Source organism: Miscanthus floridulus, chromosome 19 (genome assembly GCF_019320115.1).
Source record: "Miscanthus floridulus cultivar M001 chromosome 19, ASM1932011v1, whole genome shotgun sequence".
NCBI classification, from domain to species: domain Eukaryota; kingdom Viridiplantae; phylum Streptophyta; class Magnoliopsida; order Poales; family Poaceae; genus Miscanthus; species Miscanthus floridulus.
Window position 1 is genome coordinate 44,221,445 of NC_089598.1, and position 144,179 is coordinate 44,365,623.

At 45.6% G+C, this 144,179-nt stretch overlaps 5 protein-coding genes, 3 long non-coding RNA genes and 1 pseudogene across 23 annotated transcripts; 6 read left to right on the forward strand and 3 right to left on the reverse strand.

The window, feature by feature from the left end:
* Positions 1-1,044: 1,044 nt before the first annotated feature.
* On the reverse strand, positions 1,045-7,754 carry LOC136528891 (potassium transporter 24-like). The gene is given in 13 exon segments (XM_066521887.1): positions 1,045-1,766; positions 1,768-1,975; positions 1,978-2,038; positions 2,171-2,577; positions 3,785-4,039; positions 4,127-4,250; positions 5,129-5,181; positions 5,288-5,491; positions 5,494-5,547; positions 5,701-5,754; positions 5,850-6,324; positions 6,459-7,397; positions 7,536-7,754. Coding segments are annotated over 12 exon segments (2,304 nt in total). The 5' UTR covers positions 6,504-7,397; positions 7,536-7,754; the 3' UTR covers positions 1,045-1,402.
* A 6,459-nt stretch (positions 7,755-14,213) lies between these two features.
* LOC136529268 (uncharacterized) lies at positions 14,214-19,990 on the reverse strand. 3 transcript variants are annotated; one of them, XR_010777243.1, is made up of 7 exons: positions 19,459-19,990; positions 17,385-17,465; positions 17,216-17,260; positions 16,626-16,678; positions 15,966-16,026; positions 15,005-15,114; positions 14,214-14,482 (listed from the first exon to the last, which is right to left on the reverse strand). It is a non-coding gene; the product is annotated as an uncharacterized lncRNA (long non-coding RNA). The 3 variants fall into 3 exon arrangements; XR_010777244.1 differs by lacking the exons at positions 14,214-14,482; positions 15,005-15,114 and adding an exon at positions 15,127-15,387 and having other exon boundaries at positions 15,590-16,026; XR_010777242.1 differs by lacking the exons at positions 14,214-14,482; positions 15,005-15,114 and having other exon boundaries at positions 15,127-16,026.
* A 17,383-nt stretch (positions 19,991-37,373) lies between these two features.
* LOC136529075 (uncharacterized) lies at positions 37,374-43,099 on the forward strand. 13 transcript variants are annotated; one of them, XR_010777192.1, is made up of 10 exons: positions 37,374-37,711; positions 38,058-38,162; positions 38,250-38,340; positions 38,763-38,842; positions 39,335-39,410; positions 39,482-39,633; positions 40,126-40,231; positions 41,442-41,540; positions 41,672-41,735; positions 42,757-43,099. It is a non-coding gene; the product is annotated as an uncharacterized lncRNA (long non-coding RNA). The 13 variants fall into 13 exon arrangements; XR_010777189.1 differs by having other exon boundaries at positions 39,522-39,633; positions 40,120-40,231; XR_010777187.1 differs by having other exon boundaries at positions 39,522-39,633.
* A 3,720-nt stretch (positions 43,100-46,819) lies between these two features.
* On the forward strand, positions 46,820-53,510 carry LOC136527174 (aldehyde dehydrogenase family 2 member B7, mitochondrial-like). 2 transcript variants are annotated; one of them, XM_066519792.1, is made up of 11 exons: positions 46,820-47,201; positions 48,879-49,025; positions 49,546-49,688; positions 49,777-49,930; positions 50,076-50,305; positions 51,321-51,410; positions 51,618-51,791; positions 51,884-52,021; positions 52,614-52,751; positions 52,873-52,934; positions 53,062-53,510. In XM_066519792.1, exons 1-11 carry the CDS (start codon positions 47,096-47,098, stop codon positions 53,333-53,335), a joined length of 1,656 nt encoding a protein of 551 aa, XP_066375889.1. In that variant the 5' UTR covers positions 46,820-47,095; the 3' UTR covers positions 53,336-53,510. The 2 variants fall into 2 exon arrangements, with proteins under 2 accessions (XP_066375889.1, XP_066375890.1); XM_066519793.1 differs by having other exon boundaries at positions 48,888-49,025.
* Positions 53,511-70,003: 16,493 nt separating this feature from the next.
* LOC136528110 (7-deoxyloganetin glucosyltransferase-like) lies at positions 70,004-71,722 on the forward strand. Its single transcript, XM_066521009.1, has one exon. The coding sequence runs from the start codon at positions 70,110-70,112 to the stop codon at positions 71,610-71,612; it is 1,503 nt and encodes a 500-aa protein (XP_066377106.1). The 5' UTR covers positions 70,004-70,109; the 3' UTR covers positions 71,613-71,722.
* Positions 71,723-84,515: 12,793 nt separating this feature from the next.
* LOC136525956 (anthocyanidin 3-O-glucosyltransferase 4-like) lies at positions 84,516-94,092 on the forward strand (annotated as a pseudogene).
* A 1,280-nt stretch (positions 94,093-95,372) lies between these two features.
* On the forward strand, positions 95,373-97,297 carry LOC136529905 (uncharacterized). Its single transcript, XR_010777465.1, has 3 exons — positions 95,373-95,507; positions 95,731-96,239; positions 96,830-97,297. It is a non-coding gene; the product is annotated as an uncharacterized lncRNA (long non-coding RNA).
* A 7,179-nt stretch (positions 97,298-104,476) lies between these two features.
* Positions 104,477-105,811, reverse strand: LOC136529226 (senescence-specific cysteine protease SAG39-like). The gene is made up of 2 exons (XM_066522319.1): positions 105,370-105,811; positions 104,477-105,263 (listed from the first exon to the last, which is right to left on the reverse strand). The coding sequence occupies exons 1-2, from the start codon at positions 105,803-105,805 to the stop codon at positions 104,677-104,679; spliced, it is 1,023 nt and encodes a 340-aa protein (XP_066378416.1). The 5' UTR covers positions 105,806-105,811; the 3' UTR covers positions 104,477-104,676.
* A 13,799-nt stretch (positions 105,812-119,610) lies between these two features.
* On the forward strand, positions 119,611-120,512 carry LOC136525957 (zinc finger BED domain-containing protein DAYSLEEPER-like). Its single transcript, XM_066518767.1, has 3 exons — positions 119,611-119,998; positions 120,110-120,265; positions 120,460-120,512. The coding sequence occupies exons 1-3, from the start codon at positions 119,611-119,613 to the stop codon at positions 120,510-120,512; spliced, it is 597 nt and encodes a 198-aa protein (XP_066374864.1).
* Positions 120,513-144,179: the final 23,667 nt, after the last annotated feature.

Consider the following 144,179-nt stretch of genomic DNA (forward strand, 5'->3'; position numbering starts at 1 on the left):
TCTTCGGGTCCGGAACGGCGGCCCCTGCTGGAGTGAAACCTTCCACTACTAAGATAAAGAATAGATTTGATAGAAGAAAGATGTAGCACACAGATGGTTTGTGCTTATTAGCGTCTAATATTAAATTAAAGAAAAGTTAACCAGCTTGGATGCCATGACAATTTGCCGTTGAACACCTCTTGTGCAGGAGTCTAAAGTTAACGGACAAACAAAACAACCATCTAATGCTCAGGTTCATGTACTATTTTGTAATGCTAATAGATACAAGCAGTGCTGTAAACCAATTTTAAATCAGATCCCTCCTCTCACAAAAACAATGTATCAATCATACAATTCTGTTAACTAAACTATAGCGCACCTACAAAAACTATTTTCAAAAACAACATGAAGTTTCCAATGAGCAGCTCGATTTACTACCGGAGTTTGCTTCAACCAATATAGTTTACTCTCTCTATCACATGTTTTAGGGCTTGCTTGGAACAAGGGAAGGGATAACAGAGGGATGGGAAAAATACACAATGATAAAGACCTAAAAGGTGGTATTTGGTTAGTATGGGAGAGTATTTTTCACATTTGCAATTAGAGGGTGCAGAGTTCTAGAGTATAGAACAAGATAATGCATCTTCAAGATCTACCTTTGAACGGATATGATACAAGCCTGCCAGCAACAAATTTATGCTGCATGAAAGTGAAAGAAATGATGAACTAATTGTAGACACAAAACTTCTTATCTCTGTTAGTAATTTTTCTGTGTTTTCTTTCTCGAAAGTAATAGAAACATTTTTAGTTATAAAGCAAACTAGAATGTAGAACTTTAACCATGAGATTTGTTTTCCTCGTTTTTTTTATCTTGTTATACTATAGAAAAATAGATTCATCTCTAGACTAGATCACTGTTGTGGCGACTGTTACGATCACTGTCATAGTGCCATCTCTAGATCACTTCATTGAGCTTACCAGAGTTCCCACCCTGCATATCTGTTATCTGGTAAATCACTGTCATGGTGACGAATAGCAATTTTCAGTCCCCTCTCAGAACTCGGATGAAACAATTTCCGCATAAACTTATTCAGATTCTCATACAGTACATACAATTAATTGGTCACAAACCAATTCATGAACACAAAAATGGTCTCCCTCCTACTCTGTAACTATAGCACAGAGCAACATCGGCATTGGCAGATTGAAAAAGCAGAGCAAGGAAGAGCCTAACACAAAAGAATATACGGAGAAAACAGAAAAACTATGCACACTTCATCTATCCTCCCAGGCCACAATGATGTCCCGCTTCATCAACAATCTAACCCTTTTGTTAGGATCTATATATATATACACAAGTATAAGAAGATGAACTGTTTTTACCTCTATACAACTTGACATGGCCACAGTGATATTATATCTATCAGACTTGGCAAACCATTCCTACCTCAAGGGTGGAAACATGTGGCACGTTAGCCGCGTAGGCAGGGCCTCGGCTATTCCTCATCAGGAACTCATAGATGAAGTTTATGGCAATCCGCTTCATCAAGCTAGACCCACTTTTCGCCTTCATATACGAGCGCCCCATGATGAAGGACATGCCTGCCTCCCTTGCCTCAGTCAGCTCTTGCAGCTCATTGCGCACTTCGCTGTTGATCTGCGCATTTTCTGGGAGCACAAACCTCACCCTCCTCGACTTGGAAGATACTAAATTTGGGTTTGTATCCTTCCGAACAGATGATTCAGGTGATCCCTCAACCTCACCATCGGCCTCTTGAAATGGCAGGCCTTTTGCTGATAATAGACAACCTCTCATAGGGACTCTCTGAACCATCCGGATAACCATTTTTGTCAGAGTCCCCAGAGCGGATGAACTCTGCAATGCTGCTCACTAGGGCCTTCTCAAACTCCAGGCTGTCCTGCTGAACATCCCGGTACCCGTATCGGACAACTACCCTGTATAGTCTGTATTGTTTCAGGCCAATGCGTCCGACCAAAATCGCTCTTCAGGTTGGACATGTGGTACAGAAACGGATTTAATGCATAGGAAGACCAGAACCTGACGAAAAACACATTCATGCACTGGTCAGTTAAACAATTCCTTCACTAGTGTGTTCAAATGTGAGCATAAAAGAACATTAGCATTTACATCAATGACCGTAAAAAGAACACAAAAGGCATGACAAGATACCTGATGAAATGCAGGGAGGTTGGTGACGAAGTGGGAGAAAATGGCAGGAATCCCAGACACAAGCTCTGTGTGTATGAGACCAATGCCTCTGACCCGAACAATACCCAATGAAGGGCCTAAATTCAAAAGCCAGCTTATTGAGACCTTGTTATCCACATCAAACTCATACTTCTTTGTTGTGCCATAGTGCCAAACACACATCACAGTCAAGAAAGTGAAGGAAAGAATTATAGGTACCCAAGCTCCTTCATGGAACTTCACGAGGGAAGCTGAGAAGTAGACAGCTTCGATTGCACCAAAGAAAAGAAGGAAGGCAAGAGCAAATACAACATTCTTGTTCCAGCAAAGGACGATGACGAGTGACATAAAGCAAGTTGTGACAATCATAACTGTTATAACCGCCAACCCTGAAACCAAAAAATAGTGGGGTTAACCTTCAATCCATATGAAGTTGAAGTTACATAACTAACTGAAAATGTTCATATCTCATGACTTTGTTATTTTCAGAAAGCAGCAGCAACAACATAGCCTTTCAGTCCCAAGCAAGTTGGGGTAGGCTAGAGTTGAAACCCACCAAGAGCCCTAAGTCACGGTTAAGCACTTCAATAGCTGCTTTCCAAGCACTCATATTCAAACATAGATCTCTAGGTATATCCCTAGCTTTCAAATCTTTTTATTGTCTCCCCCATATCAATTTTGGTCTTCCTCTACCTCTCCTCATATTATTAGCTTCGCTTAGGACTCCACAATGCAATAGTGCTTCTGGAGGTCTCCTTTGGACATGGCAAAACCACCTCAGCCGATGTTGGACAAGTTTTTCTTCAATTGGGGCTATCCCTAAGTGATCACGTATATCATCGTTCCGAACTCGGTCCATTCTTGTGTGACCACAAATCCATCACAACATACGCATTTCTGCAACACTCAGTTGTTGAACATGTCGAATCTTTGTAGACCAACACTCTGCTCCATACAACATAGCCGGTCTAATCGTCATTCTATAAAACTTGCTTTTTAGCTTTTGTGGTACCCTCTTGTCACAGAGAATGCCAGAAGCTTATCGCCACTTGATCCACCCTGCTTTGATTCTATGGCTAACGTCCGCATCAATATCTCCATCCCTCTATAGCATCGATCCGAGATACCGAAAGGTATCCTTCTTAGGCACTACTTAACCTTCCAAACTCACATCTCCCTCCTCCTGTGCAGCTCCGCCAAAGTCGTATCTCATGTATTCGGTTTTAGTTCTGCTCAATCTAAAACCTTTAGAATCAAGGGTCTGTCGCCATAACTCTAGTTTCCTATTTACTCCCGTCTGGCTTTCGTCCACTAACACTACATCATTAGCGAACAACATACACCAATGGATATCCCCTTGTATGTTCCTGGTAACCTCATCCATTACCAAGGCAAAGAGATACGGGCTTAAGGCTGACCCTTGATGAACTCCAATTTTAATCGGGAAGTAATCTGTGTTACCATCGTTTGTTCGAACACTAGTCACAACATTGTTATACATGTCCTTGATGAGAGTCACGTACTTTGATGGGACTTTATGTTTGTTATTTTCAGAAAGCAAAAAAAAAATTTGCTAGCGAATTTGTGTGCTCTTACCTTGTGCATTTGCCATCTGTTTCGTGTTTCTGAAGCCTATAGTAACAGCCAAGCACAGTATCATTAAGATCCAATTGATCTCTGGTATGTATATTTGGCCATGTACCGTGGAGGATGTATGCACAATCTTCACCCTTGGAAAGCAATTTAAGGAACAACACTGTTTGATAACTGAGAATGTGCCAGTGATAACTGCTTGGCTCCCAACTACAGCTGCAAGGATTGCAATCCCCAGAACAGGCCATCTGATTTTTTCTATAAAAAGATTATCACGTCTGTAAGCACCAAAGACATTTAGTTACTGAATATTTGTCTACGAGCATAAAAAGGCAAAGAGTGTACCAGGTACGGATATGTAAAATCCAATATGGTGGTTCCTCTCAAAATTGTGATGCTGTGAAATGTAAGCAGCTTGTCCCATATAGGCAAGCACGAGTGATGGATAAACCACCATTGTGAAAGCGATCTGTTGGAAGCAAAAAGGAGTGGTACAGAATTTTAGACTTACACAAGCTTCCCCTAGGATGATCAGAATGGGTAGATGACATGTGTCACATCTTGAGAGTATAATATTGGAACGAATAATATATTATGATGTGATTTCTGGAGCACTCTCATTTGGAAGATAATCGAACATGGTTGAATCAAACTTTCAGTGCAAGTGCAACCAAGTAATCACATTTCTTTTTAGTGCAAGTGTGCAACACAGTAATCAGTCGAATAAACTTCATGGGCATTCCATCTAATCTGTCCATCGGTTAGATTACTGTTCCTTTTCTAACATAGAAAAGAAACTGTAGCCATCATGTACGATTTGTACCTCCCACTCTCCATCCTTAGTGCCAGTTTTCATATAAATGTATTTAAGCAATTCTTAATGAGAAGATGAGCAGATAATAGTTTCATTAGTTATATTAATAAACTAAAATATGTGTACTTAAACCAATAGGGAAGTTCCAGATCCAACCTTCCATCTAGATTTTGAGTATTCCAGATATGTTAACCACTCTGTATCTGTTAACCACTTACAAAATAATTAATGTTCAACTTCAACTGATGTAACAAAATGCAATTTGCTTGGGCAATGTTTCTGATTTCATTTCTTATCTGCATGCCATCCTTTGCTCTATAACCTGCTATACTGCAGTCTATGTTTGTAAGCCACTTTTATGTGCTTGTACCTCAGAATTACAATGGAATGTTCTACATGCTGCCCTTCAGAGACAGGTTCAGAAGCTCTAGACTCTCTGCTTCCTTCTGAATAGGCCATATGGTTTCAGTAGTTTATATTGTTGATATTGTACATGATTATTTTTTTGCACATGAACTCATTCCATTGCATACCTTGATTGAAGACTGCGAGAAATGTCCAAGGTCCGCATACATAGCTTCAGAACCTAAGAGTTTGAACAGTTTTCAAGGGTCAATTCATCGTCATCATTTAAGCAAAGTGGCAGAGCTAAACTGTGGCATGCAATGCAATCGCCTATCTTCTTTGCTTACCAGTTACACATAAAAGGATCCCACCCAGTGACATCCAGCCTCCAACCTGTGTCTTCTGGATAAAACTGTACATGTAGTATGGCGAAAGGGCTTTATAGATAAGGGGATTCCAAACGATGATGTTGTACACCCCTATGGTGCTGATGCAGAGAAGCCACAGGCAAACAATAGGTGCGAAGAGAAATCCGACCCTGTGTGTGCCGAGTGTTGCAAGGCGAACAAGCCTACCAGGATCACACATGTTACTGGAAGCAGAACATCTGCAAATCAACATGACATAACAGAAGAATCCAGTTTTCATAGACACAACAGAATGGTCTCAATCCATGCAGCAATCAGAGCAGAACCAGCAGGTACCACATCGTCATCAAGCAACAGTAAACGAAACGTGAGCAAGAAATGAATCGACCTACATTGGTGCTGGTCATTGACCATTGACAGCTTGAGCCCCGAAACCGCTGAGAATACTGAAGAGAAACAGAAGCACAGGTCAGATTCTTGTCACCAACACCAACCAATGGACATTAACAACGACGGTTGAGGCAAGGAGGGGAGGTGCGACCGGAGACAGCCGGGGTGAGGACGCCGTCGCCGATGACCATGGACGTCCCGAGCAGAGCGAACAGCAGCAGCAGCCACTGCAGCTCCCTGCGCTGCTGCAGCGCCGCGCGCACGGTCGACGCCGGCGGCGCGCCGTCGCGCTGCTCCTTGAGGTCGTCGTCGGCAGCGCTACTGTCGCCGACGCCAGGGAGGAGCCCCGCACGGACCCGGCGGCATATGAGGGAGTAGAGCGCGAAGGTGCCGCCCTCGCCGTCGTCGGCGGCGCGCAGGACGACGAGCACGTACTTGAGGAGCGTGACGAGGGTGAGCGTCCAGAACACGAGCGAGAGCACCCCGTAGATCTCCTCGTTGCCCTCGGAGTGGTCGATGTCGCCGCCGGCGAAGGCGCTCTTGTACACGTAGAGCGGCGACGTCGCCACCTCGCCGTACACCACGCCGAGGCTCTGGTAGGCCAGCACCAGCTCCGACCGCCACGACTGCAACCCCACCAAGAGAAAAAAAACTTTCCATCACCACCATGCCTCTCGAAATACCAAACAAACCAAAAAAAAGAAGAAAAAGAAATCGAATACGGAATCCGAGAGAAAGGCGACCGGCCGGGCTCACTCACCTTCTTGCGCGCACTCGCGGCGCCGCGGCCGCTCTCTGCATCCATTCGCGCCCCCTCACGAACTCAAGGCGCCGCCTTTCCTGCGCCCATGCAAGCAGCGTTGCCTAATTGAGAGCGGGGGAGCGAGAATCTGGGCGAAGATTTCTCTCGGGTTGGACTTGTCTTGTGAGAAGACAAGCAGGACAATCAGCAAGCCGCACTTCCGTTCCGTCCTACTATAGCAAGCTTCCTGCAACAACCAACAGATCTTGCCGTGCTCGCTTCAATCCTCGCAGCTTGTCACTTGGCAGTTGCCACTCATGGGCAGGAAGAAATCGAAATCCGAAGCCCATGAAGCGGGCCAGGACAAGGAGAAGACAAGCAAGAACAGGGGAATGGAAAAGGCGAAAACTGGCTTCTACAGCAAACCCTGTTCCTCCCAACCCTTTTTATCAGTAATCTTTTACAATCGCGAGACCTGCGCAGGTACTTATAGCTGCAGTTGCAGGGGTCAGCAGGTGGAGACAGGGATGTTCTTGGGAAAAGTTTATAACTTTGGTTGTGGGGAAGTGATGAGTGGGAGGTATCAGCAGGTAGGGGTATTTTCAGGTATTCCTATGACCGTATCACAGGCGAAATTGATATGCGGTTGCTCCGTTTAGACCTGTGCCGCCGTGGGTGGGATCTCCAGCTGTGACTATCACTGCCAAAGATAAGCTGCTTCTCGCACATAATTCCATCTCGCCCTCGTTTCATTTGGAAAGGCGACGAGACACCGTTATCAGAAAGTCGTCGCGGTAATTCACGAGCAGTTTTCGACCCTGCTCCTGCATCAAAAGTCCAACAAGGTGGGAAGAACCGAGCCGGGACAGGGAATGGGTCGATACCTGTGGTCTGATGTCTGAATATCTGATCTGATCGGAACGGCCGTACGTCGCTCTCCAAAGGTTGCCTGTTACACTGGCACAGAACAGCTGGTGAGAACCCGTCGATCGTCGATCCAGCCGCCAGCATGAGAAGAAAATCAGAAAAAATAAAAAAAAAATAGCATGTGCACCGCCGTGCGTGGAGCGGCGGAGGGCGAGACGGCGACGGGACCTTGAAAAAAATACGCCTAGACAGACGCCAGGGTCCTGGCCGGGAGCCGGCGGCGTCTGCTGCTGCCGGAGCCGTACGCGCGGCCGGTGGCTGGCGAAAGCGACGCCTCCCGCGGCGCGGTCACGATGCCGTGGTGGGGGCGCCGCCGCGCGTCAGCGGTATCGGCTTTGGGATTTTGTTAGGTCTTAGGTATGTGTCCGCCTGCCTGCTGCTGCGATGCGACCTGCATTTGCATCCGATGCGGTTCCGTCTTCCCCGCCAAAACTAAGGCCTCCCCTCTCTCAAGTTTACTCCAATGTTCATATACAGAGTATTAAATATAGATTAAAAAATAATTAATTATATAATTTACGACTAATTTACGAGACAAATCTTTTAAATCTAATTAGTCTAATAATAGATTAAGATTATTAAATTCATCTCGCGGATTACTGACGGATTCTGTAAATTGTTTTTTATTAGTATTCAAATATCCTATACAACACCTGCATATGACATCTGACGTGGCACCTCAAAATTTTACTTTCTGAATTTAAATAAGGCCTTAAAAAAGAAATGTGGACGGGAGGCGTGGATGGCCGGGGAGGATCGCTCCTTTCCTTTTCAGGATTTTCTCCTCGCTTGTACCGTCGCTGCCAGTGACGTGCCGATCTGTGGGAGTCGGTGAGCAAATAAAGTAAACGGTGAGTTTGTTGCGTGCTACGACCGGAAAATGGCGGCGACTGTTGCTTCTGAGCGTTTCGTTGGTTGGTTTCCGGGTGATAAGCTTGACTGATGCTAGTTTGTTGTGAGACAGAAATATTGTTGGTTGACTGATAATTCCTGACCAAAATCAACGAGCGAACGGGCTGTGAATCTGTTATCATATTCATTGTATGTATGGAGTACTACATAAAGCAACCTACCTACATAGTATATCGTATTGAACCCAATTAATTAATTACTTTTAAAGTTGAAACTCATATAATATAAATATAATGAAAAATACAAGATACTTATTTCAACTTTCAATGCAAAAGGAGATAAGATCCAATAAAATATTTATATATATCTTTTATAATCCTAAACTCCACTAGATTATATCTATCATATGCAATTACAACACACTGGCATATTCAATTATGATATACATAGGACACATTATCCACTAACAAGCATTTAGTTGTCCACATTAGCGTATCACACCATCCATTAACATTAAAATAGTTTATTCCTTGATATAAGTAGTATATGTAGTTGAATTTCATTCTAAGTCAACCGTAATTTCGGCAGCAACGAGCGAGGTGTGCTTCTAGTTATTGATGTGGATATGTTATAATAAAATGTATAAATTTATCTAAACTAACAACTTACCTAAGTTATTTTCATAGGCATTATTAATATAATTTTTAGTTTCATTAAGTATAGGAGTCATTAAAGGATATTTTCACTAAGGAAAAACATGTATGTTTACTTTATTTTAAGTAAGATTTTCATATAGTAATAGTAATAAAAATGGGTAACTTATTACTCCCTCCGTTCCAAAATATAATGTTTTAGTTTTTTAAGATACATTGCTTTTACTTTGTATCTAGATGTAAGGTATATCTAAGTGCATATCAAAAGCTACATATCTAAAAATCCAAAACGTCTTATAATTTGAAATGGAGGGAGTATATATTCGTGGTTACATAAATAATTTTCACAATAGAAGATTTTGGTGATTTAGATGTATATTTAGAAAGATAGTTTTATTTTATTTTTTGAAATGGCAAAAGTTGTAATTTAGATGCAAATATTAGAGGTTGCTTAGATTATCTATCATAATGACATGATGGGAATTTAAATATAAATTAAGGTGTTAATTTAAATTAGGTTTCATAATGGAATAGGTGGTATAATTGAGATGCAGATTATGTAACTAGATATAATGTAAATTAAGCTTTATTATGTATCTGGATATGCTTTATGTCTAGGTACATAGTAAAATATATATATTAAGAAAACCAAAATATCTAATTTAGAATAAGTTTTGTTATGTACCTAGATATTGTTATGTCTAGGTACATAGTAAAATCTATGCATTAAAAAAACCAAAACATTTACAATTTGAAATGGAGGGAGTGCTAGTTAAAATATCTTAATTATCGTGTTGCAAACACTGATTGATACTTCGCGCTAAATTGGAAAAGAAATGTTTGACCGGATATATACCTTATTTTTCACATGAGTGGAAAAGCTTCTTTTAAGGAGAAGAGATAGGATTTACAACAACAATACTAACATGACTTATCATGGTTAATTCGCGCTTAATTCCAACAGAGCAACACGGCAACATTACATATATGCATCATCACGAGTAGGTCGTACACGTAGATTTTACCCGTACATATGGAGATTTGTCGTGACCTAACGCGGCCATCCCAATTTTTTCCCATGGAGGCTTCACAATTTTCACAGGGTTTTGCCCTCTCATTCGGGCCTAAATCCGTACCTATATATATACGGCGAAACCAAACACGCCTTTTTTAACTATTGCATTGGTGTTGACAAATACTAATTAATTAGCTAGCACCAACCACTCACGAAAACTACAGTTACCCACCCACACAGAGATATATGACACCGTGTAAGTGTCAGCCTGATGTAATTAATCTAATTCTCTCAGGCCGCAGGAGGATATATATATATATATACGAATTGCTGCGACCTCTGATCTGATTCTAAATTAAATGATTGTCGAATTCAACTTTGCTACTCAAATAGCGTTTTTATCCGTACGTTGTGGCGAGGAAGAAAATAGGAAAGGGTGGCCAGAATTCTGCCACGGCTGGCTGGCTGGCCGCCGGTCAACGTCGCTGTTGCCTGTTCTGGTGGATCGCTAGAAGCCTAGCACAAAACGTCAAACGTGTGACATCGCCCGATGAGGCAGAGGTGGATACAGACTCTCCGTATATATATGTCGTGTACGCTGGTCGCCGCATCATGCACAAGTGCGGGCTCAGGCTGTATATATCATCAACTGAACACGAGGGGCAGAGAGCTGTTTGGTTCGCAGCTAAAGACGCCGCACTGTGCCACAAGTTCCACGTCAAATTTGATCAAGTTTAAAAAGTTTGACTTAAGACAAGTCTAGAAATCTATTTATTCAGGACATAGGGAGTAATTGTTACAGTCTGCTTCCATTTTCTAGGGGACGATTCATATAATAAGCATTCTCTAGATATACCTAATATAAAAAAGAACAATACAAGGTATACATTATTTGTGTGTTAGGATTAGTTTACACACATAATGACGTCATCGGTGAATAACATAAACTATGCATTAAATAAGATATCAGTGTATTGATCCTAAAGCCATTGTTAAATTAAATAAAGTAAATCGTCTAGGTCATCGTTAACCTATATACATATAAACTATATAATTATTATATGAGGGTCTAGAGCACTTTTAACTGTGAGCACAACTAGTTTGGCAGTCTGTAGAGATTGCATACTTTTATCATAAGTCGTGATTCTAATTAATCTAAGGATACTCATTTGATATAAAAAATTTTAGTATTTTTTATACGGAAGTAATGAAAGTTTCTTTTACACTTAAAAGTGGTCAAAGCTAAAATTGTTTGATTCCTGTAGCACTTCTTTTATCCCAAGCTGCTTTCCTCTTTTCCCGGAGCAAGGCCGACGCTTCGCCGCTCAGGCTTAACACGACCCATTGGGTCCAAATGTTCCAAGAAGGAATCATGGGCCGGCATCATTCACCGGCCCCACTCCACACTGGGCTAGCCTACGTCGTATCGTACCTGCCCGTATTTATCACGCCGGCAAAGCACCTCCGCGAGCATGAGCATTTATAAAAATCACTTTCCAAATCATCATTCAGAGAGCCATTTACATAAAAATCATTTTTTTACATCTTTCTTCTCTTCAACAGCTTTTTATATCTTGTGTGCACTCTTAAGAGCTATTCTCGTTGTCTATCTTTGGCTAGCAAGAACTCTGAAATAGAGGATGACTATGTGTAGATAACCAATTAAAAAAACTGTTGGAGGATATTTTTCTATCAAAATCTCTATTCCTAATAATTAGGAAGGATATAGAGAGTCTTTTAGAGTTGCTCTAAGGCCATGTTTAGATACCCCTCCGATTTTAATAAATCAGATATATAAAACAAGATTGATTAAACAATGGATTATTATAATCGAAGCTATTAATTCTATAATCCAGATGAGACTAGGTTATAGGAGATTACGGGTGCTGAAAGCCCAACTTGTCCCCAAATCGATCGTCCAACTTGCCAAACTATGAAGGTTATTAAGATAGGAATTTCTCACTTTAACCAACCATAATTAATCACCATAATCCATTAGTGCAAACACCCCGCCCGATTATTATAATCTATAATCATAATTATAATAATCCTATACATAATATAGATTATAATAATTCAGGTCCTAAATGCCTATGGGTTGATCACTTAATTGTTAATCTGCTGTACTCCCTTCATCCAAAAAGAAATACTACATATCTTGATTTTTGAGTTGCTAACCTTTTTAATTTAATTAGATTTATAAAAGATGAAGTCAATATTTGTATATTTCACTATTAATCAAATAATGATGTATATTTATATGTCATAAATGTTAACATTATATATATATATATATATATATATATTTAGTTTTTTACTGGAATCATATATATATATATATAGTTTTTTACTGGAATCATATATATATAGTTAATTAAAATCTAAAAAAAGAATGGAGTCATTTTCCTTTTGGGACAGAAGCCCAACACAGCAGTCAGTCGTTCCCTGTGCGCATTAAAAGTCGAGAGTGAAACACGCTGGCTCGAGGACCAGGCGGCCAAGGCGAACCATCGGCGTCGGCGTCGCGGCGCACCGGCCACTGCGCGCCGTGGGGACGCAGACGCACCACACGTACGTCCACAAGTCCACAACCACCAAAGATTCGGGAGGCGGCCAGCTGCAGACCTGGTTCCGATCCGCAGCAATCAGGAGGCGAGTGTCCTGCGCGCCCTAGCTAAGCTCGTATGCATGCGTCCCGTCCCGTCCCCACCAGTCCACCACCGGCACACGTACGTTACGTACACGGGCGATCCACGTAGTTAACGAGCTCTTCGTGACCAACACCGTTGCGGCCTGTTCACACACTTGACACGTACTGTCGCCGACGAATGCAGATTCTTAAGGCAACAACACGGCATACCGCCAAACCAATTGTGCAGTGTATTTACTTTACTATGCTAGCCACTTAGCTAGCTAATGAGTAGTTGAAAATGCTGCACCTTGTAAATAATTAGGATCTCAATATGCGTCAAGCTCCCTAATCTTTGCTAACTTGATCTGATAATACGACACAGGTTCTACATTCAAAAACCCTTCTGCGAATTGCAAAAAATGACTGGGCGGCACATCTAGAAGATAAGGGATGCACATGTATTTAAGTGGATTGGAGTGGAATTAAACTAAATTCCATTCCAATCCACTTCAACACATGTGGATTTAAGTGGATACACGTACATCCAAATAAGGCCTAAAGAATGACCCGTGAGTACGAGTGTCCACAGGTTTCGAGTAAAAAAATCTTGCTTATGAGTCTATGTTATTACTCGCATAATCGCAAAGAGGCGAGTAGGATGTGGATATCAAATTTTATTCGTGGGTAGCTATATAGGTACTTGAAATATAATTAAATTATGAGAGAGAGATTGTTTGAACTACAATATACTTTTTAAGTCCTATTTTTTTTTGGAAAATGACTGGGCGGCACATCTAAAAGATAAGGGATGGCCCGTGAGTACGAGTGCCTAAAGATGGCAACGGGCACAGAATGCCCGCATGCCCGCGGGCATGAAATCCGATGGGCAAGGATACGGGCACCACTTCTTGCCCGTGGGTACGGGCGCGGGCACCATCCTGAACCCAGAGGATAGTTCTTCGCGGGCAAAGAAATTTGCTATCCTCGCCCGCTTATCCGCCAGATCCGCTCCACAGGTCTGACATGTGGAACCTACAAGCAAATATATGTATATATACACGATTTGTTGTGAATATATATATCTTCGTATCTCTTGTAATGCACTATGATTTATATATATGCTCAACCTAGCGGGCACATGGGCATGCCCGTGGATGGAGGGCGCGGGCGTGGTTTGTTGCCCGTGGCGGGTCACGGGAGCGGGCGCGGGCGAGAGATTTAGCTGGCGGGCGCGGGCGTAAGAAGATAGTATCCGCGGGCACCACGCCCATTGCCATCTTTAGAGTGCCTACAGGTTTCAGGTAAAAAAATCTTGCTTATGAGTCCACGTTACTCGCATAATTGCAAAGAGGTGAGTAGAATGTGGATATCAAATTTTATTCGTGGGTAGCTATATAGGTACTTGAAATATAATTAAATTATGAGACAGAGATATATAATTAGCGATGGATGGTCTAACGCTAAAAGCGGCTACAGCGATAGACAATCTGCCGCTAAAAAGTTATAGCGACAGACTTCTGTAGACGGTGTAAGTCATGTCACTAAAAATCTTTAGCGACAGACAGTATTTTTAGCGACAGATAGTCCGTTGCCCTAAATTTTTATAGCGACAGACAACCTGCTGCTACTCTTTAGCGACAGATCATTGATGCTACATATAGTTTTAGCGACAGATGGTCTAGCAGTTAGTTTTAAATGATTAAAAAATAAAATTTGATCGGTCAATAATTATTACAAATGTTACACTGAGCTTCAAAAGTTCACTCAGCAAATACACAACTAGAATTCAACTTCAATAAAAATACATGCATTTTCATAAATTTGACCAAAAGTTTACAATAGCTCACATAGGTAAGCTCACCACATCTACTTTCTCTAGAGACAAAGAATATCCTCCAAAACCATCGAAGCCAATCTGGTTGTGGAAGCATATGCCTTGTGCTACTAAAAGTAGTGATTGCAACTGAAACAATAAGAAAGTACATGACGTTTATTTAGCATAAAATAGAAAAATCATAGTATGAATGCAGAACACAGTAAAGCATTAAGAATTGACAAATTCAGAAAATGGAAACATAGTTTGCGTATTGAGCATGGCATATATACTCAAGCAGATACATTAGTTTGTGTGGAGATTAAATTTTTACCATTTACATCGATCAATACAACGGTTGTATGTGTAGCAAAAAAAACAGCAACAAAACATAGCACTTGTCCTTAAAATCACTTGTCTCTAGATTCTGAATCTACATTATCAAAGTCAAAAAAGAACTGATCCTTAAATTCACAAAAAATTAAAAATTAAAAATTAAAGGGATATAGCAGACATTGCATTACAGATGTACATCCAATTACTTGTTCAAACTGTCTGAGCCTCATCTTACTTGTCCTCCAACACAGATGGATAGATATATAATTTACACGGAACATAGTAAGGCATCACAGTACAACTCTTTGCATGTGGAAAAATCATTCCCTTAGTTACCTTAGTGTAAGAATCCACTAATGCTAGGTCTTCCTTTCTTCTAAGGCATCATCAAATCTTGATTTGGCTTCCAAGTTCTTTAGATGACAGCTACATAGCATAGTAAAGATCTGAAAGTAGGCAGGTATGTAAGGGAGGCATAAACTTGCTATGAACAAAAATGATGAACTAGAATCTCTTTACTAATCTTAAATCATGGCATAAAAGTGTAAATGATATGCAATGTAATATGCCTCGGTAAGGCCTGAATTTTTTTTAAACCACATGGCATAAAAAACTAGAGAAACATTCAGGATACCTAGCTGCAAGTCAAGTAAACTACATATCATTATTCTTGGTTCCCTTGGTTACTGCTTATTTCAAAAGTTGTATATATGTAGAGCCTGCAGTCCACATAAAGGATAACTGAAAATATGAAACAGGAACAAAGATGCATAACTGAACTTGCAAGTATTTTATAGATCTTGTATAGAGAGGTTGCAGTCCACATAAATGATCTAGTAAGTCTAAAATTCAGATGTAGCTTAGCATGTTCTACAGGTTTGCATTCACTTTAAGTTGAGATAAGGAACGGCGAGAGCTCACCCCAGTCACAGTGCTGGCAGCCGGATCTCATGACCTGCTGCAGCTTATCAATAAATAGAAACTAAGAGTAAGCAGAATAAGCACAATCTGCTTTTCACAAAAATTTCCAAAAACAGCCTCTACAAAATCACAAGCTATGCCAAACAGGCCCTCAGAGTAGAGTGAAATGAAGTTCAAAACTTAACTAGCCTAGTTATCCAGGTGCTGCTAATTGGCATTATGTAAGAGTGAGCATACACAGATACTGCTAATGGCGATTTTAGAAGATTATTCTGCTTGACAAATGTCTTAACAGACAAAAACAGAAAATGTTTAAGCTAGAGAGGAGGCACATATGCAGTGAATTGGCAGAGGAAGCACATAAAGATTGACAAACCTGATAAAAGAAGAGAAGCAGTCCATATAAAAGGAGAAGGTTAGCACTCAATGCAGATTAACTAAGGAAAAGAAAGCATCTATAAGACACAATAAGAAGGCTCAAGTTTTCTGAATTATTAGTACTGCACTACTATGACCATTAAGAAGAAGCATAGTTCATTGTAGTGGTAAACTTTAGAAGGCGTAAGTATTAGCTTGAAGGATTAGAAAAAGGGGCATCTAACTGAAAACAGCAAGATAATTGAAAAACATGACAAGAGTAAATAATTTATCAAAAATTATTGTGACAATTCTATCATTCTCTCAGAAATATAGAATTTTATCTCAGAATTTCTACAATCCTATGATACCCTACAAGAAATAGTTATCTTCCTTATATCATATAATACCTGAACTATCAAGACCTTTCACAATTTGGACTGTGATAGGTTACCTTCCTTAGATCATATCCACTATTCTACAATGCATAAACAACACCTCTTGCATAACTTTCCCAGTTTATGTTCTCAGGTTTATCAATAAGCAAGGATTGATTTATAAGAACCACAAAGTGACCTAGAGTATTTCCTAAGCAATAGTATACCACAGATGAGTTTATACAAACAAGAAGGAACTAAGCAATTAATATATAAACAGGACTCAGAACATATTAACTTACAGGAGTGAACTTAGATGCCCTTAGAGGTATACAGCCAGGTAAGGTCCTCCAATCTGAAAGAATACAGAAAAAATTAAAAGAATCAGCTGATGCACTTAGATGACACTACGTCACTACCATAAGTTACATGTGCCGTTGATTCTGTGAACTTTGGAAAAACCTGTAACACGTTTCAGAATATGATATCTAGACTGCTTAAAGCATACAACCTGTAGGCATTTCTTGCCTGCATGCATAACACAACATACTTCAAGCATATATATATATATATATATATATATATATATATATATATATATATATATATATATATATATATATATATATATATAGCTGCAGCCCCGCAGTCATTTCTAGCCTTTGAAATAAATTCTAAAAGGCCTACTTTCAATAGTATTTTTTTTATTTGTTAGTTCAGGTTCTGTGAAATACAGAAAACATCAAGCACCCTATCCACATTTCTAGCATCCACCAGTGATCTACTAACTGATAGCGCCTAACGAAGGAATGAATGCACTCAGAAACATATAGAAACTAAACCTAGGTTATCAAGTCAAAAGGGAATCAAACTATCAATGAAGATGAGCTACCTGCACTATGTAGATGATAGGAGCCAGTCACACATAGCAAAATCCCTACAGGTAAAGAACCTTTATGTTCTTAGTTTGGGGAAATTCACAGGAAATTGCAGCCATCATAGACCAAGGAACCATATCAATTTGGGGGAGAGAAGACAACGAAGGGAGATATGTGGAAAACCTGGGTCGAGGAAGGCGAGCTCGGGGCTAGTGGCGCGGTCGTCAAGGGGGCTCCGCCGCTACCGTGGCGCCCCCATCCCACCTAGTGAAAGGTCCTAATGGCTAGAGGGGGGGGTGAATAGCCTAATAAAAATTTCTACAACAACACTTAACCAAATGGTTAGACAATTATGAGGCGAAGCGAGTGTTGCGCTAGCCTACTCAATAATGCAAGCCACCTACCACAATTCTAGTTTAGATAGTGTCAATTCACACAAGAGCAATGACTCTACCCTATGTTAGTGTGCTCTCAAAGGCTAACTAAAGAGCCACACCAACCAAACATGCAAGCTCTCACAACTAGCTACACTAAAGAGCTTGTCAACTAGTTTGCGGTAAAGTAAAGAGAGTGATCAAGAGGGTTATACCGCCGTGTAGATGAATGAACCAATCAATCACGAAGATGAATAACAATGATGACCAATCACCTCGGAATCAAATGATGAACACAATGATTTTTACCGAGGTTCACTTGCTTGCCGGCAAGCTAGTCCTCGTTGTGGCGATTCACTCACTTGGAGGTTCACGCGCTGATTGGCATCACTCGCCAAACCCTCAATAGGGTGCCGCACAACCAACACAAGATGAGGATCACACAAGCCACAAGCAATTTACTAGAGTACCTTTTGGCGCTCCGCCGGGGAAAGGTCAAGAACCCCTCACAATCACCACGATCGGAGTCGGAGACAATCACCTCCTCCACTCAACGATCCTTGCTGCTCCAAGCCGTCTAGGTGGCGGCAACCACCAAGAGTAACAAGAGAAATTCGCAGCGAAACACAATCACCAAGTGCCTCTAGATGCAATCACTCAAGCAATGCACTTGGATTCACTCCCAATCTCACTATGATGATGAATCAATGATGTAGATGAGTGGGAGGGCTTTGGCTAAGCTCACAAGTATGCTATGTCAATAGAAATGGCCAAGAGTCTCAGCTTGAGCCGGCCATGGGGCTATAAATAGAGCCCCAATCAAATAGAGCCGTTATACCCCTTCACTGGGCAAAACGCGTTCTGACCGGACGCTCCGGTCAGACTGACCGGACGCTGGCTCTCAGCGTCCGGTCGCTCGATGTCAGCCACGTGTCCAGACTCAACGGTCATCAGCCTCGACCGGACGCTGCTCCTTCGAACTGACCGGACGCTGAAGCCCCTGCGTCCGGTCGTTTACAGTAAGCTCCCGAGCATGACCGGACACGTCCGATAAAACTGACCGGACGCTGAAGCCCCAGCGTCCGGTCGTTTCCAGTAAGCTCCCCGAGGCATGTTTTTTCGACCGGACGCGTCCAGTCCACCTTGACCGGACACAGCCAGCGTCCGGTGCTCAACCCTAGCCACTGTGCCGTCTGACAGCTCGACCGGACGTAGCCTTTCAGCGTCCGGTGCTGAGTGACCCAGCGTCCGGTCAGTAGACCGACGCCAGCATCATTTCGATCAACTCTATTTCAACTCTAACTTCTTCACCCTTGCTCAAGTGAGCCAACTACCAAGAATTTTGCATCCGGCGCAATAGAAAATAGACATTTCATTTTCCCAAAAGCGCCGAATCCCGCCTCGCAAGCTCGGCGGGAGGGAGAGAGGGACCCAAACCCATCTCAACCCTACAAACACCTTGTGCACATGTGTTAGCATATTTTCACAAATATTATCAAGGGTGTTAGCACTCCACTAGATCCTAAATGCATATGCAATGAGTTAGAGCATCTAGTGGCACTTTGATAACCGCATTCCGATACGAGTTTCACCCCTCTTAATAGTATGGCTATCAAACCTAAATGTGATCACACTCTCTAAGTGTCTTGATCACCAAAACAAAATAGCTCCTACAAGTTATACCTTTGCCTTGAGCTTTTTGTTTTTCTCTTTCTTCTCTTCAAGTTTAAGCCCTTGATCATCTCCATGATATCACCATTATCATGTTATGATCTTCATTTGCTTCTCTACTTGAAGTGTGCTACCTATCTCATGATCACTTGATGAACTAGGTTAGCACTTAGGGTTTCATCAATTTACCAAAACCAAACTAGAGCTTTCACCTAGTCGCTGCCGTCATGAGGGATTCCGTCCCCACCGCACCCTCCTCTCCATCCTCCCACGAACCTGTAGCCGCCGCACCTCTCAAACCCTAGGTCTCCAATGCCTTCTCGATTTGCTTCCTTGCAAGCAGGAGGACGACGAGATAGAGTACCAGCCATCATCCTGTGGCCGCCATGGAGCTTGCCGCCGCCATGCTCGGCCTCTGGATCTGAGAGAGGATAGGAAGCAGGGAGAGAGAAGAGCGGAGAGGGAGGAGTCAAATCTGAGGGAGAGAGATGCGGAGGGCCGAGGAGGGGGTAGTCGACCTGTAGCCACGCCGAAATGCCGGAGGGCGGAGGTGGCCAGGCGGGAGGTTGGACGCCAAAGGCGCTAGGCAGCGGAGGCAGGGTCACGGGGGCAGGGATGGGGCGACTCGCGAAGTGGTGGATGGGGCGCCAGCACTTGGGACGAGGTGGGTCGCGCGAGGCTAGAGCTAGCGCTAGCCGATGGAGCGGCGATTTGGGAGAGAATTGGGAGAAGAGCAGCGGCGACACTGATTTAGGGTAGAAACGTTTCCCTCTGTACTCTATGGGCCGGACTAAAATTCATGCTCGAGCTGGGCTCAGGTGGGACCATTTTTTAGCGACATAATGTACGACGATATAAGTCACTTTAGCGCCAGACAAGCAAACGGTGATTGTGAATACGTATACCAACAGGGATTGAATCGCTAAATGAGGATTTAGCGTCAAATGGTCGCTGAGCTATCTTTAGCGTTAGATCATCCATCGCCAAATATAATTTTTAGCGTCAGATGTCTGACGGTGAAGCGGTGTTGTGGTGTAGTGAATTCAGGGGTTTAGTCTGCGGTCAGGATTCTAGTGGGCTTAGAAAAAAAGGTGAATCTAGAGGCGGAAGGCTGAACTGGTGGTGATGGGTGAGTGCAGGGGCACATGGCGAGGTGAGGTGGAGGTGGCTCCGTTAGACTGGGTACAGAGGACATTGGATGGGGGTGGTGCTAGTGTGGGGCATCACAAGGCAGTTACATTAGCACAGTGGCGGGTGACGGTGACAAGGGACATTGGAGACAGAGGAGGCGAGCAGGGCGGGGGGGAGGGGAGGGGGGGTCGTCCCGACATAGGCGAGCTCGCCGGAGAGCAGATTGGAAAATGGAAATAGTTCTTTTTTTATAATAAGATGGAAAGAGGTTGTTGGACCAAGAAAGAAGAGCATATGGAGGCATTGGATCAAAGATGTACGATAAAGAAAATCAAAATTTTCACCCCTCATCAGAAGACAAAACACAAGAGTACTGTACTGCGTAGACAGATTCTTTTTAAGTCTTATTATAATTTATCATATTGTAATTTAATCATCTCTTTCTTCAGATTAGTTTTCTCCCCTACAAAAATGCAACATGACTGGCGTACCCCAGCGTTCTAATAGATGGGGTTCACCGTGTGTCGCTTGCAGCTGATTGGAGCGCCACACATTTCTTTAGCTAACGGCGCAGCAGCAGAACCCTGCTGGAATGCATGAGGCGTTTACTTTACATTACAGATGCGATGCGATGCCCTCTACTAGTTGACCACCTACGCACCTACGCACAAGCTCTCCAACAGATCCATGCATATCATATATCATATCATCGTATGTACATGTGCATGGGCCAGATTGTTGCGATCTGCTGCCATTGATTCTTCTAACGTTGTGCCTGTTCCAACTTGCAAACTCAGAATCAATCTAGCTGTCCCTGCAGATCACTTCTGCGGCAGTGTCTGCACATAATCACTTTCTGCCGCAAAGTATTGTGCTCGCGCCCCATGCTTATGCATTAATAAATTACAAACAAATTAAGAGGAGCAACATGCATGATTGAGCGACCACTTGCAGTTTCATATATAAAATAAGAGTAATCCTTGAAAGCTGGAGAGTTCATTGCCCTGTTCGTTTGGCTGATAAGCCATGGCTAAAAGTATTGTAAGAGAAAAATACTGTTTGTTAACTGAAAAAATACGGCTTATAAGTCATATGTGATTATGTGCAGTGTCGATATGCACCCTGTTTGTTAATGTCCATGCTGTTTGCATTGTCTTCTTTACCCATGGAAAGTCTGCTCGATCTATAGAATAGAGGGAACCGAGAGAGGCTGCACATGGCGCCCAGCCGGGCGTCTGATTTGAAATTCTCCAGTCGTTGAGGTTGCACATGGCTCCCACCTGGGCCACCTCCGAGGCGCACTACCGGAATCGAAAGATTTGCAAGTGTCAGATTCTTTGCCGAGTGTATTTTATCGGACACTCGACAAACCATCTTTTTACCGAGTGCCAAACTAAAAACACTCGGTAAAGATTCTGACACTCGGCAAACTCTCTGTTAGCCGAGTGCCTTACTAAAAAACAGTCGGCAAACATTCCGACACTCGGCAATTCTACTGAAAAACACTCGGCAAACTCTGGCACTCGACAAATATGGGGAAAACACTCGGCAAATTACGGCACTCGACAAACATCGCGCCACGTGTCCCTCCATTGTCCTTTTGCCGAGTGTCCGTTGGGCAACACTCGGCAAACAATTTATTTATTTTTTCTCATTTGACCTTGAAACTTTTTTGTACTCAACAAATAATATAGCATAATCCATGTTAAAATTTAGCATTTTTTTTATCTGTTTGCTAGTTTTAATTCATTAAATGCATTCTAGGAATTTAGTTGATTTACGTCAAATTTGATCTATAAGGGCATGAAATAATAGAATAAAATGGGTAGAAAAATCATATTCATTTTGTCAAGTCTATTTTTTGGCCTTACCGAAGAAATGAAAAGAAATTTGAAACATCTAGGTGCCAACACTCGACCATCGACATGTAGCTTATTGGTTTTTTAATTATAAAAAATTCAAACAAAGTCCGAAAAACATAGGACTTGCCATTGTATCGTGATATGATATGTAGAGGCTATGGTAAAAAATTGAGAAGATTTCGAAAAAGTTGTAACGTACATTGCTTAGAAACCGAAGCATCTCTAAGGAAGAATTGTGGTATCGAGAGAGAACGGAACAGGTTTGAAGGCGAAGTGACGGTTCAACCATCGTTTGAGCTTGAAACTTTTTCTATACATTAGATTGAGCTCAAACTTTCTGAGCTTGCTATTTTTTCTCCTCCCATGAAAAGAGAAAAATAAATAAAAAATAAAAAAATAGAGGGTTTGTCGAGTGTCAAACAAAAACACTCGGCAAATAAAAAAATGACGCACCCCTAAAATCTCCCACCCGCCCCTCCCATCCATCACGACGCACACACCCCCTCCCCTCCCTCCCAGCTCGCTCCCGCCTCCCATCCTCTCCCGCGTGCTGCCGGCCCCCTCACCTCCCTCTCTTCCCCGGCGCCGGCCCCTCCCCTCCGGATCCGGCCCCGCCACCTACCTCCCTCCCTCCCTCCCGGATCCGGCGCCGCCGCCTCCCTCCCTCCCTCCCAGATCCAGCCGCCGCACCGCCCCTTCCCTTCGGATCTGGCCCCGCCGCATCCCTCCCTCCTCCCTCCGGATCCGGTGCCGCAACATGGGTGGTAGTGGAGGTGGTGGCATGGATGGAGGCGGAGGCATGGGTGGCTGTGGTGCGGCCCTATGCCCGGCTATGCGTAATGATGGCGCTTATGCACGCGACCTCAGGTGCGCGTGGCCGGGAGACGGCCCGAGGTCGCACAACGGCGGTTAGCTGTCCTGACGCGCACGGCGGCAACAGCCAGGCCTATGGCCGCCGGTGAGATTCTTTATCGTAGTCTTAGGTTTAGAGTTCGACAGATTTGGAATTTGGGCATTTTTATTAGGGTTTATAATTTCGTCCAAATCCTCTCCCTCCTCCAAATCCGGTCATCGGCAGCTCCCTCCTCTACATGGAAGGGCACCATGTTGGCCTCGGCGTGGTTGCCGCCAGCAGGCGAGGAGAGGTAGGACACGGTGCCCGTCCGTCAGGTACCGCCGCCGCCCTACGCCAAGCTTCCCATGTCTTCTTTGGGCCCATTGCTGGTGACAGGAACCCACCACACCAGGTATGCCCGCTCCTTCTCTTCCCTTCCTGCTATGCCAAATTGAGCACCAGAACTCTAACTTGAGCTATTTAGCTATTTGTATTCGGATCTGATGTAATCACAAGTGTGTATATGTATTATGCCTACTAACTTTGATATTTATTTTATCACCCATGTCAATTGGGTCTACGGTTTAGTGATCTCTCGTTAGCTTTGTATCTTGCTACATGTATCATTGACTTATTGTCAGTTCTACTACTTATATTTTTGTCTTAGTCCATATTGTTTTAGGTCATCTATTTACCGTCCTATAGAGTTGCAGAACACTGGAATTCGACAAATAAAAACTAAACTTTGTTTACTTCTGTGCAACTATGTGGATGCCTGGATGGTGTCTGCTCCAAGCCTTACAATTAAAACTTTTCGTTGCTAAGAAGCAAATAGATAGTTTATAGACATTCAGGAGCTTAAATATGATATTTTTTTTCCTTTAGTCCATCTGTGATGCCATTATTCTCAAAGCCCACTATTTAACTATGAGTTGCTAATTTTGTCTCTCACTATAACAGAAGTATAACAAGGCCATATTGCTAGCGCAAAGGTAAATATCTATTTCCAATGTTTTATCTCCTTTTGAATCTTACCGTACTCAGTAGACTGGATCTCAATTCACCTTTTTTACATATTGGGCCAAATTACTTGGAAGCTTTCATGATGAAACAACCAAAGCATGGTGATTGGTAATGGCCTTCTCAGTTTGCTTTGGAACTTCTCAAATACATGTTTAGCTTGCATATGCCATATTCTTATGTAAATTTGTTTATTTGCTCAGAATTTACGTTTTGAAATTCCATTGATTGAGACTTTGTTAGCACATACTTATTCTTTAATCAATGGTTATCACTTTAATTGGGCCAATGCTAGCTTACAACGACAGTAGTTGTATACCCTATATTGGGTAGAGTATATATCATAGTGTTATAAGATTTGCTTCTTTTTTTTTGCAATGCTTTAGTGACTGATACCATTTTTGTCTGCTGCTTGTATTTCTAATTTTATGATTAGTGATTGTGCTCACTGCAATTATACCCTGGATCATTAGCATTCATTATGTTGGCAAAATTAGCTACCTAGCCTATAACTCTGTACAACATGTATATCATTTTAGTGGCCTTGTTACCATTGATTTTGGACTAGCTTGCAGAAAAGCTATTTTTTAGGCAGCTTGTAAGATATTTCTTTTCAATTTTGGATAAGATTAAATTTTCTCTTGAGTTGTGAAGCAGGTGCACAGATATGCTGAGAAAAAAATTATTTTTTTTCTTTGGAAAATAGGTTTACCGAGTGTAATTCCCAAAAACACTCGGCAAACAATAATGGTATGCTGAGAAAAAAAATATTTTTTCTTTGGAAAATAGGTTTGTCGAGTGTAATTCCCAAAAACAATCGGCAAACAATAATGGTATGCTGAGATTTTTTTTTGAAAAATAGGTTTGCCGAGTGTTATTCCAAAAAACACTTGGCAAACAATAATCCTTTGCCAAGTGTATTTTGGAAAAACACTTGGCAAACCACTTTTTTTTTTGCTGAGTGTCAAATTTGACACTCGGCAAACTATTTGCCGAGTGCGCGATAAAAAACACTCGGCAAATAGCTGTTTGCCGACACTGTAGATGCAGCGTGCTTTTTGTCGAGTGTTACACTTGACAAAGCCTTTGCCGAGTGTTTTTTGGTCTTTGTCGAGTGCCTATGGCACACGGCAAAGTTAATGTTTCTGGTAGTGGCGGGCTTCTGATTTGAAGGCGTGAATCTCCATTCGATGGACTAACCCTTGTTTGGACCCAATATACTACTTTTATTTCAAATTATAAGATGTTTTGGTTTTTTTTTAGATTTATAGCTTTTACTATGCACTTAAATATACACTAGGAGTAGCAGAAAAAAGATAGCAACGTTGGATCAAATAGACAAGTCTATAAAGCTGTACAGGTATACTAACTGCTAGCAAAAATTAGCAAGGCGAAGGTTGCTAGGAACTGGTTAAGAACAATGTGGGAATTTTTTTCCTCTCCATAAAATTGAACCGATTCCTATAAAATTTCTATATGATTCATGCAAAATTCCTACGTTTCAAATAGGCGAACATTGCTAGAAACTATTAAGAGTTAATTAATGTAAACATTATGAATTAACTCCTAGGTTTTAGCATATCTATTATCTAACACAGGACCTAATCATGCATGGAAATTCCTACGTTTCAAATAGACGAAGATTGCTAGAAACTATTAAGAGTTAATTAGTATAAACATTCCCGTTCGCTGGGCTGAAACTGGCTGAAAACACTGTTCCGGCTGAATTGTTGTGAGAGAAAAACACTGTTCTGGTTAAAAAAAAAGCTGAATAAGCTAAATATGGGGTAAACCGAACAGAGCCTATGAATTAACTCCTATGTTTTAGCATATTATCTAAACAGGACCTAATCATGCACGGGATTCTGAGCCAACTTTATGGCAACTTGGATCTGGAACCCTATGCAAGCTTTTGCTGATCTGTCTGATGTATATAATCTGTGCACATGCCCCATGCAAATCTGTTTTAAAATGGTTCATCTCTCTCACTCTGTAACAGGGATAAAAATAAAACCAAGTACGAGCCTGTTTGGATAAGGTAGATGTTAGCTCTAATAACTAAAAGTTAGTTAACTAAAATTTAACTAGCTATAATGTATTTGGATACTCCGCTAATAGATATATAATGTTATCATCTTTTTGTCTCTCTCTCACTTGGAGCGCTTTCGCTCCCATTTTAAGAGCGCTTTCTCCATCCCATAGAGTGTCATTCTCACTTTTCGAAAATTCAAATATTTATAACTTTGACTAAATATATATATATAATATTAGTATTTTAGGATTATAATTAGTATTATTAGATAGCTCAGTGAATATATTTTTATAATAAACTTATTTAGAGATATAAATGTTACTAATATTTTTATAAACATACTAGTTTGACCGACACACATTTTATGATGTCATTCTTTTTTGGACCGAGGGAGTATTGGGTAAAATCGATGTGACATGTGTTTGAAAGTTCTAGTTTGGTTTTGGTGAATTGATAAAACCCTAAGTGCTAACCTAGTTTATCAAAGTGATTATGAGATAGGTAGCACATTTCAAGTGGTGAAGCAAATGATGATCATGACATAATGATGGTGATGTCATGGTGATAATCTAGTGCTTGGACTTGAAAAGAAGACAGAGAAAAACAAAAGGCTCAAGGCAAAGGTATAAGTGGTAGGAGCTATTTTGTTTCGGTGATCAAGACACTTAGCGAGTGTGATCACATTTAGGTTCGATAGCCGTAGTATTAAGAGGGGTGAAACTCGTATTGAAATACAGTTATCAAAGTGCCACTAGATGCTCTAACTCATTGCATATGCATTTAGGATCTAGTGGAGTGCTAACACCCTTAAAAATGTTTTGTGAAAATATGCTAATACACATGTGCACAAGATGATACACTTGGTGGTTGGCATATTTAAGCAAGGGTTAGAAACTTCACCGACGGAGTGTCTGCCCATAGAGTGTGGATAGTCCGACGGTGCCACCGGCGTCCTATACAGAAAAGATAGGGTTTCACAGAGTGCACCGGACGTTGGTGAAAGCTCTAGTTTAGTTTTGGTGAATTGATAAAACCCTAAGTGCTAACCTAGTTTATCAAGTGATCATGAGATAGGTAGCACATTCCAAGTGGTGAAGCAAATGAAGATCATGACATGATGATGGTGATGCCATGATGATGATCAAGTGCTTGGACTTGGAAAGAAGAAAGGGAAAAACAAAAAGCTCAAGGTAAAGGTATAAATTGTAGGAGCTATTTTATTTTGGTAATCAAGACACTTAGAGAGTGTGATCATATTTAGGTTTGATAGCCGTACTATTAAGAGGGCTAAAACTCGTATCGGAATGTGGTTATCAAAGTGCCACTAGATGCTCTAACTCATTGCATATGCATTTAGGATCTAGTGGAGTGCTAACACCCTTGAAAATGTTTGTGAAAATATGCTAACACATGTGCACAAGGTGATACACTTGGTGGTTGGCACATTTGAGCAAGGGTGAAGAAGTTAGAGGTGAAAAGAAGTTAGTCTCGCTGGTCACAAGGTGATAGGACGCTGGTCCCAGAGGAACCGGCGCGTCCGGTTAGTTGTAACAGCGGAGATGCTGGCGTCGATCAAACGACCGGACGCTGGGTCGCTCAGCGACCGGATGCTGGCAGGGTGTGTCCGGTCCTGTTGTCAGACATCGCAGAGAAAAGTCACTGAGTGACCGGATGCTTGCAGGGTCCGGTCAAGCATGACCGGACACGTCCGGTCGAAGAAAATCGTTTCTGGAACCTTACTGGAAACGACCGAACGCTGGAGGCTTAGTGTCCGGTCAGTTTGTGCGCTGCGTCCGGTCAACAGACGACCGTTGAGATCGTGCGAACAGTATTCAAAGAGAGGGGACACGTGGTGTGTATCACGTGACCGGGAGCTGAGGGCCAGCTTCCGGTCGATCGGACCGGAGCGTCCGATCACCCCGTGCTATGCCCAGTGAAGGGGTACAACGGCTCTATTTCATGGGGGCTTCTATTTAAGCCCCATGGCCGGCTGAAGCTCACATCTTTGGCCATTTTCATTGACATAGCAACCTTGTGAGCTTAGCCAAAGCCCTCCCATTCATCTTCATCATTGATTCATCATCTTTGTGAGATTGGGAGTGAATCCAAGTGCATTGCTTGAGTGTTTGCATCTAGAGGCACTTGGTGTTCGTGTTTCGCTGCGGGATTCACTTGTTACTCTTGGTGGTTGCCGCCACCTAGACGGCTTGGAGCAGCGAGGATCGTCGAGTGGAGGGTGGTGATTGTCTCCGGCTCCGATCGTGGTGATGGTGAGGGGTTCTTGACCTTTCTCTGGCGGAGAGCCAAAAGGTACTCTAGTGGATTGCTCGTGGCTTGTGTGATCCTCATCTTGTGTTAGTTGTGCGGCACCCTATTGAGGGTTTGGCATGTGAAGCCAATTAGCGCGTGAACCTCCAAGTGAGTGAATCGCCACAACGAGGACTAGCTTGCCGGCAAGCAAGTGAACCTCGGTAAAAAATCATTGTGTTCATCATTGATTCTGAGGTGATTGGTCTTCATTGTTATTCATCCTTGTGATTGATTGGTTCCTTCATCTACACGGCGGTATAACCTTCTTGATCACTCTCTTTACATTACCGCAAACTAGTTGACAAGCTCTTTAGTGTAGCTAGTTGTGAGAGCTTACTTGCTTGGTTGGTGTTACTCTTTAGTTAGCCTTTGAGAGCACACTAACATAGAGTAGTATCATAGCTATTGTGTGAATAGATACTATCTAAACTAGAATTGTGGTAGGTGGCTTGCATTTTTAGTAGGCTAGCACAACACTTGCTTCGCCTCATAATTGTCTAACCATTTTGTTAAGTGTTGTTGTAGAAATTTTTATTAGGCTATTGACCCCCCCTCTAGCCATTAGGACCTTTCAGTTGGTCTCAACTAGACTGGAGCGTCTGGTCAATGGAAGCAGTAAAGATGCTGGTGTCAGTCTTCGACCGGATGCTGGCGGGGTGCGTTCGGTCCTGCTGATGTGGCAGTGCACAGAGGAGAAAGTGAGTGACTGGACGCTGGGTGAGTCCGGTCGAGCGTCCGGTCATGAGTGGAGGCTTACTGGAAATGACAGGACACTGGGGTCCTGCGTCCAGTCATGATCAAACTGACATGTCCAGTCGCAGCTGGAACCTTACTGGAAGTGACCGGACGCTAGGGTCCTGCGTTCGGTCATGACACTGTGTTGCGTCCGGTCACTACTTAAATGAACCTTTGAGCTCGTTAGTTACTCTGACTCGTATTATGCGGGATGCAAGGTTGAAAGGAAGAGCACCTCAGGCACATGCCAATTGTTGGGAGGATCACTTGTTTTATGGTCATCAAAGAAGCAAAATAGTGTTGCATTATCAACCGCTGAAGCCGAATACATATCCGTCGGTAGTTGTTGTGCACAAATACTTTAGATGAAGGCCACTTTGAGTGACTTTGGAATCAAGTTCAAGAAAGTGCCATTGCTATGTGACAATGAAAGTGCAATCAAGTTGACCAACAATTCGGTTCAACATGCAAGAACAAAGCACATTGATGTTCACCACAATTTCATAAGAGATCACCAACAAAAAGGAGACATTTATATTAAGAGTGTAGGCATCAAAGATCAACTTGCCGATATATTCACCAAGGCATTGGATGAGAAAAGGTTTTGCAAGCTAAGGAATGAGTTGAACATATTGGATTTCTCAAATATGTGTTGATGCACCTCCCACTTATATGACATGCCTCTCCTTCGAGCTATTCAAGGTAAAAGTTGATTAGCATGGCATACATCCTTGCTAAGGACTTGTTTAGTGCATCTAGACATCTTTCATATTTAATAGGCACATTCATGAAAATCAAATGAATTTGATGATTATATGGTACCACTATTGCTTCTATGCTTATTTTGATTTAGTGGTAGCATATGACATGTTTGTGGGCTTGTAAACCTAGTGTTTAATCTAGAAAATGAGCTCTAAGTGTTTAACTCAACATGGTACAAGATAACCCTTATTTGGAGGTGTGAAGAAGCTTGTCCTTGGATCAAACCGAGTTAAATATCTTTGGCAAATGATCTAGATTGGACCAAATTTGGAAAATTGATCCTCACCCCATTGATTGACATTGATAATCTCAACCTATCTACATTTTGAACCTTTGTGGTAATTGATGACAAAGGGGGAGAAAAACAAAGATATTAGTACATGGGGAGAAAAACAAAGATATTAGTGTACTAAGATAATGAAAAGATAACAAAGGGGGAGAACTTGGTATAGGGGGAGAGATATGACAAAGGAAAGGGATCAATTAAAATTTTGAGCACACAAGTAGGAGGAGCAAGCTCATAAACTTGTATGGTGCATTTGAATGTGCATTTCATATGTTTGCTTGCATGGCACAAGTTTTAAATTTCAATATCCATGCTTGTGTGGTGTATGCTAGTTGTAGGTTTGAATGATGAAATGAAAAACTAGCATGCATAGGTTATCTAGCGATTTCAGTTCCAAGTGGTATCAAGCTAATAATGGTGCTAAGGATGGTATATTGGTGCACTCCGATTGGTATCACGCTTCAAAGGTCCATCTTTTATACCTTAGCATCATTTGGTAGACATTGTCTCCTATATTTCCTATCTAAGCATATGTGCAAACTATAGTCTAAACTCTTAGCACATATGTAGGGGGGGCAATTGCTACCATACGAGGTTTATGAAACTTGTCCATATCCTTTTACACATAATAAATATGCTTAGGCAAGCAACATGGATACAATTAAATTTTAATTCATATCTTTGTGTAAGGGTTGTCATCAGTTACCAAAAAGGGGGAGATTAAAAGCTCTAGTTTGGTTTTGGTGAATTGATGAAACCCTAAGTGCTAACCTAGTTTATCAAAGTGATCATTGGATATGTAGCACATTCCAAGTGGTGAAGCAAATGATGATCATGACATGATGATGGTGATGTCATGGTGATGATCTAGTGCTTGGACTTGAAAAGAAGAAAGAGAAAAACAAAAGGCTTAAGGTAAAGGTATAAGTGGAAGGAGCCATTTTGTTTAGGTGATCAAGACACTTAGCGAGTATGATCACATTTAGGTTCGATAGCCATAGTATTAAGAGGGGTGAAACTCGTATTGAAATGTGGTTATCAAAGTGCCACTAGATGCTCTAACTCATTGCATATGCATTTAGGATCTAGTGGAGTGCTAACATCCTTGAAAATGTTTTGTGAAAATATGCTAACACACATGTGCACAAGATGATACACTTGGTGGTTGGTACATTTGAGCAAGGGTTAGAAACTTCATCAGTGGAGTGTCCGCCCATAGAGTGTGGACAGTCCAACGGTGCCACCGACACCCTATACAGAAAAGACAGGGTTTCACAGAGTACACCGGACGCTGGTCTCAACTGGACCGGAGCGTCCGGTCAATGGAAGCTATGAAGATGCTAGCGTTGGTCTTGACCGGACGCTGGGTCACTTTGTGACCGGATGCTGGCGAGGTGCATCCGGTCCTGCTGACGTGGCAGTGCACAGAGGAGACAGTGAGTGACCGGACGCTGGGTGAGTCTAGTTGAGCATCCGGTCATGAGTGGAGGCTTACTAGAAATTACAGGACGTTGGGGCCCTACGTCCAGTCATGATCAAACTAGCATGTTCGGTCGTAGCTAGAACCTTACTGGAAGTGACCGAATGCTGGTGTTCTGCGTCCGGTTGTGGCACTATGCTGCGTTCGGTCACTACTTAAATGTACTAATGACCGTTGAGATTGGGCGATCAATGTTTGAAGCTGATGACACGTGGCAAGCATCGAGCGACCGAACGCTGGGGTCCTACGTCCGGTCGATCTGATCGGAGCGTCCGGTCGATCTGACCGGAGCGTCCGGTCACCCCGAGCAGTGCCCAATGAAGGGGTACAACGACTCTATTTCGTGGGGGCTTCTATTTAAGCCCCATGGCTGGCTCTAGCTCACTCTCTTGGCCATTTGCATTGACATAGCAACATTGTGAGCTTAGCCAAAGCCCTCCTACTCATCTCCATCATAGATTCAACATCTTTGTGAGATTGGGAGAGAATTCAAGTGGAGAATTCAAGTGCATTGCTTGAGTGTTTGCATCTAGAGGCACTTGGTGTTCGTGTTTCGCTGTGGGATTCGCTTGTTACTCTTGGTGGTTGCGGCCACCTAGACGGCTTGGAGCAGCGAGGATCGTCGAGCGGAGGTTGGGGATTATCTCCGGCTCTGATCGTGGTGATTGTGTGGGGTTCTTGACCTTTCCTCGGCGGAGAGCCAAAAGGTACTCTAGTGAATTGCTCGTGGCTTGTGTGATCCTCATCTTGTGTTGGTTGTGCGGCACCCTATTGAGGGTTTGGCGTGTGATGCCAATTAGCGCGTGAACCTTCAAGTGAGTGAATCGCCACAATGAGGACTAGCTTGCTGGCAAGCAAGTGAACCTCGGTAAAAAATTATTGTGTCATCATTTGATTCCAAGGTGATTGGTCTTCATTGGTATTCATTTTTGTGATTGATTGGTTCACTCCTCGACTCGGCGGTATAACCATCTTGCTCACTCTCTTTACATTACCGCAAACTAGTTATCAAGCTCTTTAGTGTAGCTAGTTGTGAGAGCTTGTTAGTTTGGTTAGTGTGGCTCTTTAGTTAGTCTTTGAGAGCACACTAACTTAGTATAGTGACATAGACATTGTGTGATTAGAAACTATAGAAACTAGAATTGTGGTAGGTGGCTTGTATTTTTAGTTGGCTAGCGCAACACTTGCTTCGCCTCATAATTGTCTAACCGGTTTGCTAAGTGTTGTTGTAGAAATTTTTAATAGGCTATTCACCCCCTCTAGCCATTAGGACCTTTCAAGTGGTATCGGAACCGAGGTCACCATGATTTGAGGCTTAACAACCTTTGGTGTAAAAATGGCTCAAATCAACAACATCAAGAAGCTACCCCAATTTAATGGCTCAAATTATCCCTATTGGAAAGCTAAGATGACAACCTATATCAAGTCAATCAATAGAAAGGTTTGGAAGGTGGTAGAGACAAAGATTGAGATTGAAGATGAAGAGGCTCCCACCGCTACCAAAGAAATGCTACTCTAAAATAATGACATTGCTCTTAGTGCCATCCATGATGCTTTGGATGAGAGAACTTTTGAGCAAATCAAGAACATTGAGAGAGCTCATGAGGCATAGAAGAAATTGGAGGAATCATTTGAGGGCACTTAAGCCGTGAAGGGTGCAAAGGCATACATTCTCAAAGAGAAGTTTGCAAGCTTCAAGATGAAGGAGGATGAGAGTGTGCCGAAGATGTTCCATAGGCTTCAAGTGCTTGTCAATGATCTGAAAGCACTTGGAGAAGAGGTGAAGGACAAGGACTTCTCCCATATGTTCTTAAGATGTTTGCCTTCAAGATTTGGCACATTGGTCACTATTCTAGTGAGGAGTGGTTTGGACACCATGACACCAAACTAAGTGTTGGGAGATATAATGACCGATGATACATATAGAGATGATGATGTTAAGGAAGAAAAGAAGAAGAAGAAAGATGAGAAGAAAAAGAGCGTGGCATTCAAGGCCACATCATCCAAGGGCAAGGCAAAGCAAGATACATCAAGTGAAGATGATGGCTTATGGGATGATGATGATGATGAGAAGATGACTCTCTTTGTCAAGAGATTTGGGAAGTTTATGATGAAGAAAGGATATCATGCTAGAAGGAAGAAATCTTCATCTAAGAACAAGGAAGAGTCAAGAAGGTGCTTCAATTGTGGAAGCAAATATCATCTTGTGATTGATTGTTCACTTCTCGACTTGGCAGTATAACCATCTTGCTCACTCTCTTTATATTACTGCAAACTAGTTATCAAGCTCTTTAGTGTAGCTAGTTGTGAGAGCTTGTTAGTTTGGTTAGTGTGGCTCTTTAGTTAGCCTTTGAGAGCATACTAACTTAGTATAGTGACATAGCCATTGTGTGGTTAGAACTAGAATTATGGTAGGTGGCTTCTATTTTAGTAGGCTTGTGCAACACTTGCTTTGCCTCATAATTGTCTAACCGGTTTGCTAAGTGTTGTTGTAAAAAATTTTAATAGGCTATTTACCCCCCTCTAGCCATTAGGACCTTTTAGTGTTGATATTTTTCTATTAATTTAGATAAATTTAGAATAAACTTGCAATCTCTTATATTTAGCACAAAGATACGTTGTTGTAGAGGTATATTGTTTATTTTTTTGTGAGACCTGATATAGACGTAGATGCTTATATACACAAACGCACATTCATTCCTATGAATGTATGCACGCACATCCTATCCCTATAAGCACCTTTAAAGGTTCGACAAATCTCAAGATTAATGAAGTCACCACAGGTGTCTCGCTGTCACGGGCGCGTTGCCTACTGCCAAAAGAATAATGTCATTAAATCATAAAATAAATGCAGGATAATACGTGCATCCATATATGTTAAGTCAAGAACTTAAACTCAGATGGACAGGATCTGTCATAAGAAACCAACCAACTAAGGGGGTGTTTGGTTGAGCTTTGGGCTTTGGCTTTTGCCCCCAAAAGCCAAAAGCTCAACCAAAGGATTCAAAAGTCACATGTTCTTTTGCTTAAAAATAGCTTTTAGTTCAGTATAAATCCAAAAGCATCTCCGTCTCTGCTTTCAATGACTTTTGGGAGAAAACATTACCCACGTGGTTACGAAACTAATCGTTATTTTCTTCTCCCATCTATTGGCGTCTTCCCCGTCGCAAGCCCTTCCCGTTGTCTAGGAGGCGCCGCTCCTCCCTCTTCGGTCGATGGCAACGCTCCAGCGACCCCGCGGCCCCTCCCGCGCTCGTGAGTGGCAAGGTCCCCTCTTCCATGGCTGGCACAAGCTCTCTCGCTTCTTCCCCTTCAGCTCCGGCAGGATCCAAGCTCCTACCCTGGCTGTCGCCCACCACCGCGGGCCTCGAGGTTGCCGTGGTCAAGCGCATGCAATGCCACCCCCACAGGCTCCCCGTAGCGCCGCCGTGGGCGAGCGCAGTCGCCTCGCGCCACCTCCGTCCTCACCGGCTTCGGCGGCGGGTGGGCGTCACTAGCGAGCACCTCTGCCCCTACCCCAGCCCGGCGGTGGCCCTCTTCCTCCACTCCGGCAGAGGCCCTCTTCCTCTACTCTATGACCTCACAACTGTCGGTCGTGTCTCACACACCCCTGCATCCTGATCGCACTCCCTCCCCTGCATCTCCAGACCCGCGTTGTAAAGCACTAGAATATGAAATTTTGGTTTGTTATTTCTTAGTCATCAAAGTTACATTAAGAAAATTCTTCATCGTTTCAACATACATGATGCAAAGTTTGTTAGCACTCTCATTACTCCTCATTTTAAATTATTGGCTTTACAATGTGCTAGTACGGATGAGGATTTTGAGTACATGTCAAGAGTTCCATATTCTAGTGCTGTTGGTTCTTTAATGTATGCCATGTTTGCTCTCGTCCAGATTTATCATATGCTATGAGTTTGGTTAGTAGATATATGGCTAATCCTGGTAAAGAACATTAAAAGGCTATTTAGTGGATTTTCAGGTACCTTCGTGGCACAACAAATGCCTGTTTGAAGTTTGGCAAGACTGATAAGGGACTCACTGGCTACGTGGATTCAGATTTTGCTACCGATTTGGATAAGAGGAGATCTCTCACAGGTTATGTGTTCACTATTGGTGGTTGTGCTATAAGTTGGAGGGCAACATTGCAGCCCGTTGTTGCCCTGTCTACCACTGAAGCAAAATACATGGTTGTTGCTGAAGCATATAAAGAATCGGTTTGGTTGAAAGGTTTATTTGCTGAGCTTTGTGGAGATGATTCTTGCATTAATTTATTTTATGACAGTCAAAGTGCTGTATGTCTCATTAAAGATCAGATTTTCCATGAGAGAACGAAGCACATTGATGTCAAATACCATTATGTTCGCGATGTTGTTGCGCAAGTTAAGCTGAAGGTATGCAAGATAAGCACACATGATAATCCTACTGATATGTTAACAAAGCCAGTTCCTGTTGCTAAGTTTGAGCTTTGCTCAAGCTTAGTTGGTATAACTGTTTAGCCCAAGAGGCTATTTGGCACCGGAAGTATTTCTTTGTTGTTTCAGGGTGAAGATTCGTGATATGCTACAAGAAGGAATTTGTGTCAAGGTAGAGTTTGTTGAGTTGTGATCCAAATTCAGTTATGTACAAGATAAATGCTAACTTCTGCCGGAGCGAAGCGAGGCCCGTCGCCGGAAGGCTTGGGCCGAAGCGAAGCGGAGGATGAAGTTAGCCCATCATGTTTCCCTATCGCGCCTCGGGGGGGGGGGGGGGGGAGGGGGGTGGAGCCCCCCGTGGTATGGATCGTCACCTATTAGAGTTTTCCATCTCTATATATACCTCCGGTAAGCCGCCGTCTTGGGATAAAAAAAGTTATAAATCCCCGACGTTTATAACCTCACCCGATATAGTGAAGATTTGCTAGCTGGTACCCGTGATTTTTTTCCTTCTTTCTTAGGAGGGTTTTCCATATTAAAATCTCGTGTCCCTTATGTTTGATCTACTGTTCTTTATCGTTTATATTGCCTATCGTTTGTAACACACTACACGGTGGAGCGCTCCTCCTCTAGCTCCATTGGAGACGGCATGGGACTCTGCACTTCCCTGTTGTGTTGCAATGGAGCTTCGGAGTGGCCTCCGACTCGCTAGTCGCTCCTCCGATGCGATGCGGCCAAGGCCTCTGCCCTTCCCTGCGATGCAGCCAAGGCTGAAGGGCGGCCCTACCGCCGAGCAACGGGCCAAGGCCGGCCGCCGGCGCGTGCTCGGGTGCGGGCTCGAGCGCCGCCATGGGTGCGTGCATGGCCATGGGCTCGAGTGCTCGATTTCCTGATCTGGAGGACTTGTACATATGAATTGAACAAATAACAAGGGGCTAACTGTAAAGCCATAAGAGACAATCAAATAGTACAAAAGTAACTTTTTAATTTCTAAAGAGGAAATTTACCTACACAAGCCCGCGGTGACTCCAAGAAGGAGACACCGTCCACGTCGCTCCAATTGATTTCGGCCGTTAGATCTATCATCGTGTGGCTGTGATCGCTCGGAGCGGATTCGGCCGGAAGCGGCGGCTTCTTCTCCTCCGTCGCTTCCGTCCGCTTTCCCTCTGCTTCTCTCGGTGTCGTCCAGCTTCTGCTCCGGAGCTAGGCCACACAATATATACAGGGCTTCGGATTCTGATCCTTCCGGCAAAAAAAAGGCCTCTTCCTTATCTCTTCCCCGTCCTCCTCCGCTCCTCCCGCAGGTCGCCACGACGCCACCGCGGGTGCCGCCCCCGCACGCGCCTCCCTTCCTCTTCCTCTACTCTCTCCTTCCTCTCTCCATCCCCGCGCTCTCTCTTCCTCTCGACGGGCGCAGGGCCACGGCGCCCGCTGCGCCGCACCGGCTAGGGCGGGTCCCGCCGCTGCCCGCCAGTGTGCAGCCCGCCGGCGCAGGCAGGTCTACGCACGGAGGCTGCCGGCGCCCCGCCGCGAGCAAGCCCCATGCGTTGCCGCAGGTACGGGCGCCCGGCGACGAATCTGGCGCCACTAGCCCCAGGTGAACGTGGCCTGTCTTCCTTGCTCCTCCTCTCTTTCACCTGTGCAGCCTTACCCGCTGATTTCATGTGCCACAGGTTTCTGTTAGTTAGGTTTAGGAAAAACTAATTCTTAAATATCTTTATAATGCAACAGTCATGTTCTTAATAGCATATTTCTTCAAATGAGTCCCTGCTCAAGTGCTTAATGCCCAGATGGACCATCTAGTGTTGTGGATTAGAGTGGTGTACTTAACTGAGCCATACAAATTTGCATTAAATAAGTTTACATGAAGTTGGGTTCTATGATATGATTTTTCATTATAAATTTGTTTCAATATTATATACACTATTATTGTCCAAAAGCAGCAGATGGAGCGATGATCCTCGAGATTGTATGGTCAAATTGAGTCGTGCTTCAACTAATCCTTTTTTTTATCTCGTGCTTCAACTAATCCTGATATCAGACAAATGGTATGCCTTGATCTATGCCACATTGGTTGTATAGTATTACTGGATTTTCCATATTTGTGATGTGTGGCTTTTTTCTATTTCTTGCAGTTTGATTATTGGTATGTATATGCAATGAGTGGGTTTGGAGTGGTTTCTTATAAGAGTTGCAGTAATAGTTGTGGTCATGACTCCAATTTGGGTATGCATGTTTGAGGTTATATATCTGCGGATGTTGGCTTACCAGTTTCTTTCTGAAGGTCTTCAATCGTTATTTTTTGGTCCAAGGAGCTGTTGCATGTTGGCCTTGCTTTCAGCAATCGTTAATTTTTCCTGTGGATTTGCATCTGATTGCCCTGCATATTTGCATGAGTAGGCTACAGAAAGTGCAAGGATTGCTGGAGCGTCCAGGATTAATAGTTGTGGTCATGACTCCAATTTGGGTATGCATGTTTGAGGTTATATATCTGCGGATGTTGGCTTACCAGTTTCTTTCTGAAGGTCTTGGTTCAGCAATCGTTATTTTTTGGTCCAAGGAGCTGTTGCATGTTGGCCTTGCTTTCAGCAATCGTTAATTTTTCCTGTGGATTTGCATCTGATTGCCCTGCATATTTGCATGAGTAGGCTACAGAAAGTGCAAGGATTGCTGGAGCGTCCAGGATAATTGGTGTTGATCTGAACCCAAAAAGACTGAGTATGTTCAGGTACGCCGTCTTTGTCATTATAGTCTGACACTGCCTGCAATTCTAAAATTATTTTTCCCGGGTTCAATCTGCTATAGTACAGGAATTTGTAAACCTCATTTGCCTTCCTGATTATTTAGTGGATGTGTTTTTTTCCCAGTATAATATGGAAATCACTATGCTAATACACTTGGTAAACTGCGCTGTTATGATCTATCCTTTTCCTTCAGCTCAGTCCAGGGACGTATTTGGTTTCCCTTCTGTTTTTTTTGTTCTCATTGCCATTGTGATTCGCCCGTTTATACATGGAATTATTCAGTTCAAGGGACATGGTTGCTTCAATCCTCGCCTCATTCCGGTTTACATAAAGCCTTAACTATACCTATAGTAATATATGTAATTTTGTCTTCTCATATTATGTGCGCTTCCTGATTCATTAGACCTCCACCTGGTTACTTATGCATGGTTGTCTCAGTGACCATAGAAATTTATACATTATTTTGCCTTATGCAGGTGGCAGGTGTTTCATTGCAGCGAGTAGGGGCAAGGCAGCCGGGCCAATGGCGCGAGCGGCGCTAAACTTTCAAAGGTAAATAAGAAAAAAAACTTGGTCCTAGCATTAAATTTCTAGTGTGTACCTTCATGACGACTCAGCAACAGGCTTACCATGACAATTGTGTTGTCTTTGGGTCGATGCAAGTGCCAACTGTCTGATTGCAGCAAGTAGGGACAAGGCAGGCAGGGCAATGGACCAAGTGGTACTGCCTGCAGTGATCTGCAGAGTAGTAAAGCCAGTTGGGCTTCCTAGCAAGGTAATTTATTACTTGGTACCACTGCAAAATGAGAGTATTTCTATTTTTTTTCTTTAGATTTCTGAACTGAAGCTATGCATCCTTCTATGATTCGTACTCTATACCTACTACACTGGGTATAGCTTTGCTATCTGAAATGTGACTTTCCTTTTACCTAATATGAACTTTGCCGCTGCAATCTGGAGTATAGCTTTGCAACCTGTAAGATAACTTTGCAATATGGATATTTATATTCTGTTTCCCCTTGCGATAAACTGAATTCATATTTCTTCTGCGGTAAAATGAAATTCATTGTACCTCGTCAGTGCTAAATGGTACCATGTACACTCTCTACAAGTTGTAGTTAGGTAAATAGTTTGAAAACTACAGTTGCAGTTCAGTAATCCAATTGCTGGTGATCATAGTTTAAGGCACATACATTTTTCATGGTTAAATCAAATTTGCCTAAACATTTGATCTCATTGTATTTTTTTAACCGTGCAATAGTTTCAGTTTGGAATGCAGGTACGCTCTAAACTCCATAAGATAAACTGGGAGTTAGCGGAGTCACGAGAAATCAACGTTCATCTGCTAGGTTGGCTTAAACTTCACAGAAAAGGTTGGCTTTCTGCTCCTAGGGCACTGATATGTTTACTGTTATTTTTGCTACTTTTCCATTTGTGCATTTGGGCTGCATAGAGAGATCTGCTTTTGCTACCACCAGCTTCTGTTGTTCGGCAGAGATTAATAGTCTGGGTGGCTCCAATGGCCGCCTATGTTTGAGCTTCCTATGGATCCAACTTCTATCTTTGTTTTCTCCTTAGGTATGCATTTTGGTTCCGTCCTCCTGGTCCATCTGCTTCGGTGGGTGAATTTCTTTGCCAACGATAAGAAGAAAAAGCATTGCCTCAAAATTTACATGCCATATGAATTTTGATGTAATGCAACCCGCATATTTCCTAATTGACTACTTCAAATAGGTGATGAAAAATCAAACATTCTCTAAATGATCTTCTGTTAGGATTGTCTTCTCATCTCTGCCAACAAACATAACAAGAAAAATCATTGCCTCAGGATTTACATGTCATATATTTCCTGATTAACAATTTCAAATATTGCCATACGGATCTAAAATCACATATATGTTTGATTCTAGCGAATCTGAAACTGAAATTGACATTGCTGTATTTCCCTCAAACTACCCCATTATTGCCTATAAAAAATCAAACCAACAATTATGCAATTATAGGGCCAATGATATAATCCCACATTCTCTTGATTATTTATTTGATTGGACAGTTTCTAATTTCTCTAATTGAAGATGCTAAGAAGTTTTGCCAGTTCAAACTATGCCTATTTAACTATTGTGCAGTACATACCCCTTCCTGCTGCCCCACCACTATGGTCAATGAAGCAGCTGTGTTGTTTCGCATCATTTCTGCGAAATGGAAAGGGTTACATTTGCACGTCAGAGACCTTGATCATCGCCTTACAATCTCAAGCCTGTGCATATAACGTCTCATCAGAAAAAACGGCGCCCTTTGTGAAATTTTCCAAAAAAAAAAAATTCAGTGTCTGTAGATTATGTCATGACTGACCAGTTCTATGCCAAATGATTCTACGCATATGTTGACACATCGTCTCTTATATACTATACTGAATCTTTATCTATGTATTTGGATACCACTTTTATCTGATCTTCAGACCATAAACCAAACATATATTTTCCCCCTATATAACAGCCATACTTTGTTCACCCACGCGCGCGATGGCGCGTGCTTTGTACTATGCATATATGTGTTCTGTTACCATCTTTTTATTCTATATAGATGTTCTGGGTACCATTGCTTCGATTGACAACCCCAAGACTGTGCCTCTCAAGGACAAAGAGTGGCTACAATTAGAGAGGAGATGATAAAAAATCTAAGGTACGCTGTCCTAAACATACTCTGTGCCTGTTACTGAATTTACATGTGCTGTACATTCTCGTCTGAATTCACCGGCTTCGTCAGACTAGCAACATTGCGTTGCTGATGTCTGATGCCTCTTCATCATCTAGAAGTTGCTGGTCTGGCCAGTGTCCCGAAGCATCTAAAAATTCCAGGCAAATTGTGAATGTGAAGGTACATTTTTGCTGCAGGTCATCTCTTGGTTCTCCGACAAAAGTGTAAATCATAAGTGTAAATGTTCAAAATTGTCAAAACAAAAGCTTTAGGTCTGCCTGGTGTAGCACTAACCCATTTAATAATGTCCGTTCCTGTTGCTGAAATCCATGGCCATCTACAGCTTTGTTAGCCTATATTTAGATGTCTTGCGGGCTAGAATAAGGTAGCTCATTGCTAAATTCTAGAGCTAAATATTAATTGTTAAATCCTAAAGTTAAATAATTGTATATCGTGTGCATGGCCATGTAGCCCAGTGCCTCGTAGATACTTTCCATGGACATATGGTATTTCATTAGAAATAGGTTAACAAGATGCTACCTGTAGCATTCAAATCCTCAAGCCTTACGTTTGAGCCAGCTATGTTGGAGTCCGAAAAAAAATGTTTTTGTGTTTGAGCAGTTTTCCACGTTCCAGGACTCCATGATTTGCAAAGTTAAGAGTTTGCTTCTTTAGTTCACAAAATTAATTTCTTCATACAAACATGTCGTTCTAATATGCTCCAAATGGAACCACTCCTGTCATACATGCTGGTGGTTACATCTACAGAAATATAAGTACAACAAACATTCTAGCTCGTGTATGAGTACTTATCTATTATTCAATTTACCAAATGCACTATGAATCCAACTTTCTCTGTCATTATACGTCTATTCTGATGCCTTCATACTCCAGCATCTTCATCAAATCATGATTTATATCTTTCTAAGGCCTCTAAAATCTTAAAAGGTTTCCTTTTCTACTCTTCTTTTCCTATGATCTGGTTCCTTCTAATCAAGTTGGCGCTGCCTAAATCTGTGTTGGGTTTAGCTGTTTTATACTATTTGTTTTCCTCACTTCACCTTTGAATCAGTTTGGCCTCGCCTACATCTGTATTGGGTTCTTTCTCCAGGGAATATTGAGCCTCCAGTTTTTATTATGAATTTTTGTCATCTAATTTTGCAGACATATGCTTGCGTCCTTATACTATGATTTTATACAGGTATGGATTCACAGAACCAAACAACTGAGTCCACCTCCACATGTCAAACCTATGCATCTATATATAACGCCGCCTCGAGGACAGAAAATGACAACATGTTTATGGACTTTTACAACTTTTTAGTACTGTGTATACTACATGCTTATCTGCACGCTTCCAAATACTGCTCAAATCCTGCCTATTTTCTCTTTTTATCAGAAAATTAAGTACAGATCTTTCCACTCAAATATTGCTTCAATCCGTTGTGCTCTGTGTTACTATTTATCGTGTAATGGCGATGATAACCATGAACTCAAAACATACAGGACCACCTTACTTCGCCTTGTTTACATTCGGTCGCAGTTCCAAATACAAATCCAGTAGTACCTTCTTTCTGTGTGGTTATTACACGCTGTGATTCTGAATGGAAATTAGACCATGCTACTTATGAAAACCTATAGCTGTTTATTACAGTCTATATACTCCATATTCTAGATCTTCTCTACACCTGCCTACACGCGCAATGGCGCGGGCCTTCCACTAGTAGACTACAAGTCGCAACAGCTTCTCAACGACAGTGTCACCGAACGGCCTTCAACTTTTCCACGGCTGTTTTCCCACGTCTACTTTTCTAAAACCCACAGCTTGCCACAGCTTTTCTAAAAGCCATAGCTTAACTAAATAGGGTCTAAACTATGCTCAGTTCGTGAGATATATATTACCCTGTTCGCTTGGCTGATAAGCCATGACTGAAAGTACTATTAGTTGATTTATTGTGAGAGAAAAATATTGTTTGTTGGCTGAAAAAGTACGACTTATAAGCCAAACGAACAGGATAATAATGTTTATAGCAGTTGTTCGAAGAAATGTTTCCTAGGATAAAAAAAAGGTCACATAATTTTTCTTCTGGTAGAATGGTGCATTTACACGTGCATTGGCTAGACTTTACAAGCACTTATGGTTAAAACATCATTCTCAATGGTAAGAAAATGGTCTGGATGCTTGAAAAATTATAAATAAATTTACATATATAAAGGATGCACGGACATAAAAATTTCAACAATAAAATGTAACTTCCTTTGTAAGTTATTATGAGATGGACAAATCGAGAAGAGTGTGAAAAAAGATTTTGAATATTTTTCCCATTTATAGGACATGTGTAAGCCCTCTATCCCTTGCATAGTGGCCCCAACCCATCCACTTCTGTTATACAGTCCTTAGTACAATGCTACTGAGTGAGTTAAAGTAGTACTTTCTCCCTTTAGAAAAGTATACAACCATAAGATTTATGTAAGTAAACTAGCTAGCTTAATTTTAACAAAGTTTATAATAAATAATATTAATATATATCTATGTCTCCAACTAGGTTTACTACGAAAATACTTCACCCGTTTTAAATTATACGATGTTTTGACTTTTGTAGGTATATTATTTTTATTGTATCTAGACATAATCTGTGCATCTAAAAAGACTAGAACGTCATTGTCTATCCGGTGATACCAAGTCTCCATCCCTACTCATGCATCCACATTCAAAATAAATCATCCTCTACTCGAACCTAACCTGTTTGTGTTCTACTCGGTTCTGATACGAAGATCAAATTCACGTGTCTGCGTTCGATACGAAGCCCTAGGTCGACCTAGCAAGATGGCATGTGACAACGTCCTGGCAGACAAGAGAGCTGTCAGTGGTATTATTGGTTCTGTTACAAACTTACAACTCATCAACACGCAGCCTGTTCGTTTGGTCGTAAACGATCGTAAATTTTCGGTCAGAATAGTATTTTTCTCTCACACAAAACCAGCCAGCAGTAATAATCCACGATCGTATATGATCGTTTCAGCCCCAGCCGAACAGGCTGATGATTCTAATATATATCTGAATACATAGCAAAAGATTATATTTTGAAGATCAAAATGTCTTATAATTTAGAACGGAGGGAGCATATTTTATAACTAATTTAATTATATTTATTTTTTTATCAATAATTTTATATATTTTGGTCAAACTTTAAATCATTTAATTAATTTCTAAAAAAATGAGAATTACATCTTTCCATGAACGGAGAGAATAAACCACAAATGCGGAATGCCCTTGTTTCAACCACAAAAGTCAACTCCCAGGCCTATTAAACCCCCCAAGGCCAAGGGCACCCGTCGCTGTCCACCCCCAAAGTCCAAGCCCAAATCCGGGAATCGGACGGCGGCCATTGCTTCCCCACTCCGAGCGCCACCGGCGACGCCGGCAAGCACAGCTCTCTACCCGCTTCCGTTGCTGACCGCACCATCACAGAGGCGCGGCAGATTGGCAATGGCTTCGGCTGCCGCACGGACGGCGCTCGCCTCCCGCCGCCTACTCTCCGGGCCCTTCGTGGCCGGCCGGTCCGCTGTCCCCTCTGCGCTCCGGAGGCCAGGTAGTGTTGAACTGACTGCTCCGTGCCGTGCTTACCTCCTGGATTCTCTCCTCCATGCGTCCGTCCCTGCTCCTGTTAAGCCTGTAGTGACACGATGCCCATGCCCTGTCTATCTTTGAGACGCTCCCTGTTCCGTCAGTTTTCGGCTATAGTTGTTGATGCACCGTCACGTCTATTTTTGCCTGTCACGTGCATCTCATTCCTGCTACCACAAGTGCGTGGGCCACCTAACAGGGAAACGGTAACCACCTGATCCACATTTTCCTTGTCAGCGTAGAGCCCGTGACGTGCGAGTAATTACTCTCTTTGTCCTCGGATACAAGGTATTATGGTCTTTAATCATCTCGTTCCTCTTGTTTTTTTATAGAAAATATTGATTCCTTTTAATTCTAGGGTCACCCATTGGACCAGTCTCGATAGAGAGGTTTATAGAAGTTTCATGAGTATTAAATAAACTAATAAGACGAAGTATACATAAAAAGAGATGATAGAAGTTTAATGGGATAAAATGAGTTTTATAAGGATAAACTTGCCTATACTATTTCCAACTCAGTCTTTGAAAACTTAGAATGAAACCCCCCGCCGCGACTAGAAGCCAGCTAATAATTAAGGAAAAATAACAACCAAACTGCTTGTATTTCAAGACGAAAGAAGTAGCTTCCGGTAAAAATTATCTCTCCATTTCCGGCCTACTCAATAGTATTGAGGGCGTCATGAATAATATATTTGTTGACATGGGAGAGAATGTGAAAAATGAACATGCCAACATGCCTAAATCATTCTCAACAATAAAATTGACTTGCTAACCCATACTCCCTCTATCCCTAAATAAGTGTCGCTATGATATTCGTGTCGGTCAAACTTCCCCTTAAGTTTGACAAGGTTTGTAGAAAATATTAAGAACATTTGTATCTCTAAATAAGTTTATTATGACAATATATTCAATGATCTATCTAACGATATAAATTATGTACTATGATTATTAATATTTTTTTTGTATATATTTGGTCAAAGTTAAAAGCGTTTGACTCGTCGGGAAGCGAGAACGACACTTATTTTTGTGACGGAGGAAGTATAAAATTCAAAATTATAAAAATGAGCAATCTAGCATGCTAATGTAGAAATACTTGTAAGCACGAATCATAAGAAAATATGTGAAATAACAACATTTTTTGTGTATAATAAGTCTTTAAATAATTCTTTTCTTATATTAAAAAAAAGCCTTCTGCAAATTTTCACCCTACTAGTGGTATAAATGTCCTAGTTGTAGTTGCTTCCCTAGGTTAATCCCGATTATTTCAATGGCCAAAAAGGCATCCTTCAGTTTTTCCTTCAGTTGAAAAGGTCCACCTGCACTGCACGTGCAGCGACCAAACTTGAGAATCACATGGACAAGATCCGCCTCAACACCCGACTTGAAGCCCATCCATACGTATATGGTCTGCACCTGCTGACCTTGCAGGTTAGCTGCAGCTCGCTCACGCACCCCACCACCCTTCCAACCCATATGGGCCCAGTTTCAAAAAAAAAAAAACCATATGGGCGTCCATCCCATCTACAGCGCCACCCACCCCAGCTCCTCGATATCCATTTGAACAATGCCAAAAATGCCCTCGTTTTCCCACTCGGTTGGGTTCTAAAATGGAAACCCAGACCAAGCCCAAATTCGGTTGGGTTCTAAAATCGAAACCCAGACCAAGCCCAAATCCAAGACCAGGAGGAAGAGAGAGAGAAGGGGGAGGCACCCCGCACCCGGCAGCGGCAGCCATTACTCGTCCTCACTCCCACACCAACCACCTCCACTGCCTGCCGCTTCTGCTGCCGCGGGGACGGACGCCTGCAAGTACAGGAGGATATCCGCTTCCATTTACTGCGCCGCGGCGGCGGAACCAGCAGCAGCAGAGGGTTCTTCGATTCTCGGTTCGGCGGGCGCAATAAATTCGCCCCATGGCTCGGAGGGCCGCGTCCTCGCTCGTCTCCCGCTACCTCTTGGCCAGGGCCTCTGCCCCTGCCGCCGCGCCACCCGCTGTCCCCTCTGCGCTGCGCAGGCCAGGTATTGCTCCGCGCCTCTTGGACATGCATCCCTGCGCGGCTGCCCCGGCCCTATCCTGTTAGGAATCGGACAAGCTCGTAGCACTAGTACAGTATGCATTTTTTTTTTGTTGCGAAACTAGTATGCATGGATTTTAATCTCGCGGCGTTCGCTGTTTCCGTGTGTCGTGTTCGTAATTTTTTTTATTATGGGTTCTTGATCTTATCTTTGTTGGTGTTGATATCACCGCATCCCCCACCTCAGTTTTTACCCCCGGGTGTCTTCCGATCGCTTCACAAGCGGATCGGGATAATGTGTCGTGCGTTGCGCTTTGGATCTGATCAGCAGAGTAGACACGACGATCTGAATTCCTGGGTGTTGATGCCCGTGTGTAAAAAAAAAAGCCAGCTTCATCAGAATCCCTTTAGATTGTTGTCAGCCTTACTATAGGCCCGTTCGCTTAAGCTACTTTGCTTCTTGTACAGTCAACTGTGAGAGAATTTCGGCTGCAGCAGCTGCAGCACAGTTCCATTAGCTGACTGCTGACGTGAAAGTTGAATCTTGTAGATTTCCTTCTCTTTTAATACCATAAAAACCATGATTTTGACATGTAATCTCTCTAGAATTGGTTCTTCTAATAAATGATCTACCTCATCTTCATTTCTCTCGCTCTATAATAATATCTACCTCTACCTGTGTGTACAGCACCAGTCCTCATCTCTTGGAGATATATCGTCCTCCCTAACTCTTCCATCCAACGTCGCTTTCACCCACCCATCTTCTAGTGTGCCTTGTCTACTCAGGCTTTATGGCCATTTCCGGCTTTGCCCTCACCCTTACGACTCGGGATGTGTGGCTTCTTGGCCTTGTGCGTCATCAGTGAGTCATGGCTTGAATACGAGTACTGGACTTTTTCGCTCCAGAGATAAGATTTCCCCGAGACATGATAAGACGCGGATTTTTCCTCCGGTCCTTATCGGTACAGTGGAAACCAGAGATTTTGGTTGTCTGCAATTTTGTTTGCTACCCAACTGCTTGATATTGGATTATTGGTGGCGAGGCAAACATAGTCACTTCCGAAATTCTACATATTGTAAAAGACAACCATGATCTGTTTACGTCAAGATATTCATGATCAACTTAGTAAAATGTCAAAGGTAGCCAGTTCTAATGTAACCAGAACAAAGCATCTTCCATCTGTTGCTTTTTTTGCAGCACTGCCATTAGCCCAGTGCCACAAAATGATGTGTTCATGTCTTCATGAGCACCCAACCTCCATTTGTTCTGCTACAAAATCTCAAAATAGTGTGGTATTTTCAGTTCACTGTTGCTTAGCATGCGCATATTTTGTTATACTGAATTCCAAGAACAAGTTCACTACGTGTGTGAAATAGTCCTATATGTATAGAAACAAAAAGGATAGCGCATACAATGTGCCTTCGTGTTGCTATGTCATGTACTTATGTTTAGGGATATTCACGCTTTGGGGCACCAAATATGGTCTGTGCCTTCGTGTTGCTATGTTATGTACTTATGTTTAGGGATATTCACGCTTTGGGGCACCAAATATGGTCAGAATGTCTCCTTTAGCCATCTGTAAATCCAGGCCTCATTTAATGTATTTGTTTCATAGATAGAAATTTGCTACTATGTTTCTCTGAGTCTTGACATTTATGAGCAAATATCATATTACCACAGTGCCTGCAGATGGGATGCGCGGACTGTTGCCAGGCGTCCTTCAGAGGTTCAGCACTGCAGCAGCAGTAGAGGAGCCCATCACGCCCTCAGTTCAAGTGAACTACACAAAGCTCCTCATTAATGGCAACTTTGTTGATTCTGCATCCGGTATGTAACTCCATTTCATTCCTATCTGAGCAGCTTATTAGTAATCAAGCATCCTTAGAGTTTATCTTTCAACAAAAACTAGTATTAACAAGGCTGATCCAATAGCCACTTTGCTGGGCTTCCCCATGATACCTGTAGGCCCATAAAATGGAAAAATATAGATCGGTTTTTGTTGCTTAATATCTGCTTATAGTGTGAGGGGTAAAAGAAGAGTAATGAAAATGCCATGTCATCTGAAATTTTCCCAGCTGATATGCTATCCGACAACAAAATATGCATGTTTGTTTAGAATTTATTTGAGTACAAACCCACACCCTTCTAAATCATCCCCCTTTAGAAACTATGCTTCACCACAAAGCACTACACTTCTAAGAATTCAAACAGTTCTGTTATCAACCATATATTTGGCAAAATATTGTCTAATGTGGGCCTGCAACATGGCAAAGATTTATTCTAGTTTTTCCTGTTCTTGATGATAAGTCAAACTCACCGTCTGTGATGTGTATTTTCATCTCATCAGGCAAGACCTTCCCAACTCTGGATCCTCGTACAGGGGAGGTGATTGCTCATGTGGCTGAGGGTGACGCAGAGGACATTAACCGTGCTGTAGCTGCGGCCCGCAAGGCTTTTGATGAAGGGCCATGGCCGAAGATGACTGCCTATGTAAACACTCAGCTTGAGATTTTAGTTTCTGCCGTGTCATTGCGGCCTTCAGCCATGCTCACAGATGGTTGGAATCTTAACTTTGCAGGAGAGGTCCCGTATCCTACTGCGGTTTGCTGATTTGATAGAGAAGCACAATGACGAGCTTGCTGCTTTGGAGACATGGGACAACGGAAAGCCATATGAGCAAGCAGCCCAGATTGAAGTGCCCATGGTGGCCCGTCTTATGCGTTACTATGCTGGTGATTGCCTTTATTTAATATTAACTGACGAAAGTTGTCTGGAACTTTGTTTCAAAAAAAAAAAGTTGTCTGGAACAGTACAACATACTTCCGTGCAGCAATATACTTCCATGTCTGATTCAGTTCCACTTCTGTTTTTTCGCAGGTTGGGCTGATAAGATCCATGGGCTCATTGTGCCAGCTGATGGCCCACACCATGTACAGATCTTGCATGAGCCAATTGGTGTTGCAGGTCAGATCATCCCATGGAACTTTCCTCTTCTGATGTTTGCCTGGAAAGTTGGCCCTGCTTTGGCATGTGGAAATACTCTCGTGCTCAAGACTGCTGAACAAACTCCTCTGTCGGCTTTGTATATCTCCAAACTGTTGCATGAGGTTGGTGCAACTAATATTTTGTGTTCTCTTTAGTTTTGTTAGTGAAGTAAATTAGTAATCACTTCCTTTTATTGCAATTATTCAATTTACTTAGAGAGAATGGGCTTTGTTTCATCATACAACTTTTTTTAAATGTTCTAGTGATGCGTTTGTGTTTTATTGGGAATAAAAGATGCTAGGATTAGTCAACCATGTTCTTTTTTATCTATCACATGATGGATGGAGTGATCTCTCAAAGCTTAATGTTACTTTTACTAAATTTTCTCCCTTGAGTCGCTTTGCATCATGGCCACTCTTAAGAGGGAAACACATGAGGGAAAAACTATCTAGTGGTGTTAATTGAGCATGCAAGAGACGAATGATTCAAATTTCAGTATATTGGGTCCTAGTTCTTTGTCAATTTGACCTTGTACCAAACTACCAATGCATTATGCATATATAGGATATGGTTGCAGCTCAGACTGCACGTACAAGTTTAAATAACTTGTTCTATCTATGTAAAATGTAAAGAACATTTTAGTTGCAGGCTAAAAATCCCAAGGTAATCCATTAAAGGAAAACTATATCTTATAGAGAAATAGAAAGAATCTGCATGTACACTTCTGCGGGCGCTGATTGTAACAGTTTAGAACCATGGACTAATCAGGTTAATACAACATTTGTGTTAATTGTATATGAAAACCACTATATGGGAAGCAGAGCTAGCTCAGTTGTCGAGGGTGTTTAGGTATGCCCAGACCACCCAGGTAAGTCCTCGTTGAGGTGAATTTGAGTTCCTATTTTCTTAAAAAAATGCCACCTAGTTCCTCCTAGTTGGTCCTTTTTTTTTTTAAAACCACTATATGTAATCATGGTTATCACACATGTGTTGCATGTATAACTGTATATTTAGATCTAGCTGCTTTGAGCATGCAATGGGCCAGTTGGTTGTTAGAATATACAAGGGATATAATTTTTATATAGCCTGTATTTTTTTCTTTCAATCAGAGCTGATCATATTTTGCATGCTAAATAGGCTGGACTACCTGAGGGTGTTGTGAATGTCGTTTCTGGTTTTGGCCCTACTGCTGGTGCTGCTCTTGCTAGTCACATGGATGTTGATAAGGTAAATAAACCTTTAAGGGCCTGTTTGGAATGTGGGTTTTTTTCCCTATTCCTGCGTTTTTCCTGTGAAATTGAACTGATTCCTGTGTGATTCCTGTGAAATTCCTGCGTTCCAAACAGGCCCTAAATTATATTCTATGTCATTATAGAGAATGGCTTGAAAAACTATACCATAGGACTAAACATATATTTCTTTCCTTCAATAAAGGTTGCATTTACTGGATCTACCGATACTGGCAAAATTATTCTTGAGTTGGCTGCAAAGAGCAACCTTAAGACAGTGACACTGGAGTTAGGAGGCAAGTCTCCTTTTATCATCATGGACGATGCTGATGTTGACCATGCTGTTGAGCTTGCGCACTTTGCCCTGTTCTTTAACCAGGTATTTGTTGGTATGATGTTAAAATAAGCATGATAACTGTGTTTTCCATTTCATTCTACTTAAATATCTTTCTTTTCATATGAATGTTTTAGGGACAATGCTGTTGTGCTGGATCTCGCACATTTGTTCATGAGCGTGTTTATGATGAGTTTGTGGAGAAGGCCAAGGCTCGTGCATTGAAGCGTGTCGTTGGTGATCCATTCAGGAAAGGTGTTGAACAGGGCCCGCAGGTACATTTCTGATTAGGATATTTAATGGTTTATTTATGTAGTTACAATCTCTACAATTAGAAGCTTGATGTATCATTCACGTATAGTTGCATCACTAGTAAACTCATAAAAGCTTCTCAGTTCACCCAATGAGCTATTAGAGCATCTTCAAGAGCTTCTTTATATTCTTTCTTACTAAAAGGAGTAGAGATTTTGGTAAAAAAAATGCCCCTCCGGCAGCTTCTTTAATTAGATCTCTAATATTGCTATCCTCTGTTCCGGATTTTTTGTTAGCCAAAGATGGAGAGTGGGGCTGGCACAAGATATAGAAAAGCTGTTAGAGAATGAAAATATATATAGTGATTTTTATTAAATGGCTCTCTAAATAATTATTAGAGTGAGTTTAAGAAAGGCTTTTGGAGATGCTCTTACATTGCCAATTATATTTCAATATAACTGATGCATGTTTTAACAATTCCTTCAATCAACATAAACCATACACTAAAATCTTGCAAGTTTCTTCTATGAGATTGGTGACAATGTTCACTATTGTAACTCTACATTTCCTCCGTGTTTGGACTGATGATGACTTATAATTTTTGTTTCTTTATAGATTGACGACGAGCAATTCAACAAGATCTTGCGCTATATTAGGTCTGGTGTTGACGGTGGAGCTAACCTTGTGACGGGTGGTGATAGGTTGGGTGACAAAGGTTACTACATCCAGCCAACGATTTTCTCTGATGTCCAGGTGAGCTTTGACTGCATCGAAGTACTAGTACAAAATTTGTCTTGTCTCTTGCAAGATATGCTTACTGTTCCATCAAAAACAAACAAGGATATGTTTAAAGTTCATGACATGGCTGTTACAGGATGGCATGAAGATTGCTCAGGAGGAGATATTTGGGCCTGTTCAGTCAATCCTCAAGTTCAAGTGAGTATTATCCTCATGTTGATTTGTCTAATGTCTGAAACTCTAATTAATAACCAAACAATCAAGAAGTGCAAAGAAATCTTAAGCAACAATCTATTGGGTTATAACTTTTGTCCTGCTTGAACAGAGATCTCGATGAGGTTATCAAGAGGGCAAATGCGAGCCAGTATGGATTGGCCGCTGGCGTATTCACCAATAGCTTGGACACGGCCAACACCCTGACACGTGCGCTCAGGGTCGGGACCGTCTGGGTGAACTGCTTCGACATCTTCGATGCTGCAATTCCCTTTGGTGGGTACAAGATGAGCGGCATTGGGAGGGAGAAGGGCATTGACAGCCTGAAGAACTACCTGCAAGTGAAGGCAGTCGTCACCCCTATCAAGAACGCCGCGTGGTTGTAGATGCTGCAAGTATGGTATGGCCTTCTGGATAAGAACCACGGATATTCATTTCCTCATCACATCCCGAACAATGTGAAGGCGATAATCAGATAGATGACGATGAAGAACAGCTATAATAAGATTTGCCCTCTGGGTTGTCAGTTATATCTCTCTAATAAGCCTTTTGGTTGGTGCCTATGGGTGTGTTCGGTTACATGGGCTAGCCCAGCCTGGCTAAAATTTTAAGCCTGGCTAGCTGGCGCCTGAGCAATGCAACCAGCAGTTGTTTGGTTGCATTGGCTAGCTAGCCTGTATTAGGATTGCTTTTGCTTGGTTGCCTGGTCTAGCACTTGCACATGCGCACTGTCCCTTCGCCCTCTATCCCTTCCACTTTGCCGGCGCAAGCGCACGGCGCACCCTTCCCCCGTCGTGCCGTTATGGATGGCGGCCGAGCCCGTGGCCACCTCCCCCTCCACTTGCCGGAAGTAGATCTTGGCTGGAGCTCAAGGAGATGGAGGTGTGCTGCTGCTCCACCTCGTCGTCCGTCCTCGTGGGGGCCACGGCGCCGCCAGGATGTTTCGGTGAGGCCGAGCAGGGGAGTTGTCAGGGTTCACGGAGAGGCCACGCATGCAGGTGAGTTGTCAAGGTGGTGGTGCTGTCGCAGATGGCCGGAGCTGTGGGGATGGTCACCTGCGGCGAAGGCAGAGTGGTGGAGGAACGCTGACAGGTGGGCCCATAGGCTTGTACAAGCCAGGCTTAGGCTATCCGCACCGCGGCCTGTAACCAGGCCCGCAAACGGCGCAGCAGCGCCTCTATCGCGCGCAGCGCGCACCTGCATGCGGCACGCAACGGTAGCGGCCGCGCGCGGGCCGCTACTCGTGGAGGCGCGCTGCCGGTCGCTATGCGCCTCCCGAGGTGCCTGCGAGAGAGAGAAAGAGAGCTAGGGAGAGAGAAAGGGAGAGAGAGGAATAAAATATGGAATAGTGGGTATAGAGTATGGGATAGAGGTAATACAAGTGCAGAAGAAATAAGTCTAGAGTAGAGAATCTCGATAACTAGAATAGAATATTCCTTTTAAGAGATGAAAATAGAGGTCGACGAGTGCGGATAGCCTTAGATAGAACGCATGAGTTGAGCGTTTCCAGCAATGCAGGCTAGCTCCCCATTTTTGGCTTCAACAAGCCTGGTTTAGAGACTATACAGGTAACCAAACACAGAGAAACTGCATTAAGTCAGACAACCAAACACACCCTATATTGTGCAATTTGGCTGCTCCCTTTTTATTTTTTATAAGACTATTATATTGTAGCAACCGATTTGCAGAGTTCATTATGAAAAGGCAGTTGTTGGAAGTGCGAGCAGCAGTTACCCAATTGTTCCCCCTATCCCCAACTCTCATGTTGGAGAGGAGAGTCTTTTTTTGTGTGCTCTAGTCTCCCAATAGCTCCAGGCACCAATCTTTTCCTTATCTCCTCTTCTTAAATAAAGAAAGATTATACCTGGCTAGACCTACCTTCTCTGAAACAAAGGGTGAGCTGCATCTTCCTCAATAGGCTGGGTCTACCCCAACGGTCACTCCTGCCTCCCACCTCCGCCTCTCGTGCTTGCCGGTGCAGCTTGCTTGTACTTGCAGAGGTGGGAGAGGAGAGATGGGAGGTGGAAGGCCATGGGAAACAGAGTAGGGGTAATGGCTTAATTGGTTGGCTACCAATTCCTGCCCAACCAAAATCATGGCATGCCAAAAATTTTAGTCATCAATTCATTGACAAAGAATTGGCACGTCAATGCTTATAGCCAAACTTTTGGTAAGCCTCCAGAAAGTTCTTAAGCTGCATAAAAGAGAAAAAATGCTTCCTGTTTTGGCATCGAACCAATCAAGCTCCAAAATTTTGAATGTACCAGTTTGGCACCCAACCAAGTGCTATATCAAAATTCTTGCCAAGGTTTTGGCAACCAAAATTTGGCAGTCCTAGTTTTGGCTTGCCCTAGTTTTGGCAGGGTAAATTTTGGACCCAAACCAATCAGGCATAAGTGTTGGTGCCCTAGATATGGTGGAGAATGGCAGAAGAGAGAAAAAAGAGGAGAAAAAAAAGATATAAAAGACATATGGTCCCCATATGTTAGGTGTATAATGAGGTGGGTGTATTGACATATGGTCCCCATATGTCAAGTGTATAATGAGGTGGGTGTATGGAGGATCCATTGCAACACCTCCTCCAATAATCAAAATATTAGTATTGGGATAACCCCGTTACCATGCTATCGATTGGAATTGTAACAAGGATCTCATGAAGATGTTTTAAATGTCGAATGGCAAGCTCCTTTCATTTGTAAATAACCAAGTCTGAGTATAGTGGCATAACATTTTAGCCCACCGCTGGCCTGCAACAAACCTTACTGCGTTGGACAATCTCATCCTTGATGCCTTTCACCACCTGCACTAGTTGAGCTTGGGCCTCGGAAATCCTTAGATTCCTCTCATTATACATGTTTCATATAGTATGATCAGACCTGCTCTTATGCGGACCACCATGGTCCCTTGGTAATCCCCGGAGGTAGTTATGCCACTGACCATCTACTTTTATCGTCTCATGGGACATGAACCATATTGGCGGTAGAGCTTTTTTTAGAAGCAATTCCTTGAGAAGTTGTACAAATAGAGTAAAAGCATGGTTAGAATAAGCAGGTATGATCCAGCTTCTGCAATGGTGATATGGCTGGAGATGCGAGTGCAATGTCAACCAAAAGCCTTGCGCTATTGGCATTGTCTCTCATCAGGCATAGAGAAAGGGATGGACTCATGAATGGATAGCTACGGGGATTACCTTCTCATAATCGCTAATGAACAAATATATCCATACCCTACTGAACTCATCGAGGCCCCTAGTTAGGGTTCCAGTTGTTGATGAATACAAGGCCATGTGGTTAACTTTGTTTTGTAGGGTTTATAACAAAGGGTTAGTGACGCTAAGGCCACTTTATTTTCTTGGCTCCCAATGATTGGATCGGTGTATGGTGCAAGGATACTTGTGAAGGCTAGGGCCACGGTAGTGTCTAAGTGTGACTTGGTGTTGAAGGCATTGAGGCTTAGTGTTAGGGATATTTATCTTTGGGTGTATTATTAGAGTGGTGGGTGAGGCAGATCAGAGAGGAATGGCCAAGCAGACAGGGAGGGAGGTGGCCAAGCAGATAAGATGGAGAGAGAAGGAGAAGAAACAGAAGAGTAGGAAAAACAAAGGAAAAAAAGAAAGGTATTATGGTCATTTTATTCTTTTTACCTACTATAAGAAATTATTTTATTATAAAATAGTTAGCTAGTGAAACTTCTGAACCTATGAACCGAAGAAAAGAATTATTCCACTAATAAAATAGTCCAGCTGAACTATGGCCCTATTCGTTTTGCTGAAAAGCCATGACTGAAAGTACTGTTCGCTGATTTGTTGTGAGAAAAACATTGTTCGTTCGCTGAAATAGGACGGCTCAAAAGACAAGCGAACGGGGCCTATTCCAAAGGGGCCGTACAATTCATAATTCATGGACTTTGTTGTACGCTGACTAATGGTATTAACAGTGACGGGTCACCTGTCACTGATTTTTATTTAGTGCCGAGTCTAAAAAACCTATCATTATTTTTGCGCTCCCCAATATTTGTGTGTGTATGTTTTATTTTGTAGCTGCATTGCATCTGAATTTCTCAGGGTCCAGATTCCATTCATGTTATGTTACACTGATTTGGTTAATCTTGGTTGCATACATTGCCTCGCAGAAACCACATGTGGGAGTAAGTGGGACCTCGCCGCAACAGTTTAGGGCCCGAAATTTCTTTCTACTAGTAATACTCCGATCCCTCTGTTCAAAAAAGCATAATCATTTCTTGAGTATTCAATCAATTCCAAATTTAATTATGAAATATATATTTTTTTATAGTGGATCTATTTGTAGATACAAAAGTTGATATTATTTTCTCTATTTCTGGATAAACTCGAGAATGATTGATTTTTCGAAAAATGATGTTTATATTTTTTTTTTGGGATGGAGGGATTATGTTTGTGATGTTTAGCCTATGAGTTCAATGCTTCACATGATTATTCAGATATATATACGTATATAGACATGAATGAATTAAAAAAAGGAAAGCTTACCAAATGAGACATAGTTTTCTTTGCAAGCAGGTACTTGAGTCTTGATGTTTTCCATTTAAAAAAATAAAATTGGTTCTTGTCGCGACTAGTATTGCACACTACTAGCTTTTGCTGCAAGTTGTTATTAAAGGTTCGATGGCGTGTGCTAGTGGTGTGCGTGATTATTTTCACGAGAAATGCCTGCCGTGCTGGTGGTGAGGGCAGAGGCATCAACGACAACGTCGTCGTTGGACCAGTGTGAAGATTCAGGCATACCATCAGGGGCGGACTTAGCGGCGGGGTAGGGGCTTAAGCCCCCCCCTCCTACCGCTGCGGAGCCCATAGAGCTCCCCTAAGCCCCACCATGAATTTTCACTATAAATGCACTGTGGTGGTGGGGCTCTGATGTCCGTCCCGACGTAAAAAGACGACACTGTCGAAAAGTCGCGCTTCATTCCTACTCAACCTTCTCAGCAAATAAAGTTCAATGGCTGGCCCAACTTGTATCTTTTCTTTTTTCCCGGCCCAACACTTGTGTGGACCCTCCTAGAGTCCCCCGCTCGGCCGCTCTCAACCCTATCCCTATCCGATAGTGAGGCAGAGCAGGTGCGTGTGACCGCGAGCTCACGAGCGTTTTAGGTGGAGGCGGAGGCGGAGGCGGAGGCGAAGGCGCATGACCATGTGAGAGTGAGCCATGGAGCCAGCAAGGCGGCACGGCCGTGGTGGCTGGAGGCGACACAACGGCTGGAGGTGGCCTACTCGACACCTTGAGCCCCTAACCCGGCGACCCCCAAGGGCCGCACGACCACGCCAACGACCAGGGCCAGCGGCCAGCCATCTTGAAAGGATCTAACAATGCCTAGAGGGGGGTGAATAGGCGTATCTAAAAATTTACTGCAAATGCTAAGTTCAAATCTGTCAGCCACTGTCGGAAGTCCCGACGTTTGGGTCGGAACTCCCGACGTTGTCAGAAGTTCCGACGCAAACGCCAGCAGTCCCGACGCCTAAGTGAACTACAAAAGCAGTGCCAAATTTAACTTTGCGAATAATTAATCTTACAACCTCACTTCCTAGTGGTTTGGTGAAGATGTTGGGTCACTCCCGCGACGCCGTAATGCCTCCAAACCGTAGATCAAGTCCAAACCCTAAAATGGAGATTTTGGAGACAAAGCGACAAACACATACAAGTAATCTCAAGCAATCACAACAACAACAAGCACGCGGGACACAAGGATTTATCCCGAGGTTCGGCAACCCCACAAAGGAGCTCCTACGTCCTCGTTGTTGAGGTGACCACTAAGGTCGGAGTCTTTTCCACCTCCTTGCCTCTTTCAAAGCGACCACAAAGGTCACTTGAGCTTTCCACTAAGAAATCGAAGGGTGATACAAACTTTCCAAGGCTCTTCCACAAGATGGAAGCTCTTGGGCAACGCCTAGCCGGCTAGGGGCAAAGCCCCAAGAGTAATAGATGCAAAGACAACCGGCTTGACGAAGAAATCAAGTGCTCAAGCTTTTCAAAGTGATGCTCTCACTTAATCCACTCTCCTTTCACTCAAAAACTAAGGGAATTGAAGATTGGAGCAAAGGAGGAAGGAGAGGGGTGCTTTAGTTGCTTGGGAGCTGTTCAGCACGAAGTGAGTCAACTATGAAATGAGTCCGTAATGGTTAGAAGTGAAGAGAGGAGTATTTATACTCCAAGTGAAAATCCAACCGTTCAGATCTACGTCGGAAGTCCCGACGCAGATCCCGGGACTTCCGACATAAACAGAAAACACTATTCACAACGGGTCAGAAGTCCACGGGTGAAAGTCAGTGTCGAAACTCTCGCAAACATCGGGACTTCCGACGGTCGGAACTCCCGACGTTCGTCGGGACTTCCGATGTGCACAGTTAAACAAACAGCCAGCACCGCTGGTGCCGGGACTCCCGGCTTGGGCCAGGACAGTGTCAGAACTCCCGGCGAACATCGGGACTTCCGACGGTCGGAACTCCCGACGAACGTCGAGACTTCCGACGTGCACAGACAGCGAGCAGTCAGAAGCACAGGTGCCGGGACTCCTGGCTTAGGTCGGGACTTCCGACTGTCGGGAGTTCTGACTTACGTCGGGACTTCCGACACCGAAAGTCACAGAAAATTATTCTATGTGCTCGTGAAGTGCTAGAGTGACTCTCTTTTGTTTTTATTTAAATGCTTGAGCACTCTATCTTCCTCAGACCAACTAAACTTGCATCCCTCTTTATAGTGCGGCGGATCCTAAACTCAAAAACAAAATTAAAACCTTTGGAGATCGTTTTGAGTTCGTTCGCCTTTACAACTTCAAGAATTGAGAGATACCATTTCATCTTTATCAACTCTTTGAATCTTTCATGGGACTAATAGCTGCAACATATCTCGTTAAGATCACATTAGTCCCTAATTTGGATGTCATCAATACACCAAAACCCACATAGGGGGCAAATGCACTTTCACATCTGGCCAGGGGCACGGCAGCGGCAGCCAGTAGGGGCCGGCGGGGGGGGGGGGTGCGGGAAAGATTCCAGCATCGGCCAGCAGGATGGCATCCCGACTAGTTATAACCTTTTAAATTTTAAAATTTTCTAAATTGTGAATTTGTGAATGTGATTGATAAAAATTGTATTAGTGATTTGATGAAATATTTGATTAAGGATTGATTATTTGGATGACAAATTGAGAAGTTGATATTGTTATTTTTGAGAAACTCATAATGTCAAAAAGAATTTTGCACACATATTAATTTATCAAGTTCAAGCAATACTAGCGGTACTCCAACCTCACCAACTAATGAGGGCACAAGCCAACTAAAGAAACCTGGGGCAGAGTTTGGTGACTCGGATGTTATTGGCGATCCAGGAAATCGCAACCAATCGAAGATTATGCACCTAAAGCTAGAGATCAAGTAAAGAGAGCATATGCTTTGAGTGACCGAACCCCTCTAGTTAATGTTATCTTTCCTCACAAATGGCAAAGTGGTGAATAGTCATTTCAAAAAAACCCGGTTTGATGAATTTGATTAGTTAGAGTATGGTGTCTCAAAGGACGCAACTTATTGTGTCTTTTGTATAGGTTCCTTGTTTTGCTGAAATTTAGCTTATACTGATGCTTATACTGATTTATTGTGAGAGCAAAACATAGTTCGTTCGCTAAAAAAGTACTGCTGAAGTGGTTCAAGTGAACAGGACTGACATCGTCATGCGTTACCTATTGGTTTGGGACTTTGTCCATTGGGTATGAAAAAATTACGTCCTATCTTTTCTTACGATGTATTTTATTTTTATTGACATTTCAATATAAAACCATTGCAAACTATATTACATTTGTCTTATAATGGAGTATAGTAGACTTAAAGCGGTTTAGCGTTATTTTATTCAGCCCCTCCTATATATTTTTCATAGATCCGCCACTGCATACAATTGAACTCAGAGTCCTTGAGGTCATTGTAGGCAGCGAGCTTTGTAATTGATGGCTTCAACGAAATATTTGTGATCAACTGATCATTATTAAAAAAACAAAAATCTTGTGGTGTTACATTTGTTTCTAACAAGTTGTCGTGCCACTTAAAAAATGGAAGGCCTAACGCCTAGACGTCCAGACGGGACATTGCGTCCAAACACGGGTCCCACACCTGCGCAGCTCCTGCGTCCGCATCTCGCCACCCTAGCACCAGCGCCCTGTTGATATTTCTTAACGCATACAGAAATAATCCGCAAGCGCACGGAATTACCGTTGTAGTATTTCACCCGGAAGTATTCAGGGTATCGTATTTTCATAAGGAACGGAGGTGTAAGAGTCTCTTAAGCTAGTTCACCTAATGATAACAAGAAGAATGATAGCTCGGGTAGCGAGGTTTTCTAAGGATAGAGATCCTAAGCTAAGATAGCTTTGCCACTATATACTTACTTCGAGCACCGGAGCGCACCTGGTCTGCCAGGCGATACCGGCTTGTAGTCTACGTCGAACCCGAACGGGGGAGGGGGGGTACGAAGGACGGACAGAGCTGTCACCACCTGCCGCCTACCCATCAACCATAGGGAACAAGACAAACGAAGATAGCCTCTAGCCTAGACACCACGTCTACGCTATCGACTACTACTCTAGCATCGATCAGGGTTATCCATCTCTATCAGGGCCCTTTACTAGAGTATTCATCACAAGGACGAACGACGAACCCACAAGTAAATAATGAATAAGACTAACTTAAAGTAGAACTCACCACCAAAGATAAACACGCACCTTATACTCCAAGTAGTATTCGGAACGTAGAGGTACAAGTGGAGAGGAGCCGACGATTCCCAGCATTCCTTCCGCCAAGTGTACAAGGGGCCCCAAGTACACAAGTGGAGGTAGCCGACAACTCCGGTACTTCTCCACTCTTACTCACTTCTTACACTAGAACTAGCTAGAGAACTAAGATATGAATGGAGCTCTTCTCTTCTTGTCACATTGTGACTCTCTTGTGTTGTGTTGTGGAAGCCCAATTGGTGTGTGTGAGAGAGGGGGGTACCCCTCTACTTATACAAGGTCTAAGGCGGTGCTCTAGCTATTCTTGGCACGAAGCCCTGGGCTGCACCGCCTTAGCATGGAGCCATGCCATCACCTGTCGAAGGTGAGGCTGAGGAGCGCCAGTAGGGGGCCGGCTGCCCCTTGACTGTGCCGCCTCGCCACCGCCTTCGTGTGGCAGGCCATGGTGAAAGGTCCTTGTTTGGTTTTGGTAATTGAGTGACAACCTAGGTGGACTAATTGTGTTTATGTGAGATACAAAGGTGATTAGTCCACAGGTACATGTGTGTGAGCAACATATGCCATGAAGGTGAAAATGGCTTGGAGATGTTGCAAAGCTCACACATGTGATGATGAAGGAGCTTAAATGCACATGAGACATGACATTGAGTCATGTGATCAAGGTGGAGAAGATCAAGACAAGACTTGGCTTGATGGACCGGTTGCAAGCGTGAAGGGCAAGTCAAAGGCTTTGGAGTGATGGACCGCGTGGCGGTGAAGCTTGAGCAAGACTTGGCGCCGATGGACGATGGCAACGGTGAAGAGCAAGTAAAGTCAAGATCGATGAACCAATATGATCACGTGATGATATGAAGTGGATCATATCATTGTTGATCGTGTTGGTGCATGTGTTGCATCGACATTGAAGGAGATGGAATGGAATGCGCAAGGCAAAGGTATAACCTAGGGCATTTCATTTCACCGGTCATAGGTGCGTAGAGAAGTTTATAACCGGGTTTAGGATAGATGGCCGTACTATCAAGAGGGGCAAACTTGTTTGCATATCGGTCATCTAGTGCCACTCGAGTGATCTAACTTTGCATTGTCGCTAGGATCGAGTGGCGTGGCAAGTTGAGTGGCTAACATCCTTTGGGAAATGATTGTGAAAATGCTAACACACATACACATGATGGTGTACACTTGGTGGTGTTGGCACATTTACAAAGGAGGTGGTGTTTGCAGGGGTGAGATGGGTTTTGGGTCCCTCTCTCCCCCCCGCCGAGCTTGCTCAGCGGGATTCGGCGCATTCGGGAAAATGGAATGCCTACTTTCTATTGCGCCGGATGCAAACTCTTGGTGGTTAGCTCATTGGAGCAAGGGTGAAGAAGTTAGAAGTGAAAACGAGTTGGTCGCAAAGATGCTGGCGTCGGTCAACTGACCGGACGCTGGATCTGAATGCACCGGACGCCGGCAGGCTGTAACACCCCGGTGTTATGCCTGCATTTAGGCACTGCTAATCATACATATCGTGCATCATCAAGCATCCTAATCATACATGCATAATCTTGCATATAACAACTGAAACATTACTTCGAAACATACGAAACATGTTTGTGAAACGTAAATGATGCATACACTTATTAGAGTTGTTTTGCTCTGATTCTTGCTTGCTAGTTGAGTAGAAACTGTTGGTTATGCTTGTAAATCATCTAGAATTGTTTAGCACAATTTTTGGAGCAAGGTTTGTATTCAAATTAATTCAAAATTTTGCTTCCAAAGTAATTTCCCAAAATTAGGGTTTTTGAGTTAAAATTTAACTTTGACTTTGTAATTTAAAATCTAGATAGAATTGGACTTTGGTCATAAAAGCAAAGTTGTAAGGAATTAAATTCTAAACAACTTTCATTTTTGGTCCATTTTCAAAAGATGTCATTTTCTTGCTCAAAATGATATTTGAAAAACTGGTATTGAAAATTTCTTGAAAATATAAATTGAAAATCTTCATTTTTCCTTAACGGGCCGCCGCCTCGCTTCTGGCCCGTCAGCCGAAGCCGGCCCAGCCAGCCTCCCACGCGCGCGCCTCGCCTTGCTCGGCCCAGCCCAGCGCGCCGGCTCTTTCTCCCGCTCGCCCGCACTCGCGCGCCTGCTTGCTGTCACCAGAAGCGAGGCGGTTCCTTATCACCAGATCTACTTGGGAAAATTATTGCATGTCATTTTTGGGATACTTTTCTGTAGGATTTTATTTGATCATTGATATTGCTGATAACTTGAAAAATGTGTAGAAAAATCTATAGGCTTCAGAAAAATATGATCTCCAAGTTTGTTAATCTTCTTATGTCATGTACTTCCTAGGAAAAATATGTTTCATGCATGTGCTGTGGAAAACTTAGGAGGTGTAGTTCAAGTGTCTTTAATGGCTGATTTTTGTTATTTTTGCTAGAGAGCAAACTTTGTATAAAACATGCATGTGGTAATTTTTGGACAGTCATTATAGGCTATGAAGAACCTAGGAAAAATATTAATTCTGTTGTTTGACACTTTTCATAGTACAAAGTAATTTCATGCTCATTTTTATGCTATAGCTTGTCATTTTTGTGTAGGATAGTTTACTTATCCAAATGCCATGAAATTTTTATGGTAGTCTGTTTAGGGTAGTATTATGCCACTGTAATTTTCTCAGATTTTTAGGAGCATCAGAAATATATGTTGCTATTCAAACCTATTATTAATTAGGGTCTAAGCAAGTGTTGTTTTAAGTGTGATTAAGAAATTAGTAAAGCTTTGGTGTATCTTTGAAGCATTTCATAAGATATGTTAACTTAACATATTAGTAGTAGAAGAGAATGCAGTAGATGACATGTGCTTGTAGTATAGTTCCTTGGATGATGTTGACTACCTTGCATTTAAACATATCCATTGCATCCATCTCCTTTGATGCACCATTTGCATAATCACTTACGCGCATTGCATCATACAGGATCGCAAACCGAGAACCCAGTCGTCATACCCGAGGAGCAGCTCGAGGTGCAGCAGCAGGAAGTGCCAGAAGCCGACGAGGAGGACGTTGAGGAACTTCCGGAGTGCCCCGATCACCGTCCGAGCTCCTTCGAGAGAGGCAAGCCCCGGAGCATGTTTCTCCCGGTTTGCAATGATTTAATTAAATGCTTTACTTTAATTGATGCATTACGTTCAGGAGTTGTTTGCAACCGTTGCTGCATTATACCTTGCTTACCTTTGTTATACTATATCCTTGTTACCCTGGTATCCGCAGTCGAGTCAATGCTTAGCTGGCTTAGACCGGTAAAAGTCAGGTGATTTCCTGTCATCTGCGAGCTATAGGTGGTTACCTGGATCTGCTTGGATGGCTATGAAGTCATGGTATAACTAAGTGTTAAATGAAGTTGAGACTGGACGGAGACTTGCAGAGTTTTGGACTGTAGTGTTTTCCGTCTGTGTCGATTAAGGACCGACCGTTGTTGGGCCTCGAGTCATGTTGAACGTATGCCTTACATTTAGCTGGCCGGATAAAGTACCTTCCGACCACGAAGCTGGGAGATTTTTTGGGCCGAGTAGATTGCCTGCAGCGCACTGTGCCGGAGCAGGTGTGGTAGGACACGGGGGCGGGATGATAAGGCCAAAGTGCAGTCGGTCGGCCCCCGGGTACATGTGGTTCCTGGCAAACTCGAGATTCCTGGAAAGTTGACTCGGTGATCAATATCTCACTTTAGCGGGTGAGTGAGATTTGTGTAAGGAACAAATCACCAGCTGGTTAGGAAACGATTCGAATCGCCATCGCTCCTGGATAGTGAGCACTTGACTTGAGTTACTTCATCGTAGTAAATGTTATGGAACACTTGGACAGTTATAGTGAATATGACAGTATGAAAGTTGTTTAATGATCAGTGGTTATCATTATCTGCTTAATCACATGTTTACTCTAGTATAGGTGCAAATCTAGTCGACAGGTTAATAATAATTAACTTGGCAAAAAATGCTTTTTTTGAAAGGTTCTTGAAATGCTAAAAATGCTTATTTCTGCAAATGAGTCAGCTACTCCACTATAAAGCCCTTCATAATCCTTGGTGTCATTTATTTTCGGTTATGTCGGGTAAGTCTGGCTGAGTACCTTCTCGTACTCAGGGTTTTATTCCCACTTGTTGCAGATGGGCAGATGTATTACGGCTACTGTATCAACTGCCTTTACCCTGCGATGGGTGATGCTTAGGACCATGGGCATGGTCATTCCTTACGTCTCGTCTGATGCTTTTGTTGGAGATGATCATTCGCTGGCACTATATTTAAACTCCGCGTGAGTGTGTGTGTGGTTTGAACAAATGACTTCCGCTACTTTTATTCGAACTGGTTTTGTAATAACTATGTTGAAACTCTAATGTATCCATGACGCAAACTTTTATGTAATATGTGATGGTGACCGCTAAACTTATTACGATCATAGCTGGGACACGAGTTGGTTTGAAATCCTTCGTGATTTCACGGACTACCGGGTTATACGGGCTTAAGTTTGCTCAATCGTCTGCTCTGGTGGATGATTTTCTTACTTAATTTCATATAATTGGTCAGTTCTGTTACACAGGCTGCGTCCGGTCGCGCTGACGTGGAGTGTAGCAGTGCTGGAGAGTGACCGGACGCTGGTGCTGCGTCCGATCGCGTTCGACCGGACGCGTCCGGTCATGCTCGGGAGCTTACTGGAAACGATCGGACGCTGAGGGTCCAGCGTCCGGTCAGTTGAAGCTGCTGCGTCCGGTCAGGTCAAGTGACCGTTGGAATCAGGACACGTGGTCGTCTGCGGGCGACCGGACGCTGAGGTCCAGCGTCCGGTCAACACGACCGGAGCGTCCGGTCGGCCCGACCGTTGCCCAGTGAAGGGGTAACGGCTAGTTTAGCCCTTGGGGCTATAAATAGAAGTGGCCCTCGGCCATGGCTGGTGCTGAGCACCTCAAGGGACTTAGTGTCTATGCTTGTGAGTGCTTGGGAGCCCTCCATCACACATATACTTGATAGTGATCATCCGATTGTGTGAGTGAGCGATTCTAGTGCGATTGCATCGTGAGGTTGCATCGAGTGGCACTAGGTGATCGAGTTGCAAGCCGGTGGTGCTTGTTACTCTTAGAGGTTGCCACCTCCTAGACGGCTTGGTGGTGGTCTCCGTCGAAGCGCGCAAGAAGCTTGTGCGGTGCTCCGGAGAAGTGCTTGTGAGGGGCATTGTGCTCGCCCCGCGGGAGCCGCGAAGAGCAACTCTAGTAAAGCGAGACGCGAAGGGCGACAAGTGGTCCGGCCGGGTCAAGTGCTAGAGCTTGTGGTAAGCACTTCACGTGGGAGAGTGTGACTTGCGAGTCACCACTAGCAAGAGGACCGGCGGCAACCTTGAAGCTTGTCTCTACGGGGACTAGCGTGTTGGCAAACACGTGAACCTCAGGAGAAAAATCATCGTGTCAACTTTGTTCTTCCCGTTGGTTTGCAACCCCCTTACACAAGCTTGTAATTACTTTCACATACATTGTGCTTGTGTAGTTGCTCTTGTAATTAGTTAGCTTGTGTAGCTCACTAGTTACCTTCTAGCTTGTGTAGCATAGAAGTAGCTCCCTTGAGTGGCTAATTTGGTTTTAGTAACCTTGTTAGTCACATTGCTTAGTTTGTGTAGCTAAGTATTTGCGCTCTCTAATTAGGCATTGGTTGCCTTGTTATTGAGCTTTGCTAGTGAGCTTAGTTGGCTTTGTGCTTTTGCTTACTAGCATGTGTAGGAGCTCCCTTGTTGCTTAAAGTACTAGTGGCATAGGTTTGTGTGACCTTGCTCCTAGAATTGTTTAGGAGAGCTCTAGCTAGCCCGGCACCTTAGTTGCATAATTAGTATCTTTGCAAGGTGCTAGGAAACATATATAGAGGGGTGTAGTCTTGGCTAGACCGATTGTTTTTATTCCGCATTTATATCGGTTAGCCGACGCGATTAATTTTAGAAAAGACTATTCACCCCCCCTCTAGTCCGCCATCTCGACCCTTCACATGGGCTGGACATGGTTTACTGCTCCATGGGGTTTTGCCCTGGTTGAATTAATTTGATGGGCGTCTCCCTTGTTCTTTTGCGCAAATCAGCGTCGGACAAGCGTCTTTCAGTGATTTATTCCATGTATTTGTGTTTGTGGCCTGCAAAATAATGTTCTTCAAATACATGTGTAACTTGGTTAATAGTAAATGCATATGTGATTAAGATTGCTAATGTCTCCCGTTTTTATGTTGTAATTGGCGGTCGGATTTGGCCGTTAAGGACCGCAAACACGCCCGCGTCCATCATTGGACCCGCGCCTCCGCACCCACCCCACGCCCCACACGGGAAACCCACGTGGTTTGTCCCACGTCTGTGCCCTAGCAGCAGCGACAACCACTGGCCTCGATGTGCAAACACCCCTATCTGATTTTGAAATATCCAGATAAAACATTTGCAATATACGTTTAAAACAGATGAAACACTTGAAACTACGCTTAAACACGTCTAGGCATAGCAGCATATGCAACATCCAGATCTAATTTTGCAATGTCCAGATCAAACACTTGCAACATAAGTATGAAACATATGAAACACTCAAAACATACGCTTGAAACATTCAGGTAGAGCCATAGCAACATATGCAACATCCAGATGGAACACTTGAGACATACGTCTGAAACAGCTGAAACACTTGAAACATAGGCTTGCAACATGCGTATATTATCATTGCAACATATGCAGCATCCCAGATCTACTTTTGAAACATCCAGATAAAACGCTTGAAACATAAGTTTAAAACGCCTGAAACACTTGAAAAACGGCATCACCGGTGACCATGGCCTACCTGGTGGGGAACTATAGTAGGCAGTAAGCTCGGGTCTCCACGATGGGGGGAAAGACACGGCACGGTAGAGGTAGGCACGGCGCGACGGGATACGGGCAAGCAGTGGGTGAAGGGGGCCGGCGGATGAGTGGCCATGCCACGGCTCGACCACGTGGTCACGCGCGCAGCCCGACTCGGTGACGAGCGCCAGGCATAGGCGGGGGCGCAGGGCAGCGACCGACGGGGTGCCTCTTGGGCAGCTCAGCCTCGGCACTCGGGGCAGCAGCGCTCATGCTCGAAGTCGTTGCATCGCGGCCTCGGGGATCATGGGATGAGTAGATAAGGAGCAGGCCCGTCCTATGGGGGGGGCAGCCTGTGCGATGCCCATGGGCCCATGAGGCTGGGGGCCCATGAGGGTACCCATGTGTATACTGTATAGTAGATGCTATCAGCCCATACGCCGGCAAGGCAACAGTGCATACCAATAGGCTTGCGTACCAATTGGCGGCAGCCGCTCGTATTCTCGTTCTCGATCATGAGTGCGTGTTTGCGGACTGCGTGACGGTGTCGGCGTGCTAGGGCCAGGCGTGAGCGCGAGCACGGACGTCCCTCCGGCGTGGCGGCGTGGCACTGCGGTGCGGCGTCCCTCTTCACGGCAACGGCAAGTCGGCAAAGGTATCAGGCCTCTTAAATAAACGAATCAAATTGATTGCAGTTCAGTACTTTAGTGTACAGATCAATACCTGCTTACGGGGATAGGGCTAGGCTTCAGGGATTTGATTTGTAATTCAATATTTTTTTATCATGTTAAATGTTGCCAAAGAAACATAAGTTCAAATTGAAGCTCCTGAAAAATTGTTTGAGGTCAACTATGCTACAAGAAAGATTAAATGGCTTGGCTATGTGCAGCATTGAGAAGGATATTTTAGATACAATTGATCTTGAAAGTGTTCTTGAAGATTTTGCATCAAGAAATGCCCGAAGACGCTTTTTTAAAAAGCACTGAAGCACCGTAGTTTTATTTGAGGTAACCATCATAGTTATTTTGCCGTTTTTTTATCTTCTTTGATGTACTGTTACCTTTTGAAGAAGAATTAAATATATGCTATAAGTTATATACTTTAATCGTCCTATTCAAATATTACATTGCCGGGCCCTTAGTGTCTTACTGGCCCAAGGGCCCATAAAATTTGTGGGACGGCCCTGATAAGGAGTGTTTTTTTTTTTGTTTTTAGAAGATGGAGCCGCGTGTGGTGGGTGGTGGGGAGGTGGGGGGGGGGGGGGGGGGGGGGGGGGGGGGGGGGCGTTCGACGGACAACCGTGCGTATCATTATGGAAAAAAAGTTGCCGCGCCACGAGTACCGCGTGCTTCTTTTGTTTATAATAGCCACGCACTGCCGTCACGACGCAGTGCGCAGCATCAACGTCTCACTCTCACTGATCGCGTCGCATCGATAGAGAAGTTTGTTTTCTTTTGTTTTTTCGACGTGCTTCTTTTCTGCTGCTCGCTGGTCACTAGTAATAGGCGGTAGAGTGCAATAAATAGGTCACTTTCCAAGCTGCCGGCCACACACAAATTCACCTGGAACCGGAGGTGCCGCACGATCATGGGGTCACTGACGCCGGCGGAGGGCCAGCGGCGGCCGCACGCCGTGTGCGTGCCGTTCCCGACGCAGGGCCACATCACGCCCATGCTCAAGCTGGCCAAGCTCCTCCACGCGCGGGGCTTCCACGTCACCTTCGTCAACACCGAGTTCAACCACCGGCGCCTGCTACACACGCGCGGGCCCAAGGCGCTCGACGGCGTGCCGGGCTTCCGCTTCGACGCCATCCCCGACGGCCTCCCGCCCTCTGACGCCGACGCCACGCAGGACATCCCCGCGCTCTGCAACGCCACCATGACCAAGTGCCTCCCGCACCTCCTCTCCCTCCTCGCCAGGATCAACGGCGACGCCGAGGCCGAGTCTTCTCCGCCGGTCACCTGCCTCGTCGTGGACGCCATCATGTCGTTCGGCTTCGACGCCGGCAGGGAGATCGGCGTGCCCGTCGTCGCGTTCCTCACCATCGGCGCCTGCGGGTACATGGGCATCCGCAACTTCAGCAACCTCATCGAGCTGGGCCTCGTGCCGTTCAAGCACGAGGCGGACCTCGCGGACGTCCGCGGCGGCCGCCTCGCAGCCGTGGTGACCGGCGCGTACGGCATGTGCGACGGCGTGCAGCTGCGGGACTTCCCCAGCTTCGTCCGCACCACGGACCGCGGCGACGTCATGCTCAACTTCCTCCTGCACGAGTCCGAGCGGATATCGCTCGTCCCGGACGCCGTCGTCATCAACACCTTCGAGGACCTCGAGGGCACCACGTTGGACTCCATGCGGGGCGTCCTCCCGCCGGTGTACCCCGTCGGCCCGCTCCTCCTCCGCGAGCGCCACGAGATCCCCGCCGGCAGCCCGCTCGCGGGCCTCGGCTGCAACCTCTGGAAGGAGCAGGACGGCGTCCTGGAGTGGCTCGCCAGCCGCGCGCCGCGGTCCGTGGTGTACGTGAACTACGGCAGCATCACGGTGATGACCAACTCGCAGCTGCTCGAGTTCGCCTGGGGTCTGGCCGACAGCGGCTACCCGTTCGTGTGGAACATCCGTCCGGACCTAGTCAGGGGCGACTGCGCCGTGCTGCCGCCGGAGTTCGCGTCCGCCGTCGAGAGCCGCGCGCTACTGACCACGTGGTGTGCGCAGGAGGCGGTGCTCCAGCACGAGGCGGTCGGGGTGTTCCTCACCCACTCCGGCTGGAACTCGACGTTGGAGAGCCTCTGCGCAGGGGTGCCGATGCTCAGCTGGCCGTTCTTCGCGGAGCAGCAGACCAACTGCCGGTACAAGCGCACGGAGTGGGGCATCGGGATGGAGATCGGCGGTGAGGTGCGGCCCGACGAGGTGGCGGCCATCTTAAAGGAGGCCATGCACGGGGAGAAGGGGCGGGAGATGCGCCGGCGCGCGGAGGAGTGGAAGGAGAAGGCCGCAAAGGCGGCGCTGCCGGGTGGGCCTGCCGAGACAAACCTTGACAGGGTCATCCACACGGTGCTACTCTCCAATAACCAGGCAAAAGCTGTCGATGAGTGATTATTATTATTGAAATTACAAGTTTGTGAATATAAATAAAGACAAAGATTGAATGAATAAAAGATACAAGGAATGAATGATTGTATTGATTGAATAAACAAATGAAAATATATATATATATATATATATATATATATATATATATATATATATATATATATATATATATATATATATATATATATATAATATTCAATACATTTATTTGAGAATCAAATAATATTCAATACTTTTTTTGAGCAAAAATAATATTCAATACTTTTTTAGGGAATAATAATATTCAATACTAGCCGGTCTAACAAAAAGGACACGAGGCCCGGCCCACGGCATGAGGTTTTGGCCCAGCCTAGGCACGACATGGCCCGATGGTTGTCAGGCTCTGTCTGGAAGGTTCGGAAGACCCATTTGATGCAAAATGAAATGAGGGCTATCTTCCCCTTTCATTTGATCAGTAGTGGTTTAAAATCCGTTATTATCTTATTATTATCGTTATCCGGTTTCTTAGCATTTTCGATTCTTAATTAGTTGCCATGTAGTAGTAAATTTTAAACTAACTCGTGCTCTTTTCCAGAATGATAATTGTTTTAAATAATCATTTTACTTACTATTGTTAGTTGTTGGATCAACGTATCTACACATAGGGAATCAAACTGGTAGCACAGAAGACATATGTTTTATACTAGTTTAGGTACGTGGTACCCTATGTCTAGTTTGAAGTAGATCCTTCTGTTTGTATGCTCGAGTTTACAGGAGTTGCTAATTGTAGCTATGCGCTAGTGAATGAAAGTAAAGGAATTCCTACCCCTCTTTATATAGCCCCGGATAGAGTTGCAAGAGATTAGATCGGCTAACAAATATGTTTTCTAGTTGGTTACGTGTCGAAAAAATCAGAATGCAAGCTATCTATGCTGCCTTGGTCTTCACGTCTGTTGTTGCGCCTGGCGTACGTGGATCTCATACTAGTCGTCTTTGGCCCAGTCCATAGCCATGGGCAGGATACAGACGGTGATGCATTCTGGTCTCATATCTCTGACATTAGTATTTTCGACTAGATGATTTCAGGTGATGATGCCTTAGGGGAAATTATCGAGCAAGATGTCTTGGGGGAAATTATTTGCCGTACTTTTCCTCTTCATAGACACATGTATATGTTTTCTGTGCTAGACACAAATGTGTATCTATAATTTTTCGTACTTCACATGCACTAGTACATTCAGACCTATCACCAACCTCTCTATCACCGTCGATATCATTAAAACCATTGGTGATAGTTATCACCAAAGGTTCGTTGGTATGAGAGTATCACCACCAGTTCGTAAGAACATTTGGATTGATAACTATCACCGCCGCTTCGTCTTACCAACCGACGGTGATATTCCATCGTCACAGCCGGTTTGCACCACCAACCGGCGGTGATGATATGCTCCTCATCACTACCACCACGCCATATGAACCAGCGGTGAAGACATTTTCACCACCAGCTTGTTGTATGATACGGCGGTGATAACCATGCTGCAACATAAATAAAATTCATAACTTTTTCGAATGAAGTTGGATGAAAACAAACTTTATATCAATTTGTAGTTGATGACTTTATCATTTGATGAAACCATTTATTGTTCTAGAATTCTGTTTGAAGCGCTCAAATTTTGAAATTCAATTTTGTTGAATTGTACAAACGACCTTAGATGGAAAAACGACCAAAACCAATCTACAACTTTGTAGTTGACAACTTTTTCATTAGATTTTTAAATTTTAAAAGACCAAATTTTCCAACGACTTCGGATGGAAAATCGACCAAAACCAGAGTTGTAGATCTCGATGAGAACAACAACTTTGTAGTTGATGAGTTTTTCATTTGAAATCATTTGAGGTCCCAAAAGTCTGGCTGAAGTTTGACATTTTGAAATTCAAATTTGCCAAACGACCTCAGATGGCGAAACAACCAAAATCAAAGTTGTATATCTCGATTGAACAATAAATTTGTAGTTTATGACTTTTTCATCTGAAGCCATTTAGGGTCCTATATATTCATTTTAAATCCTGAAAAGTGAATACTAAGTGAATGAATATGCTATATAGACACAAGTGTCTTAGGGTTGGAGTGGTTAGAGGAGCTACGCGCGAGGACAAAGGTCTCAGGTTTGAATCCTAGCACCGCGTGGAAAATCACGTGACTTGTGACTTGCGACCGTGGAGCTGAAGCAGCTTCCCGATACCATGGAGCTGAAGTTGGAGCTAGCTAGTAGAGGGGGCTTCCCGGAATTGAAACAAAATTTTATTCAAATCACCACCGGCTGGTAATACAAACCGACTATGATAAGCCATTATCACCGCCGCTTACAAAACCGATTGTGATGAGAATGTCATCACCAATGACAACTCATTGCCGAGACCGAAAAGTATTTGTGATGGGCTTTACGAACTGCTTATGATAGGTCTGAATGTAGTAGTGATGAACCAGTGTTTCTTGTAATTGGCTCCTGAGCAAGTCAAGATATGAGATGTCATGATTCCCTTTCTAATCATTGTCTCAAACCATCTAAAATTATTCCTCTCAAGTCTTCGTAGTCTTTGTCAAGTTTGATCCACATTGCCAAGTGTCAGTGATATAGATGCAGGGTACCCAGTGGCGGAACCAGAAATTCAGATTAGATGGGGCAACTAAACATGGTCAATCCCATCAAAATATATTATATACTTTTTAAAAGGTTTGTATAATCACAATTTTAAGATTCTCAAAGATAACTATAGTATGAAAATAGAGAAAAAGTTAGCATAGCTGCTGATTTTGATTCTTAAAGGTAATATTATAATTGCATCTCCTTTGTTGCTTATCTATCTTCTTTGGAATCTAAATAGGATTAAAAATTTTGCATGGTGCTAGGGGGGCGTGGCCCCTGCTGGCCACCCCCTAGTTCTGCCACTGAGGATACCTCACCGACCGAATAAGAGGCCATTACCACCAGGGTGGGGTGGTGGGCCGAAGCTGATGAAGATGAGGCCCGACCGATCAGGGGGTACATTACCAGACGTGGTGGAGGAACTAACCTATTAATTGTATAGAGCTTGGACGCCGACTTCTACAAGATACGATAGATATTCTGTTTAGATTTCCTTGTAACCGACTAGGAAACGTATCGGTAAACCGGTCAAGATTCTTATAACCCTCCCCCGGACAATATAAGGAGGAGTAGGGATCCCCAATCGATACCTTCAATATTCTTAGACTACATTGAATAGAAAACTAGTCATCAGCGCCTCTGTAAACTCGAGCATAAGAGATAAAAAGACATGCTTTCAACTAGACATAGAGTACCTCATACTTAAACTGGTATAAATCTGCGTCCCGTGTGCTACCCTTCTAATTCCCTGTGCGTGATACGGTAATGTGCATTGCCAGAGTCCATACATGCGACAAGTCTGTGTCGAGTTTATCGCTGACATTTCTTGAACAACTATGCAATGACTCTAGTTAAAGCGTTTGTGTCATCAGTGTTGTTCATGACACTCCCACTATGACTCCAGGAGGAAATAAAGGAGAGAGAAGAGGGAGGACACTAGAAGGGGACAGAGGCACCGTCCTAAGTGTCGGACCATCCATCAGAGGCATAGTTGATGAGAAAAGTGAAGAAGATGGTGGAAAAGTGAAGAAGATGGTGGAAACACAAGACTTCAAATTTAGTCTAATGGCCTGCTTCTGTTCCGCTACGACTGAGGAGCAATGATAAAAGTATAGGGCAGGTTCGGTTAGGGTTGAAGCTGATTTGTTGTGAGAGAAAAATACTGTAGAGTCTAGCTAATAAGCCGACTGATAAGTTTAAGCGAACGAGTTGTGATTAGAGATAGATATAGAAATCTATAGATAATAGATTTATGAATAGTATCATAGTCCAAGTACTCCCTCCATCCTATTAAAAGTGTTATTTTTGACTTTTAGACTTCTTATTTAACCGTTCGTCTTATTCAAAATTTTTATATAAATATTATTTATTTTGTTATGAGTTATTTTATTATTAGAGATTCTTTAATAATAAAAAGTTTTAGTCAATCATGATCCAAGGTCCACTAGTACATGTATCAATCGAAGTATATATAATAAAACAGAGACGACAGCACAAGGATAAGACAACCGTTCTATCATTTTTCACACGTACATAGTCCTTCCTATAGACATGCTTGTCGCGGGAGGACGTGTCAACATAAGACTATCAATTCCATGATTTAGGTCATGTATAGTAAAAGGATAGCCCACCCAAATCTTTCATTCTCTAACAGCGACAAAAAAAAAAAAAAAAACGCGAGCGAGCAGGCGGTGGCGGGGGGCAAGCGAGCAGAACGCGTCGGCTGGGCGAGCGGCGGGGGCTGGGTGGAGCTCGAGGGCGAACCAGATCTGGACGGGGAAGCAGCAGGCCTCGCCGCCGGCGCCTGGGCGGAGCTCAAGGCCATGGTCGCCGGGAGCAGCGGTGGCCTGGGCGAGCAGCAGCGCACCTGGGCGAGAGGGGGCGGTGCGCCTCGCGCGGATCTGGGCGAGCGGCGCGCATGGCGGAGGCGGCATACCTGGTCTTCGCGGGGGCGGCGCGCAGGGTGAGTGGCAGTGGCGGCGGGCTGGCGAGCGGCTTTGGGTGCTCGGTTTCGCACGGCAGGGAGGGCAGAGAAGCGGCTTTGGGTGGTTCCCTCTCCCCTTCTGGTCAGCTACCTCGACGTCCTCGCAGATGGCCCCCGCGCGGAGCTTCCAGGGCAGGCACGCCTCAACGTCGTCGTTCGCTACAGTTTTGCATCGTGGAGACTGAGGATACTTTTTTGCCTACCGACTCACGTGGTATGCAAAATGGCTGCTTGGTTTGCGTCCTCTGTTGGAGCGTATTTTTGGGACGTAAATCACTGTGCATAACACATTTTACGTTTGGGTCGCTTTTTGCCTCTACTGTTGGAGACAGTCTAACACCTCCAACCTCCGATGTGTACCCGTGCATTCAAAATTGTACAGGATGCTGTTGGGAGCTACTGGTAGCCTGTACCCGTGCATTCAAACTTGTACAGGAAGCTGTTGGGACCTATTGGTAGCAGGATTAAAAATTGTTCGTATGGACATGGTAGGCCTAGCTAAAAATTAATTTAAACTAGCCATAGTACATCTAACATGGTTAATAGGTAGGCTCGTTTTTTAAGCCATGTCTTCAACTGCTTATTAGCCGTCTAGCTAGTCAACATTAGCTAGATAATTTTTAGTCCAACTAATAATTAGCTCATCTAAACAGGCCTTAAATTTACCTATTTGTGGCTGTTACCACGCACACCCGAGACGTGCGCCAGTGCTGGCCGTCCAAACTTGAGTAAAATGTCCCTAAGCTTGAACCAAGGTGTCATTCGGACCCAAACTCTCATTTTTTGACTTCTAGGGTCTTAAATTTGTTTCGGGTCTAACCAGCGGTCCAAACAGGTGCTCGCTCGACCTGTTATCCTACGTGGCGTGCTCATTCACACTTATATGCAGCCTGTTCGGTAATCGTTGCTGGTTCATGAAGAAGTACTGCTGGCTGGTTTGTGTGAGAGAAAAATACTGTCCAGACTGGAAATTTACGATCGTTTACGACAAGCCACAGCCAAACGAACAGGCTGATGGAATCTACCATGCGGGGCCCATGTGTTAGCTGAACCCTTTGTTTCCTCATCGTCCTGCTCTCCACGGGACAAACAACACTGCCGCTGCATCCGCCTGGTGCTCGCTGGCTCCTGCTCGGCTAGCACCACGTGGTGCTTTGACTGCGCATGGGCCTCGTCCACCGCCGCCTTCTCGAACACAGCTTGCCGCAACTGCTCCCACGCCTCCTCCTCTTTCTCCCTCGCCGTGGTCAGCACCTCGTCGCCGCACTTACCTGTGTCCCCCGAATCTCTCCTGCCCTGCCCGTCTGGTTTGCAATGCGGCGCGCAAGGATGATGCACCTCGCCATGGCCCTCGCCCTCGCCCTCTCCCTCCTCGTTGTCGGCGTTGTCCTCACCAACATGGATGCCTCCCTCACGCACCACATCACCTACGTGGATGGCTCCGTGGTGCGCTCGTGACCTCCGTCGTGGCCGTCATCCCGTAGGTGGTCTGGTGTGCCAACCACGCCTGCCCTGTCGGGCAGGGCGCCGCCATGGAGCTCATAGCCACGGTCGACCTCGTGCTTCGCTCCACTCCTGGCACCAGCGTGTGGTCAACGGGCACTGTGGGGCCGTCACAGTGTCACGATGGCCATCACCCGTGACATCCTCTACGCCTACATCAGCACCGAGCCACCGCAGCGGTACTACCACCTCGGACTTAGCGAGACCGCCTGGTACTACTGCCGCGACGTACGATTGTCGGTGGGCGCCGGTGTTTGACGTCCTACGTCTCTTCCTAGACGATTGCGCGTTCCTGATGATGTGCGGCGCCTACGGCGTGTGCACAGACATGTAGTGTAGCAGCCCCGACGCGACCAACATTTGGGCGGTAGAGTTCGGGTGGCCCAAGCGCGGCTACGGCAGGCCAACAAGGCTACTGCAATGACCCCTCCAGCCTAATGGCGCTGGAGAGGGTGAGCGACGCCATGCGTAGGAAGGCGTGCCTAGATGAGTGCGGGTGCACGACGACGCAGTTCGTGTACGACATTGACTTTGTTTACCTACAGTCGAAGGTGCTGTTGCGCGGATCGATAGAGTGCCGAGCAGGTTGCCTGGGCCATGCGAGTCGTGGGGGCACTACCGGATTCAGCTTCTTTGCCGAGTGCCTCAGGCACTCGGCAAAGGCCGATATACACTCGGCAAAGACTTTGCCAAGTGTTACACTCGACAAAGGGCGCTCAGTAAATAGTTTATTGGCAAAGACCTCTTTGCCAAGTGCACTTTATCGGGCACTCGGCAAAGCCGAGTGCTAATCTGACACTCGGCAAAGAAAAGTCGCCATGATGGCGAGCGCCACCGTGACGGCGGCTTTGCCAAGTGTCAAGGTCAAGCACTCGGCAAAGGTCATCGCTTTACCGAGCGCCGTTGGCTCAGACACTCAGCAAAGGTGGCCACTATGCCGAGTGCCACCGGCAAGACACTCAGCAAAGGTGTGATGTTTGCCGAGTGCCTGGCCCGTGGCACTCGGCAAATCTGTGATGTTTGCCGAGTGTAATGGCCTTTGCACTCGGCAAAGCATGTACCCAGGTAGTCACTTTGCCGAGTGTCATGGCCATTGCACTCGGCAAAGTGACTGAAAACAGCCTTTTTATTTGTTTTTTACATCCCATCCAAACAAACAAAAGATATATATAACAAACATCACCAACATCACATATATATCATCAACAACACATATATCACCAACACCACATATATATCACAAACATCACATATATATCACAAACGTCACATGTCTCACAATATATCACAAATAAGTTCACAAGTAATCCAAGTGCTCCATCATCTACAACCACAATTGCAAATAGAAGTAACATTAACAACCACAAGTATCATCACCAAGATGGCCAATGAGACTGATTTGGTGAAGGATTCGCTGAAGCATGAGGATCATTCAATGCCGCCGATTGATTCTGCACAAAGGAGAAGAGATTGCATGTGTGAGACAAGATAAATATATACCATACATGAATAAAACTTTCATACTCCACTAGGTTTGAGCATAAGCATGAACATACAAACTAAAACATTTATACTCACAGGAGTAGAATAGTGAGGAGGTGGAGGTGGAGCGAATAGCGAAGGTGGCAGAACTACACCTGTAGCGGCACCAAGACTTTGCATGTACTGAAGAATCTCCGCCATCCTCCGCTGCTCGGCCTCCCGCTCAGCCTCCACCCTCTCTATCTTCGCCTGCATCTGCTCCCGTATCCTCCTCTCTTGTTCCAGCTGGGCCTATAATATATTCACCCCAATGTTACAATAATGCAAAGGAAAGGTATGAAAAAACCAATGAACAACGAATAAACCATGAATAACCTCGAGTGCCTCCACCCAATGGTGTGAAGTGTCCTACCGAGGTCGTATGGCCGGGCTCGTGCTTGTGCTGCTTGCTCGAATCTGGGAGAGACTAGGAGTAGCAGCTGAGTCAATTGCACCGTCGCCAATCCAGTACCGTCCATGCTTCTTGCCTCCTCCCACCCTCATTATGACTTCTCCATCAAGGTCCTCGGTGCTCAGATCGTACTATGGCCCATGGACCTCCCTTGCCATCGATGTGTACTCACTGAGGCGATTGTGGACGGTCGCATTGCTGTACGCCTCGGGCCCATCCTTCGGGTTGTAGTCGACATCAGACATCGCCTTGCCCTTGTGGGCCATAGCAAATGCCTTGAAGATGGAGCAAGGCTGGCCACCATGTGACGCCGGCTGTGAGAAAAACAACAAGATGATTAGAAATCATGCAGAATTGAGTGTTAGAATAAATAAATAAATTCACGTACCCATGTTTCTACGTATCCGCTGAGGCTGTGGCTGCCTTGATGGTGTGCTACACCTGGCATCATCAAACGCTGCTCCCGACACAAGTTATGCGTCTCCTCCCACTCGCGTGAGCACCACTTGTCCACCATCTGTACCCAGCACTGGGGATGCACGGCGCACCAATAAGGAATCATCTACAGGCCATCAAGTACATGACATTTTAGAAGATAAAATTAAGCCTACTTAATCTCAAAAGGAATAAGTATTAATGTTCTATATTTACCTACAGGTACTGGTCCTGGGTCAGCGTCATTGTTCTTGTGTCCCTTTTGGTGACCTTCATTCCAAGGACGGTCCCGTGGTAAGTTACGACGGCCTGGATGCGCGCCTCGTAATGCATGTCCACGATGAGATAACTCCTTGGCACAAAGCTGGCGAAAGAAATAGCTCAACTCTACCAGCACTAGCCAGACATGCTCAGGGACATAGCCTCGAACCATCATCGGAAGAAGCCGCTCAATCCATATGTGGTAGTCATGACTCTTCATCCCTAAGACTCGCATAGTAGATAAGTTCACTCCCCTCCTCAGATTAGCTGCATACCCATCAGGGAACATTAATGTCTAGATCCATTCTAGTACTTCCCTCCTTTGGGGCTTGCTCAAGACAAAATCGGCCTTAGGCCTTCTCCATGTCTTGCCGTGACTAGGAGGCTTCATATGTTGGTTTGGTCTATCGCATAACGTTGCCAGATCCACTCTAGCCTTAACGTTGTCCTTTGACTTGTCAGGAATGTCCATGATTGTTGCCCAAAGTGCCTCGACGACATTCTTTTCAGTGTGCATTACATCAATATTGTGCGGAAGGAGAAGGTCATCAAAATAGGGGAGCCGAGTCAAGCCTGACTTATGAGTCCACATATGTTGCTCACCATATCCCACAAAACCACCTTCTGGATTGACCATGAGACCATCTATCTATTCACGAACCACGGCACCAGTCATTATCAGTGGTGCAGGGTATGTCACTACGACACCTTTCATAAAGTTCTTGGTGTCCCATCTGAATGCATGGTCAAGAGGGAGGAATTGCCATGTTTGTCGAACGATGAATACATGCCACCCTTCTACAACCAAATGAACCTCAGACCTTCCTTGCATACTTTGCATGGGAACTTCCCATCAACATACCATCAAAGGCATCTCGACTCAGGCTATACTGAGACTTTAATGCCATTATGCATCCAATGGCATCTAGTTGAGAAACCTTTGTCTGGCCGTGAAGGGGTTTCTGTGCCGCGGCAAACATGTCATAGAATGCCTTTGTGGTTGCCTCTGGCTCCTCCTTTGTACGTCCTTTAGCAAACTGTGCCTCGTGATAGTCATTTAACATGTCTGCTACCCCGGCATCAGCATCATAATCCTCATCGTGTGGTCTCACCACCTCCTCTCTCATACGATCGGCTTCACCATGGTAGACCCACCGGGTATAGTCTGCCGTAAATCCATTCTTCCAAAGATGTTCCCCCATGACCTTCTTTGTTTGTCTTTTCCTGTTTGCACATTTTCTACAGGGACAACAAATTTGACTCGTTCCTTTAGCAGCCATGCCAAATGCCCGTTCCAAGAAATCATCAGTCTTGTTGATCCATTCATTGGTGACCTGACCCCGACTTGTGCGGCCCATGTACATCCACTCACGGTCCTCCATCCTCTAACATATATAGCGGCGAGTAATATAAACATCAATTGCATCTACACGATGTTCCTACTATCTAATAGGTGAGGATAGGTCCTAATCCCACGCGAGGATCCATAGATGAGGTTAGTTTCCATGCTCTACTCCTATCCGAGATAGAATTTCGGCAGTACCTCCCCGCTGTTCTCCAAATACATGTCCTGCCAGGGAGAGTGTGTATCCAGAGAACAACAGGGAGATGATGCTGAAATTCTGTCTCAGATCAGAGTAGACCATGGAAACTAACCCCACCTATGCATCTGCGGGCTGTTCAAAAAATGTGGACAATTCGAAATAGATACGGTTTTAGATATGGAAATATCTGCATATTTCCAACTGTATCTCTTTTGAACGGGAGACGCCTAACTAGGTTACGTGATCTACGACCATGATATGGAAAGAGGGGTTATACCTAGGGTGGCAGTGGAGTCAGGCTAGCGGGGCCATGGTGGGTCGGTGCAGTGGCGAGGCGACGCGGTGCGGGCAGACCCGCAGCGGCGAGGAAGGCGATCGAGGTTGCCGAGGTACTCCGGCTCCGCTCCAACGGGCTCTTCTCTGCAAAAAAAGAAACATAAAATTGTCAATACAAAATTTTGGCAGCACCTCCCCTGCACGGTGAGGTTTCCAAAACCTACAAGAAAACCAACGGCACGATGGCCGACATGCACAAGATTATATCCAACCACATATATATAACAATGTCACAACCACTGCTACGTTTCCTACGACTACCACCACTGCTACTCTAGCACTACTACTACTACCGTAACTACTAGTAATACTACAACGACAATGACGGTAGGGCATACCTAGTGGGCGTCGTAGGGCGGCGGTGGTGAAGGGGCTAGGGCGCCAGTGGACAAGGAGACGGCTGGGGAAGCGCCGGGGACGTGGCAACGGTGGTCGGGGCACCTCCTCCTCCTCCTCCTTCTTCTTCCTCCTTCCTCCTTCTTCCTCCTCCTCCTCCTCCTCCTCCTTCCTCCTTCCTCCTCTCCTCCTCCTCCTCCTCTCTTTCTCCTCCTCCTCCGGCGGCACGGGCGCGGGTGGGGCGGCGGCGGCAGCGCTGGCGCGGTCAGCTGCCTGCGTGCGTGTGTGCGGTGTGTGTGGCCGGTTGGGCCAGCGAGGTTAAATCCCCCTTTGCCGAGTGCCCCCGATCTGGCACTCGGCAAAGTATTTTTTTAATTTTTTTAATTCTCTGACGAGTGCCACCTGGCCTGGCACTCGGCAAAGTGTTTTTTTTAAAAAATTCTTTGCCGAGTGCCCCCGATCTGGCACTCGGCAAAGTAATTTTTTTTATTTTTTTAAATTCTTTGCCGACTGCCACCTGGCGTGGCACTCGGCAAAGAGGGTTTTTTAATTTTTTTTAAAATTCTTTGCCGAGTGCTAGCCGTCCTGGCACTCGGCAAAGAGGCTCCTTTGCCGAGCGCCAAACGTAGACACTCGGCAAACCGTTTTTATTTTTTTTGTTCCTGCCCCCAAACTTTTTTTGTAGTCCTCATACAATACCTGGTACTCCATGTTCCAATGTGACACATTTCTCGGACTTTTTCTATATTTCTTTAATTTATTTCATTTAATTGAATTTTCTTGGATAATTGAAATTATAACTACTAGTCATTCGAATAATGAAAAAATGAATGGGAAAATGATATTCATGTTATTTAGTATAATGTGAGGCCGTATCCACGAACAGACCACCAATTTCGAACATCTTGTTCACGAAACATGACCACGAACTTGCGGTCGAGTTGTTTTTAAATTCTATAAAATGCAAACGAAGACCAAAAATCTTAAAACTTGTTGAGATGTCATGATATCATATGTGGAGGTTGTTATAAAAAATTGAGGAGGTTTTGCGTAAGTTTGTCATGTACGATGCTTACCACCTCGTCGCCCTCTTCACGAAATCATAAAACTTCTTCGGAGATTCTTTGATTTGCAAGCATCGCACGTGACAACTTACGCAAAACCTTCTCAAATTTTTATCACAGCCTCCACATATGATATCACGACATCTCAACAAGTTTCATGATTTTCGGACTTCGTTTGCTTTTTATAGAATTTAAAAACACTTCACACGCAAGTTCGCGGTCATATTTCATGAACAAGATGTTCGAAATTTCGGGTCCATTCCTGGATACAGCGGAACATAGCCTCACACTACACTCAGTAACATGACTATCATTTTTTGAATCATTAAATTCCATTATTCGTACCACGTGCAGTTCAAATTTATATTTTTCAAAAAAATTCAAGTAAACGAAATAACGTAACTAAATATATCAAAAAGCCACAAAAAATCCCTAAATTCTAACGAGGAGTTCCTGGTACTTTGAAAGGGCTGCACAAAAAATTTGGAGGCCAAAAACAAAAAAAAACTTTGCCGAGCGCCGGGGCATGGCACTCGGCAAAGGGGGTCTTTGCCGAGTGCCAAGAATAAGGCGCTCGACAAAGAGGTTTTTTGAATTTTTTTTAGAAATTTCCTCTTTGCCGAGTGCCTTCACAGGGGCACTCGGCAAAGGTATTTCAAAAAAAAAATCTATGCCGACGGCCGGATCAGGGCACTCGGCAAAGTTGCCTCCTTTGTCGAGTGCCTCCCTGATCTGGCTCTCGGCAAAGGGGCGGGTGGGGGCACTTAGGCGAATTCGGCCGGGCAATCCAAGCCACACAGACAGACGGCCCCCATGCGCGCCGCTCCTGGCCAACGCCGTCCCACGCCGCCGCTCCCGGCCGTCCCCACGCCACCGCCCGTCAATGCCGACCCTCCCCTGCGCCGCCCTCCCCTCCATGTGCGCTGCACCCACCAGCCACTGGGCCACCGCCGACGCCGTGCCACCGCCCTTCCCCGCGCCGCGTGCCACCCGCCGTAGCCCCTCCCTACGCCACGTGCCGTCGCCTTCCCCCGCCCTCGCCAGCCCCCGTCCCCGCACCCACGTGTGGCCGAGCGTGGCCAGCTCACCCAGGCCGGCCCGCCAACGCCGGCGGGTGGAGGAGGGGAGGAGGAGGAGGAGGGGGAGGAGGCGAGGAGGAGGTGAGGAGGAGGAGGAGGTGGAGGAGGAGGAGGAGGAGGAGGAGCCGACCCTACCCTCGGCCGCACCCCGTGGACCGCCCACCCCGACGTCGCCCGTGCCTGACCTCGTTCCTGACTCTGGCGACCCTGACCTCGACCCCGACGTCGCCCGCCCCTACCCCCGACGCCCGTCAGGTATGCCCTCTCTCTTGTTGTTGTCATGGTAGTGATAGTTGTAGTAGTATTAGTAGTAGTAGTAGTGCTAGTGGTAGTAGTAGTATTAGAAGTAGTGGTAGTAGTAGAACTAGTGGTAGTAGTAGTAGAACTAGTGGTAGTAGTAGTAGAAATAGTGGTAGTGGTAGTAGTAGAACTAGTGGTAGTAGTAGTAGTAGAACTAGTGGTAGTAGTAGCAATAGTGGAAGTAGTAGTAGAAGTAGTGGTACTACTTGGATATATTCTTCTGCATGGATTGATATCCAAACTAGATGGCTTATCTTGAGACATATGTGCTTGTCGGCCATCGTGCCATTGTTTTTTGTAGGTTTTGGAAACCTCACCGTGCAGGGAAGGTTCTGCCGATTTTTTTAAATGACAGTATTTTGTTCCATTTTTGTAGAGAAGAGTCCGTCGGAGCCGAGTTGGAGTTCCTGTCGCCGTGCCGGTCTGCCTGCACCACGTCGCCTCGCCACTGCACCGACCCGCCATGGCCCCGCTAGCCTGACTCTGCCGCCACCCTAGGTATAACCCCTCTTTCCGTATCATGGTCGTAGATCGCGTAACCCAGTTAGGCGTCTCCTGTTCGAAAGAGATACGGTTGGAGGTATGCAGATCTTTGCATATCTATGACCGTATCTGTTTCGGATTGTCCATGTTTTTTGGACAGCCCATGGATGCTTAGATGGGTTAGTTTCCATGGTCTGCTCCAGTCCGAGACAGAGTTTCGGCATCACCTCCCTGTTGTTCTCTGGATACGCACTCTTCTTTGGCAGGACGTGTATCTAGAGAACAGCGGGGAGGTGCTGCCGAAATTCTGTCTTGGATAGGAGTAGAGCATGGAAACTAACCTCATCTACGCATCTACAGGTGGAATTAGGACCTATCCTCACCTATTAGACAGTAGGAACACCATGTAGATGCAATTGATGGTTACATTACTCGCTGATACATATGTTAGAGGATGGATGACCGTCAGTGGATGTAAACGGGCTGGAGAAGTTAGAGTGATTACACCACGGAATGGATGAACAAGACCGATGCTTTCTTGAACAGTGCATTTGGCAAGGCTGCTAAAGGACATTGCCTAGTTTTGTGTCCCTGCAGCAAATGTGGAAACAGGAGAAGGATAAACAAGGTGAAAATGGGTAAACATCTTGTGAAGATTGGATTTACACCGGACTACACCCGATGGGTCCACCATGGTGAAGCCCATCGTAGGAGAGAGGAGGTGGTGAGACCACAGGTGGAGGCTTTTGATGCTGATGCTGGGGTAGCAGACATGTTAGATGACTTTCACCAAGGATAGTTCGATGAGGGACGTGAGAAGAAGGAGATGGAGGCAGCCGCATAGGCATTCTATGACATGATGGACTCAGCACAAAAACCCCTTCACGATCGGTCAATGGTGTCTCAACTGGATGCCATTGGACGCTTAATGGGGTTGAAGTCCGAGTTAAACTTGAGTCGAGAAGGCTTCGATAAGATGTTGGCCGTGATTGGCACCCTGCTTCCGGAGGGCCACATTCTGCCAAAGAGCATGTATGAGTCACAGAAACTCCTTCATGCACTTAAGATGCCGTATGAGCAGATATGTGCTTGTTCAAAGGGGTGCGTCCTATTTAGGAAAGAACACGAGCATGCAAAGTTCTATCCAAAGTGTAAATCCTCCAGGTACTTGGAGGTAGACTCTGATGATGGTCAGAAGAGGCAACTTACGATCCTCATGAAAATCCTATGGTACCTTCCGTTCCTACCAAGGATCCAACAGCTATACATGACCGAGGAATCCATGAAATAGATGACATGGCACAAAAATGGCAAATGGTACAATCCTGACAAGATGGTACATCCATCCGATGGTGAAGCTTGGATCCACTTTAATGACAAACATCGTGACAAAGCAGATGAGGCTCGTAATGTACGTGTCACGCTGGCAACAGATGGGTTCAATCCTTATGGAATGATGGCTGCCCCATACACATGTTGGCCCATCTTCGTTATCCCCCTTAATCTCCCCTCCAGTGTCTCCTTTCAACGACATAACATATTCTTGTCATTGATAATTCCTGGATACCCAGGGAGTAATATGGGTGTGTTCATGGAGCCCATGTTTGATGAATTGGTCCATGCTTGGGACGAAGGGGTATGGACATACGATCGAGCTACAAAAACAACCTTGAAAATGCACGTTTGGTACCACTACTCCCTGCATGACTTCCTAGAGTATGGGATATTCTACGCCTGGTGTGTTCACGGGAAGTTCCCATGCCCAATATGCAAGGAAGGTGTGAGGTTCATTTGGTTGCAGAAGGGTGGCAAGTATTCATCGTTCGACAAACATCATCAATTCCTACCTCTTGACCATCCATTCAGACAAGACATCAAGAACTTTATGAAAGGTGTCAAAGTGACAAACCCCGCACTGTGGATGATGACTGGTGCCGAGGTTCATGCTCAGATAGATGCTCTCATGCCCAATGAAGAAGGTGGTTTTGTGGGATATGGTGAGCAACATATGTGGACTCATATCTCGGGCATGATGAGGCTCCCATATTTCAATGACCTTCTTCTGCCACATAACATTGATGTAATGCACACTAAAAAGAATGTCGCCAAGGCACTTTGGGCAACACTCATGGACACTGAAAAGTCTAAGGACAACCCTAAGGCTAGAGTGGACCTGGCAACGTTATGCGATCGACCAAATCAAGAGATGCAGCCTCCTAGTCGTGGCAAGACCTAGAGAAGGCCTAAGGCCAATTTCATCTTGAAAAGGGACCAAAGGAGGGAAGTACTTGAATGGATCCAGACACTAATGTTCCCTGATGGGTATGCAACGAATCTAAAAAGGGGAGTGAACTTAGGCACTCTGCGAGTCAAAGGGATGAAGAGTCATGACTATCACATATGGATTGAGCGGCTTCTTCCCACGATGGTTCGAGGCTATGTCCCGGAGCATGTCTGGCAAGTGCTGGTAGAGTTGAGCTACTTATTCCGCCAGCTTTGTGCCAATGAGCTCTCTCGGACCGTCATTGATGACTTGGAAAAAGTGGCACCCATGTTGCTCTGTAAGTTGGAGAAGATCTTTCCACCCAGCTGCTTCTTGCCGATGCAACATTTGATTGTGCACCTCCCGTATGAGGCATGGATGGGGGGGGGGGGGCATGCAGGACCGTTGGTGCTATACAATCGAGAGATGTCTGAAGACTCTTCGCAAAAAATGTAGAAATAAAGCCAAAATTGAGGCTTCCATTGCAGAGGCATACATTCTAGAGGAGGTGTCGAACTTCACAGAGAAATACTACACCGAGAACCTTCCTAGCATTTATAATCTACCCCCTCGTTACAATGCTGGCAAAAATGAATCGAACCTCAGCCTTTTCCAAGGGCAACTCGGAAGCGCAAGTGCATCGACCACTAAGCAATTGAAAAATGAAGATTGGCGCAGTATCATGCTATATGTGTTGACCAACCTTGTCGAGGTGCAGTCGTTCATTGGGTAAGTTCTGAACGAACTTGTTTCATTTCACCGTATGTCCTTGTTTCTTCGTCCAACCCCCTTGTTTCTCGTTGGTACAGGGAATTTCTTCATCAATCGTAGCATGGAACAAGGCAACCTACCCCGCAAGAAAATGATACCCTTCTTTCATAGGGTGCAGGACCAGAGAGCCCCGGTTTCATTTGTTGGTTCAAACAGAAAGCCCAAACTGATGCGCCTATAAGTGACGAGCTAAGACCGGTTGTAAACGGATGTGCCATTAGGGTCAAGTCATTTACCGGTTATGACATGAATGTATATCGTTTTCACATAGCAAGCTACGAGCAGAGTCGGCCCAATCGAAAAACCACAAACAACGGAGTTGTTACGCCCGACACTGATGGACTCGACTATTATGGAAGAATTGAAGAAATCTATGAACTATCATTATATGGTTCCAAACCTCTTACTCCTGTCATATTGAAATGCCATTGGTTTCATCCTGGAGTAACAAGACGGATCCCTAAGCTTGGGCTAGTCGAGATTCAACATGTTTCCGTCTATCTAGGAAAAGATGTCTACATTGTGGCTCAATAGGCTGTCTAGGTTTATTATACGTCATACGCGTGCAAAGACGCCGAGCATCTTAAGGGTTGGTCTATTGTGCACAAGGTATCACCACACGGTAAACTACCTGTCCCAAACGATGAAGATTACAACTTCAACCCAAACACATATGATGGAGAGTTCTATCAAGAAGAGGGGCTACAAGGGAGGTTTGACATAGACTTAACCGAAGAGATTGGAATAGAAGTAGACAATGAAAGGGATGATGACAAGGACGCTGGAGACGAGGTGCGAAATCTGAAGGACATACAAGTGCTTGAGCGATTACGTTTAGGCAATGACAATGAAGACAACATTCCTCCTTCAGATAGTGTTGATGAGTTGGACAATGTTGATAGTGATGACGAGACCTATGATCTAGCTAATCTCAATCATGAAGATTATTTCTAATACATGTAATACTATGTTTTTTGTAATTATGTTTTGTTCATTTTTGCATATATTTCTAATACATGTATTACTATGTTTTTTGTAATTATGTTTTGTTCATTTTTGCACCTATTTCTAATTACGTCTTGTTTTTCTTTTTTATTGCAGGTGATTGAACAAAGATGACGGGCGACCGTCATAGGTCCGTGAACTCGATTTACCAAAGACCACGTCGGCTACAGGAGGAGGCGGAGGGGGCAGCGGAGGGATCAGATAGGAGGAGGAGGAGGAGGACCGCCAGCCGCAGGAGGGGGCCGTCTCCTCCCATGCCACGTAAGGAGGAGCTGGAGGAGGAGGTGGAGCCCGTGGACGAGTCGGACGAGGAGCTAGTTCGATAGACAGACGAGGAGGAGGGGCCGCATGAGGACGACGAGTGGGAGGCGATAGGCACGGGTTCCGCTTCCTCCGACTCCTCTTCGAGTGTCTACTTGCGAGGTCCTACAAGCCTCCCATAGGTTCCGCTTCCTCACCAACACCCAGTGATTCGCCTCGAAGGGCAAAAGTAAGTAACTTTATATGTTATCACCACTACTTCATATGATATGATGAAAAAACTAATAATTTTTCTTAATCACTTGTGCAGGAACTGGGTGGTTGTGTCGGGTGGTAGCGCACGGCTAGTCAATGACATCCTGGGTCTTCTATGCAGGCGACACTTCCCCGGCATTATCACGTACGCATCGAAGACGGAGCCGGCCTACTCGTTTGACCACTACGTCGTTGCCCTCGATGCGGAGTACCTCAACAAGGCGACATGGGTGAAGGCAGAGTTTTGGGTAAGTCTCCCTCGCACAACATTGCTCAATACGTCGCATTCATTGGACTTTTCTTGAAATAATGAATAGATACATCGCTTTTGTATGCAGACTTATTGCAGATGCGAGGAGGGATTTGAGGCCAGGGCGTAGCAGGTAACTACCAAAGCCTGTAAAAAACTCGTCACCGACATGCATCACGAGGTGCGCATCCAGGCCATCGTAACCTACTACGGGTCGAAGCTTGGAGAGAGGAAAACCAAGAAAGACGCAAGAGAGATGCAACTGACCCGGGAGCAGTACCTTGAGGTAAATGAAGAACATCAATATTGATTCATTTTGAGATTAAGTTGGTTTAATTTGATCTTCTTATATGTCCAATACTTGATGACGTGTAGATGATTCCCTGGTGGTGCCAAACGTATCCCGAGTGCTGGGCGATGATGGTGGAGAGGTGGTTCATGGAGGAGTACCTCAAGATGCACAGGGATGCCCGGTACCATCGTTTGCAGATGCAAGGTCCAGCACACTATCAAGGCAGCTGTAGCCTCGCCGGATACAAACAAGCATGGGTACGCGAATTCATTTATCTATTGTGATGCTTAGTTCTGCCTAATTTCTAATCATCGTGCTGTCTTTCTCGCAGTCGGCGTCACATAGTGGCCAGGCTTGCTCGGACTTCCAGGCATGGTGTATGGCCCCCAAGGGCAAGGCGACGCCCGACGTCTCCTTCAATCTGGAGGACCCGCCCAAGCCATACATGAACCCGAGCGTCCACTCTCACATCAGTGAGTACACTGAGGTGGCGAGGTCGCTCCATGGGCAAGACCACGATCCGAGCACCCAGGACTTCGATGGAGAGGCCGTCATGAGGGCGGGGCAAGGCAAAAAGCAGGGGCGGTTCTGGCTTGGCGACGGCGTCATCGACACGGCCTCTACTCTCTCTCTCTCCTAGATCTAAGCACGGAGCACGAGCCAGAGCCCGGCCATTCGCACACGGCCAACTGCTGCACAGCACCGGGTCGACGCACTCGAGGTTATTCCTATTTTACTCGTCATACATTGATCTTTACACACCTTAATTAGCTTTGCATTACTGAAACATTGGAGTGAAATATTGCAGGCCCAGCTGGAATAAGAAATGAGGCAACGTCAGGAGCTAGAGGCTGGGCAGTAGAGGATGGCGGCCCAGCTGGAGGCCAAGCGGCAGGCCCAGGCGCAGAGGCTGACAGACATTACGAAGTTCCTATAAGGGCTTGGGCAACGTGTGGGCTTCTCTCTGCCAGCTGGACTGTTGGTTCCACCTCTGCCTCCACGTCCTGCAGCTGCAGCTACTCCTGTGAGTGAAAGTTTTTTACTTTTGCTTGTGCTTTGCTTGTATGGCTTCTACCTTCCTAGATTAGCTATCTAAATAATCTTGTCTCACATGCAATCTTTTCTCCTTTGTGCTGTCCACCTCATGCACCTCCGAATGATAGAGCTGGGCCTTCACCACAGTCGCAGTGGCCGAGATGAGTGCACATTGTATTTTTTTCATTTGTTGTTCACTTGGTGATGGACTTGTGATATACTTGTGATGCACTTGTGGACTTGTGGATTTATTTGGATGCACATGAGCACTTATTATTATATATGTGATATATATTGTGATGGATGTGATATGTGCTGATGGATGTGTGGATGGATGAGATATATATGTGATGGATGAGATATATATGTGATGGATGAGATATATATGTGATATATGTTTGTATGAATTTATTTGTCATGATGGAATGTAAAAAAAATTAAAAAATGCCGTTTTGGGTCACTTTGCCGAGTGTTGCACTCGGCAAAGGACCCCGTTGCCGAGTGCCATGGTCACAGCACTCGGCAAAGCAAAAAAATGGGCGCTCGAAAAACCATTTTTCCAGCTTTGCTGAGTGCCATGACCATGGTACTCGGTAAAGAATTTTTTTTTAAAAAAATTCAAACTTTGCCGAGTGCCGGCCAGAGGGCACTCGGCAAAGAATTTTTTTTAAAAAAATCAAACTTTGCCGAGCGTCGGCCAGGGGGCACTCGGCAAAGAATTTTTAGAAAAAAAAACATCTTTACCAAGGGCCGGATATAGGGCACTTGGCAAAGATTTTTTTTTTAAAAAAAATAAAAAATCTTTGCCGAGTGCCTACAGGGTTGGCACTCGGCAAATCGACCATCAACGGGGCCGGCGCCGTGCCGGTCGCTTTTCTTTGCCGAGTGCCCCCGGAGCTCTCAGCAAAGCCTTTGCCGAGTGTCCGATAAAAGACACTCGGCAAAGAGGGCTTTGCCGATCAATTTTTTGCCGTGTGTTCTTTGCCGAGTGCCGCACTCGGCAAAGGCTTTGCCAAGTGCAATTTGGCCTTTGTCGAGTGCCTCAGGCCCTCGGCAAAGAACCTGAATCCAGTAGTGCCGGTTCTGTACGTGGCATTCGGCTCCCAAGCTAACCTGAGCCGGGCACAGCTAGAGGAGATCACGGCCGGACTGGACAGGTCCAGTGTGGATTTCGTGTGGGTGGTCCGATGAGGGCCCGGCCCTGGGGGCGGGCGAGAGGGGCGGCCGCCCTGGGCCCCCGAGCCGTAAGGGCCCCCAACCCTGTATGTATACGGTGTAGGTGTGTACTGTGTAGGAGTAGTATTTTGGAGTTTAGCTGAAGTACCACAGACTACAGGTGGCGTATGAGTGTATTGCTGTTACATGAGTGCAACGCGTTGTGCTGTATGAAAGCCCTAAAGGCCAGGAGCGCAACGTGTGCATCAATTCTCTCTCTTTTTTTTTGCCATGCGGCTGTAGGGATGCTCACTGTAACAGTATGCCTTATAGGGTATATATGCATTGTGCTAGTTTTCAATTATTAAATGTATTTTAAAAATTTCAGCACCTGTCTTCTACTCCCCCGTCTAAGAAAGAATGCAATTATGGTATCTGTGCCGGTCAATCAAGCTCAAGTTTGACTATGTCTTTAAATAAATTTATTATAAAAATATATATTTCTATAACTAGTCTAATGACACTTATTTTGTATCATGAATGTTTGTACTTTTTTTATATAAATTTAGTCAAAGTTCATGTTGTTTGTACTTATTTTGGGATAGAGGGAGTATGTGACAAGATAATTTTTTTGAGAATAGGTAATGCATGCTAGGTAACTATTCTTAGCTTAGCATTCAAACTAATACAAGCGATAACAGATGTACATATGTTATAAGGGGCCTCCATTTTTAGTTATAAGGGGCCTCCATTTTTAGTGTTGCCCTGGGCCACCAAAATCTCAGGGCCGGCGCTGGGTCCGGTCCAAATGGTTGGATGGAGAGGACCGGGTCGAAGGGCGGTTCGGAGACAGGGCTAAAGTGGTACAGGGCTTTGTCAACCAGATTGGTGTCCTGAGGCACAAGGCCATCAAGGGCTTTTTCAGTCACTGGGTGGAACTCGGTGACCGAGAGCATCGGCATGGGGTTTCAGATTCTTGCGTTCCCGTTGGCGGCGGAGCAGAAGATGAACGCCAAGTTCGTCGTCGACGTGCTCGGAGCCGGACTCAGGGTCTCACCATCCAACAGAGGGCACGACGACGACGGTGGCAGCGAGGGCTGCGGGGAACTGGTTGCAAGCCAAGACATCGAGGCATTGGCACGGGAGCTGATCTTGGGAGAGGCAGGGAAACACGTGGCGGCAAGAGCAGCCGAGCTCGCAGCTTCTGCTAGTACGGCGATGGATGCCGGTGGTTCTTCGTTTGAAAACCTAGTGCTGATGGTGCGTGCAGTCATCAGTGGCACTAGCAGGCTTGAGGCTAGTTCAGAGTGAGTAGCTAACTACGAGCCTCTTCGTTGTCGTGATAGAATTAATTTGGTACAGTATATTATTCTGCTGTACTCGGGCTCTTCATCTTGAGCATAGGACAAGGCCCTCTAATTCTCCCATCTGTCGGTGATGAAGTTGTACTCGGACTCCTCATCTGTGTCAACAATTTTCAGTACGGTTTGTAGGCCATTGTTCCCACCTCATGCTTTGCTTGCTATGTGGTAGTCGTATGCAAGGGTAAGAAAAAGAACCTACTATTTGGAGGTGGGTTTCCTATGGAAAAACTCATCATCAGGCCTACTTTGGCAGCCCAGATTCCCGGTCTTTTCCCTGGGCTAATCTGCCCCGTGCCATCCTTCCCCAGGCCAAATTTGTGCGCCCTTTGGCAGCCCACCAACGCGCGGATCGCAGCCCGCTTCCCTGCGTTTTCCGCGAGGAAAAAATCCACGACTCGTTAGGCCGGGAGGGTTTCCCCGTGCGACTTGCGAGCCACCGCAGCATCCGGCCGCCCAGTCGCGAGGCCGCGAGGGTTTCCCTGACCCTGTCGTCGACTCGTTCGCTTTCGCTCGCGTAGTTTGCGAGTCGCGAGGCCTCCGCCGCCGCCACCCCAGCATCTCGTGGTCGGCGCATACCCGGTGGCCGGCGACTAGCGGCGCATCTCTCCCTACGGCCGGCGACGCATCTCCCAGCGCTCGGCGGTGACGTTCCTCCTGAAATTCACGGCTCCACGTCGATCTTTAGAAATCACATTGGCGGCTGTCTCACCCACACCGCCGCCTCCTCGCTCCTCCACCGCCGTCGCTATCGCCATCCGTCTCTGCAGGTCGGTCCTCCTCCACCTGCATCTCCTTCCCCAACAGTAGTTTCTCGATACGCTAGGGTTTGACCCAGATTTCCATTGTTTCTTGTAGATCTTGGAGGTACCGGTCCCCTGCACCCCCGCTCAAGCCGCCGTCGCTGCCATGCGTGTTGGCGCTCCGCTGGAGCTGCCGTACGCCGCCCCCATGCGCGCCCGCTCGTCCACCTTCGCAGCGCCGTGACGCGGAGCTGCCAGTGCCAAGGGTGCGATGCCTCGGTCGTGATCGCACGCCACACGCGCAGCCATGGCGGCTACTAGCTGGGCGAGCGCGACTGACGGGCAGGGATGGGGCGGATACCCTACTGGTGCAAGCAGAGGCGAGCGGCATGTTGGAATTAGTGGGAGAAACCACCTAGGCATTGGGTACACCGTACACAAATGCAGAATCATCCCACGCTTGCAGCATGTTCTTGTCTTCAAGACGTCCATTGAACTTGGATTAGCCAGCTGAGTGCTTGGGTGGAAATTTAAAGGGACGTCCACCAACTTCTCGACGAAATGCTAAGGCGTCTGGTCCATGGACTGTGGCTATGGAAGAGACTGACATTCCATCAGCAAGGTTTGGTTTATCTCACAATCTGGAGCACTTGTCTGTGTGCATATATATCCTCGAATTCTATGTTTGGATATCTGCAGCAATTTAATTGTCTCTCCATATATACAACATTTTCGTGTTGTGTAGTCTCTGTTGCCTCATGAAGTGTCGAGTTGTACTGTTACTGTTAGTGAAGTCCATTTTTCTATTTGCGTTCTATAGTAGTTTACAGAAACTTTTGATGCAGGGAGCAGTCTGCAATATAAAGTTCTTTCGGTCATTTAATCCTCTCGGATTATGAACACCTTTGGCTGAATACAAATCTATTCACCGGTATTTTTCTAAAGTTGAGTAGTTCATTTCTTCAGTCAGTCAATATTGTTGCTAAAATTATGGTGCGCTACAGCACACTTGCATGTTCCAGTATGCTGCATTTCTGCACATATTTTCACCTATTTTTTAATATGCACTGCCTACTCAAATGACTTGCTGAATTTTAGAGTTTCTGCATCCATGTCTTTCAGAAGTGGGAGACACGAAATAGTAGTCCCAGCGTTTCAAGGTCCAGTAAGCGTTTATAATTGAATGGTCTATCAATTATTAATGGTCAGCCTTTCTTTTTTTCCTGGAAGAACAACAGAAGGTCTGTCGTGATTTATATTAAGAGGATCTGCAGAAATTTACTTTTTTTTAAATGAATCTGCAGAGATTTACATCACGAGAAAGATGTGAGTTCTTTTTTTCTCAAATAAAGATGTGAGTTCTCTCCTCTCCCTTCTCTAATGCTGTTATTGTTGCCTAATGCCTGAAAGACGTTTAAATATGACACTAAAGTCGAGAAAGACGTTTAAATATTTACTTTTTTTCTTTGTTCTGCTATTAGAGTTCAATTATTTCTGCATTTTGTGACGAGGTCCTGTTTGGGGTAAAGAAATCTGCTATCGTACAGTTGATCTCAGTGTAGAATAGTGTCATAGTGATCAGTCCCATACAGTTGTCCTCTGCTCGTTATTCAGGTAGTAGTAACTTATTTTACCCTCTGTTAGTTATTGAATAGATATTTAACTTAATCTAGAAAGACAAGTATACAACTTGCTACTGCAGTACTCATTTGGTTTGGTCCTCGCTGATTATTTTGGTTGATGTATTTGGATGAAGACAAGTAGCATTGAGCATGAAGCTAGTTGTGTATTTCATTTATCTTAGTCTGACCTGATAGATAGCCATAGACATCATGAGAACAATCTCCTTTTACCTATATGTATTTTGGGCATATACAAGTGCAGTTTCCAGAGCCAGACGTGTCATGAGAGATCACCATTTTCATTAATTTTGTGTTACTGCAGATGTCTTAGTGGAAGCAGTGCATGATTTGAAATAAGTCTGGTAACTTTGGATAGTACTTGGCTAGATGCCAGAAGACATTGGATGTAAGGATGGTCAATTTAGAGATGATTGTAGTATACGATTATGACTTCCCCATTTTCTATTGGATGTAAGGATGTAGAACAATCTGTATGAATGCTACTAGTAGTTGGTTAGATGTCAGATAATACTTTTGTGTTTATTAGATTTGGTTTAAGGTCCGAGATATGTCTGTATTTGTATGGTGAGAGACTTGTACCTGAGATTTTTCATGATTTTGTGGCTCTGACATTGATATGTAGTGACTATTTATATTATTCACCTCTTTTTATTTTTCTTGATTTTTGGTGATTTTCCTGATTTTTTAAGACATGGTTTCTCAATTATTTGTACTGGAGTTGTCCAAAATAGCTGAAAAAGGTAAAAGCGCGGTTCTCTTCCCCGGAAAAAGTCTGCCAAACAACGGCAGGGCAGCTTCCCCGTACATGGATGTCTTCCCAGAGGTGACGAGGGGAATGGACGATCCAAAAAAAATTCTCCCTCGGGGCTACAGTCCCTGGCTTTATTTCCCCATACTGCCAAAGTTGCCCTCAAGGTGTAAATATCCACAAGGTATCATCCCATTCATCCATCCATCCATCCCATCCTATATCCAACATAGTCACGCCACACACTCTCATATCTCACCACCACGCTCTCTAGTTGACAAGACAACTCCCTCTCATCCTTGCCAACCCAGGGGAAGAGAAGAAGACACCACTCTCTAGTCAATCGAAGAGAGAAACATTGGAAAGATGTCCTTAACCGAGGACGCGACTATATGTATAGATCGATCAACTCTACAGAGCCTATACACCTGTACCCATAAGATGTGGCAGAACCGACCAATTTATAAGAACACAAGTACAAAGGCAACCACCGGAGCAATCACACTGTTATACTTGAGCCCATAAAAACCCGGTAGTCCGTCGAGTATCACGAAGGATCTCGAATAATCTCCAACATACAATCAAGATCGTACATGATTCAACATACAAGCCATATGTTACATAAGTTCACAAGTATCTCAACATACATCGGAGTTCAAACATAGTTATTACAATACCAAGTTCAACTGCAATAGCGGAAGCAATATGGTTTTAAAACCAACATCACACACACTTGTTCAAATACATGCCAGTTTGTGATCAAGTCCAACAAAAGCATCATAGATAAGACCACATAGAGGAGCCTTCCCGCGGCCTTAATCCTCATCCACGACGGGAGAGAAGCAATTCTTGCAGTACCCGTGTTATACAGTACCATCTGCAACAAGTGGGAATAAACCCTGAGTACGAGAAGGTATTCAGCTAGACTTACCCGTCATGAACTAAAAATAAAGTGACACCAAGGATCATGCAAGGCTTTATAAGTGGAGCTAGCTTGACATCATTTTGCATAGAAAGCTACGAGCGGTCACCAGTTAATTATAACTATTCATCTATAGATTAACAACTAACCTGTGCCAAACATGTGTTATAATTAAGTAGCATAACAATAGTAATCATAGCCAATTATTTTATCATTCTCAGAACCATTCTACTTGCCATTAATCACTATGATAGAAGGAAGCTCAGTCAAGTTTCTTACTATCCGGGAGAGACGGCGATTCAAATCGATTGCAACTAGCTGGGCAGTATTCCTAACATAAACCCAGACATATCTGCACCAAGGTATTCTTAGGTCACCTTTGGTACAACTCATGTACACATGTTGTGGGTTCGATCAACGCCGTACAATCAGGGACAACCAACTTCCAGGACGGTCAGACCCAGCCTGCCCTTGGGCTCACGTCTGGCTCCCCGCACATCCTTACTACCTCCAGTGTGCACACTTTTATAGAACGGGGCCCGGTCTGAGTTGAGCTACTCGGCTTCGCGGTCAGGATGAGTTATCCGGTCAGTTAAGTGAGAGCCATGCATTCAAAATGACCGAGGACCAACAACGATGCGGTCCTTAATCGGCACAGACAGAATCACATGAGTTCTCCTGCTACATAGACTCCGTCCGGCCTCCATTTACATCATCCCATGATTCTTTTACACGATAGCAAATATAGCCAACCGTGATTCGGTATCCACCTATATCTTGCAGGTGACAGAAAATCACCCGACTTCTACCGACTAAGCATTGTTAAGCATTTATTCGATCCTGGACCTACATAGGGTTCAAGGTATATTTCTGGACAAGGAATTTATATGCATTAAGTGTTTTCAATCAACTTCTATAACGTAATGCATCAAATATAAAGGACTCAAGTTGATATTTATAAAACATAGGAGGCTTAGAATGCTCCGGGGCTTGCCTTTCAAGTAAGATGAGGGCTTATGGTCTGGGCACTCAGGCAAATCTTCCAAGACCTGTTCTTCGCCTTCTAGAGCTATTGGCTGCTGGGCCTCCTGCTGGTCCTCCTCTTCCACTGCCTCAAACTCCAAAATCGTTATTTCCTCCGGCGATCCTATATGCATGAGCACACAATAAGATACAAAGAATGCATAGGTGATGGTATGGATGACAGGATGAAGTACTTAGCGATGCATCCGAACAGTCTATTAAGAGAATAGCAATACTTTATTTTATTGAGTGGGTGTATATCTCTTCTCTAGTAGATAAGTTTTAGTTTACTAAGTAGGTGCATATCTCCTCTGTAGTAATGTAACATATACTCACTATGCTCTAGCAACCTAAGATAGAGTTCCTCATTGTCATTAAGAGGTCTATCACCTATAGTTAACAACTTATTTTAATTAGCCTAACAATCTAATTAACCAGCATCAAGTTACTACAAAGCAACCAATTCATAGAGCTAGATAGAAGTGAATTATAGTGCACCAATTAACTAGCTGCATATAAACACTTAATTTTGGGCACAACCAAACATACCAGCAGGTTATACTCATTATCAACATGTCAAAAAGTATCATGGTCAAGCCCTAACAATTTCTTAAAAGCATTTATTGATTTATCAAGCATAGCTAGGTGAAATTTGGAACCGCTGCTTCCAGTGCACAAAAAAGTCTGGAAATTACAACAGCTCATATATGCTCTCAGGAGACTACTGTTAAAATTTCATGCCATTTGGATAAGTATAGCAGCCTCTACAAAAATGACAAGTTAAATGATATATAGTCACTTAAATATGTTTAGCATAGTGAAAAGTGTCAAACAACATATTTCGTATTTTTCTTACGTTCCTCATAACACCAGATTACTTCTCAATTAATTTCATGCCTATATGTTATATGGATTTACCACAACAAATTTCACAAGAAATTAGCATTTATTTGAGCCAAAATAAGAAATCCTATTCCAAGCATGTTAACTGTAGGTTTCATATTTCTCCTAGCTACAACATGTCAAAATACCACCAACAAAATTGGAATCACATTTTGAGCATATACCAAACTCAAGTTATGGATTTTCTAAGATTACTAAGGAATAAATAGGATAATTTAAATAGGGTACCAAACTGTAGCACACACCAAGTTTCATATTTTTACTAGGTAGTACTCATCAATATGAATCCAATCAAATTTGGTTCACTCAATTTGGACACTCCTAGAATTAGTTATGAATTTTTGAAGTTTGAATCAATTTTTGAAAAAGAATAAAGAAAAACATTAAAAAAATCTGAAAAATCGCTACGCACACCCGACGTAGTACACCCAGAGACGCTGACAGCTGGGTCCCATGGTCAATGGGCCCCACATGTCATACACACATGGAGAAGAGGCGGATGTTGACCGGCCGTAGCTCGCCGACGGCGAGGCTTGCGGCGACGAGGTGAGCACCAGAGTGCTCCCCATCACCATGCGCATTGACTGGAGGGGTTGGTTGTCCAAGGGGCCCGTTGGAGCTAGCTCGATGGCGGCCATGGCGGCTCAGTGGAGCTGCGCGGCGGCGTCACTGCCGTCTCCGGCAATGCCAAGCTCATTGGAGCTCGGTTGGAGCTCCTGCGCATCCAGATGAAACTAAGGTTAGGGCTCAGGGCTATGGTGGAGCGGCAGTGTGGCCCGGCCACGTGCGAGGTCGTGCGGCGGTGAGAGCGCGATGGCTTAAAGCCGCGTTCCAACGCCGACATGTCAGCATTGGCCCAAGGCTAGCGGCATGAGCGAGACCTACCGCTAAGCTACTCCTAATGAGAGAAGAGGGAGGGCGAGAGGGCTCGAAGAAACACGGCCACGGTGAGCGTGAGCTCAGCGATGGCAATGGAGGTTGCGCTGACCGCCACGATGGCGTGAAGGCTCTAGGGTTATACCTGTGCTCTAGAGGCAATGCTAACGGCTCGGGGAAGTGGAGTGGGTCATGGCGGAGCTACAGGCGAGATGGATCGACGGCGGTGGCTATGTGCACGACGAGCAAGCTCGGCGGCGATGGTGCAAAGGCTCTTGGCTGCGGTGGCATGCGAGAGAGAGAGCGCGCGAAGGAAGCGAATGAGGTTGAGCGGGAGCAAGCAGCAGCGACGCGGCGCTCTTACCCTCCTTCCTGGCCTGATGAGCGGGGCCGACGACGATGTACGGATGCCACTTGGCGCTCGCGCCCTGCGCCCGGTGGGCCATGACCGCGCCCGGCCGGCGACAGCCCGAGGCCATCAGGCCGACTGATGGCCAATCTTTCCCCCTTTCTGTCCCCTAATCTAGCTTGAGTTAGTGAAAACTTCATTAATACAAAATGTAGAGCTATAGGAGATCTACAACTTTGCTTAAGGAAGTTTGGTCTAATTTGAGCTGGATTTTGAGATAAAATGCTCCAAAGTAGCTTACATGTAAACTAAAAGTCGGCTTATGACTGAAATTTTTCTCAGTTTTCAAAACAGCATTAAGTTGGATTTTGGGAGCCCTGTTTGACCAACTTAGGAACTGATTCAGCTCTCGATCCTTAAACAAAGTTTGTTCCACATGACATGATCTATAACTTTTATTTAGGTCCCACTGCCATGCAAGCACTCTAGGCAATTGGTCAAGTTAGGTCAAACCAGCAACTTAATAAAGACATTTCTAGTAGCACCAATACCTAGAAGCATTTTTTGGACCAACTCATGAGTATAAACTTGGTTCCATTTTCACCCTAAGTGTGTCTAAGGTGTTTTAGTGACCAAACAACAATCACTTGCATTAGCCAAGAATGATCACAAGCATATACATGTATAATTAAGCATCACATGTGATAACATAGAGTGTATGAGATGAAATTTCATATGCTAATGCTCATGAATGAATGGGTGATGCTTATGATCATGAAAATGCAAGTGCAAAGTGCAATCTTAACACTGGGGTGTTACACAAGATCACCATCATCGGCGGCACCCCGCCTAGGCTGATTCTGGGCTAGCATCTAGCCGGTACGATACCACACTACCACTCAGCCCAAAGTCACCCCGGAGTACCACCATCACGCTGAGACTGTGAAACGTAGTATCGGGCCTCGGAGTGGTCACTGCGGGTCTTGAGAGCGCTAGAGGATATGCCCTAGCTCCCTCACACTAACACCTACATCCTGGTAGCAATGGTATCGACCTAGTTAGATCATATCCATCCCTTGCGTGAACGGGAGCGAGTCACGTGTAAGAAAAGGTTCCTATGGACCGGTTGTCCCAACTTAGTCCTTAGAAGGACCCGGCAAGACATCTCCTCAAGTGGGAAGCTCTACCTCCTGTGCCCTCGACGACACCTCCTTCCTGGGGGCTCACCCTGCATGGAAACTCAGGACTACTCAACTCACATGTACCCGCCACAGGTACCTCTCAGAGAGACTCAGGTCACTCTCTCGGCAAGACGCGTCCCAAGGACTCATCGTACAACCATGCTGGTCGATTCAAGCCTCACCACACACCCGAGACACACACTAGAATCTCTCATCCATGGTATAAACCATATAGCAGTGGCACTAAGTGCCTAATCCACACACAAGCATGTCCACCCTATGTATCACATCACCAGATATCATGCATAATAGTAAAAGTAAATAGCAAGTGTATCTAAAGCGAGCGTCTATCCTATCAACGAGTATGCTAGTGTAAGGTTGCAACAAGGTATAGGCTCAAACAATTTCTACCATGAAACCTATCACAAGAATATTGCGAAAAGTAAACCTGTAGCATCTATATCATGCCTAATTGGATTCTACGAGGTTGGGTGGGATGTGGCACCTTTGATCAAGTCATCTCGTAGTCCTCGTCAGGCTAGAACTACTCCGGGGCTATCAAACGAGACAGCGGGTCACAATATGCGGCGACTACTATAGATATTCTTCACAAAGAACCAAGTGAAATTCAAAAGACCCAAATGCACTCAAACACAAGCCTATGATGTAGAGCCTTTTTTAGAAAAAAATGGACACTAGTTTCATATTTTTTGAGGTCCTATGAATTTTCAAAGATTATTCTATTTTCTAAAAAAATAAAGAGGAGAGAGAAAACACCAGGGATAGACAGGTGGCAGCTCTTGATTAGTTGAAGCACGTGAGGTCATTGACAGGTGGGTTCAGCTGTTAGTCAATGTTAACTAATCCTTATTATTGTGCTTGACTGTGCTCTTAGCGGGCTTGATGGGTTGAGTCATGGGCCAGTCTGGGTTGGGCCGGGCACACTGCCATGTCGAGGCAGGGAAGGAGCAGGGGCACCACCGCAGGGAGGAAAGGAGCAGGGTTGTGCCGCCGGGGCGAGGAAGGAGCAGGGGCACCCCTCTACGCCAAGGTGAGGAGCGACCAAGCGATGGAGACTGGAATAGGCGAGCGAGCGAGTGTTCTCCATTTTGGTACGGTCGGCTAGGGAGAAAGAGATGAGAGGCAGCGGCTAGGAGGGGTGTGAAGTGAGTTGGGCTGCTTATATACTATAGGTTTTTTTGTTGGGCTAGATGGGCTGATATTTGTTTATGGGCTTCTTTGGTTCCTTGGTTTTTTGGTTAACCGAGGATGAGAACCGAATTGATCGAGTAAAATTTGGTTAGCTGAAAGTAGGAACCGAATTAGGGACCAAAATTTTCAGTTTCGGTTATTTTGATTCGGCTTTTGGTTCTCTGTTAATTTTGGCAAGCAGTGCACATCCAGCTGTAGTTTAAGCTGGGTTTGGGTCAAGTGAAGCTAGGGGCTTGTTACTCTTGGTGCTTGTCAATACCATGGCAATCTTGGCAATTGGAGGAGTTCTTGGTGATAGTGAGAGTGTTATTTAGAAGCTTTTTGTGCTTGTTTGGAAGCCTGCCCATCTAGAGATGCAAGTGCATTTCATTCATGAGGACTTCAGTCTTAGTGTCACAAGAAGGACCTATACACTTTGTTGAGGTGCTCCAACAAGTGCTGGGAAGAGTTCTTGGTGATTGTAGGAGTCTTTACTTTTCCTCATCAAATGAATATTTACCATCTTGCAATGTCCAATAGCTTGCTCACTGTGTAGCTTAATGTTACACCTAGAATGTAGGGTATGATGGCTTGACTAGAATGATAGGCTAATGTTATTTTTGAACTAAAATTATAGGGTTAGATTCCTACTTATTCTTAATTAGTTCCCATTGCACCCCATCAGCAATGATACTTTGTGTTGGCCTTGGCCTTTTCTGAATATTCTCAGTCCAAGAAAATAACCAGCAGGTATTCATGATTAATCATTACACATTCAGCACATTACATGTTTTCTTAGTAAATATAGAATTGTTGATACATGTAGAAGATCAATTTGAAAGACAATTTACAAACACATGTGAACCAGCTTATATACATAGTAAAAAGGCTTAGAAGCATTGCTTTATTCCGTCTAAGTGTATATGTACGATCTTAAGGTTTGTGAATGTTCTGCCTACTCAGTGGGGTAGGAAGGCTCCATGGCTAGGCCACACATGCCCCTCTTGTCTGAAATATCCTTCTCCATTCTCAGGTAACCATTCTCCCCCCAAGTCGTGCCCCATGAGTTCTTCATCAGCCAGTATTTGGTGCCATCACTGGTCTGTCCATAACCAATGGCTGCAATCCCATGGTCCAAGTCAGTACCGCATGAGCCGGTCATCACACCACCAGAGTAGAACTGGAATGTCATGTCTCCACCATCCACTGCCACCGACACGGGCTGGTTCGCCACAGCCTTCATCAGGGCAGGCTCATCGTTTGCCGGCACATCCTCAAAGCCCTTGATGGTTGCAGCACTATTTGATCCACTCTTGCACTTGCCATCTGCAGCCGTGTAAGGATAGCTGGACTCCGTGGTTAGGCCGCCGTTCTTGATGATAAACTTGAAAGCATCATCCATCAAACCACCCTCACAGCCTTGATCCTCACCATGGACATCGCAATCCACCAACTCTTGTTCCGAGAGGGAGGTGAGCTTGCCGGTGCTGATTTTCACGATGCCTTCTGTGGCAGCCACGGCTGAGAACGCCCAGCAGCAGCCTGCAATTGATTGTTATGTTTCAACGTATGTCATAACATATAGCACTTTAATTTAGGAGTACTTCAGAATAGTGTTGCTACAAGTCTTGCTTCTAAATGTACTTACCACATTGGCCTTGATCCTTGATGGGAGTGACGGCACCCTTGGTCCTCCAGTCGATGGTCGCCGTAAGCGCATCGACGCTAACATTCTCATACCTAAATCCGGTAGGGATCTTCACAGGGCTGGGTTTGAAGCCCTTGTTGGTCTTGGTAGCCCTGAACTCGTCGTTGGTAAGGTCGGCGAACTGGTTGACGCCGAGCCAGAACTTGCGGTTCTCACCAGCGTTAAACGACTCGATGTACTTAACATTAGCCTTGAACACCTCGAACCGCTGAGCCTTCTCGGTGGCGTCTTTGTAGATGCGGTTGTACTGCGCCATCCAATGCTCATGCCTCGCCACCATGGCTGAGTCGTCGTTCAGGTCACGAGCAGCGAGGGCAGCACCGCATAAGAAGGCGAAGCCTAGGATTGCCAAGATTGATGCCTTGAGGGTAGCCATGGTCGATCACTGGATCGAACAGGCCTATGAATTGGTTGCTGATGCAGGCCTGCTGCTGCTGTGCACTATGCCTCTTGATTTGGTGATTGGAGCTGGGTGGTATGGGTATATGTATATATAGCTACAGACGTGTATTATTCTTGTAAGTTGTAAGTATGAATCGATACGGTACGGTGCTTCTACGCTGTATTGTGTGGAAAGGGACAGGTACGTGGCCGTGAAGTATTGCCAGATGGTATAGATTATTTTACTTGTGCTCCAGATCGACGTGCATTTGTCGCTCTGCTATGGATTGCTGTCTTAAAGCATTATAAATAGAGATTAATAAGGGCCACATTTGATCACAGGCATTCAATAACATATATCAGATAAAAATTGGAAAAAGAAATGTACTGACGGCACATGGTTAGTATAATACTCCTTTCATCCTCTAGTATTCAATAATGTTTGTAAGTTCAATTTGAACTAACCAAGGTAACAATATATAAGGAATGGCGTCATCCTAAATAAAATAAGGATCTCAAATCGAACAGTGGATAGGTTCATACCTCAAACCAGTCAATTTTATAAACACATATACGGCGGCAAAGTTACGTTCAGTGCTGCAAAAATATTATACTACCTAGTACATTACTCATAAAGTACTACTAAAATGTACATATAAGCAAGATACTATCTTTTTCATCCATATTAATATGTATTTATAGATATATATACGGGAAGTACTTAGCATTACCACCTAAAACATTTTTAGAGGCGGCCATATTTGGTTTCTATAGACAGGCAGCACGTCCGCCTCCAAGTCGACGTCTTTGTTAATCCATTTTTCAGAGGTGGTCATAATGACCGCCTGCGAAAATAAGTTTAAAAAAAAATGAAAAAAGGCCTAGGCTCGATGTCGAGCCCACTCCCAGGCCCGATGCTAGGCCTGCTTCCGGGAATGCTGTTGCCGCTACTGAGCCGCTCGTAGACACGCCACCGTCACAAACGCTGCTCGCGGACATGCCACACCCACCATCGTCATTTCCGGATTCACCACGACATCGGTCGAAAGGGCTCCACCACCATGTGGTGGTCCCACCATGGACGACGAACCACTGCCATCGCTGGATCTTGTGTGTGGGGGTAGGATGAAGCCGCGGCTGTCAGAGGGGAGGACGCGCTATTGCCCGAATCTCGCCACGGATTTCTCTGCCATGAGGCCACGCAACCGCCACATGGGAGGCTGCGCGCTCATGCGCTGCTCCAGCACTGCCGCTCCAGCACTGCACCATGCCATCGCCGTCGCCACTAGAGATCCATGTAGCCGTGGAAGAGAGGAGAGTGCATGGGGGAGGTGTAGTGATCCTCAATTTCTAAGAAGGAAAATTCACATATACGATTTATAACGTGATAGTCTCAGAAGATCATTCCATCACATTATCGGTCAACAGCTGATATCACAAGTTCATACATCGAATACCTGTCTTAGAACCTATAAAAAAAACCTATGTTAGAAGTACAAATAGAGATGTTTAACATTTATTACATCATATCGTCACTTGGCGGAATCAACAGAGTTCAAACAACATCCATAACAGCATCGGAGTGAAACATCTAAGGTGCGGAAGCGTCATCTTCTTCTCCAAACTTGAGCGCAGGACAAACACATCTAATCCTCCTGCCAAAAATCTTTCCATACGGTTTGTACTGGCCACTGGCTCCCACCCTATGCTTTGTGGAAGTGGAAATGCAAGGGTAGAGCAAAAGAACCTATTGTGGTTGTAGTTTTCCTAAGCGTAGTTCATCAGTATTTGATAAGTAATTCACAAGTTTTAACCCATCTCATCCACACACATTCTCCCATCCCAAACATCACACATCTCACCACACTCTCTCTAGGCGGCAAGGACAACTCCCTCTTGTGTCTTGCCTCAACGGCTCACGCCGGATCCGCACAATTACCTAGGGGGAAGAAAAGAAGGGACTCCTCTCTCTAGTCAAGTGAAGCAGTAACATAGGAAAGCTCCATAGCCGTGAAAAGGCAGCATATGTATCGATCGATCAACCAAAACTCTGTAGAGGTTTTACATCCACCAGATACACCATCATCGGCGGTGCCCCGCCTAGGCTGATTCGTGCTTACATTCCAAACTGGGATGATACCATCCTGCCACTCAACCCTGAGGCACCCTGGATCAAACACCGGCACGCTGAGACTGTGAAACATAATTACCTGACCAATGGCAATAGGCTCCTAGAAAGGATCGGGTTCCAATGCCCTCACCTCCCACACTATCAAATACAACCTAGCAGTATTGGCATCGCCCAAGCTTAGTCCACAGTCGTCCCCTTATCCCATGGAGCAAATGGGTGTAGGTTCCTATGAACCTATTCCCAGAACTTCACAGTCCTTAGGGTGACCAAACAAGACATCTTTACAAGGGGATCCAACACCCCGTGCTTCCAACAACACCACTATTTTGGGGATTCGCCCCACAAAGACACTCCTCCCCAAAATCTATACCAATAACTAGTATCCACCATAGGTAGAACTCTCAAGGAGCGCTCAGGTCACACTCCAACAAGGCTCGCTCAATAGCTCATCGTAGAATCCTGTTCGGTCGACTCAACCCTCACCACACACCCAAGACACACGCCAAGATCTCCCCAGTTGTTATTACCACATTTATTGGCACCAAGTGCCTTAACCACTCACAACAATCCTCCACCAGGCATCACATCACCGATATAATGCATAGTAGAAAGCAAGTAGTAAGTAGTAAGCGAGCGTCTATCCTAATAGTGGGTGTGTAGGGGCAAAGATTGTGTCAAGGTAAAGGCTTCATGCAATTCTACCATGCAACCTATCACAGATCGTTGCAAAAAGTAAAGCACTAGCAACTATTTCATTGCATGCCTAGTAGGATTCTACGAGGTTGGGTGGGACATGGCACCTACAGACTGGTCATCTCCCAACTCCTCTATGTAGTCGTAGTCCTCCTTAGGCAGCTCCTTCGGGGCTATTAAACGGGACATATAGCCGCATTAAGCGACTCCTATAGATGGTCACAAAGAAGCAATAGAAAACCAAAAGATCCAAAAGCACCCATACATGGTCCTATGACGTAGAGCTCATTTTTAGGAAAATTTAGGAAATGGTTTCATATTTTTCTAAGGTCAGATGAATTAGTTATGAACTTTCTAAGTTTAATTCTATTTCTGAAAAAGAAAAGGGGATTTAAAACCAGGGGTGACACATGGCAGCTTCTGATTGGCTGAGACGCGTGTGGTCACTGACAGGTGGGTTGGGCTGGGCCAACCCGGACACATGTCAGGCACTGGGGCTGGCCATGTGGCCTGACTGGGCTCCTATCGGGCTCAGCTCCACAGGGTTGGCTCAAAGTGGACGTAGGGCTGGCACACCTTAGATCACAGACTCGATCCATAGTGGTCTGGGTTCAGGCAGGAGCGCATGCAGGCGGTGCACGGTGCACCGGGTGCACGCGGGGGCTAGGTAGGGGTTGCAGCAGCTCCTTCTCCTCTCATGGCAGCCAGTGAGCTCACGCGTCTGCGCGCTACAATGGCTTAGCAAGGCTGCAAAGGGGATCTGTGGCATCACTGGCTCAAGGCGGACTCACCGAGGGGTTAAAGGTGGTGACTTGGGGCTTCAGTCAGCCGATGGTGGCTCGTAGCGGCATGGGGTCAATGGCGAAGGCGCTTGGGTGGTCGGCGAAGCTCTGGCGAGGCTCCTTTGGCTTCCTTGAGCTCTAGCTTGTGCAGCTAGGGCACTAGGTGCCGCTCTTAGGGCTTGGGTGAGGCTGGCCACGGTGGTAGTGGCTCAGCGATGGCGGCGGACGGTGGCGAAGCGGCAACGACCTCAAACAGAGCCAAAGGTGGCTCTTCTCCCACGATTGGGGTTACGGGTGAGCCAAAGGACTTGATGACGGCGACCAAGGGGCACGGCGGAGTCCGCACCGCAACAAGGTGCTCGACAGAAATCCGGTGAGCTTGCGGCTTCAGTGAACTAGGGCAAGGCGGGGCCTTTCCGCTCAACCATCTACACGGCAAGGTGCACGAGGTCACAGTAGAGGTCGACGGCCCATCCTGGTCATGCGAGGCAGCCATTGTTGGTCAAAATAGCTCCAGCACAGTGGTGGCATCGCACACGATCACACTGTCATCACGAAGGCAACTAGCACCTCTAGGGTTCCCTAGGCTAGCGTGGCTAGGCTACACGCGTCCTGCGGTGAGGCAAAGCTCACAGCGGCGATGGATCAGCTTTTACCATCCTAGATCTAGTGAAACAGAGCTTCACCGTGGTGGTGTGTAGCCATGGCAAGCTTGCGCTCATGCAGTGCGCCAACGTAGGCATTCCCGAGCCCAGGTGGCTTGGCGTCGCTGTGCTATGGCCGTTGCACATGTACGTGCATGTGCGGTGCTTGGTGACAGTGAAAGGTGGCACCTTTGGCCCTCCCAAGTTGGGAGAACGTGGCGATGGCCATGGCGTTCATGCTGGTGAAGCAGAGCGGGGGCACAATGCTCACCATCTAGCTTGTTGGGGCTACGGTAGAGGTGTAGTGGCAAGCGAGGCAATGATGAGGCGGTGTAGTGCTGTGCTAAGATGCTACACTGGTGTAGACAATCAGGGCATTGTCTCTGGCTCTGGCGGTAGCTCCTCGGCGGCGGCGGCCCAGTCCTCCTTTCTCTCCTCTTTCCTCCTTGGTCTCGGTGTGGGCAAATTGTGAAGCCACTAGTGGTGGCAGGATAGATAGGAGAGGCTAGGGCGTCGGGCTCGGGGTTTTTATAGCTCGAGCTCACCCATGGCGGGCGGCGGACGTCGAGGAACAGGGTAGGAACATGTGTAGGGTGATCGGGGGGCTTAGTCTAGGGGTTTGGGGAGCGGGGGAGCATGCGGGTGCCTTGGCGCTGCCATTTTTGAATGGCGGTCGGTCAAGGGTGGTATGGTGGCGGTAGAGGGGCGCGGGCCATGGCGCTCGTGTTAGCTGGCAGGCATGGGCGCTAACTTGGGCAGGTGGTGGCATGGACTGTCGATGTGGCGGCCATCTAGGGGTGTAGAAAGCATAGGAGTGGGATGACAAGTGGGGCCCGCTAGTCAGCGGCACGGGATGACGGGAGCGGTGAGGCACGACACTGGGGCGAGTTGGGCCGCTCGGCTGCTGGGTCAGCTCGGCCTCATGGGCATGCACGTGCATAGGTGTGGGGCAGGGCCGTCTCGGTTGGGTGGGCCGACAGGGGAGTGTGGGCACAGGGCGGGGCAAGCTGGGCTAGAGCTACTGCTGGCCTCTTTCTCCTTTCCTTTTTCTAGCCTTTTTCTATTTCTATATCCCAAGCATGTATACATGTATTCCATGCACATATACAACCCTAGTGGGGTCCACCTAGGTCAACCTAAGGGGTTTTAGGGTCAAGACAGTGCCTAGGCCCACACTCACAAGCAATTTGACCTAGAGTTGTTTATGATTTGTTAATCATCACATGAAATCCAAGAAGAAGCAAATCAAGGTTGGATTGAGATGCAATGCTCACACATCTAGGATGGGTTCAAATTGTGCAACTAGGGTGGTTTTCTAGCATGATCACTCACCAAGCAAGGGTTTCTAGAAAAAGTTTTTGAAAGTTGTGATTTTTGGGTTTGGGGTTTTAGGTATGTTACCGGAGGGCGTCCGAGGACTTCCAAACCCTAAGTCACTTTGGGCCTGGTGGAGGCATGTGGTGAGAGAGGAGTGCGGGGGAGGAGTTCCAAACCCTAAGTCTGTCTTATATATGCGACCATCGTATTGGACCTAGCGGGCTTCTGGGCTATTCTAGAGGCGGGCCTCTTAGGAGGTCCACCTCTATAAATGAATTTACATAAACGTATGTTTTTGGACCGCCTCCATAAATAGAGCTACCACCTCCAAAATTATTCAGTAACTATTTTGTGAGACTCTAAGAATTTATGACCACCTCCATTAATAAAATCCCTTGTCTCCTAACATACTTTTTACTAGTATTCGTTTCTCCATCCATAGAGGAATATAAATAAAAAGATCTATATGAGTGGTAAATAGAATGTTTTGGAGCTAGATAGCCTACCTTTGTTTCTGGGTTTTTTATGGTATCACTCTCAATATATATTGAGGCCATAGTATGGGACTTATTGATAGACTGCACTTTAGATGTTCCAAATATTCCACCTATCTTGTAGAAAATTGTATGATTCCTAAACCATGTCACCAATACATTAGTCCCCAACACAAATGTACGAGTCACTGCCAAGTGAGGAGTGCCCAATTTCTTTTTAAAAAAATCAAGGACTCTCCAAGTTTGAAGACTATGAGAGGAGCATGTCTAGTGGCAAGTGGTGATAAAAATGATGTACTTATGTTAGTCAACTAGGTACTATTCATGGTTGGATATTAGATTCAGGGAGTTGCTTCCATATATCTTCGTTGAGGAAGATGTTTGATGAAGGATCTCTACACTTGGTGAGCAACACTGTTTGCTTAATGAATTGCACGGAGTATGCATTCCCTAAGGTTGGAGATGGTTACATAGGTGATGCATAATGTAACAAATTGTGCACTAACAGGAGTTTGGTATATATATACCTGACTTGAAAAATAATACAATTAATATTTGTGAGGTCGCTAGAACTCCAAGGTTGTATTATGATCAGGAAAAGGAAGTCGTTTCATTAATGAAAGGTACTCAAATCTCAACAATGGTCAAGTGCAACGTTGTAAAGATGGTTGCAAAAATCTAACAGTCATAGAGGTGTTCACAAAGCACTTCTTTAGTTAAACTTCCTTTCGTCCATATTTCTAAAAATAGTATCTCGTGTTTTTTCATTTCCTTTCCCATAAGAAAAAAAAATACTATAGTTCACATTTCGAACAGGCATGAATACAACATCTATAGGATAACTTCCATCTTGAGAGTTCTTTCTGAGTTCCATATGATATCCGCAATCTCTCTTGACTGTAACTCAATACAGAAATCAACGAGCTCTCTCCAGTTAGCTATAGGTTGTGTCGAATCAATGATTTCTACGGAAGGCGGTAAGATTATATCTTGAGCAGTTATGTATCTAGGACCTTTGACGCAAATTGATGTGTCTCTAACTCCATAGAGATTACTTGTCAATACAATTTCTTTCAGATTTAGTAAAATTTCTTGTATGAATTCTCTAATACCTACTATTGTGGAATACTCATGTGAGCTGTTGGAAGAAGGAAGACATGGTGGGATTAACCGTGTGGTACCAGCAACTAGGTGCAGCTTGGAGGCAGTACAAACCTATGACATGAAGGGCCATAGGAGGTGGTGCGGTTAACCAAATGAGACAATGAAGGAGCTTTCAAGTGGAAGATCCAAGCACTCCAACTTGGACACTGACACACGTTGTGGTGATGCGCATGAGCACCTATGGTGGGGTCACCCACAAGGTGGGAGTATAAATAAAAAAGAGAACCGGGTTGGAGCAAATTCTTGGAGGAGCACACAGTGAATCCAAATGATCAGTGTCAAGGTGGAGATTGTTGTATGGTAACTAAAATCTTACTTGTAATAGGACTCAAGATAGGTGTGCTATTATGACTTAGTTTTATTAGGAATTGAGTGTAGAATCAGCCTTACTTGCATGTATTGGGGCCTTTTGGGGACTATACAAGCCTGTTTAATTTCCTGGCTATCCCCTAGCTAGGCTCCCTGAAGCAAACTTGGGCCTATTTGGTTGGCTGAACAAGCCTCCTAGATAGCCCTAGCAAGCCATCAAATGGGCATTAGCCTAGCTTGCTGGAACGCAGGGGATGGATGTTCCCATGTAGCCAGGCTTGCACCCGGTCTTATCGCACCCACCCGATGTTCATCTCTGTCAAAGTCGGGGGACCTCGAGCCATGCCGCTCAGTCCATGCTAACTAGGCGACTACACAGTGGAGGGTGCTGGCCCAACGAGCAGGTCGCCGGTGGTCCCTGCCCTAGTCTACACTGCCTCGCCATCTTCCATCACGTCCTCGCGCCTCAATGAGCTTTAAAGTGGCATTGTCTTCCATCGCGTCGTCTTCCGTCAGGTGTGGAGAGGCGGTCGTGCTACCCTCCGTCACCACCGAGGACTAGCGGGAAGCACTTGTTTGTGTGCTGCCTCACCATCATCTTCGAGTGCTGCATGGGAAGCTCAATGGCCGCATTCACCATGCCACGCCTATGGCCGGCCTCCTCGCGTACGATGCCTGGAAGCAGCCCGTCATCAAATAGCAAGGCTTTCCACATCACCGCCAGCATGGTGTCTTGTGCGGTGCGGCGATGGCGCTTGAGCAACTGCTAAGAGTTGACGCTCACCATAGGTTCGACAAATTGTCTCAAAGGTGGAAAACTTACCTGCACAAAGAAGAGGTGACTCTATCCAAGCCAAACCAACCGACCAAACACACTAGTTGCTAGCTAGACTTAGATAGTGTATGCAACCAAACAAGTCCATCTTGGCTTGTAAGGACCAGTCTTAGGCTAGCCTGATTTATTTCATAGCCAATCTAGAAGCAAGCCAGGAAGCCAAACACACCCTTTAAATAAGAGGGTGAATACCATATGCATCAACCAAGCCAACACAAGGGTCTCATCAAAGGCTTGCAAGGAGCAATTAGGAGCGTTAAGAGGATTTGTATAGACAATTCTATTGCACTAGATTCATGTGTAGAGAAAAATCTATAGGTCCTAGAGGGTCAAGTAGGTTGTGAGTGAGCAACATCACTTTTTACTCTTTTAGAGTTGTGCTTAGCAGGGTACAAGGCAAGGAGGCATGGCAGTGGCACGAGTGCAGGACTTCATTGGACTTCTGGCATGATTCGACTTGGGACTATGATGCAGGACATGGCTGGTAGACCAGGTGTTATATGGATTGGCATGATTTGGTATCACCGCATAGATGATTACTTTAGTCTTTTTAGGTGCAGAGATTTTGTCAAAATGGTAATCTCTTATCATGGTTGCGTTATCTAGGGTTTTCTACTAGATTCTTCTATATCATTCTTGATACGATACAAGTTTGTGTCATATTCGTAATATTCTTTCAAAAATAAAGTTAATGTGTATAACTAGATGTATCAGATTCTAACACCATGGTTGAGGCCGGAGCCACGGACATGAGAGACCACGAGGAGAACATCAGGGGACAAGGAACAATGAAGGAATGGGGAAAGCTTTCTTGGTTCCGTGTTCTCTTTTTCTTTGTTCATGATCGGTCTATTACTTGATGAGGCTTAGGCTGTGTCTGGATCTAGGGGCTAAAGTTTAGTCATGTCACATCGGATGTTTGGATGCTAACATGGAGGACTAAATATTAGCTAATTATAAAACTAATTACAGAAGCCGTGGCTAATTCACGAAACGAATCTATTAAGCCTAATTAATTCATAATTAGCAATTGTGTTACTGTAGCACCATATTATCAAATCATGGACTAATTAGACTTAATAGATTCATCTAGTAAATTAACCTCAATCTGTGTAATTAGTTTTGTAGTTAGCCTATATTTAATACTCCTAATTGTTATCTAAAGATTAGATGTGATAGGACAAAACAACACCCCCTTATAAGCCAAAGGCCAACACCACCTGTGGGGTCCACTAATGATACCTAACACCTATTCCGTATTATAGTTGGACAATGCACACAGCTGAAACATTTCACTTCCATGTCCTCTGGCACCAATTGTTACCGCCCGTGCTATCAGTTGTCACCTCGCCAATGGTAATACAGAGTGGCAGTGGTAGGGAGTAGAGCGGAAGGGTGGCAATAGCCATGGACTAAGGTAGAGGAATCATAGGGGCGTTCGGCGGGAATCAGCCACAATAGGCGGCAGGGGCCAGGGGCACAATCTTGGGTCTTGCTTGGTTCCATTTATTCCTTGGATTAAACTTTAGTCCTTGAGCTAAACTTTAAAGTGGACGAATAATATTATTCAGTGAATTGCTTCCTCCCTATGATGGCGTATCAATAGCTAATACTGTTGCAACATGCTTTAGCAATTGGAATGTTGAGTCAAAGGTCATGAGTATTACTTTGGATAATGCATCCTACAATGACAACATGTCGAATTCCCTTAGGATGAGATTGCTAGCTCCTAGTAGCTTATTATGTGATGGTGCATTTTTTCAAGATTGGTGTTGTGCACATATTCTGAATTTGATTGTTCAAGCTAGGTTGAAACTAATTGATACTGTTGTACACAAGATTCACCAAGGAGTTCAATATATCCATGGTTCTAGTATTCGTAGGCATAAATTTTACGCTGATGCTCAAAATATATTTCATTTAGATACTAAAAAGAAGCTATGTTAACTCCGCCTATGGTGGGGCGCCTTTGGTATCCCAGCATAGCAGGTCCCAAGCCCTGGTATAGGAGGAGGGTTGTGTTAGGCGTGGCGAGCCAATGTAAAAACTTAGCCACTTTTATGGAGATGAAACCCAAAAGACCCCGTTGGGGCGTAACCCTCTTAGTGACGCGCCATGTCGGAACCCAGGTATGGTGTTAAATGAGCAAGGGCCAGGTCATCACCCCCATGACGTGTCGTGTCGCGATCTAGACACGGTGTTAATTGAGCAAGGATTGGGTCATCACATCCTTAGTGTCGCACCACATTGGTGCCCGGGTGTGGTGCAAAATGAGCATGGGTCTTCACACCTACCTCGGCGGGTGTGAAGGGTAAGGAAGCTAGTTGAACCAACTAGGATCCGTTTAGGTAGCTGGAATATAGGGTCCCTTACGGGTAAGTTAAGAGAGTTAGTGGACACAACAGTTAGGAGACGTGTAAATATCTTATGCGTCCAAGAGACTAAATGGAAGGAGCAGAAGGCGAAGGAGGTGGACAATACCGGCTTCAAGCTCTGGTACATAGGGACAACTTCAAATAAAAATGGAGTAGGAGTTTTGATTGATAAGAGCCTCAAGGATGGTGTGGTGGAGGTGAGAAGGCAAGGGGTTAGGATCATCTTAGTTAAACTTGTCATTAGTGATATGGTCTTAAATGTAATTAGCGCGTATGCCCCCAAGTAGGCCATGATGAGAGTGCTAAGCGACTTTTCTAGGAAGACTTAGATCGCTTGGTTAGAGCTGTCCCTAGTAGCGAGAAGCTCTTTATAGGAGGTGATCTTAATGGCCACGTAGGTACATCAAGTGTAGGTTTCGAGGCGGTTTGTGGGGGTTTCGGATATGGTAGTAGGAACCAAGAGGGAGAGGAAGTCTTAGACTTCGCCATAGCTTTTGATCTGATGATAGCTAACACTTTCTTTCATAAGAGACAGTCCCATTTAGTGACCTTTAGTAGTGTCCAGTACTCTAGTCAAATCGACTTTGTCCTTACAAGAAGGAGGGATAGACGAACATATGTGGACTGTAAGGTGATACCTGGAGAATGCATGGTCGCTCAACACAAGCTGGTGGTGGTTGACTAACACTTTCTAGTGCAAGCTCATGGGAACAAACAAGCTAGGGTTGCTAGAACAAAGTGGTGGAAATTAGAAGGGGAGGCATCAAAGGTCTTTAAGGAAAAGGTCATTGAAGAGGGCCTTTGGAAGGATGAAGGCGATGCAAACAGCATGTGGGAGAACATGGCAACATGCGTTTGGAAGGTTGCTTCAGAGGTGCTTAGAGTGACCAAAGGGAGCGGATGTGACTCGAAAGACACTTGGTGGTGGAATGAAGATGTGCAAAAGGCTATTAAGGAAAAGAAGGAGTGCTATAAGCGCTTGTATCATGACAGGTGTGCAGACAACATAGAAAAATACAAGGTGGCAAAGAAAACTGCAAAACGAGCGGTGAGTGAGGCAAAGGGGCGGGCTTATGAGGACCTTTACCAATGTTTGAGTATGAAGAAAGGAGAGAAGGACATTTATAGGATGGCTAGGGCTCGCGATATGAAGACAAGGGACTTTAACCAAGTCAAGTGCATAAAGGATGAGAGGGAGCAGCTCTTGGTGAAGGAGGATGAGATCAAACATAAATGACAAGAGTATTTTAATAAATTGTTCAATGGTGAGAACGAGAACACCACTGTTCAGGTGGATGACTCGTTTGATGACACAAACATGTGCTTTGTGCGGAGGATTCAAGAATCGGAGGTTAGAGAAGCCTTGAAAAGGATAAAAGGGGGCAAAGCGATGGGCCCTGATGGTATCCCAATCAAGGTGTGGAGATGTCTTGGGGATATAGCTATAGTATGGCTAACCAAGATATTCAACAATATCTTTCAATCGAACAAGATGCCTGAGGAGTGGAGAAGAAGCATATTATTACCAATCTACTAAAACAAGGGAGATATCCAAAGTTGTACTAATTATCAGGGAATTAAGTTGATGAGCCACACTATGAAGTTATGGGAGAGAGTCATCGAGCAGCGCCTGCGAGGAATGACGCTGATATCAACAAACCAATTTGGTTTCATGTCTAGAAGGTCAACCATAGAAGCAATCTTCTTAATAAGACAAGTTATGGATCGATTTAGAGAGCAGAGGAAGGACCTCCACATGGTTTTCATTGACTTGGAGAACGCTTATGACAAGATACCAAGAAATGTTATGTGGTGGGCTTTGGACAAACATAAAGTCCCATCAAAGTACGTGACCCTCATGAAGAACATGTACAATAATGTTGTGACTAGTGTTCGAATAAACGATGGTAACACAGATTACTTCCCGATTAAAATTGGACTTCATCAAGGGTTAGCCTTAAGCCCGTATCTCTTTGCCTTGGTAATGGATGAGGTTACCAGGAACATTAAAGGGGATATCCCTTGGTGTATGTTGTTCGCTGATGATGTAGTGTTAGTGGACAAAAGCCAGGCGGGAGTAAATAGGAAACTAGAGTTATGGCGGCAGACCCTTGAATCTAAAGGTTTTAGATTGAGCAGAACTAAAATCAAATACATGAGATGTGACTTTAGCGGAGTTGCATAGGAGGAGGGAGGTGTGAGTTTGGAAGGTCAAGTAGTGCCTAAGAAGGATACCTTTCGGTATCTGGGATCGATGCTACAGAGGGATGGAAATATTGATGCGGACGTTAGCCATAGAATCAAAGCATGGTGGATCAAGTGGCGACAAGCTTCTGGCATTCTCTGTGATAATAGGGTACCACAAAAGCTAAAAGGCAAGTTTTATAGAAGGGCGATTAGACCGGCTATGTTGTATGGAGCAGAATGTTGGCCTACAAAGATTTGACATGTTCAATAACTGAGTGTTGCAGAAATGCGTATGTTGCGATGGATTTGTGGTCACACAAGAATGAACTGAGTTCGGAATGATGATATACGTGATCGTCTAGGGGTAGCACTAATTGTAGAAAAGCTTATCCAACATTGGTTGAGGTGGTTTGGTCATGTTCAAAGGAGACCTCTAGAGGCACCAGTGCATTGTGGAGTCCTAAGCCAAACTAATAATATGAGGAGAGGTAGAGAAAGACCAAAATTGACATGGGGGGGGGAGACAATAAAAAGAGATTTGAAAGCTTGGGATATACCTAGAGATCTATGTTTGAATAGGAGTGCTTGGAAAGCAGCTATTGAAGTGCCTGAACCGTGGTTTGGGGCTCTTGATGGGTTTCAACTCTAGCCTACCCCAACCTGCTTGGGACTGAAAGGCTATGTTGTTGTTGTTGTTGTTGTACTAAAAAGAAGCTATGTCTTGACATGCAAGTGCGTTGGAATTCGACTTTTAGAATGCTTGAAAATGCTTTGTTGTATAAGGGAGTTCCTAAGCATTATGCATCGAGGGATGCAACCCTCTTGGCTAATTTTGATCTTTCTGAACCTGAATGGAAGAAGTAACAGTCATGACTAATTTTCTGAAGTCCTTTCATGAAGACACATGCACTTTATCTGGCACAAAGTACCTAACTGCCAATTTGTACTTCAAAGGTGTATTTAAGATTCACTCTCAGCTGCTTCAAGTTGCCAAAGAGCCACAGAATTTCATGTCTCCTATGGTGAAAGAGATGAAAATTAAGTTTGATAAATTTTGGTCAGACTATAGCTTGATTCTATTATGTGCAGCTGTCCTTGATCCCCGATATAAGCTTAATCTTCTTAGGTACTGCTACAAGAAGATACATGTTGATGAGTTTGCTGCTGAAGAACAAGTTAATAAAGTTGTAACCAAGCTTTATGAGTTATTTGATGAGTACAAGGTCCTGAATCCTAGCCCATCTATCACCAATCCGAGTAATAATGTTGAACACAATCGACAAGATGACTTGTTTGATGATTATGCTGATTACTTGACCATCGTTGCACCACAAAGTCAAAAATCTTAATTGGATCTGTATCTGGAAGAACCTACAAAAGACCCAAAAATTGATTTGGACATATTGGAATTTTGGAAGGCTTCATCTATGAGTTATCCAGAACTTGCAAGTATGGCTCGAGATCTCCTTAACATCCCTTTCTCTTCAGTTGCCTCAGAGTCTGCATTCAGTATTGGAAAAAAAGGTGATAACTCCTTGTCGAAGTTCAGTGAATCCAGAAACAGAGGAGGCTTTAGTGTGTTTGCAAGATTGGGTGCGCGCGAAGGACATAGGTACTGTACATGTTCTGATTTATTTAGATTAATACATGTTCTCAGTTTAACATTATCACATCACATGTTCTAAATATGTGAATTTGGTTTTGATTTCAAATTGCAGCTACAGAAGCTACTGAACTTGATGATACTGATGAGGTCATGGCTGTTGATTAGAGTTTCAGGTGGTTTCCTTAAACTCAAAAGTTTAGATGTTCACATGCAAGTCAAAAAAGTTTACACTATATTGTTTTGCAGGGTTCTAATATTCTTCGGTCCTTTTGGTGAAGCTTGCAGCCGGAGAAGTGTTCTACCTTCTGCTGATAGACAAGAATCTTTTTGTTATGGATAAATAGAGATATAGAAGGTCCATGTCTCTGTGAAGTAGAGCTAGATATCTTTTGGTTAATGCACTACGCAGTAGCTTGGAGAAATGTAATAGCTGCCTACTTTTATTTGTTTGGACATTAATTTGCTAGACTGTCAGGACTCTGCAATTTGCATGCAGGTTCATCGGATTACATTAAATCTAAGTAAAATTAAGCTATTCTCTGGTGTTCTACTATTTTGTTCACTGATCTGCGTACCTATGATATAACTATTGAAATATGAGATTAATCGGCATGAGCAACAAAGCAAGCTATGGTCAATTTTCTTCGAGTATAACGTGTAGCTGCTGCAAGTGCCAGGTTGTTCGGGCTACTGGGACGGCCCTCGGATTTAATATTTCATAGTGGGACTTGGCCCGGCCCGGCCCGATCAGTTTAGTGGGCGGGCTTGGACACAAGTTTAATTTACAAGCTTTAAGGACCAGGGCTTTTGTCGGCCCGGCCCGAGTCCCACCTAGCCCGAGAAATGCTCAGGTCTAGATTAAAGCGGCAAGTGACTAAACTTTAGTCCCTAGTTGTTTGGATCTAGGGACTAATGGCCTTTAATGGTGATAAACAAAGACCAAAATGCCCCTAAGGCCACAACGCCACCTTCCCTAACCCACCCTGCCTCGCTTGCCCCCCGCGCTCGCACTCCGTCCCTGCCTCCGACACACAATGTCCCGCCGGCCACGAGCGAGCTCCACGACTGAAAGCCCTAGTTTGGTTTTAGCTAATTGATAAAACCTATTGGACTAACCCTTTGTCTAAGTGTATAGATAAGCTAGGGTGGTCCAAGCCCATGTGGTGAAGCAAGTTGGCATCCATGGTGATGGAGGTGGCCAAAAAAGAGATCAAGTGCTCCAACTTAGAAAAGAAGATAGAGAAAAACAAAAATGGGTTCAAGGCAAAGGTATACTTGATAGGGCTATTTTTGTTTTGCCAATCAAAACACCATAGAGGGTGTGATTGGGTTTAGGATAGATAGTCGTACTCTAACAAGCTAGGTTTTTCCAATAACCAAAAATCCAGACTTAAAAATTTTTCTAATAAAACCCTTGCATGGTGAGTGTGCATATTAGAAAACCACCCTTGTAGTTGCACAAGTATATCCCAAGCTAGCATGTTTGAGCATTTGCATATTAAACAACTTATGAGTTGCATCTTCTTGATTTTATGTGATGAAATAAAATCAATTAAACCCTTATAATAAACTTGATGTGTGAAGGTTGCCAACCCTTGGCTTGGATCCTAAACCCTAGATGACCCCTAGTGAACCCCACAAGGGTGTATATATATTGGCAACACATGTATACATGCATAGGAGACTAAGAAGTAGAATAGAAAATAGAAAAGGAAATAAGAAAAAGGGAGAAAAGGAGAAAGAGGAAGCAGCCTAGCTGGCCTAGCTCCCCCACACACGCCCGAGGGTGGCCGTAGCCGGCCCAGCAACGGCCCACGCCGCGCCCCGCGTCGCGACGAAGCCCGCCATCACCCTTCCCCACGGTTGCTGACATGTGGACCCCGCTCATCATCCCCTTCTTTCTCTCCCTCCTCTGCTTTTTCGCCACGCTCAAAGCCGACGTGAAGCCCAGAATAGCAAAGGCCATCACGGCCGTTCCCGTCCGCTACCGCCTCGCGCACGCCCTGGATGGCCACCACATCAGCGATCCGCGCCACCACCTGCCCTAGTTGGTGCCCGCCTACCCGCTGACCCGAGCGCCATGGCCTACGCCCTGCTGCACCCCTCTACCACCACTGTACCCACCTTGACAGGCGCCGTTCGAAAAATGAGAGCGCCAATGCAGCCACGCTCACCCCCTCACTCCCTAGAACCCTAGCCAGAGCCTCCCGATCACCCTACACGTGTCCCTTCCCTGCTCCTCGCCGTCTGTCGCCATCATTATCAAGCTCCGGCTATAAAAGCCTCGAGCCGGTGCCCTAGCCCTTCTCCCATCCACCCGCCGCCACTTGTGGTAACACAATCACCAAGCGTAGACCAAGAAGGAAGGAGAAAAAGGGGGAGAAGAGCAGGACGGAGGAGGACCGAGTCGCTAGAGCACCGCCGAGGTCGCTAGAGCGGAGGACACCGCCCCGAACGATTACACCGGTGAACCAGCTCTCCCTGCACTGCACCACCTCATCATTGCACCGCCTCATCACGGTGTTGCTAGCCTAGCACCACCGCCACCACCGGTGAGCCCTAAGTTCCCCACTCTGCCCTTGCCAGTGTGAACGCCATGGCCGCCGCTGTGTTCTTCCACCTTGGAAGAGCCAAAGGTGGCGCCATTCACCGTCGCCTAGCACCACACATACACGCGCTCAGCGAATGGCCACAACGCAGCGATGCTGAGACACCTTGGCTCAAGAATGCCTATGGTGGTGCACCCACACATGCTCGTGCTCGCCGTGGCCATACCTTGCTGTGGTGAAGCTCCGTTCTGGTGGATCTAGGATGGTACAAGTAAAACCACCACCGCGACGAGCTTCACCTCGCCATAGGACACATGTAGCCTAGCCACGCTAGCCTAGGAGGACCTAAAGGCGCTGATCGCCTTGCGACACCAGCGTGGCCACGCACTCGCGCCACCACCGTGCCGAGGTCACCTCGACTGACATCGGGCACCTTGCGAGTCGAGGACAGACCATCAAGCTTCGCCTTGAGCCCACGCACCTAGCCTATGGTTGGTCGAGCGCAAAGCCCTCGCCTTGCCCTAGTTTGTCATAGCCATGGCCTCACCGAAGTTTTGCTAGGCACCTTGCCATGGTGTGGGCTCTGTCGTGCCTTATGGTCACCGCCGTCGAGTCTTTGACCTCCCCCATTGCCACAATCAAAGGAAATGAGCCAACTTTGGCTCCAATTGAGACCATAGTGACCTCGTCATAGCATGCCATCGCCGCTGCATCTCCGCTGCCGTGGCCAGCCCCGTCGGAGCCCTTAGGGTCACACCTAGCCACTTAGTTGTGTCCGTCGGAGCACCTAGAAGCCATGGGAGCCCCGTTGGGGCTGTGCCAATGTCCTAAGTTCCCTCGATGTTGACCCACACCACCGTGAGCTGCCATGATGCCTATGCTAGCCGCCTAGAGCCCTAAGCCGCCGCCTTTAGCCCACTGTTGAGTTCCTCATGACCCCACAGTGCCATAGACCCCCTTAGCTGCCTCGCCGAGGTGCCGTAGCACGCTATTGCATGAGCTCCCCGCTGGCGAGAGCGCCACCATGAGAGGAGAAGGGATGGTTGTCGATCCCCGCCTAAGACCGCATGCGCTTGGTCCACCATGAGCCACAAGGAGGAGAAGAATCGTGGACGCGGTCCACTATGGACCCGGTCTGTGGTCCATGGACCATGGCTATGCTATCCACCATGAGCCGCACCCATGAACCTAGCCCAATGGAGGCCCATGCATGCCATGTGTCCGGGCTAGGCCAGCCCAACCCGACCCAACTCGGCCCTTAACCTGGCCCGCTAGGCTTAGTCCGAGCCCAGTCAACATTGATCGTTGAGCAGTCAACGCTGATCGTTGACCGACCCCACCTATCAGTGACTTAGCCGCCTCGTCCAATCACTATGTGCCACGTGTCAGCCTCTGGTTTATCTAATTCTTTTTCTTTTTCAAATATGTTTTAAACTTAGAAAATCCATAGAAAACTCATATGACTTCAGAAAAGTATGAAACCGGCGTCTAAATTTTTCTAAAAATGAGCTCTATGTCATAGGCTTGTGTTTGAGTGCATTTGGATCTTTTGGTTTTCCATTGCTTCTTTGTGACTATCTATAGGAGTCGCTTATCGTGGCTATATGTCTTGTTTGACAGACTCAGAGGAGCCACAGACTGAGGAGTACAACCTCGACTACACTGAGGAGCTTGGAGACAACTTGCTAGGTGCCACGTCCCACCCAACCTCGTAGAATCCTATTAGGCATGCTATAATATAGATGCTAGTGCTTTACTTTTATGCAAATGTTTGTGACAGGATGCATGGTAGATTGCTTGTAAGCCTTTACCTTGTTGCAACCTATACCCTTGCACACCCGCTGTTAGGCTAGATGATTGCATACTTACTTGCTACTGCTTCTACTATGCATTATATCTATGAAGTGATGCTTGGTGGATGATTGTTTGTGAGTGGTTAAGGCACTTGGTGCCGGTAATGTGGTAACAGCCGGGGAGATTTTGGTGTGCTTCTTGGGTGTGTGGTGAGGGTTGAGTCGATCAGGCAAGATCATACGACGAGCCGTTGGATGAGTCTTGCCAGGGGGTGCGACCTGGGCATCCCCTATGAGTGGTACCTATGGCGGGTGCATGGGAGATGAGGTGATCTCGGGGTGGAGTGTCTTTGTGGGACTAAGCCCCAAAATTGAGGTGCCATCAAGGCACAGGGTGTTGGTTATCCTCATGAGAAGATATCCTATCTGGTCCCCCTAAGGACTGGTATGTCGAGAGAACAGGATCATAGGACCCTTCGTACACACCACTCATCCCTGTTTGGGTGGGGGACGGATGTTGATCTGCTAGGGAGGTGAAACTACTATTGGAATGTTAGCGGATAGTGTAGGGAGGTACAAGCATGTGACCCACACCCTCCTAAGATAGCGTAGTGACCTTCAAGGGCTCGGTACTATGTCTCATAGTCTCAGCTTGCCGGTGGACTCTGGGGTGGCCCAGGGCTGAGTGGCAGGGTGGTATCGCACTAGTTTGGAATGTAACTCGGTATCAGCCTAGGTGGTACATACGCCGATGATAGTGATCTTGTGGATTTATAGGTGTACACGCTCTATAGAGTTGATCGATCTATACATATAGCCGAGTCCTCAGATATGGACATTCCTATGACCTACGTTTCCCTTGATTAGTGAGTGATGTCCTTTTTTCTCTCCCCCCTGGGTTTTGGTGTTGGTTTCTGGCCTTGGGCCGATGAGGCAAGGCATGAGAGGGAGTCATCCTTGTCACCTAGAGACTATGAGAGTGGTGAGATGTGTGTGATGGGTGAACATGTGGATGAGATGGGTTAAAACTTCATGAATTATTATTAAAACTTGACATACTCGCATAGGAAACTATAGCCATAAATAGGTCTTTTGCTCTACCCTTGCATTCCACTACCACAAAGCAATCGCAAAGCATAGGTGGGAGCCATTGGACAGTACAAATTGTACTAATAATTGTTTGATAGGTTCCAAGACCGAGTATGACTTCTAGGGAGACGGTTGGGAGGATTAGAGGTCTTGTTCTACGCTCGAGTTTGGTTTGCGAAGATGGAGTCGACTCTCGCTGCCATTCTACTTGATGATGTTCTAGTTGCTGCATGCTCTGAGTGATTCCACCAAGTGGTAATGTAATAATGAGTAAACCTTACTATTTGTACTCTATTTAAAATAGGTATTCGATGTATGACTGTGATATCGACTGTTATTGGATAATATGATGGAATGATCGCCTGGGACTATCACATTATACTTCGTGTCTGTGGATTTCTCTTCATAGAAATCGAGATTGTTTTAGTTGGTATCAGAGCCATACTTGACCCTAGGATGAGACCCTTAGGTTTGGATGATAGAATTAGGAGTGGAACTTGTCTTTTTCGTTATATGTACCGACCTTACATCTTTTTATGCATGGCTTATCTCCATTCTTGTCTACTAATCATGTTTTATGGACCGATTTGAAGATGGCCCCCATAGTTTAGCTTCCCATCGACGGTCTGAGCTATAGAGATTTCACTCAGATGCTCTACGATGTCCTTGAGGAGCTTGGTGTTCCTACCAAGCGGATCAAGTATGTCTGTCATGGTGAGACAGGACCTGATGGACTATAGGGCCACATCGTCATCCACTTTTGGGTTCCCACAAGTGAGACTCTGCCAGAGCTACACGCCTTCCAGGAGGTCGAGGTGGAGACCTCATTGAGGCTTGTGTCTAGTCCATTTCACATTCGTCCCTTCGCCATGTGATGCGTGATGCGCACGAGCACCTCAAAAGAGGACCGTACCGCTTGCTTCCCTGAGCCTTGGACCTCACCCAGAGTACTAGGAGGCAGGTGATGGCTGCTGAGCATACTATCTATGTCAAGGAGGGCCCGTGGCTTTAGGTGTTCAGACAGTACATCCTCTGCTAGGATAGGTACATCATGAAGGCAAGTCATAGAACTGTCGTTGCCAGGACATGCTGTTCTAGGCAGATGAGGCCTTTTTGGAGGAAGAGAAGAAGGAGCTGCTCAAGGAGACCATCCGCATGGAGCATCAGGGATATGACTGCATGGAGGCCAACTATAGGGCACATGAGAGCAAGCTCAAGGCAGAGATGCAGATCTGAGAGACTAGGCTAGAGACTTTGGGCTCTACAATCACTATCTGGACTACAAGGTGTACGAGCTTGGGGATGCCCTCAAGCGCAAGAAGGTGTCCCTAAGGAATCACATCGAGAAGGAGAAGAGGTATAGCTTTAGGAAGATGATGCTAGAGAGCCGCTACAACATGTTGGAGAATGACCTGGTACAGATGAGTGTCAACGCTATCCACAATCAGCGACACCTGATCGAGTACATGAAGCACACGAAGTATCTCAAGGACAAGGTGTAACACCCTTGGTGTTATGCCCTAAACAAACTACTAAATCATGTTATGAGCATCATATTTATGTAATAATGCATGTGATAGAAGGCGTTGATAACTTTCTTGTAGCCTAAAATAACCAATAAAAATGTTGAATGAATGTTGATTCAATAGCTCATGTATATCAAGTAGGGTTGAAAATCAATTTTTATTAAGCAAAAATACTATAGAACATGTGTGTGATACTTAAATAAAGTTTGAAGTACAAACTTTGTAGATGACAATGCAACTCTTGCTGTAGAAAAATCATATAACTAGCTAGTATTTCTAATGGCTTGGAATTGAAATGGAACTTGAAGTCAAATTCAGCTCAAGACTTGGAAGAAATTTTCAGTTTGAAAATAGTGTGACAATGCCATGTTGGTGAATTAATTCTAGAAAATCTAGTTAAAGGTCAATGTTGTGTTTTTGCTCCTTATGGTAGACTGATGTACCATCGTTAGCATGGTCGAGGTAGTTTAGCTTCAACTGTGTTAGTTTTTAGACATGCTTTAAAATTCGTGCACGACCTCACCTCGGGCTGGCTGGTCCGGTGTGTGCGGTCACTGTGCTCGGGAGTGCGGTGTCGCGTGGGGGTGCATGCACTGTTGCATGTGCGCACTGCGCATAACCTTGCTGGTGGTTGTCTCATCGCCGCCCGTGCTATGTGTTGGGCCAAGCGTGTCGCGACCACCTCATGTTGGGCCGGTTGAGCCATGCCTTGGTTCACGCGCGCACGAGCACTGCGTCGCACTACTGCGTTGTGCCAATGTGCTACCACTACGCTACACCGGTGTAGCCGCTGCGCCATCATGTGGCGAGGCATCATCGCAATACGGTTGTTGTGTGCCCTGATGTCACTGCATGTTTGCACCACCGTGTCCGCTAAGTCACACGTGGGGTCGAGCCAAGGTCATGGCCATTGTCACCATGTCGACGTGGCAGTCACCCTGCCCTGCGTCTCACCTATCGCGAGCCCATGCTGCTGGCCGTCGTGTCTGGGTCAACCGACCCTAGTCACAGGGTGACAGTGATGCCTCTCTGCTCGTCCTGCCTCACTTACCCCCGCTAGCCGACGCCGGTGAGCCCTGCTCGGGTCTGGCCGCTCCAATTCAAGTGCGTCGCGCCAATCCCTCCACTGTCTTGGCACCTATGCGCATGTGCTCGTGTTGCAGCTATCGATTAGAGCCGCCTGTCTTAATCCGCTCATGTTCACTCGTGTGCCTCTCCATGGCATGACCACGACTTGAGCTCTACTTTTCCGCCCTCTAATTCGCCTAGCACCAGTGGCTTCGCCATTTAATTCCTCACTCTAATGGGTAGCTTAGGAAGTAGGCTAGTCGTCTCCTTCCCCTCAAGCTCGGTCATGACCTACCGACTAGCAATTTGGCCTTTTGCTCGTCGCAGGTCATGGGCACTGCCGAATCGGTGGGTTGGGAGGTAAGGCATACAGGAGTGGTAGCAGTTCGATTGCTCGTAACCCTAAGCTCGCCTTGACTCTCTCTATCTAGTGCTCGCACCATTTGGCCAGGGTTCTTACTGGAGACGTGGTGACGCATGGGTGTCCATCATGGAGCACCGCTGCCTCGGCGGCTCGCACGTGGCTAGGCCACCTCGACACTCCTTCGCCTCAACCATCACCGTAGCATGAATTCCAGTGAGCTACTAGTGCTTACCCGCTATCCCTACCACCCCGATAGAACCTTAGGTCATCAAAACAGTCGCACCGCCGTCGCGAATAGCTGCTCGGCGCTGTAGCCCACGACAGTGCGCCTCTGAGTCCTTAACCGCCACCCATCCTTGCGCGTTTAGCTATAGATGGTGGTTGTCACCTTACTTCCATCGTAGCATGCCTAGGTTGCCCGGCGTAACCGCCTTATGCCGTCGGTTGGCACGCCAGCGCGCTCGGGGATCCTCAAGGACCTCCCCATGGTAAAGGTGAAAACATCCAAGGGTTTGTTTGAAAAACCACTGTGGTAGGAATAGTGTGCATATTAGTCATGTTATTATCTAAAAGCTCGGGGGCTTTTCTGCCAAGTCACCGTCGCACGTGAGCACCCTCGGCCTTGGGCCGTGCTGGGCCGCCATGAAGTGCGCGTAGCCATGCCCGCACTGGGCTGCTTGGCCGATTAAGTCGTCACCGGCCCTTTTTGTTTTCTAAAGCATTTTCTAATTTAGCAATATAAAATTGTATAGTTAACCAAAAATTATGAAAATAATTTTGTTAGGTTCCTAAAATCATGATCTATCTGCTAGTATATTCTGTTCACATAGTTTTATATTACTTTCAAGAGCTATATGATTAATTTGAGATACTTAATATTGTTAAGATATAAACTTGTAGGATTTTTTGTGATAAATTGGTGATAGTGTTGGCTCTGAAACTTTCATAGTAAATTCCTCACATTATTAGGTGCTCATTGTAATTTTTGTAGCTCCATAATAATTGGTTTGCTAAGGTAGCTAATTGAGCCCTAGTTCAAAAATATATATTTAATCCATAAAATGCTGAAACACCTTTGGGATTGTAGGACTAAAACATTTTTCTGGAGATAGTCTTACTTGATGACGTGGATACATAGACTAGTACCTTAGTCATTAAAGCTAGCTCGTTAGCTTGGGGAGCGTAATCGTATATTTAAGAATTGCGGTTACAGTTGATTATTTACGTCTCTACGTTGCATCCACGAATATCATAATAGGGACAACGATGGATCATGGAGTCAACCAAAGTAGTGGAAAAGATGATGCCTTAATGATCTTGTCACCAATGGAATCCTAATCTTTGGTTATATTTTACCAGGCAAGCCTCGGTGCATAACCCCTATTATTTTGCACTTTAATTTATGCTTGTGCATTAAGTTTTAAGGACTTGAATGAAACCCACTTGCATATATATATCTTTATCCTATGAGTCCTACTAGTATGCCAGGATCATGTAGATTGCTATGCTATAGGATTCGGTAGAAGTCGTGTGATTACCTGTCACTCGCGAGAGATAGGAAATATATTATTGTTGTTATTATATTACTATCACATGGAATATATATGAATGATAATTGGAGACCAGATGGAATGGTACTTTGGATCTGGACTTGGTTAGGCATTCGAGCGAAGTTCGAATTGCACTTGTTCCGCCTGTGTTGATTGAGGACCGTCCATTGTTGTGGATGGTAGTTAGGTCACAGACTTATTATCCTAAGCACATACTTGCTTATGGGAGCGAGAAGGCTTGTTACGCTCTTGTCGTGGGTTCTGGCTCTTTCTGAACTGACTGATTGGAGGCGGGGAAAGGTGGAGGTCTAAGCACCATACTGAGACCGGGTCTCAATTGTGGGGGCTTGGAGTCCAAGTTTGGATGGGGACCTGGACCCCGTGACAGGAGTGGAATGGGTTGGTCTTATTTGTGCCTAGGGTACAAACGGGGTGTGTGTTTTGGGGTACCCAGCTGGGATACATTGGTTCGTGAATCATCATTTCTGTGAGACGGTATGACTTGGCTATGGTTTAGCACCGTAGTAAGAACTGGAATATGAAAGATGGTAAAATGGTTCTGATTGCTCACCACCCGCTTGAAAGTAGCGTAGGTGCTTACATAGAATGGTTAGTTAATGAACTAATGATGACTGCTAATAAAATTGAATATAAGGACGCACATTTAGTAATGCTTCTGCAGATGCAATAACCCACAAGCCAAATAAACCTTGCATATCCTTGGAGTCTTTTATTTTTCTCCTGTCAGGTAAGTCTTGTTGAGTACAATTGAGTACTCAGGGTTTTATTCCCCCTATTGCAGGTGATCGGAGGATACATAGAGCTGACTCTTGTGTGTGGAAACTTCCTGGTGGGCTTAGATAGGATTCTTTTCACGTTACGACCATAGTGTTTATTTATAACCCTCACTAAAGTTTTTTATAGCATCTCTTGTATAAAAATATTCACTATGTTAATGCTCCACCATGTCATTAAATTAATCTTTGCTTTTTCTGTAACTCTGATAACATTGTTATATTTTGCTATTGTAATCAATTGAGGTAATATTCTGTTACTATAATAAAGTGATGTAAGAAATGGCTTAAGATTGTTGTAAACTTTATTCTCTCATTTATGATCCTGATGGAAAAATATGGATTTTCAAGTTCTCCCTTAGGGTGTGCTCGATGGAACTGCATAGTTTAGTGTCCTCTCTTGAGTACTTAGTGTCTAATGGAAGGCAAGTACTCCTAGGAGGTATTAGGTTAGGCGGTTCTACCACACAAGGCAGGCATGATAGGCTAGGCATGGATTGACTCCGACATCGGGCATGTTAAGGAGTATAAGGAGGTGCAGACGCTCCTACCACTTGGGTTGCGCAGGAGGCCACGCAAGGAGACCTTTAGTGTTGAGCCCACCAAGCTCAATCAGAAGGCATGCCCATCCGAGACCTACCCCGAGGCCCCAAAGACCGAGCAGTTGGAGGAGGCCCTAGAGTACATCTCGAGGATGCACCATACTGATGTAGAGCTCCAGGAGATGGATGCTAGCACTACCTTACCACCTAATCAGAGTTAGCTTCCTAGAGATGCTCTAATAATGTAGTAGTTGTAGTGTTGATGATGAGCCCTGCGTGGCTATGAGACATGACTCACTTTGAGGAGTAGAGTAGAATGTCCCCTTTTGAAGCCTACCTGCGTGTAGTGCGATTCTTGCGAGTCTTCTAGTGTAGCTACTGGAGACATCACCATGTGATAAACTGATGTAATGAGTGCTTGGATCTTGTTGCTTCTTATGGTTGTTCTTGCTTCTTTGTTTGAGTGTATGGCTAGAATAAAAATTGTTAATAAATCACCTAACCACTTAATAACCCATGACCTAACATTTGTAGCAAACATGTTGTGCCGTCGCTCTGACTATCTGAACCACCGCTCCCCTTCCCCCGTGCCCACTGGTCGTGGTTGTGGTCATGGACGTGGTCATCACAGAGGACGTGCTGCCACCCACGTCGCCCTCAACCTAGAGGAGGAGGTACCACTCACTGGAGAGCAGCATGTGGAGGAGCCCATCCTAGTGGAGCCAGGCACAGCCCAGCCTGGGAATGAGGATGCTATGCCTAGGGGCGGGAATGCTCCATCACTATCACCACTTTTGTCGGAGTTGATGGACCGCTAGACACGTCTCATGGAGACACTGGCTGAGTGGCTACTACGCTGCAATGGAGGTCCGCCCAATGACTTCCAGAGGAAGGTAGAGGGTTTCCTCAAGCTGAGCCCCTACCATCGATAGCTCCGACAATGACCCCATCGCCACTGAGGACTGGCTATTTGAGATGGAGAAGAACCTAGATTTAACCACTTACTCTAACAAGGAGTGTGTTGGAGTTGCAGCCCATTAGCCTACCGGCGCCGCATGTGCGTGGTGGGACAACTACAATGACACCCAAGCTAACCTCGAAGCCTTCCATGAGAATCATGTGCCTGAGGGCATGATGGATGCCAAGGTAGTGGAGTTCTGCAACATTTCCTTGGGGTCCCAGAAGATCTAGGAGTATGCCAACCGCTTCACTTGCATGATGAGGTATGCTCCCGATGAGATAGACTCCAAGAAGGAGATGTACTTCTTCCAGAAGGGTCTGAACATGCGCCTCAAGGTGGCCCGGTCATACCTGCTACACCCTCTAGGAGATGATCAACAAGGTCTTAGAGATGGAGAGGGATTGTCTGGAGGCTGATGCCATCTACAAGGAGAAGAAGCGCTGGTTCGAGAGGTCGTCTCACGCCCTGGCACCTTAGAGGCCATGTGCTCACGTGCCCTCGCTACCTTTCCCTCATGCCATCCAGGGTGCCGCACCTGCTCCGAGCTGTGGAGGTGGCACCTACACCACCAACTACCACCACCCCACTCAGAGCCACCCTACTCAGTGCCCTAGCACATGGAAGATCACTGTGCTCTACAGGCAGCGTGCCTTTCACTTGCTTCGGTTGTGGCAAGACGGGCCACAAGGTCGCCAACTGCCCTGTGAAGAATGTCGCACCACCTGCTCCGACCCTAGTGAGATAGGCTTTTGTTCAGGGTACGCCACACAAGCCAACCATGGGACCCACCCATGGTTGTCCCACCCACCTAACCGCTGAGGATGCCTAGGACACCCCCGACGTGGTGTATGGTATGTTTTTAGTGCATGGATCCAAGGCATCAGTATTATTTGATTCTTGTGCTACATGTTCATACATATCCACCAAATTTGCATGAGAGCATAACCTACCTATATCTCCACGGAGAGCGCCCACAGACACTAGTTCACCTTTGGGCAACATCAGATACACCAAGAGATGTCAGGGAGTGAGCATCACCATTGAGGGTCACCCTTTTCTAACCAATCTTACCTTACTTCCCTCTGATGGACAAGATGTCATACTAGGGATGGATTGGCTAACTCAACACAAGGGAGTAATATCTTACCAAAATATGTGGAGATAATACATCCAAGTGGGCACATAATTAGATGTGAGCCTAGTCACGAGATGATGGTTTCCATGCTGTGTGCCTTGGAGGCCAAGTCAGTGGAGGAGTTACCCATAGTATGCGAATATCCTAATGTGTTTCCCAAAGAATTGCCAGGTATGCCACCTAATCAGGATGTGATTGACCTTCTACCTGGTATGGGACCTATTGCTAAGAGGCCCTACCACATGTCAGTTGATGAGCTGGAGGAGCTCAAGAAGCAACTCAAGGAGTTATCTGACAAGGGGTACATTAGGCCCATTGCTTCACCATGGGGTTCCCCTATCTTGTTAGTGATAAAGAAGGATGGTTCCATGAGGATGTGCATTGACTACCAGAACTTGAATGCCGTGACTGTCAAGAACAAGTACCGCCTATCGAGGATAGATGACCTACTAGACCAACTAAGGAATGCCAAGTTCTTTTCCAAGATTGATCTCCGATCTAGGTACCATCAGATGAAGATCAGAATTAAGGACATTCCCATGATAGCCTTTGTTACTAGGTATGGGCAGTATGAGTTCACCGTTGTGTCCTTTGAACTCACCAATGCCTTAGCCTACTTCATGAACATGATGAACAAGGTATTCATGGAGGAGCTGGATAAGTTCATAGTGGTATTCATCGATGACATTCTTGTCTACTCAGCCACAGCAAAAGAACATGAGCAGCATTTGAGAGTAGTGCTGGAGAAGCTAAGGCAGAATCAACTATATGCTAAGTTCAGCAAGTGTGAATTCTGTCTTGAAGAAGTCACCTTCCTAGGCCACATTCTCACTACTGAGGGAGTAGCTATTGACCCCGCTAAGATTGAAGCCATGAAGGAGGGGGAGCAACCCCACAATGTGACTGATATCCGGAGTTTCCTTGGGCTGGTAGGATACTACTGCCGCTTTATTGAGAACTTTTCAAAGATAGCCAAGCCAATGACCAACCTACTGAAGAAGACCAATGAGTTTGAGTGGACGCCAAAGTGCGAGCAAAGCTTCTAGACCTTGAAGCAGAAGCTTACCACCACTCCTATGTTAGCATTGCCTTACATTCAACAAGACTTCGTGGTCTATTGCGATGCCTCTAGACTAGGACTTGGCTATGTTCTGATGTAGAATGAGAGAGTCATGGGTTATACATCCCAACAGTTGAAGGACCATGAGCGATGCAACCCTACCCATGACCTTGAACTTGGAGCTGTTGTGAATGCCTTGAAGATTTAGAGACACTATCTAATTGAGAACAAATGTGACTTCTACATAGATCATAAGAACCTGAAGTACTTCTTTACCCAAGAGGATCTGAATAGGAGACAACACCGATGGCTAGAGCTGATTAAGGACTACAACCTAGAGATATATTATCACCCAGGAAAATCTAAAGTAGTCCCAGATGTCCTGAGCCGCAAGAGTCATTGCCATAGTCTAATGGCAGACGCAACACCACCAAAGCTCAGTTGAGAGATGGAGAGGCTACAGCTAGAAGTGGCACCAAAGGGTCAGCTCAATGAGCTTCAAGTGCAGTACAACCTCAGAGAGCGGATACCAAAAGCCCAGTGAGGATGCCCCAAGATCCATCTAATTCGAGAGGTCATAGTGCAAGGCAAGTGTCCTGAATTTAGGATAGATGAACAAGGAGTGTGCTGGTACAAAGATAGTGTCGGTGTTTCAAACAAATACCGGCTAGTAAATTTGTAATTGTTGCGCATTAGGCCCGGATGGTGCACTAAAGGACACGAGGTTTATACTAGTTCTGGCTGAACATCCCTACGTCTAGTCTACTACTGCTCGTGTTATTAGTGCCGAAAAAGGTTCGTAGTAGGGGGTACAAACGGTCAAGAGAGGGATGGGTCTCAAGTCTTTGATGGAATGGTCGAAAAGGTCGCCAAGAGCTTGGTCGCTGCTCAGCTATGTGTGTTGAACTTTTTCCAGTAAGCCTCCCCCCTCTTAGTGGGGGGCCTGCCCTCCTTTTTATAGATCAAGGGGGGAGCAGGGGTTATAGATGGGAGAAAGAGGAAAATACCAAAGGTATCAAAGGTCCTTTGAGGGAGCCGGGTCTTCCTTTTTCCCTGTGCCTGCCCTGCTTAACATGGTAGATTGTGTCAAAGGTGGTGTGTTTGCTGATCTTTGTAGGCCATGCCCTGGCCCCTTTTAGCAAGTGGGTGCATCCCATCCTACATCGGCGGACGGTCTGGCGTGCCGGAGAGCCGAGCTGTGACCCCTCGAGGAGAAATCAGGGAAGTGACCATGCGTCCATCATTGTAGATGATGTGAGTTCTATCTTGGACTATAGTGGCTATCGTATGCCTGTGTTAGTATCTATGCCCAAGGGCTGAAGATGGCACCTACTACACTATGGGACAAAAGTCGGCGCCCACAACACTATTCAGGCACTGTTACGATGGAAAGGGCTTAAAGCGCCTGTCCCATCGTATTCTGACGGTACCTTCCTATAGGCGCACAGGGCATGGCGCTCGATATCATGGTTGACTTGAATGTCCTATCGTACCCTGTGCTCGTCTTCATGAAGGAGCAGGGTGCAATCGTTGGACGAGGTGGAGCCCGCCCTCAGCCGTCGGGCGAGGCGGAGCCAACCCCTAGCCGTTGGGTGAGGCAGAGCCCAGCCCTCGGGGGTCAGGCAAGGCGGAGCTAGCCCCTAGCCATCGGGCAAGGCAAAGCCCACCCTCAGGCGTCAGGCGAGGTGGAGCCAGCCCTTAGCCATCGATCGAGGAGGAGTCCACCCCTTTGGGGGTCGGGCAAGGTGGAGCCAGCCTCGGGGGTCGGGCGAGGCGGAACAGATCTTCTGTCATTTGGGCAAGAAGCGTACAAGCATTCTTGTCTGACTGGAAGCGTCAATGTTCAATGGTTATTAGTCCCACCTCATTGGGTATCCCGGTATTAGGTCCCCAACAATAGCCCCCGAGCCCCCAGGTGATTTGGCGGATAGCTAAGAGACTTTACACATCCATTCCTTTGGGAAAATATGATACCCTGAATACTTCTGGGTGAAGTGCTACGATGGTATATCCGTGTGCTTGCGAATTCTTTTGCTTATGCTAAGAAATACCAACAATTGACAACCCTTGGCTTGGATCTTAGAACCCTAGATGACCCCTAGTGGACCCACAAGGGTGTATATATGTTGGCAACACATGTATACATGCATAGGAGCCTAACAAGTAGAATAGAAAATAGAAAAGCAAATAAGAAAAAGGGAGAAAAGGAGGAAGAGAAAGTAGCCCAGCCGGTCTAGCTCCCCCGCATATGCCCGCGCATGGCCGCAGCCGACCCAACAACGGCCCATGCCGCACCCTGTATCCTGATGTAGCCCACTATCACCCTTCCCCAAGGTCACTAACCTGTGGATCCCACCCGACATCCCCTTCCTCCCCTCCCTCCTCTGCTTTTTCGCCATGCTCGAAGCCGGCGTGAAGCCAAGAACGGCAAAGGCCATCACGGCCGTTCTCGTCCACTACCGCCTCGTGCACGCCCAGGATGGATGCCACATCGGTAATTTGTGCCACCACCTACCCCAGTAGGTGCCCGCCTACCCACTGACACAAGCGCCATGGCCCACACCCTGTCGCACCCCTCTGCCACCACCGTGCCCGCCATGACTGGTGTTGTTTGAAAACAGGAGCGTAAAGGCAGCCGTGCTCACCCCCACTACCCAGGACCCTAGCCAGAGCCCCCCAATCACCCTACACATGCCCCTTCCCTGCTCCCTGCCATCCACAGCTACCATGATCAAGGTCAGGCTATAAAAGCCCCGAGCCAGTGCCCTAGCCCTTCTCCTATCCACCTGCCGCCACTGGTGGCAACGCAACCATGAAGTCGAGACTTAGAAGGAAGGAGAAGAAGGGGGAGAAGAGTAGGAAGGAGAAGGACTAAGTCACCGGAGCACCACTAAGGTTGCTGGAGCGAAGGACGCTGCCCCGGACGACTACATCGGTGAACCAGCTCTCCCTACACTGCATCGCCTCATCACTGCATTACCTCATCACTGCGCCGCTAGCCTTGCACCACCGCCACCACCGGTGAGCCCTGAGTTCCCCGCTCTACCCTTGCTGGCGTGAATGCCATGACCACCGTCGTGCTCTTCCACCTTGGAAGAGCCAAAGGCGTCGCCTTTCACCATCGCCTAGCACTGCACATACCACGCTTACAGAACGGTCGTAATGTAGCGATGCCAGCCACCTTGGCTCCAGAATGCCTACGCCGGCACACCCGCACATGCTCGCGCTCGCGGTGGCCATACTCCACCACGATGAAGCTCCATTCTGGTGGATCCAGGACGGTAGAGGTAAAACTACTACCGCGACGAGCTTTGCCTCGCTGTGGGACACGTGTAGCATAGCCACGCTAGCCTAGGAGGCCCAAGAGGTGCTAGTCGCCATGCGACGTCGGCGTGGCCGCGCACTCACACCGCCACAGTGCCGAGGTTGCCCCGACCGAATCTGGCCACCTCGCTCATCGAGGACAGGCTATCGAGCTTTGCCTTGAGCCCACGCTCCTCACCGTGAGGTTGGTCGAGCATAAAGCCCTCGCCTTGCCCTAGTTCACCATAGCCATGGACTCATCGGAGCTTCGCCGCGCACCTTGCCGTGGTGCGGGCTCTGCTGCACCTTATGGTCATCGCTATCGAGTCTTTTACCTCCCCCATGGCCACAATCGAAGAAAAGGAGCCACCTTTAGCTCAAATTGAGACCGTAGTGACCTCGACATGTTGCCACTGCCATGGCCAGCCCCGTTGGAGCCCTTAGGGTCATGCCTAGCCCCTTAGCTACGTCCATCGGAGCACCAGGAAGCCGTGGGAGCCCTGTTGGGGCTGTGCCAATGTCCGAAGTACCCTCGCCGTTGACCCGCACCATCATGAGTCACCACGACGCCTACATCGACCGCCTAGAGCCCCAAGCCGCTGCCTTTAGCCCACCGTTGAGTTTCCCATGACCCCAAGGTGCCATAGACCCCTTAGCTGCCCCGTCGAGCCTCTGTAGCGCTAGCATGTGAGCTCACCGCTGGCGAGACCATGGCCATGAGAGAAGGGATGGCCATCGAGCCCGCCTGAGACCACATGCACTTGGTCCATCGTGAGCCATAGGGAGGAGAACAAGCATGGACGCGGTCCATTATGGGCCCTATTTGCGGTCCATGGACCATGGCCGCGCTATCTAGTCCGAGCCCAGTCAACACTGACCGTTGACTGACCCCACCTATCAGTGACTCAACCGCCTCATCCAATCACTATGCGCCATGTGTCAGCCTCTGGTTTATCCAATTCTTTTTCTTTTTCAAATATGTTTTAAACTTAGAAAATTCATAGAAAACTCATACGACTTTAGAAAAAATATGAAACCAGTGTCCAAATTTTTCTAAAAATGAGCTCTACGTTGTAGGCTTGTGTTTGAGTGCATTTGGATCTTTCGTTTTTCCATTGCTTCTTTGTGACTATCTATAGGAGTCGCTTATCGTGGCTATATGTCTCGTTTGACAGACCTGGAGGAGCCGTAGACTGAGGAGTACAACCCCGAATACACTGAGGAGCATGGAGATGACTTGCCAGGTGCCACATCCCACTCAACCTCGTAGAATCCTATTAGGCATGCTATAATATAGATGCTAGTTCTTTACTTTTATGCAAATGTTTTGTGATAGGATGCATGGTAGATTGCTTGTAAGCCTTACCTTGTTGCAACCTATACCCTTGCACACCCACTGTTAGGCAAGACGCTCGCTTACTTACTTGCTACTGCTTCTACTACGCATTATATCTGTGATGTGATGCTTGGTGGAGGATTGTTTGTGAGTGGTTAAGGCAGTTGGTGCTGATAATGTGGTAATAACCGGGGAGATCTTAGCATGCGTCTTGGGTGTGTGGTGAGGGTTGAGTCGATTTGGTAGGATCATACAATGAGTTGTTGGATGAGTCTTGCCGGGTGGTGCGACCTAGGCATCCCCTACGAGAGACACGGGGTGTTGGTTATCCTCATGAGAAGATATCCTATCTGGTCCCCCTAAGGACTGGTATGTTGAGAGAACCAGATCATAGGACCCTTGGTACACACCACTCATCCCTGTTTGGGTGGGGGACAGATGTTGACCAGCTAGGGTGGTGCCACTACTATTGGAGTGTTAGCGGATAGTGTAGGGAGGTACGGGCATGTGACCCACACCCTCCTAAGACAGCGTAGTGACCTTAGAGGGCCGGGTACTATATCTCATAGTCTTAGCATGCCAGTGGACTCTGGGGTGGCCCAGGGCTAAGTGGCAGGGTGGTATTGCACTAGTTTAGAAGGTAGCCCGGTATCATCCTAGGCGGTGCACGTGTCGATGATGGTGATCTTGTGGATTTCTAGGTGTACATGCTCTACAGAGTTGATGGATCTTTATGTATAGTTGAGTCCTCATATATGGACATTCCTATGACCTACGCTTCCCTTGATTAGTGATTGAGGTCCTTTCTTCTCCCCCTGGGTTTTGGTGTTGGTTTCTGGCCTTGAGCCGATGAGGCAAGGCACGAGAGGGAGTTGTCCTTGTCACCTAGAGAGTGTGAGAGTGGTGAGATGTGTGTGATAGGATGGGTGAACGTGTGGATGAGATGGATTAAAACTTGATGAATTATTATTCAAACTTGATATACTCGCATAGGAAACTATAGCCATAAATAGGTCTTTTGCTCTACCCTTGCATTCCACTACCACAAAGCAAACGCAAAGCATAGGGTGGGAGCCGGTGGCTAGTATAAATCATACTGATAATTGTTTGGCAAGTTCTGAGACTGAGTACGACTTCCAGGGATACGGTTGGGAGGATTAGATGTCTTGTTCTATGCTCGAGTTTGGTTCGCGAAGATGGAGTCGACTCCCGTTGCCGTTCTACTTGATGTTGTTCTAGTTGTTGCATGCTCTTAGTGATTCCACCAAGTGGTGATGTAATAATGAGTAAACCTTGCTATTTGTACTCTCTTTAAAATAGGTATTCGGATGTATGACTGTGATATTGACTGTTATTGGATAATGTGATGGAATGATCGCTAGGGACTATCATGTTATACTTCATATCTATGGATTTCCCTTCATGGAAATTGAGATCATTTCACGTACTATGAAGAGGGAAAAATCATGGTTAAAACGGTTATCAAGTGCCATTAAGTGAACTCATACTTGCATATGCATTATGACCTAGTGTGCTAACATCTAACCTTTGAAAATACTTTGGAAAATGTTAACACACATGCACAATTGGTGAGACACTTTGTGGTTAGCACGTGGAAGCAAGGGTGAAGTGAAAGGAGTTGAAAAAGATAGGAAAAGGTGATCTGGACTCAGGGGTTTAGGGGGTCTGGACCATGGTTGATTGGTCCGGTACCTAACCCTAGGTGGAGTAGCACTATGCTTGTGCTCCGGACTCAGGTGGCATGTGCGGTCTGGACCATGGTGCCTCGGTCCAGAAGAGGCAGCAGAGAGCAGTAGTAGTGGCACAAAGGCTCCAGACCCTGGTGCGCCTATGGTCCGGACCAATACATGCGGGTCCGGTTGGGACCCTCGTGATGTGGCACAACCAGGGGCCAGTTGAGGTGGCTCCAGACCTGGCCCGAATGACGATCCGGACCAACCTCTTGGTTCAAAGAATTACTTCTTCAGACAGAGAGTACCCAAAATGAACTAGACCTGTCCGGTTGCTTGGTCCGGACCATGGCTGATGACCGTTGGAGCATGGCAGCGGTAAATTGATTCAAAGCGGACACGTGGTGGCTTTTCATTCGTTTGGGAAATGAACCGGACCCAGAGAGCATGGTCCAGACCCCTCGGTCCGGAGCTACTGCGCCGGTCTAGACACCCCTACGAAGGGGTAACGGCTATTTGAGCCATGAGGGCTCTATAAATAGAACTTGGCTAGCTTGGGCTCACTCTCTTGGACATTTTGATCATTGTTGCATCCTTATGAGCTAAGCCAAACCTCTCCCACTCATTCTCTTAATTGATTCATCATCCAAGTGAGTTGGGAGTGATCCAAAGTGCATTTTCTTAAGTGATTGCATCTAGTGGCACTTGGGGATCGTTCTAGCTGTGGTTTTCTTGTTACTCTTGGTGGTTGCCGCGTCCAGTGATACATGCTCAAGTGAGTTGGGATCGTCAAAGCTATACATGCTCAAGGACAAGTACACTAGCTTCAAGATGAAGGAAGATGAGACCATTCCAGAGATGTTCTATAGGCTCCAAACAATTGTCAACAATTTGAAGAGCCTAGTAGAGAAAGTGGAGGACAATGATTTCTTACATCGGTTCTTGAGATGCCTACCACCGAGGTTTGATACTTTGGTGACTATTCTTGTGAGAGATGCATTGGACACTATGACCTCAAACTAAGTATTAGGTGATGTGGTCACACAAGACACATACTGTGTCGAAAGGGATGGGGGCCCAGCGAGGCTCGCGTGCAACACGTGAGGTCCGGCGATAGGCCTAGCAACACGTCACGGGCGACATGCGGCCGGCGCGCGAGGTCGGGCGACAATGATGTCCCGCGGTAGGCCCAGCGAGTCATTGCGGCGTCCAGCAAGCGACGCGTCCTGCCTAGCGAATGCATTAATGAGGGGCAGGGGGTTGCCTTTTTGGCCCTTTAGTCCCCTTTAGTCACCCCCTTGGGACTAGGGGACCAAACCAGTTTAGTCACCTTTTAGTCGCCTTGTTTGGCAATTTAGTGACTATAAATGGGGCCAAAACCAGGTGACTAAATTTTAGTCACCTCTAACCAAATAGGGCCTTATTTGAGATGCGTGTGTCGCTACCCGCAAGCAAGGACGCCAGCAAAATTAGAACCGGGAGGGGGTGGGCGGTGGCCGAGGTGGCCGGCGATGAGGCGTGGTTCAAGGCGGTGGAGCCGATAGGATTTAGGGATAAGGTTTGGATTTTCCAAAAAATCCCTCCATGGCCGGCGGGCATAGAAAGGGAAGGGCTCGGCGACGAGCGGCGGCCCGACGGTGGAGGCTGGTTGAAGGGCGGCGAGCGAGTTGGCAGCGGCGACGCCGAGTGGGCAGAGGAAGATTTACTGGATGGGAGGTGTCGGCGACGGGGTCCGGTTCACAGACTTTTCTTCTCGAACTGGATTTAGGGGTGGGTGGCGGCGGTTGATGTCGGAGGTTGGGGCTGGCTGACAGGATTCGTCGAAGAACATGAACAACCAAATGGAGAAGATAAATAGTACTAGAAGAGAGAATTGCATGCTAGGTGTTGTAGCAGCGCATATGCGTTAATAAAGAGCCCCAGGCCAGGGGAGGAGTACCGCGTGTGATGGTGTTGTAAATTTGCGAGCCTTTTTAAGATTTGGCACTCATATCACAAGAAAATGTGGCGGTCAGGATGTCAAATCTCAATTTTAGATATTCCTTCTTTTTTCCTTGGGCAATTGTTTCCGAGCAAGATTGTTTCCAAACATAATTTTTTAGCAGAGTTTCCAACACATAAATGAGTGCACGATGAAGTTTTGGGCCATTCTTTTGGCGCTTGCATGCGGCCCACTCAATATTTCTCGCTCAGGATTTTTTTTTCGTCTCTAAATTTTCCAATGGGTTCCTTAAATACTGAAAAAACCAATAGAGAATTCTGAATTTCTCTGTGAATTTGATAAGAACCAACAAAGAAATTAATTTTCCTATTGGGTTTTCACACTCGCAGCACAATTTTGTATTTACAATATTGGTCAGTCCTGTCAGCGATTATCCTATTAGTTTCTATAATAACCATAAAAAATTTCTCTGTCACGAATATTTCCATTTCCAGTAGTGATTGCGTGGTAAGGATGTGGGTCAGGATATCAAATCTTGAAATGCTCACAGATTAGATCGATGTCAACTTTAAAATTTCTCTTTTTTTCTCGGCAGCAATTGTTTCGGGGCAAGATTGCTTCGGAAGCTGAAGTTTTGGGCCACTCTTTTGGCGCTTGCATGCAGCCCATTCAATATTTCTCGTTTAAGCCATCTCAGGGTTGAAACCTCCTTGCCCCGAGCGCCCCCCTTCGGGCGACTCGGGGCCAACAGGCGCCGGCGCCTAGGACCACCTCCCCGCCTCCCCCTCCTGGCCACCGGCGGTGGCCCGCGGCGGCCCCGGATAAAGGACGTCGTCCGCTGCGCATCCTCCCTCCCCTCCCCTCCCCCTCACTCCTCCACCTCCCCCCTTTACCCTCTCCAACTCCGGCGACCATGCGCGGCCGGACAGGCGAATCTGAGCTCGCCAGGGCCGGATCTAGCCTCTACACCTTGCCCCGCATGGTGGAGTTGTGGTCACAACGCGCTGCCTGGGTCCAGGGGCCTGGCTGGGCCACACATCTAGCCGCGCCGACCGGTGGTCGTGGCCGGTCTGCTCCTTGCCGCAGGTGCCGTGGCTGGCCGGTGGCTACCTAAGGCGGTTAGGTCTGC

Coding starts and splice junctions, on each gene's coding strand:
- LOC136527174 (XM_066519792.1), top strand. CDS start 47,096: ATGGCTCGGAGGGCCGCGTCCTCGCTCGTCTCCCGCTACCTCTTGGCC. Junction 51,411..51,617: donor GTCACATGGATGTTGATAAG/GTAAATAAACCT, acceptor CCTTCAATAAAG/GTTGCATTTACTGGATCTAC. Junction 52,022..52,613: donor GTGTTGAACAGGGCCCGCAG/GTACATTTCTGA, acceptor GTTTCTTTATAG/ATTGACGACGAGCAATTCAA.
- LOC136528110 (XM_066521009.1), top strand. CDS start 70,110: ATGGGGTCACTGACGCCGGCGGAGGGCCAGCGGCGGCCGCACGCCGTG.
- LOC136529226 (XM_066522319.1), bottom strand. CDS start 105,805: ATGGCTACCCTCAAGGCATCAATCTTGGCAATCCTAGGCTTCGCCTTC. Junction 105,264..105,369: donor CAAGGATCAAGGCCAATGTG/GTAAGTACATTT, acceptor AATCAATTGCAG/GCTGCTGCTGGGCGTTCTCA.
- LOC136525957 (XM_066518767.1), top strand. CDS start 119,611: ATGACTAATTTTCTGAAGTCCTTTCATGAAGACACATGCACTTTATCT. Junction 119,999..120,109: donor CCCATCTATCACCAATCCGA/GTAATAATGTTG, acceptor TGTATCTGGAAG/AACCTACAAAAGACCCAAAA. Junction 120,266..120,459: donor ATTCAGTATTGGAAAAAAAG/GTGATAACTCCT, acceptor TTCAAATTGCAG/CTACAGAAGCTACTGAACTT.